Source organism: Prinia subflava, chromosome 2, assembly GCF_021018805.1.
Source record: "Prinia subflava isolate CZ2003 ecotype Zambia chromosome 2, Cam_Psub_1.2, whole genome shotgun sequence".
Taxonomy (NCBI): Eukaryota; Metazoa; Chordata; class Aves; order Passeriformes; family Cisticolidae; genus Prinia; species Prinia subflava.
The window spans coordinates 95,501,411-95,645,589 of record NC_086248.1 but is presented as its reverse complement, the minus strand read 5'-3'; the positions used below and the strand labels follow the sequence as shown (position 1 = coordinate 95,645,589).

At 44.3% G+C, this 144,179-nt stretch overlaps 4 protein-coding genes across 8 annotated transcripts; all 4 read right to left on the bottom strand.

The window, feature by feature from the left end:
• Positions 1-16,142: 16,142 nt before the first annotated feature.
• HLX (H2.0 like homeobox) lies at positions 16,143-20,264 on the bottom strand. Of its 2 annotated transcripts, XM_063391079.1 has the most exons (4): positions 19,199-20,264; positions 18,433-18,612; positions 17,778-17,962; positions 16,143-16,889 (listed from the first exon to the last, which is right to left on the bottom strand). In XM_063391079.1, exons 1-4 carry the CDS (start codon positions 19,761-19,763, stop codon positions 16,548-16,550), a joined length of 1,272 nt encoding a protein of 423 aa, XP_063247149.1. In that variant the 5' UTR covers positions 19,764-20,264; the 3' UTR covers positions 16,143-16,547. The 2 variants fall into 2 exon arrangements, with proteins under 2 accessions (XP_063247149.1, XP_063247150.1); XM_063391080.1 differs by lacking the exon at positions 18,433-18,612 and having other exon boundaries at positions 16,148-16,889; positions 19,199-20,261.
• Positions 20,265-56,934: 36,670 nt separating this feature from the next.
• Positions 56,935-66,502, bottom strand: LOC134547305 (mitochondrial amidoxime reducing component 2-like). The gene is made up of 7 exons (XM_063391077.1): positions 66,102-66,502; positions 65,788-65,961; positions 62,515-62,677; positions 60,964-61,104; positions 60,238-60,299; positions 60,078-60,149; positions 56,935-59,515 (listed from the first exon to the last, which is right to left on the bottom strand). Exons 1-7 carry the CDS (start codon positions 66,347-66,349, stop codon positions 59,386-59,388), a joined length of 990 nt encoding a protein of 329 aa, XP_063247147.1. The 5' UTR covers positions 66,350-66,502; the 3' UTR covers positions 56,935-59,385.
• Positions 66,503-75,722: 9,220 nt separating this feature from the next.
• C2H1orf115 (chromosome 2 C1orf115 homolog) lies at positions 75,723-80,258 on the bottom strand. The gene is made up of 2 exons (XM_063391078.1): positions 79,568-80,258; positions 75,723-77,224 (listed from the first exon to the last, which is right to left on the bottom strand). Exons 1-2 carry the CDS (start codon positions 79,853-79,855, stop codon positions 77,105-77,107), a joined length of 408 nt encoding a protein of 135 aa, XP_063247148.1. The 5' UTR covers positions 79,856-80,258; the 3' UTR covers positions 75,723-77,104.
• Positions 80,259-82,546: 2,288 nt separating this feature from the next.
• On the bottom strand, positions 82,547-140,210 carry MARK1 (microtubule affinity regulating kinase 1). Of its 4 annotated transcripts, none has more exons than XM_063391073.1 (18): positions 139,818-140,201; positions 117,289-117,492; positions 116,662-116,715; positions 110,431-110,479; positions 109,244-109,309; positions 108,228-108,298; positions 107,176-107,232; positions 103,191-103,427; positions 102,982-103,101; positions 98,807-98,906; positions 98,089-98,201; positions 96,704-96,857; positions 95,464-95,657; positions 92,791-92,891; positions 90,466-90,624; positions 89,448-89,702; positions 86,688-86,732; positions 82,547-84,644 (listed from the first exon to the last, which is right to left on the bottom strand). In XM_063391073.1, exons 1-18 carry the CDS (start codon positions 139,866-139,868, stop codon positions 84,290-84,292), a joined length of 2,385 nt encoding a protein of 794 aa, XP_063247143.1. In that variant the 5' UTR covers positions 139,869-140,201; the 3' UTR covers positions 82,547-84,289. The 4 variants fall into 4 exon arrangements, 3 of the variants coding, with proteins under 3 accessions (XP_063247143.1, XP_063247144.1, XP_063247145.1); XM_063391074.1 differs by having other exon boundaries at positions 89,448-89,699; positions 139,818-140,200; XM_063391075.1 differs by lacking the exons at positions 110,431-110,479; positions 116,662-116,715; positions 117,289-117,492; positions 139,818-140,201 and adding an exon at positions 109,875-109,948.
• Between the last annotated feature and the right edge of the window lie 3,969 nt (positions 140,211-144,179).

Sequence of the window (144,179 nt, the reverse complement as noted above, 5' to 3'; positions counted from 1 at the left end):
CACTTGTAGTAAATATGAGTCTAAACAGAAGTGATTGGGGTATTCAGTGCCTTGGCATATACGCGGGGATGTGTGTTGCAGCAGGGGTTTTGGCCTCACAGAACAGCTGACTAAGTGCAGGACAAAAGAGTTACATTTGAGGTGGGAGGCTCCTTACTGTTCCTTTAACAGTATAGGAGTAGACTGGAACTAGATAGGTAGAAAACTGCTCCACAAAATCAAAGACAGTGATCTGGAATAGAAGTGTTTCATACAGAGAGTGCCAGGGGCATCTGGTAAACAGCCTGAAACTGGATAGGTGAACTTGGACTGCAACACTTGGAGATAAAGTTGGTGACAATGAGTTTTGTAACAGGATTGAGAGCACTTTGGGTTTTTGAGCACTGTGAGATCTTATGAAAAGCAACAGGAGGGAGCCGAGTGGACAATTATTGTTATTATTAAAAGCAATATTACAGAACTGATATTATGAACAAATTGGCAGATGGCAAATGCCTTTCAGTGAAGGCAAAGGCAAAATAATGTGTCTGGTAGCAAGGAGGGAAGCTAATGATTATGTGCTAAATGAAACAGCCATTCAGCATGCTGGTCAGGCAAAAACATTTGGGAGTCATTGTGGAAAAAACATGGAAACCATTAGCCCGGTTCAGAACAGCAGAAAAGGTAAAAGCAAGAGAGGCTGTGTTGTTCCTGCACGATGCTCTGGTTGGGTGCCCCATTTCTGAGCCCTCCTTGTGCTGTGGTTTTGTTCACATTGACCACAAAAGCAGGGGTCCCATTCAGCTGGGCAAGGTGGCCCCATGCCCAAAAGGAGAGTCCCTGCTCCAAGACATTTAGGGCAGAAATCTCAAAAATGCCAGAGGTACTGAAGGGACAATCCCTGGTTGTCCCACTGAAGGCACAGGACTCTCTTGGCCATCCAAAGCCAGAGGAAGGAAACCCTTGGGAAGGGCAAACCAGCCAAGGCAGCCAGCAGGACCAGGCAGAGGTCCCAGCTCAGCCCCTCCAGGCTCTCTCTGCCCACGGGATGAGAGGACAGGATGTTGTCTCACACCACCCCTGACAGAAGGTTGAGGTCACCATTGCCATGCCCTGATCTCGCACCCTCCCAGAGCCACAGGGACCTGCTTTGGACAGGATAGAGGCTTCATTTCTGAGCCAAGCCTGTTGAAAGAGGCAAGTGAAGCTCTTCTCCATATCCTCAGCAGAAAGCAGGACACAGGGCTGAAGCAGCACAGGAAGGAGGTAACAGTGAAGGAATCCAAAAGTTGATTTTAACTGTGTGATGGGGATTATCTGCACAGCATTCAAAGGGTACAAACCAAGGCTTCATTTGTTATAATATGACACAACTGCTCCAGCTCTAGCTGCCCACAACTTCCCCGCTTCAGCAGCACTTTCTGAAAAGCCTTTCGGACTGCCAGGGCCAGACCCAAGACATTAGCACAGAGGTGGATGGCTTTTGTTTGCTTTTCTCCTGATCCTTCTTTTTTTCCAAGTGGTCTCTACTGCTAAACTCCAAGAGTGCTTTGCTCATTTAAAAACAGAAAGGTCTGAGTCCAGTCAACTTTTTGTGACTCGCTTGCAGCCAGTTTTCTCAGATAAATAAGCAAACTGGAGAAAGGAGTCAGAGCCTAAGCCCTTTATGGGAGATTGATTGTAAAGCTGGTGGCAATGTGACAAGCTGATTTGTGGTGGCTCCTCAGAGCTTGTTTGAACTGTAAACCTCAGCCACATTTATTTATTGTATCAATACAGGTTTATCACAACCAGCCTGAACATAACTGTAGCTGTCTCACACGCTGACCACGGAATGGCAGGCACGGGGAGGGCACAGGTGTGTGTCTGTGTGTGGGAATGTCTGCATTCACACCTCTGGGACACACTGTGCACACCCTCCCGCCCCCAGTTATCCTCTCCTCTGCTCCAGTGTGTGCTGGATCCGGAGCTTGGCTTGCTGCCGCGTTTGGTGATGCCATAGCTCTCCATGACAGCACCAGCCTGAGGCCTCGTGGCTCCTCCACAGCAACCTGGACCCCTTTGCAAGGCTTAGTTCCCTTCACTGTCATCTTTTCCAGTGATGGCTGCAGCAGCTGTTTCTTCGTCCTCCATGGCATGTGGGTTGCCAGGAAGCCTGAGGGGCCCACCGGCCAATTTCCATACTTAGATCTAGGTTTGTATCTGCATCGTATTTTCTTGAAACAGTAGTCACATGGTGAGTCTCTCTGCCTTCTACACAAACAGGATTTAATGTCTTCCTCAGCAGCCCTGAGCTCATCTGCTATAACATGGAGTGGTAAGGATTGGCTCCTCTCTCATTAATGTAATCACTTTAGAGTAGTTGATGTGTCCTGTACACAGCTTATGGTGTAGAGTTTTATGGCATGTTCCTGCACCCTCATATAAGTCTAAACTGGTCATAAAAGATAGTCACTTACTGAAGAAAAATATATTAACATTGCTGAAACTAGGACACAAAGTGATTTCATAGCAACGAATAAATAAATGCCTTGGCAGAAGTCCTACATTTTTTGCACAGAAAAATGCAGATAAAAGGGAAAATGCTATACCTTTCCACCACCTCTTTCTTATCTTTTACTCTGACCTTTTTCTCTTTCCTTTCTTTCCCTCATCAGCTGGGATCAGAACCATAATATTAAGAATGCTAAAAGCACTGCAAGCCTCTTGCTGGTACCAACGACCCCTGGATTCACAGGCTAAACATTCTGTGACTCCAGTGGCAGTCTTGGAAATGTTTTTGCCATTTTTCTTAGAGGCATCAGCCCACTAGGAAAATTAATAATGTTGAGAAGCAGGAGTGTGCTGTACCTACCTCAAGTAGCAGAAAACAGCGCTGGGGCAGACTCTGGTGCTGAGTAAAGCTTGTCTAGACACAAAATTAGATCGGTTAAAAAGACTTCTGCATTTCTGCTCTCTTCTGTTTATATGGCTCATATCAACACAGTATTTTAGTATGTGATGTATATTTATAAATTTAACAGTTGTTAAACTGCTGTGCAAAGCACTGTCTGGATATTTTTATTTTAGTTTAAAAGTGAGTCAAAATACAGTTATATGTGTAGCATGATATAAGACTGCCAGGGCTCTCCAGTGCAGAAGGCGAAATCCAGAACTACTCGTTGAGAAGCTGTGGATGTCTTTCTTATAGAAGTGTTCAAGGCCAGGTTTGATGAGGCTTTGGGCACCTGGTCTAGTGGGAGGTGTCCCTGCTGATGGCAGGAAGGTTGGAACTAGGGAACCTCTCTCTTTAAGGGCCCTTCCAACCCAAATCATTTTATGATACTGACATAGACCCACCTTGCCCATAGCCACCAGGTCCTGCCTTCCTCTGAATTATGCATCCCACAAGGAGTCCTTCACAGCAGGACGGGATTATAAACACTTGCAGGGTAATTTCCAGCAAGGCTACAGTAGGAACAAATTTGCCAGAGCTGGAAAAATGAATCTGTCATCACAAGATCAGTACTTGCAAGTAAAAGTGTTCAAGTTTAGCTTACGAAATTGTTTGCCTTGGCTTCAAGTCTGTCACTTTTAATGGATATTTTGTATTTCAGAAGCATAGAAGTGAAGGAGTGTGTACTTCCATCAATATTTCAACAACCTCTGGCTTTGGAAATATCTCAAACAGCCCATCTCTTTACTTTATTTTGCTGTGCATATGTAAAAAATGGCATGATGTCTGCTGTTTCAACAGGTGCCTTCTCACAGTAATGTGCTCCATGTGCTGCACAGGTCTGTGCTGTGCTCCTGCAGTCAGGCACCTCCACGAGCAAAGCAAGCTCAGCTCTCACACCACAATGTTGACAGGGCAATCCAAAAGTAACGTTTTGAGAAAATGGTGCCAAGCAAATGGATCCACACTGGAAACAAAAAACAAACACAGCAGCTGAAAGCTGGATTCGTTTCACATGCCTGAGTAGGAACAAACTGAATCTGTCAGTCAGCAAAGGGCAGTTAGGAGCAATTGTGTCTCAGGAACTCCATGGATGAGAACCATGGATGCCATGGATGAGAACATTTTACCTCAGTCAAGCATGGGATGCCTATGCATTTTCATGTATCATTCCCAGGTAGTAAGAGAAAATTATATCAATCATGAGGTTCATAATAAAAAGTATCTATCACTTTATCATCACTACCTCTCTCAGGTAACACTGTCTCATTGAGGATTACAAGGATAGAGTTATTGCCCCTGATGAAGCTTCTTCAATATTCTCTTAGGCATTTCAGACCAATCTCACTCTTCAAGGGACAAAACAAATCTGAAAGAAAAAGATACTGTTCCCAGAAATACTCATTTGCAGAAGGCACCTCCTGCCTTTTAGCAAGGCTGTTTTGAGGGGAGCAGTTCAGCCTTCTGTCAGAGGCAGTCTCCAATCCACCCTCGAAGGCATTAAGTCCACCCTAGCTGAATCCAAGACAGTAACTTTGTGGACCAAATGCCTCTGAATCACTTCTTGCTCACAGCTAGTTAGTACCAAGGAAAAAGCTTTCACTGCACTAGAGATGAGCTCAGAAAAGCCAAAGCTGAAAATAATTCAACATTCCAGTGCAACAGCAGATTAAATAATTGCTCAAGAAAATGCGTGCAGGGCCCATTATTGGTACACAGGAACATTTCAGGAATATTTTAGTCAACTGCCTTTTAAAGAGACAACTGTAGATGAAAAATACTCACTTAGCATTTCTTTCCTACAAGGACCAGCCTGGGCTTTCATTTGACTCATTTTTCTGATTACTATTCCACACCATCCTTTTTAAACAATGTCATTCAAGGAATCTTACCTGCTATGCTTTGTGTAAACTGCCTTTAAAATACTTTATCATGTTACAATTTCTTTTTGAAAGGTCAAAAATTGATTAAGCAAACTCAGTCTGTTTTTTTCTACCAGCAGGCTTCGTGCTAGCCTTTTTCTTTTTCTTTTTGCCCTGATTCTTTTGCTGCCTTGTGGTTATAGAGATGGTAGAACTGGCAAAAAAACTGGAGACAAATTTAAGCCTAAGTAAACCCTGTTCATAATGCATCAGATCAGTGAAACTTAGACCTGGGATTGAGGCATCCCCAGCAGAAAGCCCCTGATTTTAAAGACTGCCTTTCACAGGACAGATCTGACATAGGTTTTCATAACTGCCTGCTCCTGGGTTGCTGGCTTGGGTGAGTCTCACCACAGGGACAGAGGTCCACACAAAGCACAGATCTCCACAGTAGGTTTGCCTCAACCTTTACAAAGGGAAGGAAAGAGTTCTCAGTGTTTCTTAGGACAGTTCTTGATGTGCTCAGTTTGAACAATGGGACCTTTGTGAGGTTGTACTGGGTCAGTTCCCACTTAACCACACTGTGCTATCAACCACCACCCGTACTGGACTCAAAAGAGCAGGGCTCATCCTGAAATTTGGCCCAGGAGGGACAGTGAGGGTTCTGTTTGGAGGGGCACTGACCAAAGGAGAGCTAGACAGCACTCAAAGCTCCAGCAGCCCATCAGCTCCTGAACCCACTGTTCATGAGGATGGACAGCCACTATGCTGGGATGCCCATGCACTGAACCCCAGAGAGCAGCCTGCTGCTGCCGTGAGGTTGGGAATTTGATATCAAAGGGCCATTTGCCTTGAAGGTAATCAGACCTTTCCCTTTCCCTCTTCTCACTCAAATTTGCAAGGTGCTATTTTAGGGTCCCCCTTGACTGATGCTGGCCAGGAGACCCTGGCAGTCACTAAATGGTGCATGGTGACCCAGCAGTGCTGCCAGAGGGTGCACGGGCTGGAGAACAGCTCCTCTCTAATGATGAGGCTGTGGGGCAGGCCTGGGGCTCATCCATGAAAATGTGGAGTGCTCCAGGGACACGGGCCGGCTTCGGAGCTCAGGCATTTCAGAAACACACTAAATAAATAAGCGGACCCAGGATCGGTAACCACTGCTCCTGTAGGAAATCTATGCAATGAAAAAGTCATCAGCCCTGAGCCATTTATCCATTCCTCTCATTCCTCAACTTGAATTTCTTTCCATGCTGTGCTTTCCCACTCCTCAGCCTCCCGCCTCCAAATGTCTGTTTCCTTCAGAGCTGCAATGTTGGCCACCAGCAAGGAAGAAAAAGCTGATAAAAGATGATACACAACTCTCATTATTCCACAGTTTTCTCTAGGCAGATTTAGAAAGGTCCCGAATGCAAAGAAAAATTAAATCAGCATGTAGGAAGACAGATGCAAAGTGAAATTCAAGATGCTGAAAAGCTGCTTTTCTCCAGAGGTCCCACTCTTCCCTCTGTCCGGAAGACAGGAAAGAGCAGACTGCTCATGACAGAGGAGAGAAAAGTTCTGGGGGTCTTTAGGGGGAGCTCAATCAAAGCAATTATTTTCCCACAGACCAGTGCTGAACAAACCTGAATGACTTTTTCCCGATTGAAGAATAAACCGACTATTAATTTATGGCTTGAGGTGTATATAACAACCTTCCAAACGTTTTCCAGTTCTGCAGATACTAATGCCCGTGTCTTTTCTGTTAGGGTTTGGTTATTGCCAGCTAATTTTGCTAATGGGCTAAATACGCCTCATAAAGTTGCATCCAAAAAAAAAAAAAAAAAAAAGGCTGATTAAAAACAAGGGCCAGCATAACATTATATGTGTGTTTTGCCGGGGAAGGCAAGGGCTCCTGTGCAGATCGCTGGTGAGGGGACAATCCTGTTCGGGGTGAGCAGGGACAGTGCAGAGGGGCTGCCGGGTGACGCGAGTGACAATCGCGACACACGACATCGCAGCCGGGACATCCTGCTCGCTGGATTTCTGCTGAACTCTGATCGTCTGCGGACGGCTCTGGATCGCTTTGTTTGTGCAAACGAAAGACGAAAGCCGACGTTTATCAGCAATGAGGGGCGGGCTAAATAATTCGCGGGGCCGGCAAGTGCGATCCCTGAGGTTGCGGGCTGCGTCTCAGAAACTGAGCCCCGCGGCACCTCGGTTTGTGCACACCCCTGGTTTGGGCAGACGGGATAAATTGCAAAATGAGCTGGCAATATTAGCATCATCCCTTGCCTTCCCCTCGACGAAGGAAAACTGCAGAGGGAACAGTGCTCAAGCATTTCCTTTATGCTCGTAAGTAAATCGTGAAACATCAGGGAATGAGACAGGTTTATGGCTTTCCAGTGAAATGCGATACAACTCACAGACACTGAGTGATTTCACAGTTACCTTTCCAAGTGCGGCAAACACAACAACAAGGGGAAAAAAACCTCAACACCGTTTACCTCTTGCTATTGAAGGCTGGCAATGAGGCTGCAGGAGAAAATAACTTCTGTGACTTCCGAGCCGACTGCCTACGGACAGAAATACCAACAGTAATGAAGCCACGGGACATTTTAAGCAATTTATTAGAGGTTTGGGCTCAAAAGACTGAGCGCCGCCACGAAAAAAGAAAAAAAAAAAAAAGAAAAGAAAAAAAAAGAAAAAGAAAAAAAAATGGGCGATCACTGCTGTTTCAAAGTCAGGACGGCGGGTTATTATTTTCGTGATGCCTTTGGCAGACTCCCCCGCCCCGTGTGCTGCTGCAGTGTTTTATGGAAGAATTAAACTGTTTTCCCCGGAGCGGTCCGTGCCCTTGGCGGGGCGGGAAGAGGAGGTGCAGGCCCCGGGGCAGAGCGAAGCCACCACGGGAAGGTCTCTACCTTGTCCCTGGGCAGAGCCCGGCTGCCTGCTGCCGGACCTCCCCCTCCCCGCCCTAATATCATCCCTCTTCCAGGCGGAGACTTCAACGCCCCTTACACCTCTGAGGCTATAAAGAAGACGGTCGAAATACAATAAAATACATAAATTCTCCTCTTTTCTCGCATCTCCCCCGCCCGGGCCTGTGGGAAGAGGGGGAAGGTGGAGCATCTTCCACGATTACCCACTTTAAAACACGAGTGGCCTCCCCCGCATCCCCGCCTCGGGATTCTCCCGGGCCATAACTCTCTCGCGTCCCGCTCCAAACGCCGCTGTGAGGTGTCTTTCGCTCTTTCCCAGCCCAGCATCTCCTGGGCTGCGCCCCAGCGCTCCCGGATTTCAGGTTTGCGACCGGTTCCCGCACCGATTCCTTCAGCAAGGGGAAGACAGAGGGACCGAGGGGGAGTCCGGAGGGTCAGCGGGCACCCTCCGGGCTGGCAGCCCGGCGGCATCTTCGAGCCCGCTCCTCTCGGCGAGCATCGCGCTTTTCATCTGCCTCCCGCCCGCTCCGGCCTTTACGGCTAAACAAGTTCGCGGTTTACACACAGTAAAAGGTCGATATTGCGCTTAATGGTTGCGGGGGAAAGGGTCTTCGCAGGGATCCTCATAAAAACCCTTTATTTAGTTTCGAGCATTTTCTTGTAATCAATAAAAGTTGTCTGTTATCTCCCGGCGCATTTAGCGGGGAGGTTTATTGCCTGCCGGGCGGATTACGGGCGAGACAGGAGTGCACCATACATGGAAGGGACTCCCGAGCCCCTAGATCCGAGCCTCGCATTCATAAAATATGGCCATCCATTACGCTGCCGATATCTGGAGCCAGCAAATATACACAGACCATAAATTGTCGCCGGCGGGGTGCGGGCCGGCCGCGGGCGCGGGGGCTCGGCCCGCCCGCATTCCTGCCCGCGCCGGGGCCGGGGGGGCCCGGCCCATCCATCACCGCCCTTATGACTCTGCGATGCAGCAAATGGCTTGTGTAAAGAGGCGGCGTTTGACAAGGTGGCATGGTTATCCTGTCCAAATGATGCATAATATTAGTATTAGGGCTTAGATCATCGCATGCTTTTAAAATCATCACCGCTAACTAGGGCTGAGCGGGGGGGGGCGGGATCCTGGGGGCTGCAGGGGGCAAAAGTTTCCATGTAGATAATGATTATAGATGGTGGGATTTATGGGGAAGGGTGGGAGCACAAATAAACACGTCTACTGTAGCCGGAGAGAGGAGCCCGATCCGGCCGAGGCCGCCCCCCGCCCGCTCCGCCCCGGGTGGGTTGCGGGGGCGAGGGACGGAGGGGGTCGGAGCAATCCACAGCTCGGGGAGGGCGTCGGGACCTTTCCCACCCCGGACAACATTCCCAAAGGCTTGAGGATAGAGGGCACGGCCCTCCTCACCCACCGGCGGCTAACCCGTCACGGCTGCGGTCACAGGCACGGGTGGGTGCGGGCGGGAGGGGACTCTCCGCAGATGGGGAAGGGCCGCTCGGGGCAGACGATCAGCGTTAAGATTTGTCCTTGGAAATACAAAGCTGTGAAGCGAACGGTACTGGATGTATTAAGTTCTAGAGAACTGAAGCACTACAATAAAACAGGAAAGCCGCACAGAGCCAAGCCCGAGCGAGAACCGAGCTCCGCATCCTCCCTGTGACACCACTGGTAAAAACACTCCCGAGCCGTGCTGAAGGGCTGTAGCCATAAGAAGGGGCTGTTGTACCAGCTGCAGTGTAACCCCTTTTCTCCTCATCGACAGCCCGTGTTTGTACACTAAGCTCACGCTGCTTCATCGGGTCACCTTACAGTCACTGTCCTGGGCATCTCTGTTAGGATCCAGACAGGTCTCGTTGCGGCCAGGAATTAAACATGCCTGTAAGCTGGGCACCTTAGCTGAAAAGGTCTTTTAAAGCCATTGATACCCTCGCACGGTCCAGTCATTTATACAGACAGGTATTTGCAATGGACTGCTCTTACATATAAATATGCGGGGATGTATGGACATGTCCACACTCCAGCACAGATGTACGGATACCTGTATGAATGCGCCGGAAAAGAGAATTCCCCCATATTGTACCGTCGTTAAAATGACGATGATCATAGAAAAGCTCAAATGAATTGCTTGTAAAATGCAGGCTGTAATTCCCTCGAGCTATTTTTCACCTGCAGCTACGTTTTGTTTGTGTGGTGTCAAAGGACAATGACAAGGCTTAGGGCCAGGTCTTGGGCTCGTCCATGGAAGCGTGGAGCGCTCTAGCGACGCGGGCCCGCTTTGGAGCTCAGGCATTTTAGAATCGTACTGGGATATTTTCGGGGAGACGGACCATCCTGCTTCTTCTTGCTTTCCATGGCTACGTTCAGGCGCGGACGCGGGAGTCCTGTGGAGCTGGGGGGTCTGTCCCAGCCCCGCAGGGGTCAGAGCCCTTCGTAGCCCGGCTGAACGGGCCAAGGCCGGGCGGGCTCCGCGTTAGGGGGCGAGGGGGGGACCAGAGCGCCTCCTCAGTTCGTATCGGTTCTGACCCTTCGCCTCGGGGCCGGCACCAGGGCACAGCCCGCGGAGTGGCTCAGCAAAGCCCGGTGACCACGGTGCCGTGAGGAAGATAAAATCTCCGCTCGGCGTGATTTATCAGCCGTGTCTGACCCCTGAATACTTGACTTACACGGCTGGTGACACATTACCAGGGAAATGAGGCCGGCTTGATTTGTGTGTGTCTGTGAGAGTGTGTCGCTTCCCCACCGACCCCTCTTTTGGGCGGCTGGGCAAGAAACCCTCCAACCTCTCTGTTCCCTGCAGCATCCCCATCCTTTCATCACCCCCACGCTGCCACGCAGGTGACCGGCTAAGCAGAGAGCGGTGGTCCCGAGCAGCCTCCTCTCTTCGTGGCCGAGGAAAGGAACTGGTCATCCAGAGGAGGCGGGAAGAACAGGCGATGACACGAAGACCGGAGAGATGGCCTGGGACCAGGCATAACTGGAGGGGTGTGATGGCTAGAAACCTTTGATTTGGGGTTTGCCCGGAGAACGGGGGGTGGAGGAGGGTGGCGCGGGTTTTTTAAGGCAAGCAGAAATTTGATTATAGCGTACGGCAGAGCTCTGTGATTTGCGGTGAGCGCATTTCATTAGCTACGGCCGTTTGCCTCTCGGAAAAGCTGCTCAGAGCCGCGGGGCCGGGAATGAAGCTGACTGACCCCGAGGATGGGCGGCGAAAAGGGCTCGGCCGTGGCGCCGGTTCTCTGGGCCGGGAAGAGCCGCGACGGCTCCGAGCTGCTGCGGGAACGGGGCTGGCACGGCTGGGCACTGCCCCTGCTGCTCTCCTTTTCCCTGGGATCGGCCCCGTGGCCGCTTTCCCACTGCCCCGGCGGACAGGGACAGCCCCGGCCCCTGTGCTTGCTGTCCGCAGGGGGCGGTGGGTGACAGGGCTCCTTCCCCCCACCTGCACTCGTGTCACCTGCCGCAGCCTCACCGAGGCCAGGGCATAGGGTCCGGCGCTGCTCGCTGCGGGTTCACCTGCGGCGTTTCCACCTTTGCTGAGGATGACGATGGTGGGCGGTGACGGGAGGCAGCAGAGGGCAGGAGGTGCCCGGAGCGGCCGCGCAGCCCCGCCCGGCCCGTCGGGGCTGCCCGGCGAGCGCTGCGCCGGCATCGGCTCTGATCGCCGTCAACGAATGTCACCGGCAGAAGGAAAAACAAAAGCTGCCTCCAAGGTTCGCGGAGTAGAATTTGGCAAGGCTCCTAAAGATACCAATTAGCAAAGGCTAAACCCATTAATGAAGTGGCGGCTCTCTGGTTTCAGCCAGGTGGTGCGGATCAGAGCGCCTGTATCTGCAGCAGAGCCCCGCTTCCCTCCAGCCGGGACCTCACAGCAAACCTCCACATCAATAATACCCTTAATGGATCTCATTAGGGCTGGGGCCGCGAGTCCCGGCCTGGGAGCGGCGGGGATGAGGGGAGCAGGAGGGCAGCGCTCCCCACCCGGGTGCCTCGAGGGGCGATGGATGCGCGCTCCCTCCGCGGTCCCCGCGCTCCCGCTGCCCGGCGGGGCTCGTGGGTCTGCATGACTGCTTTTACAGGCGGTTCTTTCCGAGATAAGCGAGACCTCGGCATCGCCTCACCGGGCTCGCCAACCCACAAGCCACGAGCATCCGCGGCCGGGCGGGCTGCGGTGCCCCCGCAGCGCGTACCCGAGCAGGGGCTGTGAAAGGGGAGGGGAAGGGGCTTCTGCGAACTGATTTAGAAAGAAAAGCGTCAGGACCACACCTCTGTAAAAAGGGACTGGGGAAAAGGGAGGAAATATTTCAGCTTCAGCTGGGGAAAAACAAAAAGAGGGGAAAAATAGAAAACCGAAGAAGTATAAACCTGGCCGAGGTGAGCTAGCATATTTAGCTAATGGAGGTGGACTATGAAAAGAGACCTCATATTTCTCTCCGAGGAGTCTCTCCAGGTCCGCAGCCGAGAATACACACAGCAAACGTTGTGCTTGAATTATAGCTGAGGCTTTGCTTTATTTGAATTCACTGGTGTTTATTTAAGAAAGTGAATAAAGGTTTTGTGTAAACAGCCATTATTTCTGATGAGCGCTCAACAGCAATAAGAAGGGGGTGGTTTTTTTAGTCGAGATTGTGGCAAAAGTTGACATTTTGGAGATTGCAGTTTGTCTTGCCGACGCCAGGCAGTCCCGAGGCATGAACTGCAGGGAGAGCTGTGTGTGCCTGCGAGTGTGAAACGGCGATGCCGAGCGAACTGGGGTCTGAAAACAATTATTTTTTAAGACATCAGCTTAAGCCCGACATTAAAATAAAATAAAAATATTTTCCTAAGGAGCGGGGCCGGTCTCGCTCTGCTAACGAGGGAGGCGAACTCAGGTTTCGCTGCCGCCGGCTCCGCGCCCACGGGGCTCTGGAGGGAGCCGCAGCGAGGCGGGGGGACCGCGGCGGACACCCCCTCCTGCCGGGCACGACAGCGGCGGACCCCGATGCCATCTGCCCGCCCGGCCTTTTTGCGCAGTGTATCGCTTGATTAAAATATTGCTTCTGCTTTGTTCTATTATTGTTTGGGGCATTTTTCCTTCTAGTGTGGCTGTTATTTCTGAGGTTGAGTCGGGTCTTTGGAGATGGGAGGTCTCTGGTAAGAAATCGGGGGAAAAGAAAAGTATCTCGCTGGGCTTCCTAACACAGTGCCCGGGAAAGGTGGAATTATTGTTTCCCGGGAGGAGGGCCGGCCGGACCTGGCTCTGATCAGCCCGGCTGCTCATCTCTGCCAGTGTGGATGCTCCCCAGACAGGGCTGGGACGTCGGAGCCGCACGGCGAGGCCTCCCGCTTCTATATAAATCCGATTTCCTATACATGCCAGGCAGGATGAGGCAGGAAAACCTCCATCCTCCTTGCGGCAGGGTGTATCGCTCCCGCTTCTCGGTCTCACGTACGACTTTTCATCTGAAACCACCGCGAAAAATCTCTTGGGGTGTCTGGGTGGGAAGCGAAGCAGGGAAGCGAGTTTGTGCGGGGAGCCTGTCCCGGCCGGGGCTGCGGAGCCCAGGACAGCCCGGGGGAGCTCCTGCTGGCCCCTCCGCGGGGACACCCCGCTGTCACCCAGCCGCGCTGCGGCGGGCGCCGGCGGCCCGAGGAGGGTGCAGATCTGGAAAGAGTCACAGCGGATTCAGGGGAGGTGAAGAGACCGCCCGGAGAGCTGCTGCCCCCGACAGAAACACCATCCAGGGTTCTCGGGTCGGCAGTGAAACAGTGGGCTCGGGCGTCTCTCGTTCAGAGACAACCAACAGCAAAAGCCTTTTTTTGTTACCAGGCCGTAACGAGCAAACAAAACAGAGGCTCCCCCAAGGTATCTGTGACCTGTGCTGGGAGCGGGGGTGTTGCGTGGCACTACCGACATGTCGTCTTCGCCAGCCAAGGCGTTGGAGCTGCCTGCGGTCACGACATTGTCCCGATTTTTCCCCGCGGGAATCGTGCAGCTACTGCAGCCTCGCGGGACGGGGAAGACTCCCTTCCCTGCAGAGACGGGCACAAATCCCTCCAGGGGCGCATCTTTCCCCAAAGTCGTTTCCGTGGCTTTGCTCTACCTACACGTACACAGCAGGAGCAAGCTGGAACGGGATAGAATTCCTTCTCCCGGGGAAGAGGAAGAAACCCATCCTCCCGCTCCGTCACTTGGTCCCTTGGCCCGAACGGCACCCGAGGTGCTCGGAGCACAAAAAGCGGGCGCAGCACGAAGGAATTTTATCCCATCTATTCCAGTCCGAGCTGAGCATCTTTACCCAAAGCTCGAGTCCCAACAGCACTATTTCCCTCTTTTGCCGTGTTATCCTAAAATGATGCCATAAAGGCATTGCCTCCGCTCTCTCCCAGTCCAGGCGGGCACTGCTCCCGTTGTTTAGGGAGGCCGAGGTGGAGGGAGCCTGGCCCCGCGCAGCCAGTCCTCCTCTGGAGGAGACGCAGATTCCTTTAACCCAAGGGAAAAGAAACGCTTTCCCGACTCACTTTTCCTTTCTCATCTGACAAGAGCCACTCCAAACCCCTCTCTCCTGCATGGGCTAGTCTTCAGGAAGAAAATTCAAGAGGCAAACAAATTCCTGCGGTTCTGCGAGCCGCACCACGGTGGTTTATCGGAGGAGAAGCCGTCGTGTTTCCCTGAGCATCTGTCCCGCGCCTTCCCTTGCATTCAGGGAATTCCAGCATCGTGGCAAATCCCGCGCTGATGAGCGCAGCCGCTTTCTGGGGCTGAAAGCGAATTGCGGGGTCCACACCGTGCCCTCCGATAAGCCACAACACCCTCTCGTTCCCTCCCTGGCAAGGTTTTAAAGGCAGAACATTAATTGACAAGGCCCTTCCAGATAATTTCTTCCCCCGTCCCACTTCTCTGTCCCAAGAGGGGCCGGTCGGGGACGGCGGGATCCCCGGGAGCGCCACCCCGCTCGGGCGCTGCGGGCACCCAGGAGCGCATCAGAGCTTTGTGCGCGTCCTCCTTTGAGATCACCCTGCCTGCCGTGGCTCTGGCGGAGCCTCTGCCCTCTCGGTTACGTTTTTTACCCATTCACCCGTCCCTTCTTCGTCCGGTGAGACGTCTCCTGGCCTGCTGTATGCCCCAGCTCCTTCTTCCCAGGGCTTCTGCTGGGAGAATTCTGCGGGTGTCTCTTTCCCTTTCCCCGGGGCTTTGCTCTCGCCAACAAAGGTGGCCCCGAGGAGAGTGTCCTCCCCGGAAACTCCCCCGGGCCCCGAAGAATTTCTCACCTGAGCCTTCAGAGAGGCAGCAGGCGAAGGCCAGACGTGCAGCCGCCTCCACATCGCTGGAGGACACTGGCATTTTCCCGGTCTTTCACTTTATTCCTCTGTCTCCCGTTTCTTTCTAGCCATGTCTCAGGCCCAATGCCCTGGGGAGGGGGTGCGCCTTCTGCCCTTGCCCTGCCCCGTGAGGGAATCCCGGCCCCCGCGGATCTCTGTGCCGAGGCAAACCCTCTCTTCCCACGGGCAGCACGGGGGCTGCTCAGCGCCGCGGCTCTCGCTCCAGTCCGTGCTGCCCGCCAAGGGAGGAGGGGAAGCCGGCTGCCTCAGGAGCGGCCCCGGAGGAACGGAGCACGGAGCAGCGCGGCGCTTTGTGTTTTTCCGAGGGCGAGGCTGACTGTGAGCCCGAGCGGAGCCCTCGGATCCCGGCCGGGACCGCCGAGGATCCCCGGTGGAGCCGCCAGGCCGCGCGTACCGGGGAGGGCACGGGCCCCGCAGCACCCGGCGGGACAGGGGGAGAGCCCACCCTGCGTCCCCCCGCCCGGTGCTCGCCCTGCCCCCACCCACCATCCGCCTCTATGACGTCACAGCGCGTGTGTGACGTCACAGCGCGCCCCCGGGCCGCACGGCCGCGCTGTGACGTCACGGCGGCTTGCGGAGCGGTGGGCGGCGAACCGGGGCGACAGCAAAGCACAGCAAAGCAAAAACAAACCAAACGTGTCCCCCCCGCGCCCCAAAAGCGCCCCGGCGGCTCCTGGCAGGGCGGTCAGACAGGCCAGCCCTGCCCCGCACCCGCAGGCGAAAGGCACCGCACACGGCACAGGCACAGGCGGGGCTACCAATGGCATCGGCAGCTCCTCATCGGGACACAGCTTTGTGTCATCAAATCCAGTCCTTGTCACTGCTTTCATTAGCAAAAAAAAAAAAAAAAAAAAAAAGGAAAAAAAAAAAAAAAGGAGGGCGCCTGGGGAGGCTCCGAGGAGAGGAGAGGCAGCTGCTCCCTTCGAGAGGGGTGAACGAAGCTGGGGCATCCACGCCAGCCCTCGCCCCTGGTCAACAGACTGACGTGGCTACAAACCATAGCAAACATTTTATTTACAGGAGTTATATATATATATATATATATATATTTTGTCAGTGCAGTATTTCTTGGCCGGATTATTCGAAGCAACAAGTTGCAACCAATGAGGACGTTGGCAAAATACTTCACATTGTAAATTGGTATGGGGGGTGGGGCGGGGAAAGGTGGGGAGTTAAGAGAGCGTTCTCGCAGTCCCTCTCTCGGATTTTCCTTGGAGAGGACGAGGGGCTGGAAACGGAGAATTAAAATTTTTAAAAATAAAATAAAATAAAGAAGGGGGAAGAAAAAAAAAGGCGAGATTCTTCGGTCTCCTGCGAGCAGCTCTGAGGGAAAGGCGGCCGCCTCACGCTCTGCCTCCCCGGGGCCGGGGCTCCCCGCTCCGCCTGCGCCCTCGGCCCCTCGCCCCGGGCCGGGCGCTGGCCACAGGCGGGAGCGGGCCGGGGCCGGGGCCGGGGCCGGGCCGGCCTTGCCGCGCTCCCGGGCCGGGGGAAGGGAGATAAATTAGCGCACAGGTCCCGGGCCGCCCCCACTATAGGCCGCTCCGCGGCTCGGGGCTGGCGGCGGCGGGCGGCGGGGAGGGCAGGCCGGTGCTGCCGGAGGACTTGCCGAGCCCGGCGGCGGGCAGGCTCCGCTCGGCGCCCTCAGTCCGTTCCGTGTCGCTGGGGGCCATGTCGAGGGACTCAGCGTCGCTGCTGTCGCTGTCGCCGTCGGAGCGGCTGGGGCTGCGCTCGGGCTCCCCGGGGGCGGCGGGCGCTGCGCCGGCTCGCTGGGCCGCCGGCTCCGGCTCCGGCGGCGGCTCCTTGTCCTTCTGGGCCTGCGCTTCCTTGGAGTGCCGCCACTTCATCCGCCGGTTCTGGAACCACACCTTCACCTGCGGCCGCACCGCCCTTAGACGGGAGGCACGGCCCCACCGCGCCCCGCACCGCGCCCCGCACCGAGCCCTTCCACCGAGCCCTTCCACCGAGCCCTTCCACCGAGCCCTTCCACCGAGCCCCTCACCGAGCCCTTCCACCGGGCTCTTCCACCGGGAGCAGCAACACGGGGAGAGAAGGCTTCGCCGTCCTCCCCTGCCGCTGCCCACATCCTTACGCGACTAAAAGGCTTGGATTTGTTTTTTTTTTTTTTCCTCCTTCTAGTTTGTGTATTTAAATACCGCACACACCCCACCCCGTGTTTGTTTGTTTGTTTGGATGGGTTTTTTCCTCTCTCCCTCTACTCCTTCTTCCAGGAAACCAAATCTTGCTCAAGAAACCACAGCGTTATACAATTCTGTGAGCTGCGGGCCCTCAATAGTGGAATCATTACAGAGTGGCGTTTAATGATTCCGTTTGAAGAAGTGTTTTCACTTCCTCAGAACGAAGGATTTCACAACGCGAGGAAAGATTTAGAACAAAAAAAAATAAAAACAAAAAGAAAAAAAAAGGACATTAAAGATAGTGTTTTCGCTTCTACTTCCTTTGCCTTAAACTGCCTCCTACAGCAAATTGTGCAGCAGTAAAGCGCACACTGACGGTCTGCCCTGGCCCCGCTCGTCTCTCCGCCCGGCCTGCTCCTCGGTGGCCAAAACGCAGGCGAAAACTCCGCGCCGGGCCGCGGTACACTGCGGAACCTGGGCGCGAGAGATGCTCGGGGCGAGGTACAGCCCCTCAGACAGCCCCGCTTATAATAAAGGAAGGGAAAACACTTTGAAACCTCACTGCCCTCTGGTATCCATCTAAACTGGAAGTAAGGTTTGAAATAAACCCGAAGCCATTCTTACTTGAGCATCTGTCAGCCCCAGCATCGCCGCCAGTTGCTTCCTGTCCGGTTTGGTGACATACTTCTGGATTTCGAACCGTTTTTCTAAACCTTTCCTCTGCAGGTTGGAAAAAACCGCCCTGGACCAGGAGCGCTTCCTCTTGTACGTCTGGGGCAGCGTGTCCTTGGTTAGAACTGCGTACGGGCCTGGGAAGGGGAAGAGAAAAGCGGGGGAAGACAGGGAGAGACGGCATTATTAATGTCACAGCCTTGCAGGGAGCCTTAAATCGATCGGAATAGGAGTTGGAGTGCAGTGTGCAGGGAGGGCCCGGGCCAGCGCGGCCCTGCCTGCCCGATGGGTACGTGTCCTGTCAGCTTGTGCCGCCTCGGGCTCGGGTGGAGCTGTCTGGAACCCTAATTTCTTCCTCTCCCCCCTCCCCGCTTCTTCTGTCTGGGCCCAGGCTATTACTCCTGTACTCGATGGGACGTTCCTCTACATCAGGCCCTAGCCGGTTCTTCCTCCCCCCCACGCAGCCCGGCTTTCGGCCAAAATCGGAACCTCGCTACGCACAACCCCGGCCTTGCAAAACTGCCTGGCGAGTCCCTCCGGGGGAAGGGGGCTGCTCCAGGACGGAGGGCCCTGCGCCACGGGAGGGTCGAGGAGGGACGAGATGTACCTGGAAAAGTGTCTTGAAACTGGTGCTGCACTGAGCTCCTTGGGTTTGTGTTTAAGGGACCCAGGATAGCAGAGGCCTCGTTAATGGGGTCTAGAGACGCGAAGAACTGGCCGGCGGAAGGCTGCAAGTTGGGGAGATGAACCCCAGTTTGGCGGCTCGTAGTTAATAAGGAGGTCAGATCTGCGAGCACAGGAACAAGGAGAGCTCTGTTATACCGCGGTCGAGACCGACAATCCGGCATGATTCGGAGCGGGTGCCCGGTCGGAGGGGCTCGGGGGGCCACCAAGCAGCCGTCTCCCGCCCTCAGGGGCTCTCCTTGGGAGAGGCGGCCGCGCTCCGGCAGTCAGACATCCTCGGACATATTTACTCCCTTGGTCAGGATGTTTACAGACCGTGAGGGGAGACGGATTGCAGCGAAAGCCTTTAAAACGCGCTGTGCCCCGGGAGACACAAATCCCCGGCTGCTCCGGAGAGCGCGGAGCGCTCCGCTCGCTATTTCCACTCTATCGCTATTTTCCCAGGGGCGCAAGCTCCGCGCCCCGGCTCTGCCGTGCGGAGGCCGGGAAGGGGACGGGGGGAGTGAGGGGGTGGCTCAGTGAGAGCAGTTAAAAACTCCGATTTAGAACTTTTTTTTTTTTTTTTTTTATTTTTCTTTCCTCTGCTAGATCGAAAAGTTTTCAAATCGCGGGTGTAGCCGCTAATGACAGTACAAGAAACAGAGCACCGGGAACGTTAGCACGGAAAGCGGACAAGCCAATTTCTCTACCTCTCAGCGTGTTGCCTTCCTTGACTTTGGGGTCGAACTCCGCCGATAAAATGCGGTCGATGCCGAATTTCAGGTCCTTGCTGGCGGGCGCGGGCGCCGAGCCGTGCGTGTGGCCGCCGGGCAGGCGGGCGGGGGCCGGGGCGCCTCCGCCGCTCGCCGCCGCCGCGGGGGACCGGTGCTGCGGGGGGCGGTGGTGGTGGGAGTGGTAGGCGGCCGAGAGCGGCGAGAGGCGCGGCGGGAAGGCGGCGGCGGCGGGGGCGTCGGGGGCCACGACGGGCGTGGGCCGGAGCGGCGAGGCCGCGGCGTGGAAGGGGCCGCCGTGGTGCACGGTTCCCAGCGCGGCCGGCATCCCGGTGCCGGGCCCTCCGGGCAGGCTGTCGGCGGCTCCTGCCGCCGCCTCGCCGCCGGCGTGGAGGATGTCGGCGATGCAGAAGGACGGCTTCTTCGCCGCCGCGGCGTCCAGAGGGAAGCAGCCGCCGGCCGCCGGCCCCGACGCGGAGCAGTACGCCGCTGACCACAGGCTGAAGTTGGAGGCGTAGAAAGGAGCCAGCCCGGCCGTGTACATCCTGCCCGAGGAGGGGACGCGCCGCTCCGCAGCTCAGCTCCCGGGTGCGCGCCGCGGAGCTGCCCGCGGCCCCGGGCGCATGGGGAGGGATGGCGGGGCGAGAGGCGGCTGGCGGAGCGCTTCCCGGAGGGGCAAGGAAGGAGAGCCAACCACCAAAAAATGACGGAAAAAAAAGAAAAAAATAAGCCCGAAAATTAAAAAGTCCCCAGAACGCACTGCCAGACGAAGAAAGCGAGCGAGCGGGCGAAGAGAGGAGCCGCGCAAACAAAACAAACCCAAACCAAACCCCCTTTCCTCGCACTGGGGGAAGAAAAAAATATCCACCCCTCCCCAAAACTTTCTCTGGCAGCGAACAGCCCTCGCTCCGTCCCCACGCCCAATCCGCGCTCGGCGGGGCCGGGCGGCACCGCCCGCCGACACGCCCCCGCAGGGCCGGGCCGGGCCGGCCACCGCGCCCGCAGCGCCGGCGGCGCGGCCCCGGAGCCGCGATTCCGAGCGGTTCGCCCCCAAAGTACACCCCAACACACACCTATGCCCCCCTTAAACTGCGCTCTCGGCTTTGAACAACCACTTTCCCCCTCCCTCTCCCCCCACCAAAGGAAAAAAAAAAAAAAAAATACAGCGCAAGGTCTCCGCGCTTTCCGCCGCCGCGATTTCCAAACGTTTGAAAGAAACGCGCGGGGAAATTCTTGGCTATTGGAAGCAGGTCTGTCCTCTTGGAAACGATTCTCAAGGAAATGTGTTTCCTTCCCGGATAAATGAGCCTGGGATAGTCTGGGAGACAAGGGGTCCATGCTGATGCACGCAATATACGTATTTATGAGGGCTCCCAGACATTCTGGGCCCAGGACACGTTGGATCCCGCATTAGCGGCGATTAGTTACCCAGTACTATTTTGACGACCGTGTAATTTTACGATAGATTTTTGTCCGGTGGCTGCATTTGATTGCACACCAATTACATCTTGAAAACGACTTTATAATTTCTCAAACTTTTGACGACAGAACTACCCCCATTTTTTCCAGTACACCAGAATCATATGCTGTATTCACTGCTATAATTTAGGGACAAATTTATGATAAATCTTTTTTCTCTGTGCTCTAACAGAACGTTTGTCCTGACCTGACTCTGAAAATCAACTATTTCTCTCTTTTTTTAGTTTTCGTACAAGTAAAGAAGTCGCTGTCGTTTTGAGCAGCCTGCCGGGTCGGAGTATTGCAAGTTTGCTTTGATTTTGTTTCAAAAAGATCATATTATTTTTTCCAAAACGTCTCCCAAATTCCGACGCTTTTTGGGGAACGGCCAGAAAGGCCAACTATTTTTCTTTCGCCAGGTAGGAAGATGTAGCTTCTGTGGGAATATTGAAACCACCTGCGAGCGAGAGGGAACGCGTTCCTTAGCCATAACCGTGTGCTACAACGGGTGAAGGTGAGGCTGGCTCCCCGGGAAAACCAGGCACTTCTTTGCTTTGCTTTGGTTCCTGTTAACGAGGCAAAACCCAAAAATGAATACAGGCTGGCTTGCCAAGGTGTGTCCGAAACCCGAAGGAGGCAAAAGAAGAGGTTGATTATGTCTCAACTTTTCCTGCCTCGACATCGGAAAGCTCCTTTTCCTTGCATCTCTCCTCTGTTCTCACCCACGCCAGCTGACCCCAGCGCCATCCTCTTGCTCTCAAACCGGATCGAACGACTCCGGTTCCCCTCGCGTTCCCACCTCCGGGCAGAGCCACCCCGCCAGCCCGCCCGAGGGACGGGCAACGAAGCGCGCCCCGGGCTCTGCACCCCGGCCGCAAACCGCCTCGTTAAATTAGTGCAGCAATACCGCTGCTGCCCTGAGCGCTGGGCCAGCCCGGGGCTGCTCACCAGGCAGTCAAGGCAAAAACAAAACAAAACCCCAAACCAAACAAAACCAAACGCGGTGCTTTTTCTTTCTTTTTCTTTTTTTTTTTTTCTTTTTTTATTACTTTTTCCTTCTAGGAGCTGATTTCAGAACTCCTCTCGCCTGGCTGCCCTGCAGGGCCCGTGGATGAGCAGCACCGGAGGGACGGGCCCGTTCGCGGGGGCCCCGGGCACATCCGACCCGGGCACGGCCGCGGCTCCGCTGCCTCGGGGCCGCCGCTGCCCGGGGCCCGCTGTCATCCCGCGGGCACGGAAATAACCCGAAAGGAAACGCTGACCGCCTCGCACTAAAGCCCTTCACCCCGGGGCCGGGCCTCGGGAGGGCGAGGAGCCGGGCAGTCCGGGCCGTAGGGGCAGGTGCTTTCCCGGGGCTCGGCTGCGCTGCGGCCCCGCGCGTCCTCCGCGGCCGAGCCCAGGAGCACCTGCCTCACCCCCCGGCCTCTCCTTCTTCCTGGGGACAAGGGTGTCCTTTCTCCCCAAAGGCCTTCGCAGGCCTCCCTGCCTGCCCGGGGGCGCGCAGGGCTGCGCGGCCGCGCTGCCGGGGGAGGCGGCGGCCCCTCCTCCCCGCGCAAGGAGGGAGAAGGCTGCAGGAAACCCGGGGCTCGCTGCAGTCCAGGTCATCTCCTGTTTTTTGAGAGGTTCCAACTCGGACTAAATGAGCGGATGTGCCTGCGAGATTTGTCCCAAAATAGAAGCGGCTTTAGTATTTTAGGATACAGCAGAAATCCTTATTTCTTCCGGAGAAAAACTTCATAATGAGCGCGAGCACTTCCCTTTTCAATATTTGTGCAACTTTATCTCGACCAGCAAGTTGCTTTGGTGACGCAAATCCGCCCTTGTGTATTGCAACTACAAAAATAAATGCAAGGAAATCAATTCCCTTCTAGCAATGAAAACATAAATATACAGCTGCGACTTTCCCCTTTAATCTTGCTTTCCGAGGGACTCGAGAAGGAGGCGAATGAACTGTGCGGCAGAAGCAATGCTGCCTTTTTTTTTTTTTTTTTTTTTTTTTTTTTTTTTTTTTTTTTTAAGGAATGGAGTCTCTAAGGATTTTTTTTTCTTCTTCTTCCTCGAGGCTGACAAAAGAGGTGGAAAAAAATTATTCGAGTTCTTACGAGGGGAAAATAGAAGGACTAAGCCCGAGGCTCTGCAGCTTCTCAGTCCCTACTCGAGGGCACGGGACCGGGAGCATCCCGGCGAGGGCCGGGCGCTGCCTGCCAGCGCCCCGCGGGGAAGGACGGACAGCCCTGTCGGCCAAACGCCTGCCCCGTCCAGCTTCCCGGCGAGCTGCGGGCAGGTCGAACCCACGGATCCCGCCGGGATGCTGGCAGCCCCAGGCCGCCTCTCCCGGGCCCGAAGGATGCCCGAGCCCGACGCAGCCGGTTCACCCCACTGGGGGCTCCCCGCCACCGGCCCAGCCGCGGGGGGATGGGGAGCCAGGTTTGCCCCTCCCAGCCGGCCCAGGATGCTAGCGGAGCGGCCTCCAGCCCTCCTTCGCCGTCGCCCTCGGCCTGGGCCTTGCCTGTTGGATTTTAGGCTTCTCTATGTGCTCTGATTATTCCTGTATTTGTATCTAGGAACGTACATGTGCGAGATATAAAAAATAAAAAAGAAAAAATTAAAAAGGTAAAATACTAATATATCTCTCCGGAAGAGTACTTGTAAAAATAAATGTTTAATCCTCACGGGAAGCCCTCCAGGGAGAAGGTTCGCTCGGGTGGCGTTAGCGGGACCTCTGCACCCCTGCCCCGGGCGTCCCGCGGAGCCGCCCGCCCTCCCCGCCCGCGCTGCGCAGCGCCGGGCACCCCCCAAAGCCCGTGCTCTGTCGCCATCTGCCGAGTCCCTGGGACGGGCCTTCCCCACCCTCCCAAAAACCTCCCACTTCCAAAAAACCCATTCCGGGGCCCGCGCGAGCAGCGGGCGACCCCGTTTGGGGCGCCCGTCCCGCCGCAGCCGCCCCGGGCCGGGCTGCAGGGCGGGCAGGGACGCAGGGTGGGCAGGGGCGCAGGGCGGGCCGGGCTGCAGGGCGGGCCGGGGCGCAGGGTGGGCAGGGGCGCAGGGCGGGCAGGGGCGCAGGGCGGGCCGGGGGCTCCGGCGCTGCCCCCGCGCAGCTCCCGCCCCGCCGCGGGACGCGGGCAGCGCTGCAGCGGGGCCGCCCTGACCGCGGGCCGAGACCCCCGGCAGGGACCCGCCGCTGGAAGCGGCCGCAGCCGCCGCCGCGGAGCTGGAGTGGCTTCCCTCAGCTGAGCACAGCTCCTTATCTGAAAGGCTCAACAGCAGCGCAGGCAGGAACTGCCCAGAACCGCAAACGAACCCAGTGACTAAGCTGGTCAACCCCTTGGCGTTTCCTTTCCATTGTTCCACGCGTTATTTCGTTGAATACCTGTGTCAGTAAGTCACGACTAATGTTATGTCATCTGCTGAGCAGCCGTGGAAGGCGTCGGAAAGCAGGCGGGATCTGGGTTTCCGTGCAGTAGGGCAGGATTTCAAGCCGCCTGCGGGTGTATTTTAGCTGCTGTTTGAATTCGGGTCAGAGTGCTTTGGAGGGAAGCGCCTGATCCTCCTCCTGCCCTGCAGCTTTGTAACAAGGAGAGGTGTTGGGGTGCACACCCAGGAATCCTAGATGGGAATTAAGTCCACAGGGCATGCTAAAATTGTTCTGAAGTAAAATTCCTCTGAAATGTCTATATTAGAGTTGTCTGAAAACTCCATGGGGTTTTCTGCACGTGAGCAGTCCCAGGAATTGTCCATATGTTCCAGCAGAGTACGTCCCATTGAACGGGTCCATATGTGAGAGTGGATCAAAGCCTGAAGCTCCCAGCTTCAGGGACAGCACACCAGCCACTGAGCTGGAGACTTGTTCTCACACTTGCACGCTTGCATGCTGTGGCTTTCTTTCAACTGCTGTAGCTGCTGTTTTCTGAGGAAACACATTAGAGCATGGGAAGCTGAGGGGTTTCATGGGGAGAGACTTTTTGTAGTGCCTCAAATGCTGTATAGTCCCTCAAGTCCCTTCAGACTGAGAGGGGACCTGAAAACACTGATTTACCTCTGCTCTTTAGTGCCTGGCTCAGAGATCTGGGGATCTGGGATGTGGGGAAGCACTGCATCTTTCCAAGCCATGCATACAGAAGACGGGAATGACTTTTTTTTTTTTTTTTTTTCCCCCTTGTGTGTGTGTGTGAAAAGCTGCAGATTCATAAATCTTACAGAAGGGTAAGAAATATCAGCTGGAGAGAACTGACTCTTCACAGCCCCGAGGAAATAAGGCTGCATTCTGAGGAGTAACAGGATCAGTAGGATCAGAACATCCCTTCCCTGGGGTTTCCTATGGGTCAGAGCAGGCAGGTTCTGCTCACTGTGCTGCCTTTTGTGAATCCCATTTTTAGGCACCTGATGCTGTGCTGGGAGATGGGAACTGTGAGCCTGCGATGCCGTTATGGTTTAAGCTGCTTGAAGTTACAAGTGCCAGTCTGCCATTCTCCCTGCATTCCAGCCTGCCTGCTCCTATCCCTGGGGATGTCAAATTACCTCTGCCAGTAAGAGGTTTTATACTGCCATAGTAACCCAAACCAGCTTCTTTATCATGTGGCCAGCCAGGGTGAGAGTGCTGGGGGAAATACACTTTTAAGAGACAGGCTGGCAGGACTGCTGTGACGGTCTTCTAGTCTGCTCTAATCCCTCATCTGGTCACCCATTAATTTAAGGGCTGCTTCTTGTAACTGCTTTCTGCAATCTAAAATGGGTCCTTCACGCATGGAGAGCCCTGAGTTTGTTTTCCTTTCCATCAGCATCATATCATATACACCATCCAATCATCCTGATTTCATCGCTTACTCCACCTTCACGCTGCAGTCAGACCATAATCTTCTTGCAGGGGGACTTATCACGGGCTAGTTGCGATTTTCCAGGCCTCACCAACAGAGAGGTCTGCAGAGAGCTGGTGTGCAATTAACCCTCTGGTGGCTGATTAAAGGTGACAGGACGTGCAGAAGTGCTGACCCCCTGCTCTCATGTGCAACCGCCCATCAGGGAAGCATTTGCTTGTACACGCTGGATTTAGTTGGCACAGTGCACAGAGACTGAAAACAAGCAGTACAGCCTAAAATGATTTGACCCTCAGTGAAAAAATGAAGGTGATTTGACCCTCAGTGAGAAAAGACCATCCACAGGTATTTCCTAAATCTGTCAGGAGAGTGTAACTACACCTGTTTTCAGCTGAGACCTGAATGGGCAGCTCCTTAACTGAGGTAAACTGGTGCTGTTGAGGACAGGCTCAGGGTACATCAGTTCAAGTTGGCTATTTAGATGTAAGTACAGATGAAAACTAAATTATTTATTTTTTTATCCCCATAGTGGATCATCATCTCTATGATTTTCCGGAACAATCCCAGTCTATTTCCACACAACCTGACTGATGCCTTTGGCCCTTTGCTTCTCCAGCAGCAGTACATTAAAGTTACTGCACAGAAACGCTGTTCAATATTGACGAAGGAAATACTAATAACTGCCTAATAAAAGTCTTAGTAAGAAACAGTTTCCTCCTTCTTGCCAAGAGCGGTTAAAAACGTGGGGAAGCTGGAAATAAAGATATCAGAATGCAGACGCATAAAAGGCAAAATCAACCCCATAAGGAAGCTGAGTTTCTAGAAGAAAATTACTCTGTAAAACTCATCTGGATTTGAGTACAGTTATTGTTTTTCTTCTACCCCTCCTTTCATGTTCAAAGTGGATTTAAATACAGTAGGTACATATCAGCTCAACTTTCAAACCAGCTCTTTTCCTTGCTATTAGCATATATAAAACACCAGGAAAATAATGTCATTGAGGCCCTTACAAAAAGTCCCATTTTAACCTTTTTTTTTTTTCCCAAGGGAGATGCTTCCTGGTGGATGCCAAATGGGAGTGCCAGCCAGAGGAGTTTTATGGGCCCATAAACAACTGTGCCAGACTATACAGCGTGTATATAGCACCCTCCAGAGCTGCTTCCCTCACTGGAACTGAATCTGCTCCAAATAAAGTCCAGCCATCACTTGGACAGCTCACAGACTCCATGTGCCAGGCTCCAGCAGGTCTTGGAAGACCCAGGTCATCTCCCTGGGAGACACCCAGGAGGGTGGGCAGATGTTCTGGGAGCGGAGCAGGGTGGTGTAAGGTATCCCCCTCCCAGCTGTGGGTCTGGGATGCTGCCTACAGCAATAGTCGTTCCTCCCTGCCTTTGGCAAATGGAAACAAAAACAGAGGAGGTGCAGTCAACACAGCAATGCAGCACACAGGGGAAGTAATTTCCTACTGATACCTCTAACACATCATTTTATATCTCAGTGCCTGGGATATGGTTACCTTTATCTTAGCCAAAAGACTGTAGCGGTCATAAAAGGTAATTTGCTTTTATTTCTTCTAAAACATTTTATCATGAGATTTTCATTATCTGTCCTACAGCAGTGAATTCCAAAGTCTCATTATCTCCCATGTCCGCCTTCACTGTACTGTCCTTAATTTTTTTTTTCGTGATTTCTCAGCTCCTTGAGGCATCCATTCATCTCGGAATTGTGAAATGGTGAGAAAAAAAGGCAAGGCTGACTAGTTTTTCCTTTCATTTGTCACAGCGTCTAACCCAAATGTTTACCCTTGCCCCCCAGATGTATAAACTCCTTTCCAAGCCAAGACATTCTCATTTTCCCAGAAAAGCAATCCATTTCATTTTGGGGCCACGCTGAATGGTAATACCAATCTCAACACGTTTCAGGTCTCAGCCTAATTTTGCAAGGAATGAAGACATCGGAGATGGTCTCATTACTGTGATCTTTCCCAAACCCTAACGAAGCAGCACCCTCTAGTGCAAGCTGACAATAAAATCCTCCATCACAACAACCCTCCTGGGTCACATTCGGGCTGGGTGCACGGCCACTGGAACTGCTGGGAGCGAGCTCAGCCACAAGGCTTTACTCTTCCCTCTGCAACTTTCTCGGATTTCCTCGCTAGGACCCTCATGGATGCTTTAGGCACCCGCTGGGTGTTGAACCTGCCCCAGGGCTCTGGCAGACCCAGGCAGCAGCCCTGCCTGCAGCCAGGAGGCAGGGATGGCCATCGTGCCAAGCTGCTTTCATTTCTGTGGGATACTGCTACCCACCAAAGTCTGGAAGTAGAGAAATACTCCTTGTGAGGAGTTTGTCTCCCATCTTGGGTGTTTTGAGACATGTAAGAGGTGTCGTAAAGGGGTCTGCTTATGCAGGGAGGGGGCTGAGCTGAGAGCTGGGCTGCAGGAAGCAGGGCTGGGTGTGGAGGGAGGACTGGGACTTTCGCATGGAGAAAGGCACTGATTTCTGGGAGCTCTGGGGACTAACCAGGTGTGAAAGCTGAGGCTGAGGGCAACATGGTGTTGTATTACTTCTGGTGCAATTTGCTTTCATTACTAGCAATTTCCATACGTTTCATCAGTTTTATTGTTGTTAGGAGGAAGGAGAACAAGAAAACGACACAATTTTGGCAGACCCTGAGCAGGGGGTGACCTGTGGGGTGAGCGAGGGGGAGCGGGGTCATTCTTGGATGCCATCAGCCACAACACAGAGCCAAGTTAACTGTGTCGTGTCCCGCACAAAATCCCACTGCCCCAGCGTACAAATGTGGGTTTTAGTAAAACACAGACCTCCCCTCTCATGCTCTAAACATAACCCTGAGTAAATGGTTACTTGAGATTTTGTAAAAATTAAAAGAAACCATACCTGCTTAACCAGAGGTGGGAATTTCGTCCAATATTTCAAGGCTACACCTTCGTTTCATTAGGAGCTAGAAGGAAGCTGCAGTGCTTAAGGCAGGGAAGGAGAGTAAATCCCTCAGTGTCAAAGCAAGGTGATGCTGAGGTTTGGGAGCCACTCTGTGCCCACACAAACACAGGGTTTGACATTCACCCTGGGCACGTGCAGTCTCTACAGAGCAAATATCAGAGCCAGAGTCCTGGGGAAAGCAGGCGAGGCACCAGAGCTAATGACTTGTGTGGTTGTTTCACCCACTTCCAATGCTTCTGCTTTTTTAATGTACCAGGCACACTGTGAGGCCAGCTGTGGCTTCAGTGTTAAAGGGAAATCTAGGAGCTGCTGCTTTTTCTCGTGACATGAGAAATAATGTCCGGAGTGGCAATTTGGTTTTGGGGAGGGCTATTTTTAGGCTAACAACAAGGAGTTCCACAGGGTGAGGTTGAACCATGTCGGTAAGGGGGTGGAGATGGCCTGAAGCCATCTCAGCTCTCTCCAAACGTGAGGCTGCCCTGGAGAGGAAGCAGGGGTGGAGGGAGGGAGGATGGACCCCTTCTCTCACCCAGCCTGGGTGGGGACCTGCGGGAAACAGGACAGCAGCGCTTTGACCCTGGGCCCACAGCACTGCTCCAGTGTTCTGGAGGAGCTCTTCCTCTCATCACCATTCCCTGCCACCTCTGGGGGCTTCCACACAGAGGCTGGATACAGTTCTGCTAGGCTGGGAAGGGGATATCTTACAGCAGACACAAAAACTCTTCACACTGGAGGGAAGAAACCCTTCTCTACCTTCTCCGTCTCCATACTGTATTCTACTATTCTCTCCAAATGAAGCAAACATCATTATTTCCCATTAGGTGTTCCTGGTGCAAGAGTATTTCATTGAAAAATGGTTCTTTAATGCTAATGGGAATTATACTCCTAGCGTGATTTATATTAATAAGGCATGTGCAGTTCCTTAGTACATTCAGACCCAGATGGGAAATGGATTTTTTTTTCGTCATTCCACACAACATCTGATGAAGTGCTCCAAGCATACAATTTAACAAGCTATTCTCCTCTGGCCTTACAGATGAAAAATAGTCCGTTGTGTCAACTCCTCAGATGCCTATTTTTACACCTTCTGTTTGTTCTTAGTTTGACGTTGTTAATCATGGTCCCACCAAAGGCCCATTGTTCAGCTCTTCAAGAAGAATGTTGTTATATTGACTGTTTGTGCGTCAGCCCAGCTCTCTCTGGAGCTGCACTTGGATGAAATTAGATAATTTCCATTAGGAGAACAGGCATTATTAGTCCCCAATGCCAAATTGAAAAGAGAGCCAAGATTACTATTTCTGGCCGTGTTCACCTCAGGAAGGAACCTTCTCAGCTTTAATGGGATTTTGCTATTGTTGGTTGCCTTCTGTTTGACACTGGGCCAGCAGGGTTGAAAATTGTTTAGAAAGCTGCATGAAATATAATAGAGCCCAAGCCATTTGCTGCAGCACATTCCAGCACGATGTTTATTTTGAAAAAAAAAAAAAAAAGGAAAAAAATTATTGTCCTTGGCAGTGAAAAAAAAAATCCCACTAACTTGACTTGCAGAACATATGCTTCTTGTTGCTGTTGTGCTTTCACAACGTGCTGCCAGGATTGGCACGTTACACAGAGTAGAGATAAATCTAATATTATTTCTAATGATCTCCAGGACTTGTAGAAGCGGATCACAGGCACGGGCGGCAACTTCATGACAAGAAAACAAGGCAAGGGATGATACCAGGTCAGGCCCAAAGGAAGAAGTCGAGTGCCATGTTAGGCAAGAAAATGTTTGTCCTCATGTTCTGCTGCTCGGTTTTCCCATCTGTAAAATGGGGTCAACATCTCTCCCACATGAAGAAATTAGGAGGACATGAGCTCCCTGAGTGTTGCCTTTGTGGGTGCTGAGGTCATCTGAGCCAGGCTCAGCCCCTCCCCAGCCCCAGGGGCACAGCTCTGCCCATCCCACCACCTGCATCTCCCCTGCAGTGGCCGGGCTCTGCTGTTGCTGCTGTTGCTGCTGTTGCTGCTGTTGCTTGGAGGGTGGCTCCTTTTCCTCCCCATGTCCCACCCCTCACCATCACCTCAAGTGAACGCCTCCCCTGCATCTCAGGATGCTGATCCTTGACATCCAGCGTGACAGTGGGGATGGGGGCTGAACTCTCGCCCAGCCCCGAACTCCTCATGGGCTTCCTTCTGCTCCACATAGTACTGTTTTGTTCTCTCAGTGCTGTCTTAAAATAATTATTAATGAAAGCAGAGTTGACTTTGGAGCAAAGGTTTCTAGTTCTTTGGCATTTCCCATGTGTAAGCTATCTAAAGGTATTGAAATGCAAGATTTTTTGGGATGAGAGCAGAATCCAAAAACACATTTTCCCACTGGGCCCCTTCAGAGCCAAGACCCACCTTTGCTGCACTTTACTCCTTGTCTATTCAAGCCCTTAAGAAGCTGAGCAAATAGAACAAAGTTATCCATCTTAAGAAAAATAAATAGAGCGAGCAATCTTCAAAGCCTTCAGATGAGGATCCACGCAACAATGCCGGTGTTATCCCTGGGCAATAAACCAGAGCACTCCTTTGTTTATATAACCTAATGTTTACTTCTATTTTAACCAACAAACATTGACTGATTGCATAGTCTTGGCTCAAAACCATCTGACAAATAATTAAAAATACAATTAGGCTAAAAGAAAAAAAAAAAAAATCCCCACGGCAGACGCCAGCCGACACATTTCCTCCACACAAAGCTGCCACCCGCCTGCATGGGGCTGCTTGGACTCAGCCAGAGCACAGCAGTGACCGTCCCCAGCAGAACCAGCTGCCAGGCCCCTGCCCTGACCCAGGGCATCGGCCACCCGCAGGCCTGCCCCCATGAAGGCTCTGGTGGAGCTGAGCTGGCAGGTGCTGCTCACAGCAGAGCATCTTTTGGCACTGATCTGACCAGGACAGGTTTTGGGCAGGCTGTGGGAGATGTTGCCTCTTCCCCACAAGGCTTGGCAGCTGGGCTTCTGCAGGAGGTTTGTCTCCCCACAGCTCCAAGTGCCACCACACAGGTCAGCCACTGGTTTTGCAGCCACCAGGGAACAAAGGGATCCCAGGGTGACCTGTTGTGGAAAGCCACCCCTGATGGCTTGCAAAGACCTCTCCCCACCAGATCCCTTTATAATTGCCACCTCTGGCAGCTACTGGCAGTGAGGTTCTTGGTATTTGGGCACATGAGTGTGAAGCTTATGGGTTCCAAATGGAAGTGTCCAGACATTGCCCAAGTCCCCATTTTCACCCCTCAATTAACTCTGGAACTGACTCAATGAGTGAAATGTCCGGAAACTGTAGGTTAGACAGAAAATAATCTGTGTTTACAAGGCTGAGAGGATCTCATCTTCATCCTGGCTATCTCTTCACTTAGTGCATTTGTTTTTATTCTTTTTTTTTTCTCTTCATGCTGTGAAATGTTCATTGTCTCCTGCTAAGGAAAGTTTGATAAGGATCTTGCTGAGAGCGGCTTTTAGGAAAACCCATTGCTCCAAAAAGGAACCAACCATTGTAGAAGCCAGCACTTCAAAGTTATAGCAGTATCTTGTTTTTTTGTACCAAATAAATAAATAAAATGAAGATGAACAATGTGTTTCCATTTAAGGAGGAGTGTGGGAAAATCCAGGTCTCATCAGACTGGGAAGCAGAGTGGTATATGCTGACTAAGAGACTGGAAATAGCACGGCTGTCAATTGAAGGAATTCAGGCTTGAATAATCACATCAGGCAGGCAATGTCAGATGGGAACCATGGCCCCAAACCTGTCCATTGGAACTCATTGGGATTCACATGAGGAATCACATATTGGCTCCACGTGTTGCTTGTGCTTCCTGGGGAAGCTCAGTGCTGGGCCTTCCCTGCACCGAGCCAGCAGGAGCGTGGATCTACCCAGACACCCAACACAAATCCACAATTCCAGCACAGGAGGGCATGCAGATCATGTGTGCCACATTATGTTGCAACCAAAGCTGGTGCCAGCCCTTCCAAAACCTCTTTCCTTGTCTTCCTAGAGCTTTGAGTGGGAGCTCACTGCCTTATTGTTCAACCTAATCATGCAGCCAGCACTTCTGTTTGTATTTGGGAGCCAGACCCTGGGTGACAGAGGGACTGCAGGTCACTTACCTTTGCTCTCACATTTTCTGCTCTTCACCTGGCATTGGTTGATGCGTGCTCAGCCTCAGCTGGATGCCTCAGGTCTAAGAAAAGGGCAGGGTTTTTTTCAGCATGATCCATTGTCAGCTGTTTCCCCTTCTCTTGTTTGCAGCCCAGGGTGCTGCAACCTGTGCCCTGTCTCCAGCCTATCCTGCCAGTGCCCCCAGCTCAGTCCAGCCATCAAGGATGGTCCAAGTGTCCCTCAGTGTTTTCTTTTATGTCTAATTAACCATTTTCAATTATTTATTAGTGATTAAGGAAGGGAGAAAAGAGCAAGAGAGATCTCATCCTTTGGTGCTGTGGGACTTGGTGCTGTTTTAATAACAACAAAATATTGCAAAGGAAAAAAACTTGCAGTATATCAGCATATTTTTAAGGTTGGTGGGAAAAAAAAGACCTCTAGTCCCAGCGGTATCAGTGAAGAAAATGTCCATTGGATTCTAGTTCTTAAAAAAAAATATCTGAGTCATGCAGAAAGTGCTGGGCTTGGGTTATGTGTGGTTACTGGAGTGCTCAGTGAGGGGGAAGGGAAACACACAGCCAGCCCAGAGGCTCATCACAGTCTCATGAAAATTAACATGCCTGTGTTCTCTAAGGAGGAGGGTGCTGCACGCCCAGGGGAAAAGGGAAAACAGAGGGGGAGGAGAAGAACGGATGTTTCGTTTCCATCTCACTCCAAGCTTGCTAAATTCAGCCTTTCATTTGCTGAAAAGAAGAACTAGAAATCCTGCTCCACCTGGCAGGACAATTTTCCCCCTAGTCATCAAAGTCTGAAAAATGGGTGTCTGCACTGAAAGATTTTTTTATGAATAGTGAGTGACAGTTTAAACTTTTCCCTTTCCCACAATTTTATGGACACTTACATGAGTCCTGCAATATGTACCTACAAGAAAATCTGTTTTCCAAAGGTGGGATCAGGCAGAGACCCTCCATAGCTGCAGAGAGAGGGTGCTAAGTACATACACATGCACACACTCGAGCATGAGCAAAAGGCAGTACCACAACAGAGAGCTCAGAGCACCACGCTGTCACTTTGCCAGAACCATGGAAGAGGAGGAGTGGATTCAGATACTTCAGTCTTTTCTGGAAAGAGGGTTCTTTGAAGGTAAGAAAACCACAGAGGGAATCACAGAATCACAACCCACAGCCCCATCTCAGAGAGCCAAGGAAAAGCAGCCTGAGCTCAGGGCAGCCTGTTGGTCCTTCCAGGCTTTCCAGATACCATTTGGTTCTTCCTATGGTATAGGGTCCATCATAGTATAGTTTTTGGTCTGAGGGTTACATGAAAATACAGATTCTCCTGAAGCTGTATGCTTTAGGAGCTCATTCCTCAGGTTCAGACTTACTGTTGGTGTCTTAATCCAGCTACAAGGGAGCTTTTTTCTCAAAACCATTGAATTTCTCAGGTTTTCAGTAAAAAAAAAAAAAGAAAAAAAAAAAGCCTTTGTTAAATGTTGTCAAAAGGAAAACCTTTTATTTTTGTCAACATTTCCCAAGGACATGCATTTTCTCAACAGCTTCATGGACAGGATATGCCAGTGGGAAAGATACGAGTTTTAATCACTGCCCCTCAGCCAAGCCAGGTGGAAGGAAGATGTGCTTTCTGTGGCTTAAACAAAGGTCTCATTTCCAAAAGGAGTTGGTGATAGTAGCTGCTTAGCTAGAGGCAGCCTAAAGGGATCCATCATCAAGGGACTGAGTCCTCCAACTTTATGAAACATCAGATCTTCAGGGCACAACAAAAAAACCAGCTCTAAAATGAATCCTACACAGAATCACAATCCCCTTGAAAAAAACAAAAACCAACCAACCAAAACCAAATAAATGGGTGAGCTTTTGCCTGTCATCCACATGCAGGCTGAGGAAGGAGTCCCCTGAGATACAGATCCAGCTTTACAACTCCCAGAATGAACACTACTAGAACATCACACTGAAAGCATCTCTCTAAACACAAATCCCTTCATAAATACAAACACTTCATAACCCTTCTATTCATGACTGTCCCTCCAAATCTAAACACGCATTTAAAAATATATAGGGCAAGGGTGATGTACAGGAACAGCTTGCTGCTTTTTTTCTTTTTTTTTTTTTTAATCAATAAAACAGCCTTAAAGAGGCCCCCTCGAAAGAGTTCAGTTCATTTATTTTTCTTGGAAACTTCCAGTCTCCTTAACTCCTTTTAGACACATAAGAGGTGAATGATTAAGTTGAAACTATTATCTTTGCAAAGAACATCTCTGCTGGCTGCCAGCCAAGAGGAGAGGAAAAGTGAAATGAAATAAACAGACTGGAGCTATTGTGTCCCTGACTGGTCCCTGTGGCGAGATGCTGGGAAGCTTGGAGAAGTTGAAAGGAGGTCCCTGGGTGGGGACTGCTAATGAGGCAGGGCACATTTTGGAAGAAAGCTTTCTCTGGCCAGAAATATGAGCGTATGAATAACTTAACGTGAGACAGAGTCAGCCCTCGCATTAACAGGTGCCACTGGGAGCTGCAGCCTGCTGGTGGCCACTCCTGCCAGCTGTGGCTGCCAACTTCCCTTCCCTGGCCACCCATTCAGAAGATGAAAGCAAAACCTCTGCCAGTGGAGGGTATGAAGTAAATCCAGCTTTGCAGAGCCCTACTTCATGAGCAGGCACAATGTCCACCACTACTTGTGCTGTCTCTGCACGGCTGCAGAGCTGGGGGCTGTGGGCAGGGAGAAGGGACCTGCAGTGCTGGGCAGCAGCAGGGTGAGCAGCAGACTTGTCCCCTGCCCCAGATGGGAACCCACCGAACCAGATGTGTACCAGATGTGTGCCTGGCTCTGCCATCAGTCAGTAACAACCTATGTGTCCAGTTTCCAGCTGACATGTGAGTTTTCTGTAGACAATGCCAGGTGAGTTTGGGAAGAGTTAAGGTCCTGTGCATAAAGAGAAGAACAACCTCAGGTCTGACTCCCAGGGCACCAGTGGTTACCACTCCCTTTGGGACTCCAAGGCTGGTGTGTAGCTCAAGGACAGCACCAAGGCACTGCTGCGCTGGCAGCAAGGAAGTTCAAGGACAAATCCAACTTTTGGTGCAGGGAGACACAAGCCCTTGGGCTGCAGCTGTCTGGGGAGACAATTCACAGCCCTAGGATGATCTGGACACCAGGCTGCTCAGGGAAAGGGCTGTGCCAAGGGACCAGTGATTGGCTAGACTGGAGATCAAACTTGATGGCCCACTGGGCTTAGCCTCACAAAACACTCAGACAAGTGAGCATCTAGAAAGGCTACAAACACTTACTCTGTAACAGCTGCATCTGATACATCAGAAATTACACAATGTCCTTAAAATGAGGTGATTTAAAAGACCTAAGTAGTTAAAACCAGTTTTATTTCCAGACTTCAGGCTGTGGATTTAACTTGTCTTGAAAAGAGACATGAACTGGAAAGCACTTACAGATTTATTACTACAAAGGGATTACAAACAACACTTCAATACCTTGCTCACAACAGAGACATCAGTCAGTGGAGAGAGCAGTGGGATTCATGCGGGCAATTACACAGGATGCACATCTTGAAGTTGCTCCAAAAATTCCTCTTACTTGCTAATTTTATTTTAAAAAATGGTTGGTAAAGTATTGCAAATTGTCCCTGGATCTGACTGAGCCAAGGAAAACCTTGAAATGACCACCATAGGCCCATGTGTCTCACGTACCAGCTGACTTGCTTTGGAATCACCCCATTGGATTAGCGGGGGGGAAAAAAAAGGCACAAAAGGGCGAGAAGTAACATTTACGTCACAAGTCACATCTGCTCCTGTAAATGCTTTCCTGTCGGCTGTTTTCAGTGGAGAAGGAAACCCGACTGAACCGGTATCCAACAATGGATTACAATTCCCCTCCTTGAAATCTCCCAAGTTTTCTTGGGGAAAATCATGGTGCACAGCTGACCCTCAGCGTGCTGCTGTGAGGACAACAGAAAAGTCAAATGCTTGGCTTTGACAGAGTGTTTACAGATCCCTCGGCAGGAAAGGAAAACGTAGAAAATCTCCCCTGTGAACTTCCTACGTGCGTACGAAGCCCCAGACAGCACAACAATGGCAAAGTCACCTGCCAGGCTGAGCTGCTGGAGGAGAGGAAAACCCATGAGAAAGTAACGGGGCTCATTGAGGCTTAATCTTGCAGGCACATGCAATCGAAAGACAAACAGCAGCAATAGCGGTGATAGCACATGCGTGCGGAACAATAGCACAGCACCAGGACAAGCTGTTAGAGCGTGGGTCACTTAGAAAAGAGCAGAAAGCCCGGCAGACTACAGAGAAAGGGAATAGAAGTTTAGCTTAGTGCAAGCCATTTCCAAAGAAAACATGAAATGTGCATAAATTGTCTCATTGGTGAGAAAGGGGCAGGTTTTCTGTGAGAACAAAATGGGGGGATGATGCAAAGACTCTACTGTACAGCTTATCCTAGATAAGCTAATAGATAACTTTCTTTGCCTCTTCCAAACCAGAAGGAACAAGAGGGAGCATCTGTTCAGTGCTTCATCAGAGCCAGGAATTTCTTTGCTTGGATTTCAGAGCTTGATAGGTAAATCCTGAAGCATTTCATCACTGAGGCACAGAAAATCCTTATTCCACTATTGCTGCTGTGCATTCTAGCAGTAGTATAATCTTTCCAGACTGGATGCCCTCCTGCTGCTGCAGCAGCATGTCTGGATACCAGGTGCTCTGCAGAAATGTCCTGAGCAGAACCGAGCTCACCCTGGATTTGCTCAGCCCCTCACCTCACTGCCACCACAGCAGTGATGCACCTCTGCACACTGGAAAAGGCAGGTTTTTTCCTTCCCTGCACAGTGAGCATCACACAAGTCTTCTATTTTTAATTTTTTTACAGCATTTGGTCCTGATGGTGGTGGGCACCCACAGCTCTTGCTGGCTCAGCCTGCCAAGAAGAAGCTTTGGCTGCATCTCTGTGTCAGCTGTTGGGAGAGAGCGGCCGTGACTTTCCCAAGCAGATGGAAAAATGATCTGCCATGAGCACTGTATCCAGACATTCAGTATGACTGTTAATGCCAAATCTGCGGGGACTGAAATCTGTGCTACACCTGTCAAGCCCAGAGCACCCGTCCCATTTCATTTACCTTCATTTTCTTCCTTTTCTTAAAGAAAATCTAAAAATTATTCCAAAACTATTGTTTTACCAGATAACTGATAAATCAGACATCATATGGGGAGATTGCCGCTGTTCCCTGAGCCAAACACGTTCCCGTATTTCCTGGCTGAGGATGGTGACCGTCAGGACAAGCATTATGTTTCAGCTTTGCTTGAGCCTGAAGTCAGAGAACAGCAAGAGGGTCTCCATCTGGAGTCATTTTATAGCACTAGAACAGTTCTCCCTCAGCAGCAACCGCTGCCTGCTAATATAAAAATACTTGGGAGAAAAAGCAATACATTTTATTAGGTTGGTAGGAGGGGAAAAACGCTCTATCCAGGACTTCCATTAACTTTTATGAATATCTCTAAAGACATTTATTTTTACGACAGCATTGAGGCAGAGGAATAAAACACAAGTTTCTTGACACTCACCATTTCTCACTAGAGGCAAGTCCAGAGTGCTTGTCCAAACCCTGTTTACATGAGGAGAAGCTCTGAAAGCCTGACAGGAAGGGTGGCCCTGTGGCATATTCTGTGCTCATATTCTGGTGCTGCTGCAGACTCCTTGAATGAGCTTCTCTGCATCACTGTTTTGTGCTGGGGATGTTCAGATCTGCTTCTGGAGTCCCACTGCAGATCCTAGCTTGTGATAAATAAAGGTCATCTTTTGCCTGAAAGTATTTCTACCCAATTAACACCATGCACCCTCTCCTGACTTTGGTTACTCTCGGTATTCCTGCAGCACATCCAAATTTCAGCCCTTTCAAAACCCACCACACTGCTGGTCATTGCTATCTCTGGAGGCAATGACATCCTCAGCCTGGAATCAAGTCACATAAAAAAAACTTCCTCTGATCTGAATTTACCATCTTCTAATTTCATTGAATGACCCTTTTTTCCAGTGCCCTAAGACATGGTCCCACTACTCTATTTTCTCTAGACTATTTATTATTTTCCTTCCCGTCTTAACACCTGAAGTCACCTTACGGAAGGTAAAAAACAAAAATAAAAAACCAACCAACCAACCAACCAAAAAAAAAAAAAAAAAAAAAAAAAAGGCGCAAAAAGCTTCCCAGGAAATTGTTCTGATAAAAAAATGGTCATATTTTATGGTGTGGCCTTGCTGCTCTCTGCAGCTGTTGCAAACAAAGGCGGTGTGACGTTGGGCTGTCGGGACAGAGGCACAGGTGTGGCGCACTGGCATGGGAACAGCAGGAGCCAGGGAGCAAAGAAAGGGAGGCACCTCCCGGTGCTCACGGGCACCAGCGGCATCCCCTGCACTGCCAGCATCACAGCTGGGGATTGCTGGGATTAGAGGCCGTGATAGGTGAACCCTGAGGCATTTCACCATTGCAGCTCCCACCCAGACACGCCCAAAGAGGGGAAGGTCCCTCACTGCCAAGCATGTTCTGACTCTCATGGGTTGTGCTTTCATCAGTCCAACGGGAAACGACAAAAATACCCCTTGGATGAGTAAAGCCCCTCAGCAGGGAGCACTTTCCTAAAGAGACTTCCAACACCAGCTGGGGAGCAGCCAGCTGGTTAGGGTGTCTGCAAGGCTGCTGTGGCAGGTGCCTGCTGCCCTGTGCAGCTCTGGGGTTGTGCTTTACACTGCAGCCACTGCAAGATGTGAAGCAGAAGACCCTCAGCCCCCTCTGCAGACACAGTTCCATCCTGCATCCTTTATGCTTTCAGCTGCACTCCTAAAGCAGGGCTGATTTGGCTGTTGATTCACTGCCCAGCAACTGTGCAGGTTCTGCTGGGAAGGTCTGAGAAGCCCAAAGAAGCTGAGAGACATGGGACTAGATTTAATATTGGTGCAAGCAAGGTGGTCCCACTGGTCCCCTGCTGGGCTTTTACAGTCCAAGGGGATGAATGAACGCTACGTGCTCAGCTTCAGCAGCAGACATTTTCTCCTGGATTGCCTTTTGTCTTCTGCCTTCCTTTGAACCAGTTGAACAACAAAAGCTCCAATTCTGCTGTGCAGCTCCTGGAGTCCTTTCACCAGAGACCCTTTGCAGCAACTCAAGCAGCTGCATCCTCCCATCATCCAGAGGCTCTCAAATATCTGAGCAAGAAGAAGATCTGGTACCATGGGGGTTTATTATTTCCTGTGGAACAGCCCGACTCTTGTGCCCAGTCTAAGGCCACAAACTACTGGGACAATGCAATATTCACAGCCCCTCCAACTCCTCCACCCAGAAAATCATCAAGCAGCTCTTGCAGAGGAAGGCAGGGCACCAGGGCCAGAAACAGCAGCATCTCACCCATCCCTGGCTAGAACAAGGAGCAGGGCTCCTCTTCTTCAGGGCTCAACCCCGAAACTTCAGCTCACCCTTCCCTCCCTGGCACAAGAGGAGTCCAGCTTTGGCTCCTTATCCAAGCTGACCTTATCCATCATTTAGACCTTCCAAAGATTCTAAACAGCTCTGAAGGGTTCAGAGCAAAGCATGCAGAGAACAAGCATGGTGCAACCAGCTTGTTCAGGTACTTGTAAATTAGAAGCACAAAACCCAACAAATGTCTCAGGACACCATCTCCTAAAGTGAGACAAAGGTCCTTTTGCTGGAATGGCAGACCCTTGTCTTCTCCAGGGAAAGAGGTTCTGCCTCCTTGCTTTGCTTCCAGTGATTGATGTCCCAGGGGCAGGACATGCTGTGCATGAGAACAGCACACTCTGCTCAGTGCGCTGGGACTGTCCCCCACTGCAGGGAGGAAAACAGCTCAAGGCAGCTCCATTTTAAACTCAGGATGATTCCTATTTCAGCCAAGAGAGTTTTTTCAACTGGTTGTTGCATGTCTGCAGCTCCTGCTCCCAGTGCCGAGAAGCTCCATGTATTGTCAGTAAATTGTCTTGCTCCAGGTCAGTATCAGAGTCGGGGTACAGTGAATCCATCTCTCTGTTTCTCCACCTCAGGGAAGTTAATCTGGGCCTGGGGGATGCTCTCCATGCCCCGGCCGGGGCAGCAGGCTCAGCCCGGAGCGGGGCTCCCAGCGCCGTGTGCGGTACCCGACTGCCCTCTACCCGAGAGCGTGGGATGCACAGCGTGCAGCTCCGCAGCAGCCCGCCCCTTCCCACCCCGCGCAAAGCAACGCTCTCAGCTATAAAAAATGACAATAAATGCATCCAGTCCTCAGGACATACGCTCTTTAGTTTCTCAAGACTCATGCCACAATGCCTCGAGTAAGGAAAATGTGCCATTGCAAATGTTTATAACATCTGATTTAATGTTACGCAGTTTCTCCCAGCCATAAACCAGAACAAATACTCCCAAGATTTATTACATCCTTCCCTCTAGGGCCTTAAGCAATTGTACTTGATTAATTCAGCAGTTAAACAGCACTGAGCAGAAGCATGATAATTTTACATCCAGGATTCCTAAGACACATACTGTTTTCCACAAGGATTTAGGTCTAAAACCAGAGAGATGAATCTTTAAATATGCACTTATCCATACTTATGGGATAATATGTAATGGATGCCTCCTTCTTGCAGAGATGCTTTGCTAAGTCTCTTGCTCCCTGACATCAAGAATTCTTCATCACTTTTTGTAGCAGTAAATACCTGTTCCTCAGCTTACAGTGGGGATAGGACAGATCTTAGTGCAGAGTCATTTTGAGTGAAAGAAACATTTCCCCAGTACCATTGTTGACAGGAGTTAACAAGGGGGGGAGACCTTCTGGTGCATTTCTCCTGTAAACACAAGCAGTGTGGAGAAACTTCCCTTTGCCTGAACCCACACATAACCAAATTTGACTCAGTTTTGCTTCCTCGCAGAAGCGGAACAAATAGAACAAATAGAACAGAGAACAGAACAAAGATCATAGAAGAGTTCTACGGAAGAGTTTCGAAAGTTCATTATTTCCTTTCTCTGCATGAAAGCCTGACAGCAGTTTCTGCACAAGGGAAGATTCCACGATGTTGGCAGCACACTGGTGTCAGAGTACAGTGACAGGCACTTCTCATCCACAAAGGCATTGGAAAAACAAAGGCCAAGAGTTTCTTATACACTTCCTTGGAACCTCTCAGGGCAGGTCTGTGCAGGTAACAGCTCTTCAAACACCAGCTAGGAAATATGAAAAGGAGTAGGAAGAAAGCAGGGAGCCTTTCTGCTTTGCAGCTTCTTCTAGAGTGCCATTCTGCCCTGAGAGAGCCACATGCCCAAGAAAGGGTGTAAGCCAGGGAACAAAGCCAACCTTTTTACATACAGTTCATTAATTCATGGAAGCAAAACCAGAACAGAGCACTTGTGGTCACTGTACTCCCCTCGAAGTTCTAGAGCAATTGAAAATACCAAACCTACTATACATCATCACTGCAGTGAGCAGTGGGTACTGGATAGAGTGTACTTCAATCAACTTCAGTTAACTATAATGTACAGAATTCATTATAAATTAAATTCTTTACTGTACAAGGCAATTTGCAAGTACTGTCAGGCTCATAAAGGGGTTTTTTTACAGCCGATTTTCAAGTACTGAAAAAGCATCAAAACAATATTAATTGAAAGCTCCCTATGTCTTTCCATATCCTCAAAGACATTTACACATCTTCAAGTAATCAAGGAGAAACAGCCTAGATTGTTTGCATCTGATGGGCCATTACTGCTCTACAATACCCACAGGAAAACCATGTTAACAGTGCTTTGACAATAATGTATTTGAAGCTACACAAAAAAAATCGTGGAGTGTATAGACTAGTACTTCAAATTCATTTGAAATATGGCCTAGCATTTGTCTTGGCTGCATTAACAAGGTCTGTTTTACCAATACATTTGTATTTATGATGACTAAGGGCAGATTATAGTTGTTAAAATTTGTCCTCCTGACATGAAAACACTACTTTGTCATTAATACATTTTGTAGCATAAACTATGATGTCAGGTCAATGTAAAGGGTAAAAACTTTCCTAAAGTATGCACACATCATTTTTTTAAAGCTATTGAGCCTAATGGAATAACAAAGGTCATAATAACAAACCATTACAGCTTTGGTCTTGGCAACTATGTCCACAGAAGAATCCTCCAAGAAACAATCATCATTTCTCCAATGTTATGGCATTAGGACGACAGGAATGGTTCACAAATGAGTCATGTGAGCCCAGAAACGCAGTAGCTATGTGAAAGCTGAGCAATCAATTATTCATTTGTTTACTGAGAGCTTTCTCAGCTGACATTAACCAGAACTTCTTAAAAAGAAGAACTTTACAGCTGTCCTTGGCTGTCCCATGAGGCTGCGCTCAGAAGTTGAAAAGATTGCTTAATTTCTCTGTAAGTAATCTGGTATTTTTATTGAAATAAACAACAATATATGGGTTAATTAACTGGGTTCAGCCTGAGACCCAGCAGGTGTCAAAATACCAGAGACCCAGGGCTGGGTGGATGATAAGATGGAAGACCAGGGCAGGGAAGAGGACCTTCAAGCAATGAAAATTGACCTCTTGCTCCAAATTCAGTACATGAAATCCCAAATAAACTTTCCTGTACATGGCATATGGAGGATACATATATATATATCTTTGTGGTAATAATGCATGCAATTAATCTGCTCTGATTGAACTACATTTTTCTCATTTCTTAGTGACTGCTTACTCTAGGCCCTAACAAAGTTGTTAGCCTGAAAAAAATTTCAACAACAAATGAGTATGACTTAAAGAGGTTTAAATATCACACCTTCAGCTCTCTTTAATCTATGTTCTTTTTGCCTTTTTTGGTATGAAGGATGCATCCAAACCAGAGAAAACTGCCACACAGTAACTAGGAAAATCTGGGCACAAACACAGTGCAATGAAATTCAAAACAAGCTCATAAAACGAGCTAATCTGAGGGGAACTAAGAAGTTGTTTGGGTTTGTTAGTTTGTTGGGGTTTTTTTTAGTTTCCTCTACATGCTAAAACCAGTTTGGAATACTGAAGCTTAGGATAAATGCAGATTGCATTTCTGCAGACGGCAGAAAAATGTTTATACATAGGACTCCACCAAATTACATCTGAACTCTGTGAATATTTTAGATTAAACCAAACTGATAAGGACTTGAAATAGTAATATCTTTCATGTTGACATTCCCATTGTGTTCAGGCTGAAATCTCAAGATGCTGTGATACAAAAAAAAAGCAACTACGGAATTGGAGATTTTGGTTTTTTCAAAATCACCAGTAAATCAAAAAATTCTTACCTTGACCTTTTGGTATTTACCTTGTTCAGTTAGCCTCAATTTAATTCCATGTTCTTTTCCAGAGTAAATGCAAAAAATGTGTGCATATTTTAGGAGACATGTCACCCTTTATATTGGCCTGCATCGACTTCTAGAAATAAGGACAGTAAAATGACACTGTTTTAAAAATGTGACTTATGGCTGGACCCGATGATCTTAAAGACCTTTTCCAACTTAAATGTTTCTTTGATTCTTTGAAAAGCCTGTAATATTTATGGGGTTTGTAGAAAGAATTCAGATTTTGGCAAGAAGAGAGTCCATCAGGATTTAAGAGGTGGTATGGCACTGCTGTGAGATCCACTTGGTGAGGAAAGAAGGGTCTCACTTTTCCTGTGTTTTTTTTAGCATTTCTAGAGACTTTACCTACCCATCCTGTGCATTTTTCTTGAACCCATTGTCCCTCCTCCACCATTTATAAAAATAACTGAGTAAAACTGGCACTTACAAAAGAACAGCTGGGATTGCTGGAGTGCCTCACCAGCCAGGGAAAGCTTGGAGGAGACCCAGGAGTCCTGTTTTTACTTCTTCCCCTGCTCATGCCTAATGATACTGATGCTTCAGATAGATAATTACTAAGCACAGTTCCATCTTCCTACTTTATGAGGAAAGCAAGTATCAGTCCACCCATGTCAGAGATAAAATACAGGAGGCTTAGAAAGGTTGTGCAGGGTCACGTCAGGCAGAGCTAGGAACAGAATCCCTGTCTAAACAAAAGTCTCATCCATTTCACTCCACCACTCTCCTCTAAATGATTATGCCAGTCCTGTGAGCTATAGGTGCCTGCACATAAAATACTCCCTGTCTACTTTCACTAACAGATAAATGAAGAGATAACCATTACCAAAACAAAAAGCAAATGAGAGAATTGGCCTTTCTGTATTAGACACTGCAAAAAGGAAATTCAGGAGAATTTAGGGACATTCTAATTCCCATCATGCAGCTACAGCAAGAAAATAGATGGATTAAATGTGCATCACCACCCTTCCAATACAATTATCTCTATTATCACAGGCTTCTTCTCAAGATACTTAACCATCTAATACACAAAGCTGTGTAGAAGGAATCTGGTAATTGCTGCCTTTGATAGACATACCTTTAATAATTTTTTCTTTTCAGTGTGTTACCCTTGTCTCAGAATTGTGGTTTGCTTTGTTTAGGTTTTTTGTGGCTGCACACATGAACTGAGGGATGCAGTTATACAGATACACATACAACATAAAGACCAGGAGCTGATCAAAATGAAAGCCCATACCCTTAAGTCATATGTAACTAGACACCATAAAAAAAAAAAAATCTGATTTAAACAAACTTCTCAGCATTTCAGTTGGTTGGAGCTCTTATATGTGAAATACATTATAAATACACACACTTAGTGGAAACACTATTCATTTGACCAAGGTCTGATCTGCTTATTCAGATCAAAGAATGAAGCTGTCATTAAAAAGTCTAAAAAGTGTAAAAAGTGAGACTATGAAACATGAGAATTTTAATATCTGAGTTAAAATCCTATTTTTAAATAGTATAGCATTTGATGAGTTATTTAGAAAACTGATCCCATATATTAACTAATTTTCAATGGTGAAAATACCAGGACAATATTATTTCTATGAAATTCAAATAGGTTAAGAAAGCAAACAATGAGTGTTATTAGGAAAGAGAGCCAGGGCAAGGAATCACCTCACAAACACTGCCAAGTAAAGACAAGGTAAACTCACAAGGACAGATTAGCAAAAGGAGAGCAAACATGTGGTGAGGGAAGCAAATTAATAAAGATTATCACAATACAGATAATGGTGCTCATGACTAAGTGACTTGCAACAGCTGTTTAACAGCATTCCTTCTCCTTGACAAAAGTTTTTCAGGTCACTGTCCAAGCTATAATTGCACAGAGAGGAAAGCAAAACCATCCCGTCCCTCTCATCTAAGCTAAGTGAGTTCTAGTTACATTGGTCTGCTAGAGAAAGTACAGTAAACAAGAACTGCCTTCTTTGCCATATTTCCTGTTTCCTTACTCTGCCAACCAGATAAAACATATGGTCTAAAATATAATTCATACTAATTTCAGCTCTGTTGCTCTATTAGACAGAGTAAGCATATGTTGTAAAGAAAATCTGAAGATCAAACATCAGTATATCACTTGGTGGCATGAGAGGAAAGAATAAATAAAGTTTGGCCAGTCACAGGATCTGTGTATGAGTAATATTTCTCCAGAGGTCAATGTGATGCAAAACATAATTCAGAAGGGATATGAGAGAGAGAGAGAGAATCTTTCTCAAGAACCCAGCCAAAAGAGTTGCATTTTCCAGTATTACCAAACCACCTAAACATCAAGGGGAGCAAAGTTCCCTGAAACATTCGGCCAGAGGTGAACTAAGCTCCAGTAACAGCAACAGAACCCTGACAGGTGAGCAACAGCAACTCTATTCAAACGTGGATTTACACTGTATTTATACTTTACCTATGATTTAAGATCCCAATTTTTGTATTTATTTAAAAAGCAGCAGCACTGTTAAACAGCTGACAGTAAGAGTAAAATACAGCTTTACTTCTTGAACATCTGGAAAAGGATAGGAGTAGGAGAACAGTTTGCTGACAACTGTAGAGCTAGCACAGATTTAGGACACTGTGTTGCCAAATGCAAATCTCCTTCAGGCATGAGTGCAGGATCCTCAGCTGGATCTGTCCTTTGGGATGCAAAGGATGTCAGTCTTTCAAATTAGTGATTCCCTTTCCTGGAAACCTACAGTTTGTTGTAACTATGGGAGCCTAAAGTTCATGCACAGTCCTAAGACAGGCTAGAGAGGTCAGGCTGAATTCTTTTATCTGGAAGAAATTTATGAGTTTTGTAAGATAATCAAAAATGGAGAGTTCAGTTTAGTTGCTTTGAAGCCTGTTATATATAGAGTTCTCATTTTGCCTTACAAACATCCTAATGAGCAGGTACATGGCAGCAGACCAGGGCTTCTTGGATGTAGACTTCAGCTGGAATAGGTCTTACAGCAGAAGTGCTGCTTCCAGTGCTGCATTTTTGTATATAAACAACATGGTAACGCAAACAGGGATGCTCCTGTGTGGCGAATTTATCAGGCTCATCAGCTCAGACATAAAAAATAAAGCAGAGCTCTGAAGAATGCAAGACAAACCCCTGCAGTTCCACAAAAACACCCTGAAGAAAGGGAAAGACAAAGATAATCTGTAGCACACTGAGATCTCAAATCAAATCTTACTCACCTTATTCAGGTGAAAGATTTTTCCGTTTCAGCTCTTGGTCTTGGAGATGCAGGATATATGTTTTTTTAGGCTTACAAACCCTTAACTTTTACAGTATAATGGACATAAGTAAAAAAAGGCCAGTGATTAAGGCTATGTATATTCAAACAGAGCTACTGAAATGCGGAACGTGACAGTAATCAAAAAAAGGAACAAAGAAGTCACCTAAAAGCAATTTCCAGTGGAAATTGAGGGTAAAAATACACCACATTCCACTATGAGCTTTGACAAGTATAAATAATAACTGAAGAGAAGCCATACAGGTTTGTTGTGCTCACTGGATATGTGAGGCCAATTTAGCTTGTCAGTGTGCCCAGATTGCATACAACCTAGATTTTGTTTACTTTGTTTTCTTTTTCCCAGAAGGTGCAGAGAGAGTTCAAGAGTTCTTTTAGCCTGCCTGGTCTTTCTATGCAAAGTTATCTATTGCACAATAGGCAGGAATTAGCATTTGTTGTTAATTATTTTAAATGCCAGATCTATTATGCAAGTGCCTGAACCCATGGGCTAAAATGTTTTGAACACCTTTCTGCACTTACACTTCTAGAAGGAATTTATAGAGTAAAGCAGCAATACAAAAAAACCCAAAAAACCCAAACCCAACCAACCAACAAAAACACCAAAACAACACATAAGGGGGTGGAAAAGACTGTGACTAACCATTCAATTTTAATCCCTGCTCTAAGGCAGGATCCATTACTGTGTTATACAAGGTTTGTCCAACTTGTCCTTAAAAATCTCCACCAGCAAAGCCTCTCCTGATACCTGCACAGCCTTGTCCACCTTCTCTTTCTCTTAAAAAGGAAGCTCAGGTGCTGTCTATAACTCTCTGAAAGGAGGTTGCAGCCAAGTGGGGCCTGGTCTCTTCTCCCAGGTAATAAGACACAAGGAAATGACTTCAAGCTGTGCCAGGGGAGGTTTGGGTTGGACATTAGGAAGGATTTCTTCACAGAAAGAGTTGTTAAACACTGAAATGGATTATCCAAGGAAGTAGTGGAGTCACTGTCCCTGGAGACATTTAAGAAACAATTGGACATGGCACTCAGTACCACTCAGTACCATGGTCTGCTTGACAAGGTGATGTTTGGTCACAGGTTGGACTCAATTACAGAAATTTTTCCTAACATAAACGATTTTATCACTCCCCTTTTATCACTCAGAAAGGTTTTCCTAATGCCTAACCTGCACGAGCCCTCTGCTCAGCAATACACAGAGGGCTACCATACATTCATGTCTCTTAAATCCTATTTGTTTATGAGGGCAGACTGTTTGGGCTGCAGTAAAGTTAGGGAGACAGGATGCCCTGCAGAGAAGCCATTCTGGTTTCTGTTCTGGAGGTAACATTAAATCCTGAACAAGCCTTTTGCCCTTCCCCTCAGAGATGAAATGCAGCTTTGGCACCACTGCAGCTGTGGATCAACACTGACTACCTGTGATGGTAACACATGATTATCACCAGGCCTTGCTTCAGAAAGGGAGACAACTACAGCCTGTACTGCAAAGGAAGAGGAACTAAAGGCTCTGTACCCAAAAAGCCAAGGACAAGATAAAAAATAATCACCCCTGTAAGCACCAATCCAAGCTCCTCACAGCACAGTGGAGCACCAGAGACAGCCCTCAAGCAGAATTAAAGTGTTACCTCCATTCCGGATTCAGCCTGGCAAAGCCCTGGCTGGCCGGCTCAAAGTTCCTTGGCCTGCACCACCATGGCCTTCCAGACCCAGCTAATGTGCAGTCTGCCTGCTGGCATGGCAAAGGCTCCTGGATGCTGCCAGCTCACTGCACATGCCCCGCATAGCACACACAGGCTCCTGCCTGTCTCTGAGAAATGCCTGGCAGCCCTCCAGGAGCCACCACTTTCTGACTGCAAAATGCTGGCAGTCTGATTGTCATTATCAAAGCATTTTACCTCTCATGTTTCACTCTGCTCTTCTCCAAGAAAGGATGATTATCCATTCCCCTTGGGGTTTATAAGGAATCAGGTGAATTAACACATCTGAGGGTGCTGCAACCCCTTCCCGAGGTGACCAAAGGAGTATTTTACAAGTGACTCCTGGCTCTGATTCAGAAGTAGTTTCCTGCTCCTCCTGTTGGCTGCAGAAGCAATATTCAACCATATTTTCACAAGCTTGTGTAAGAAGGCTTGGAGATTCTCGGTGCCCTCCACCACCCGCCAGAGGAGGTGTGTCACTCCTTTGCACAGAGCTGGTGCAGCACTGCTGAGCAGCAGTGTGAAGCAGGACAGTGCCTGGGGCTTAACCATAGCAGCCTAGTGCTCAGAGGAGGGATTTCCCCAGTGCTCTTCCAAAATGTAGTGGAAATGCACCTGGGTTTTTTTGTAATACATGAAGAGTATTATCTTCCATTTGTTCTGATCCATCAAAAGGACGTTAAAATAATGTTGTTAAAAATACCCAATTTTGGCCAAAACAAAAGGGAAAATGGGGGAGTGAGAGAGCAGTGTGTGGTTTGGGGGTGGGGGCACTGGACTGAGGAGTATCATTCCTAAACCCCAACACCACCTCAAAAGCTTCCCAGAGATTTCCTTTCCAGGTGATCATTTTCCTGCTTGTTTTGTCCCTGTTGCAGAATTTGAGAGAAAATCTCAAAACAGAAAAGAGCAGCTTGAAAGGTTTTGCTTAGCATAGTTATTCCTTCTCAGAGACTGACAGCATATACAGCATTTTCAAGAAGCTGATGTATGTCAAACCTTCATGTCACCCTTGTGTCCCTGCCTGGCGTGAGCTTGTTCCATGCAATTTATGGAAGGCTCCCTGCTATTCAGTCATACCAGTGGCACGCTGGTTCCAGTCACATATGCAAATGAAACAAGTGAAAAAAATGATGCACAAAACTTCACTTGGGACAGGTGTGAAGAGAGAATCTTGGTCACCTATTTATTTCTTAGCACTGATGAGTGCCAAGACTTAATTTCCTTATGGGGTGAAGATTGAAAGCAGAACTTCTGACACCAGTGGGATTGGACATAAATAAATTCACTCTAACTAAATCAGCCTGGGACATCCTATATCCCAAATTGATTTTGCATCTTTCTTTTTTTCTCAGTATATCATCTTCAAGAGGTAGATATTTGGCATGCAGGTGATGCATTAATCAAAAGTTTCTGTGACAGTAAGGCACAACCAACATTGTAGGAAAGCCTTTCACATTGGAAAACCCCACATGTCCCAGCACAGTGCGAAAGACAGCAAAAGATTTACTGGAGTTTCAAAACCCAAATAAGTAACATTATTTTCCAGTGAAGGCCAGCAGCCAGCCCTCAGCAGAAGGGTCACAGCAAAAGCTAAAGCAGGCTGCAGCTGGTCACTGGCACACACAGGGCTGCTGTCCAGTTCCACTGGGTACCTCTGGGGACACCACCTGGCACCATCCAGCACGCAGAGGCTTCTTTTACCAGGCTGTAGAGATATGCACACACTTGGGCAGGGGGAGGCTGCTGGGTCAGCTCATCACCTCTGTGCACAGTACCCCCACAGGTGCCACTGGGACACCTCAAAGGTGAATACCCTTTGATACAGACAGCTCACCATGTACCAGGAGTTGGCATTTTGAAGAGGGGACCCCATTTATGATCATACATTCTCCAGAAACCTGCCTGACATACTGGGGTAAAACAACACCAGGAAGAACAGTGAGGGTTCTATGCTCCCAATAGAACTTACCCTTATCCAGTACAAACCCCTTTTTCACTGGGCTTTGGCAAACAAAAAAACCAAACTGTTTCCCTTTTTACTGAATTATGATAGTTGTTGTTCTCCCTTTCCTTTCCCTAACCTCACCTCATGTTAAGGTGAGCAGAGAGTCCCAGTGCAATCCCAACACCCCCTTCCCATCTGGCTGCACTACACCCTGAATGGCTACATGGGCAAATGGACCAAGAGCCACTGCAGGTCTAGGAAATGTGTTCAGTCTGCAGAAAAGGAGACTGAGCGCTCAAATGCACTAAGGGATGCACCATCTGTATGACAAAGAGGGACTTAAAATGCAGCAGGAAGCACTGAGGCTGGACATGTAGAAGAAACTTCCTTTAAGGTGCCTTAAACCAGGTCATTTTCCAGTCACTAAACATAGATGAGGAAAGGAGAAAGAAAACTTAGCCAAGAAAAATAACGGAAAGAAAAAAGACAAATTCCCCACCACCCCAACAACAAATCAATCAACTTTTAAAGCTTCAAAAGCTAATTATCACAACTTCATCTAGGGCTGGGACACTGTGTACCTTCCTGCTTTATTTCACTGATGCCAGGAGACTTTTGGTCCAGAGGATGTACCAAAAGCAATGCCTTCGTTTTTTTAGTGGAAACCTGCCAGGAAAGAAAACAGAAAAATCCATGCATGCATCTATAATAGGTTGTGGTGAGCATGAAACAAGAATAGCAAGTCAGGGAACCTTCACATTTTGCAGGAATGGAACTTCCATTCCCTTCTACGAGTTAAACATGCTATCCCAAAATGATTTTCTCATGGGAAAAAGTAAGGAATCAGGAATGGAAACTAACTGGTTAGAACTGATTATGTTGCTAACACTGAGATGCCTTCAGACATTTGTTTGGGCAACTTTGGGGAACCTGACAAAACAAAGTATTTGAGTATAAATGCAAGGCACACCATTTTGAAACCAAGGTTGATTTCTTAGATGTTCAACAATAAATATATATGCATGCATATACATACATACAGACACATACACCACAAACAGCTGACTACTTTATGAGTTTAACATGGAAAATAAAACATCCATATTGCATTACCCAAGGAAAAAAGTGAGAAAGGAGAGAAGGAATTGGATTGCTTTTTAAAATCCATTTGTGTTGTATGATTTTTTTGCGGTGAACTTCAAGATTTTGCAATTTTTGGGAGAACATGCAGACTAAACATTGACTCTCCACAAATAAACCTTAAATAAAACCAAAATAATTATATTAAGTCTATTTTAAATAATGGACAATCAAATTCTATTTTTTAAAAAGGATAAATGAGGTCAGTGTCAAGTGTGGTTGCTTTCAGATTCACCTGCAGGCATGCATCCACCATTTACAAATTTAAAATGGTCTTCAAATCCAGCTCCAAATCTACTTTGACAGGTCCACCCAGATGAACAGATAAAATACACTGACCTCTCCTTTAATTAACAGAGGATATGCTAAATAGCATCTGTGGGAGGCCCCTTCAGAACAGGTATGCAGTTGACATATACCCTATCCAAACCTACTCCATTTAAAAAGGGCAAACAATCCCAGTGGGATTGGGGAGGGGAGGAACTATCTGTGATACTGACTAATAGCTTTAAATATAGTTTATTTTCTTCAAATGTAGCTGGCATCAAATGCCTTCCTGTACACAGAAAGTTCAGTGGGGTAGGAACAGCTATTTTAAGGTTGAAGGAGGGTCAGCAGAACACAAGACAAGCATTGGTGTTCCAAGGCTCTTGTAAGGATGCTAAACTTGACAGGGCTTTTTAAGAAAATGCATTTTTTCTAAAGAAATGCTAGCAGAGGACTTCAGAGTGATGAAATGCATTAAGTGAAGGACTCACTTTTTGGTCAGCAATGTGACTTTTCTACTGCTTGGGGCTGTGATATCAGGAATCTTTTTCATAACACTCAGCAGAAAAGAGACAGGGATTTTCAGGGTTTGAAAGTTCTTTATTGGGGGAGGGAGTATTTTTGGGTTTGTTTTAAATTAAATGAAATCATATTTTAACATATCTGTGCAAATAAGGTGATAACTTTCATTTGGAAAGCAGAAAAAAAAAACCCCACAAAAAAACCCCAAAAAAGGCTTTACTTGCAGTGATTTTTGTGGTCAAGCAAAGTAACTAAGGCTTCAGACACACTCTAAAGTCTGTAGGTGCAGGAGCTCATCTCTTCTGCTCCCCATGCAGAGACTATCCAGCCATGCCATCCACAGTTCCAGTTTCTCTACAGTTGGTAAGTGCAATTCTTACTGCAAAGACAGTGAGGCAGTGGCACAGGATGCCCAGAGAATCTGGGATGCCCAGGATGCTGTGGATGTCCCATTCCTGGAAGTGTTGAAGGCCAGGTTGGATGTGGAGTAGCCTGGTCTAGTGGAAGGTGTCCTTGCCCATGGAAGGGGGTGGGAACTAGACCTTCTTTTACGTCCCTTCCAACCCAAATCATTCTGTGTTCCATACAGAATAAAAAAGGGGAAAAGCACAGTATTTTTAAATTATTATTATAGCAGTTTTCTATAGTCTGCTGCACTGCCTGACTTCCCTCAGCTCCAGCTGCATGTTTAAACTAAAGAAAACAGATTTTGCTCTTGGCAATCCTAAAATAAGCATGTATGTCGCTTACCCCTTCATGGCTGCACACCACTGATGTCAGCACTGCTGCCACTGTTTTCCAAGAGAGATTCCACAAGGCCAACCTGAGCTCAGGTGACAAACTGAGCCAGGGTATCAGCACTGCCACTGAACTCCCAGCAAGTTGTTTAAATTTTATCTGCTCTCAGAATCCTCCCAGGGGCTGGTAAGGCCCAGCAGCTTCCTGGAGCACAGCTGCTCCCAGAATGGGTCCTCTGAGAGCGCACAGCCAACACTGCCACTCTGCTTAGAAACAAAGTCTTGCTCTGATGGCGATCCCAGCTGACCACTTGGACAGGTGTTGGGGTGGCACAGCTCAGTAGAGTTTCTCCACCTAGAGAGCAGTAACACACAGGGTTGTCTGCAAGCAAGGTGCAGCAGACCTCCTGCTCCATCAGACCCAGTGCCCAAGGGCTGCTCTGATTTGAATTGGCTTTTGAAGGACTCCAGTGTGTGCCTTTGCATGTCAAGGAAATGCAAACTTTTCCTAAAACCACTTCTACGGCTGAGAAGATACCTTCAGAATTCCACGGAAAACGTGAGCTATGTTTCCAGACTTCTACAACTAAGTTTAGAGTGATGGATCTATTTGTCTTGCTGGTTCCCTTCAAGGATTAATTACACAGTAACCTGCACCCCTACTTAGGATGTTTGTGCTCACATTTCTGAGCACATGAATACAAACTGAAAGAGATTTAGTTCTGCTAAGTCACACAGCCCAGGATGTGGAAAACCATCACTGGACAGCTTTAGGTCCATCAAACAGAAATAAAGGACAACTGAGGGAAATTAAACGTCATGTCATCTTCATGCTCCTTGAAGTAACTGCATGAACAATATTCTGCTTTACCTTAAATAAACACAAGGAATGGAGAGTTAATATGAACCACCAAACTGCAGACCTGCAAACACAGTGGAACATAATTTTTCAATGAGTGAAGTCTTTCTGTTTGAAAGGATCTAGGACATTGTTGGTATTCTTGATCTCTCCTATGATCTTCTTGCAGTCCAACTATCACTGTGGCTTTTGATCTTTTGCCAAAAATCCAGTTTTCAAAGCATGCAGGAATCTGGCCCTGTGGCCCATGCTATATGAAGAGATGAAGCATGTATTTTCCAACTCTGAACTTAATGTCTTGCTTTGTTTCCCACAGCCAGAGGACACTGCACTCTTACCCATCTGTTTTGGGTTTTTTTTAGTGCTACACATCTATGTGTGAAATCTTGAAAAAATAAAGAGATTTAGCTGCCACTTTTAGCTTATGATGTAGGTAGATCTGCTGAAAATAAGTCCATGACTCAGTAATTGTGGCTGCTATGACTGCTGAACTGTCATCCTACACAATCTCTTGAAGACAAACCTCAATTAACAGTGAATGAAGCTGGTTTTTGGAACTCAACAGTAAAGAGGCTATGAGCATTAGCACATCAGTGAAGCACAGTAATTGTTTCACTGTGCTTATTATCTAGTGCCCAAAGAAAGTGAGAACAGTCAGCTGTTAAACAAGCAGTGATAAGCTGTCAGAACAATTTTGTGCACTGGAGAAGATACAGTTCCCTGCAATACTGCTCCTGGAGGAAAGGGGAATTTCAACCAGCCTAAGTGTCTCATGCATAACAGTCCAAGGGCAAAGGAGAGGTGCTTTAGCTTTACAGTGTCAGAAAAATGAGAGCTTCCCACCCAAACTCTTCAGTGTGATGGACCATAGGCTGCTCCATGTCCTTGTTCTGCACAGGAGGAAGACAGTCTCTACCTGATGTTTAGCTCAGGCTACAATTACTTGTGGTTTGATTTTTATCAGTGTCTATAAGTAACCAAAAGTGGGTATCAAGAGGATGGGCCAGGCTCTTCTTGGTGGTGCCAAGCAATGGGACAAGAGGCAATGGGCAGAAGCTGATGCACAGAAGTTCCACCTGAATATGACAAAGAACTTCTTTACTGTGCAGGAGACCATGCACTGGAACAAATTGACCAGAGTGTGGAATCTCCCTCACTGGGGATATTCAAGGACCATCTGGACACAATTCTGTGCCCTGTGTTTTGGGATGAGCCCTCCTTCCAGCCTGACCAACTCTGTGATTTCCTGAAGTCGATATGATGAGCTGTGGCCCACTGGGGAGAGTGGCATTCCTCAGGCCAGGTTATTGCGGAATACTGGGAATTGATGCTATTCCACAACCAGGGCTCATTCTCACTCCATCTGCACAGAAACACCTGGAGAACACGGAACCACCCAGTACCTTCCCTTCACTGACAGTTCCATCTCGTGCAGCTCCAGCCCTAATGCACACTCCCTACACACCTGAGCCTTGCCCATCTCCTTTCCCCATCCAACCATTCCTGTTCCCGGGTCATGACAAGTAAGAGAATTTTTGTTACAGAACAGGCCCAGTGTGTGAAACCCTTACTGAGTTTACCAATTTCTTCAGATAAAATATAAAGAATTACTAGTAACAGTGACATTCTAAGTTGAGATAGCTAACATTAACACAATGTAGATTGTGTAAAAATATGAACATTTGAGATACGAATGCTGCCTCTCTTCCAGCTGAAGACTGATACACACATGGGCTTTATGCCTGCATCACTTTTTAGAATTGCCTGCATCAATTTTTAGAATCTTCTGTCCAAATGAAACAAAGACTTTGCATGTATAGTCCTCAGCCCTGCAGCTAGCCAGCACAGGGAATTTCTTGTGGCTCTTGCATGAGAAAAAGGCAATTTCAGGTGCTAGGACAGAGCAGAAAAAAACACCCTGTGGGAGCCCTGTTTGAAACTTTTGGTATTTGCAGAGGCACAATCTGTGAATCTCTTGTCTTCTTATAGAACAGCAGAGTGATGCCTTTGGAAGGCTGTTTTTCTCCTTAGGAGGCAGACACAGAATCTTTCTCAGGTTTTTGTGGAGAGAGCACTTGTCTGAAAAGGTACCGACCACAACTCTTAAGCAACCCAGAAATTTCTGCTTTTAACAACTGTCATTCTCATACACAGTGTTCTGCAAGAACTATTGGAACAATAAATGCTGAAAAAAAAGTTTTGGTATTATACTCTGAGACACAACATGGATTGACTCGAGTAAACTCTCATATTTTTAAACCCATTTCCTCCTGTTTTCATACATTTCTGGAAAAAAAAAGTCTGTAAATGTCTTCTCCAGTATCTAGATCATAAGGGTTGCAAAACTGAGTGTGATGACCACTTACATCTGATGGTTCTGTTCTCTTACACATATCCTTTGGTTAACTGCATATATTTCTGAACTCAGAGGTAGGATTAAAAAAGACAATCATCAGTATTAACTATATATGAGATCCTGGTAAGAGTAGTCAAAATTAAATGCTGAAACAGAAAATAAAAAAAACCAACTCACAAACACGTTACACTTTAAGAATGTAGGATTCATTAGAAGTTTATACTTTTGTTTTCTATCTCTGGAGTTAAAAAAATTAACAATTGTTTAAATACACAATTTAAAAAACAGTGGCTTATGATTGACACATTTTCAGTCACTTTTCTAAATTGCTTCAATAAAATCAAACACAATTCCTACAGTTACAGGAAATCAACAGTTATATGAAGATAGGCAATGTTCTAATTCATGCTCTCAGCTTCACAAAACGGCCACATAATTGATTTAAGTGTCATCTGTGAACCATGTTGTGCTCAGATGCACAGCTGTTTTGGGATTCCAGCCATATTCTGCTAAGAGGCTTTACAGGAGTAAATCAGGGGTTTAGATCTATGGCCTCTCCCAAACAGGAACGCAGACAGCAGTTTCTCCTTGCAGACAGCCCCATTTCCAAATCAGCCCCATCCACAGCAGCCTAATGAGAGGCAATGGGATCTACAGCATGCAATTTGTGTTACATAAATGCTGATGTGCTGCTAGAACAACAGTGGAAAAAATACATTTGGCCAGAAGCAACGAAATCAGCTCTTTTTCCTTCCGCTTCTTTGACTTAATGAAGAGACACACTCTTAACTAATTGCTTTGGCAGGCCAGCAGGCTGCCTGTGCTTAATGACACCATCAGGAATTCCACAACCTTTCAGCTTTAAACATTAGGAACTTTCAAGATGTGCTTTTTAAGAGTGAACCTCAGAATTCTTTTCCTTTTCAAACAATGCTTTTTCTCTCACTTCTTCCCACTAGTTGCTGCATCAGGCATAGCAATGCACAAATATACAACATGCACTTCAAACAGGGCTCTTGTCTGTCCCAGGAAAACTTAATACTTACAGAGCATCCTGCTGACAAGATGGCATTCAGAGCAAGTCGGAGTTCACAAGTAATCAGTAAGTACCTCCCCTACATGATTGCTTCAGGCTTGTCACACACATCCCCCTGCACTTTCTCGAAGCTCAACAGCTCATTTTACAGGTCTGAATTATGAACATGCAGCAAAATTCCCTTTTCATACTTACAACAGAAAATGAATAATCTAAACATCAGACTGGATCATATTTGTCCTTCTTCACACTTAATTTGATTCCTCTTTCAGGCTAGGGCAACACTTTTCAAATTTAGTAATCCATTAAAAAAAGAAACAAGCAGACAAGCATTTGAAAGATGGCAGGCTTTTGTCCTGGAAGCCACTTTTTAAAAAAAAAATCATATAACATTTAAAGAAAAGATGACACTGTCATAATTAAACTAGTTTTCTCCCTTATTTGTTTTGTGCAGTAAAAAATATAACTATCAGCTTCCTACAAACAGCTGACATTTTGGTTAAATTGGAGCAGGACTGGGGGACAACCAGAGGTTTAAATGCAGAACCAGTAAGGATGTTAACATGCTCAAACTGCAGCTTCCCAAACATCTGCTTAGCAGCCTAACTTTCTACAGAAGGGGATCCACTGAGCCAGAGAGGAGCTGTGCATCAGCCCTACAATATTGGCCTGGACAGCAGCTTGAACAGAGCAGGCTCAACATCAGATCACTCCCTACGGCTTTCCTTCCCCTCCAATGTGCACGAGGTCTCTGACACAGTGAACATCCAGTTCTTTCCATCAAACTGGAAATTCTACTGCTATGTTAGCAAATGCATCACTGCTCTACAGCCTCAGTGTTATGGTATTGTTCACAGGATAAAAAATCAACAGTGCAAACTGTCAAGCAGAGGTCACAAACTAAACAAGCCCACAGCCTTACACATCATTACCTGGCACCTCCACCTCTAGACCTGACTATCATTTAGTCAGCTCAGAGTCCTCCTTCTGATGTTAATCCAATCTCAAGAGACAGCAGAAATCTTCAGGAAACAACTTCAAATACAGAAACACTACTAAAAACCACCTCTGGACATAGACAGGGCGAGATGATTAGGACCAAAGGAGGGTGGAATCACAAAGACTAGGACCAAAGGAGGGAAGCAGAACCCTGCCATCTGCACTCCATGATCATTTGTAAAGGCAGCTCTGTGACAAACAATCTTTGTGCTTGGCATGACTGTTTTTGTGGCTCTTTATAGGCACTAAATGTATCAAACACATGATGCAAACCCTTGTACAAAAAATTTGGATTCTGATATTGCAGTTGACAGGAAATTTTAGAAGGTGTGATGCTCACAGTAGTGCTGTGAAGTCTGTCATGAATCAGTTTCTTCTACCACAGCCTCCAGGAAAACCAAAGATGTGGTTACTACAGGTGTGCCAGTAGATTACATGATCTGAAATGACTGGCACTTCACAGCCTCAAAGAACCTCCTGCACCTTAAAAAGCACAAAAAAATATTGCAAGGAAGAAGAAAAAGTTATGCTGGTGACTGTGTACATAAAAAACCAATCTGCATGTCAAAGAGAAAAAGCATCTTCTGATCAAAGGCTCCTTCATTCCCAGATAATCTTGTACACAGGGTCTCCAACTTGAATCGTTCCAGTTTTGTCAACAGCAAAGTATTTCCCAAAGAGAGGGCTGGTTTTGTAAATGTGTTTCTCAGATGGGTCACACAAGCGGTAGCTGCAGAGAGAAAGGCCTTCTTTAGAATAAGTGGCAGCAAAACCTACACATCAAAATATCAGTGATGAAAGAGAGGACATGCAAATAAGGATGCCTTGTTTTGGTCATCATACTAGGCTAAAAACTAAATAAATATTGTAGTTCAGAGAACCAAGCAGTTCAAGTGGAGGGAAATAAGCTTGATTGTATTCAGTCATTCATGTTTAATATAAAACATTCATTAATATATTAATGTTTAAAATAAAAAATTTTTATAAAAAGGAAAGTCAAAGAAGCAAAGTTAGACCTTTAGGTACCTTAAGTATCTGTTAGCTCAAGTTTTCACTGTAGCACATATGAAAGAGACAGGGAATGTGAAGTTTGCAAGAAAGAAGAGAACTTCCTGAATTTTCTTACCACACAGAACTGCAAGAAGTAGACTGGAAGCCAATATACACAGACCTTCACACTGCATTATGTCCCACACACACCTCAAACCACTTTTAAAACACTAGTCTAACATCTCTTGGGGCCTAACCTAAACCCTCTCCCACAGTCTAAGAAAAAGTGCTGTTTTTATAACCTTTTCAATGTTTCCAAGGGCTCCTTCCTGTCGATGACCCCAGTGTCTGGATTAACGGTTGTTAAAATACACCTGCAATGACAGACAGTGCCAGATCAGTCAGGGCTTCTTATCATCAACCTCTTGGTTCCTGTGTAAAATAAAGGTCTCCAAAGTTTACCTGCCACAACACACAGTCCCTTTCATCTCCACATCACCAATAAGAATGTCCTCCCAGGTGTCCTGAGGGAAGTAAATATTAGGCACATATTAGACACAAGCACATGCAACTACTTTTCCATAAGTGGCAGAGTCATTCACAAAAAGGTGCATCATTCCAGATGATCACCTTTACTAGCACCTTCAAAATATGCATAGTTACACTACAGTACTATAATGAAAACCCTACTGTACCTGCATTTATCCAATTCAGGACACGCTAATAATTCCATCCAAAAGGAGAGACACACAAGTAATGAATCCTGTTCTGCAACACACACTTGTCTGAAGCACTGAACCTAAAGCAATTTACTCTTACTGTATGGGTGATAATCTGACCTGGGGCCTCTGGTAAATCTACAGTTTTGCAGAAAGGAAATTTTTAGGGGAAGAAAGTTTTTGCTTCTCATCTACACAAGCTTTCTATTGCAAATCTTCGTGGAGATAAAAATCTAGTCCTGCTTTAGGAATTTCTTCAATTTGAGAAATAATCATTCATAGACCTGTGTCCTCCATCAATGTTTCATATGCATTGATGTGAGCTGAAGCTTTATCTCTCTGGAACTGAGTCGTAAAAATCACAGAATAGCAGCTTTCCTCGCCCTTGTTGGCACCCTCACACAAGGCAACTGAGTTACAAAGAAACACAACCAAGCCTTCAAATAAACATTTAAGACAGTTATTTTACCTCCTCAAAAGCACTGCAGTCTGTTACAAAAATATTTGGCCTGAAGTTCTGTATCTTAGCTTTCTTTTCCAGCCTGGTATTTAAATCGTCCATTGAAGCTTCAGAGATGATCAAGACTGGGCTGCAGTCAGGATAGGCAACCTACAGAAAGAAACATCACCAAATCCTAAGGTTGCTGTAAGACCACGGGAGGACAGTCACTGCATGGCAAAGACAGGCAATGGAACCAATGGCCTTTTAGGCTGCTCCATTCAAGTTTTGATTTTCCTGAAAGCAGGTTAACAGGGAAAACAACGTGCACTTCCCTATTTCAGTCACCACGGCAATTTTTGTGTGCTCAAATTGCCTTATCACAACACCAGAGGGAGTTCCACATCCAGAACAGCCCACACTCACAGCTGTCCATTCATCAGTCTGGGATGCCTGGGCAGTGGGAGGGCCATATTAGCAAACAAGGCCCATGAACAGTATTTAAAAACCTCTAAACCTCCAAGAAGTGGAGTTCCACAGAGGTGGGGGGAGAAAAACAAAAAAAGACATTTTGGTAAGAATTTTAGTGTATAACCCTCCTGCCTTTCTCTTATATTATTCTTACTCCATTCTTGTACATGCCTTTCAACCACAATATGATGAGCATTGAAATAACTATCAAAAAAAATCAGCCTTTTCTTTCTTGCTACGATCCCAGAACATCATCCCTCCTAATCTTATGTCCCTTTTGCTGAAATATTGTGTTTGTATTGGTCTCAGTGTCCTTACCTAACAAATGCACATCTATAAAAGTCTGTAATTGACTATACCTTCTTGTCTTTGTGCAACAAGCAAGACTTTGATGCCCTAGAGACAATAACATCACAAAAGCAAAGTACTCACAATTTCAATTTGTTTAAAAACCTTACATTTCATACAATTCAAAGCATCTTCCCCTGAGAGTTGTTCAGAAAAAAAGAAGGGCAGCAGTGGTTATAATTACATAAGGATGTCTGAGCACAGCATCTCCTTTCCATACCTTTCCCTTATATTTCTCTAATATCATACCTTCAAGCCTCTTCCACAGAAAGAGATAAAACCTCTGAAACTTCCTTTGAATTTTAATTCCCAGGCCCACAATTATAACCAGTCTGTCTAAACATCATTCTTCTAAACAAAATACAAAGTAACACAACTTGTATCTGTACACTTCCAGACCTAACAAGGGATAGGGAGAGGAATGTTTGCATGCAACACAGATTACACCACCAAAACATCCTTGAAGATGTAACTTTTTTCTATTCATTGAGACACAAAAGGGTATTGTATTCTGCAGTGTAATAGTTCCTCTTCAAGTATCAGTTTCAGACCCTTTAGCTGTGAATGGTCAATAGCTTAAAACCAAATTGAAGTAAAAATTAAGCAAGTCACCTCTTTACAGAAAAGACTACTCACATGGTTTTAGTACACAACTACACACCTTGCTAAAGTGGGCTCAATCACCACAGATGGCAGGGGCAGGTTCTGGGGGGTGGAAATGGTTAAAAGGACACCCTTCTGAGAAAAAGAGCACTCATTTACCTCATCGGTGTTTCGGAAAAGGGCTATCGTGTCCTTGGACTTTCTTGGCACCATGGAGGGCTCAAAGTGCACCAGTCGACAGGGCTCTGAGTTGAGGAAGGTGGTGATCCACTGAGCCACTTCATCACCACAGTCCCTGCCCTGGATATCCTGTCCAAACACCCTGGAGAGTCACAACACATCGACAAGTTAGCTGGAACATGAAAATTCAAGGAAGCTCCTTATTTGAAGGCAAAAACCGTGTTTTAATAGTGGGAGCAATATCCAGAAAATGAATCATTCCCAAAGGGCAATCTCCTTGTGGCCACAGTGTTTTGAAAGCTAAGGAGCATGGACATGACCAGACAATATCAGCTCTGAACCAGCTCTGAAATAGTGTTAATGTGCCCAGAGCCAACTGCCTCATCAGTGACAGTAACAAACCTACCTGCTTGCTCTACTTTGAGGGGAAAAGGGGCCTGTGCTTGCATTTGCATGTGACTGCTACACCAAATGATTCCTACAGAGAAATCAACTGAAAGGTAATTAATTTCAGAAAATAAACAATAGTCTGAAATGTTGTGATTAGTTACCACGACTGATATATACAAATGTTATTAATTAAGATGTCCCTAACTGTTAAGGAAACTTTTCATCAGATTTTAGTGCTGTCAAACTTCAGCCAGAGATGGGTGAGACACTTCAGCTCCGACTTCACATACAAAATAGCTCAGTATCTTAAAGACAGGTTAAAGATTTGTAACAGAAACAAAGTCCATGGGGCACAAGAAGCCACTGCCAGCAGAATGCAAACAAGTTTATGCAAGGAGCATTTTCCTGGCAAGAAAAGCAAAACCTTGAGTCAGTCTTTCAATAAACTTTAACATCAGCTAGGAGTAGTTTTGTTACACTTTTCAAAGTAGCCATTTTGACCCAAACGCACTGCAGTTTCCTATCTGCAATCACACCCTGGGCAGCCTGAAGCATCCAGAGGCCCATGCAGTTCATCTAGGTTGAGCCCAGCTCCTAGGAGCCCTTCTTTACTCATCTGAGGGAGTAAAGACCCTGATCACTCGGGTGCTGGCACCAATATCCCTGCTCCATTTTCCTGGGATTCCTGTGTCTACCCTGCGACACAGGCTGGAATTAAATGTCATTGCTCCAGACAGCATTCAACTGCCTTTCTCCTCCCTCCATCCCACAGCTCCTGCATGGCTTTTGACTGGCAGGGCAAGAGAGGCAAGGCTCTTACAGCCTCCAACACTACTGCCTTCCACTCAGGAAGTGGAAGCACTAAGGGGAAGCACAAGGAAGTGGAGTCCTAAGCACTCAGTGCTGCAGTGATCCATGGGAACAGGTCATGCAATTTAAGCGTTACAACACACGTTGACAAAGGGCACAGGTGAAGAGCACAAGGTTTCCTAGCCAGAGGGAAACACTCTAGTATTTGCACAAGCAAAAAATGCACCTATACAATGGCTTTGGTCCCATATTTGACTCTCTCAAGGACAGGATGTTTAAATACCTATGTAAAATTTGCAAGTGGACTTAGCAGTTTTCAAGATCAACACATGCACAGCTGTATGCACCCAGAGGTACTAAGGCACTGCTTTAGCTCATGGTGCATGAGCTCCCATGAGCACCCATCTGAAGGCAAATTTACTAAGGCAAAGAAAGGAAAAAAACCCCAGAAGAACAAATCACCGTGCTCTAAAACTGGAAGATCCAAGAAATCCAAGCTAACTTTTCATTACTGCAACATATTAGGCTATTTAAAATATTCTAGTGACACAACAAACTTTAGAAAAATGACATCTCGCAAACTGCGTGGTTTTGCAGCACATGTGCCATTGGCTAACACATTGTGCCATTGGCTAACACATTGGCTTTATGCACAGGTTTGTAAAAATCTGTTCCATTTCTCCAAGAGAAATGCTAGCATTTGGAACTTGCAGCTGCCTTGTATAAACAGAGATATTGAGCTATGCTGACCAATGGTTTCCACAGCAACAGACCTCTGCGAAAAGCAAGCCAATGCAGCTCCTTGCCAGCACTCTTTTAGTTACAATTACAGCAGCTGGTGCACTAACCATCTCTGCTATCCAAAGAACAAACACTTACAGTATCTTTGTAGGGCCTTATCTTTCTAAGGCCTTACACCACTTACAGTTTCTAAACGCTTACATATTAATTGACATTTTACCAGAGAAAAGGTTTTCCTGTTCCTGCTGGCAGTTTTCCAGCATGGATTTCTACACATAAATAAAATAACTAGGCCTGCACTCATACAACAAAACTCCAAGTACACAGCTAAATCACTGTTTGTAACCCATCCACCTGAAAATCCTTTGGGGTAGCACCTACAGGGAATGCCCTAAGTCCCTGGGATGCTGCTCTTTCCCTCGTGACCTCAGAGTAAGCCTTGGACTATCAAGTTTTAAACTGAGACCCCTCAGTTAAATGGCTAAAGACGGGTCAGGGAATCTAAACTCCAACATCTCACCAGCTCTGAACAGCCAGCATGCACACAAAAATGCTGATGCACATAGTAGTTGTGATCAAGAAATACCAAAGTGCAGGACTGAGGCTCTGAGATGCAGCTGCTCACCCAAGCAAGAACAAAAACACTAGAAGTAAAAGCAAATAAGCAACACGATGTTCTGTGAAGACAGAAGATCACAGTCCATTTGGCAGATGTGTAATGCACAGTCTTCAATACTCTGTCATCTTTTCCTGAGATTTGTTTTCACCAGTTTTTGGTGAAAGATTAAAAGCAGAGCTTTTGTTATGAGAACCACTCCTGGCCTCCTGTGTAATACATGGCAGAGGATTTCACAGAATTACGGAACAGTCTGGATGAGGAGCAACCTTAAAGACCTCCTAGGACAACTGTCCTAGCATAAACTGGGGCACTTTCCACTGACCAAGGTGTTCAGAGCCCCACCCCACCTGACCTTGAACACTTCTAGGGATGGGGCATCCACATCTCCTCTGGGCAACCTGTGCCAGTGCCTCACCAGCCGCAGAGTGAAGAATTTCTTCCTGAGAGCTAATCTAAACCTACTAACACCGCTGTGCCTTGTCTTATCAGTACAGGCTCTGGTTTGAAGTCTGTCTCTCTTAGGCAGATGATGAGAAACACCCACACAGAAAAGATACAGAGGTACTGAATTTTTACACTCCAATTTCTGCACAAGAAAATGTGAAGCCTCACACAGTCTTGAAAAGAAAAGCACATGAGAAAGTCAGTACTGAGAGAGAGGGAAGGGGGAAAGAAAAAGACTCCTTCCGTACCTGCAGTTGCGGACGGGGTTTGTCTGGGGCAGCTTTACAGGCACCCTTATCCTGTCCATGTCCCTGGCGTCCAAGATCAAGTGCCCGTCCTCACAGTCGGCAGAAATCAGGACGAGCCGCGGCTCCTGGCGAGCTGTCACCATGTGCCCGTCCTCCCTGGTCACGAGCCAGAACCTGCGGCGGGACAGGGCACCAGGGCGCCCAACAGCGTCAGTGCCGGGCTCGGCAGCACCCGCACGGCAGGTGCTCCTTCCCAGGCCCTCGGGAAAACAAACACCCGACAAGCGCGGAGCCCCCGGCGCCAGAGCCCCTACCTGTCCCGCAGGTCCCCGCTGCGCAGCCCCATCGGCGTCACCTGCGCCCGCCGCACCGACACCCCCCGGCACGACTTCACCGGGTACACGAAGAGCCTGAGCACCGTCCCGACCCGCTGCAGGCGGCGGCGGCGGCGCGGGCCGGCCCAGCGCCAGGCCCCGAGCAGGGCGCCCAGCGCCAGCAGCGCCGCCGCCCCCCATAGCCAGGCCTGCCGCGCCGGGCCCGCCGCGCCCCACGGGCCGCTCATGGCGACTGCGGCCGCTGCGCGCACCGAGAGCCCGCGGGCGGGAGCGGCGGTGGGCGGGAGCGGCGGTGGGCGGGAGCGGCCGGGGGCGGGAGCGGCGGTGGGCGGGAGCGGCCGGGGGCGGGAGCGGCGGTGGGCGGGAGCGGCGGTGGGCGGGAGAGGAGCGGCCCGGCCCCCTCACACCGCCCGTCACATCGCACCGCCTGTCATACCTCCCCTCACTTCGCACCTCCCTTCACAGCGCCTCTCTCACCACCCCTCACACCACCCCTCACACCGCCCCTCACACCGCCCGTCACATCGCACCGCCCCTCACACCGCCCCTCGCACCGCCCCCGGCCCCGCCCGGCGCTCCGGGCCCCTCCGCCTGCCCCGGCGCTGCCCCGAGCCCGGCGCAGCGCGGAGCCGCGACCTTCGGGGCGAGAAGCGGGGGCGGCCCAGCGGGGAAAATACACGGCCGAGGGTCCGGCTCGGCAGAGCACCGGCGGATGATGGGTTCCGTCTGGTGTCCGGGCTGGTAGTGGAAGCAGCGCTACAGGACTGCGTCAAATTCCTGCGTTTGGTTTAGCTCGGAGAGGAGGGGAACAGGTGGATGGAGGCAAAATGGGATCAAATGGGATGTGAGTGCTGTTGGGCCGCCTTGGGACATCTGCACACCCCAGCTGCCTGGTACCAAACTCCTGAGACCCCGTCCAAGAGGGGAAAAACCTTCCTGTTTTTTGGCAGGGTCTCGGGGAAGTCACTTTGTGGGATACCCAGCTGCAAGGCAAGTATGACATCAAGACCAGGTGGAGTGGCAAATGCCACTGTTGCCACAGGTCTGTCCTCACAGGCATAGCAAGAGCTTTGGGATCTGATGGCCAAACTCACAAACTGAAATTTTTATCATCGGTGTGCTGAGAGTGAAGTCCCAGAAGGTAGAAGATGGGGAAGCTCAGTGTTGGGCATTTCTGGGAGATTCAGACAGCCCAGCCACAATGGATTACTGGAAGTACTCCATCAGCAGCATCCTGGTGGAGAGGGACATTGAAGATGGGGCTGTTGTGGGTCTTTTTGATAATGGGCATGTGTGGGCAATCAAGCCAGGAGAGTCCCTCACATTCACCTCAAGAATCACTTGATCACAGACCAGGACTGGAAAATGTTCCTGCTAGTGGGAATCACCATAGATTGTAAAAAATATGGTGGGATTTATGAAAGCCTGCTGGTGGATGAAGATAACGTGATGGATGTCAGAAGCAGAGGCGGTGACAGCAGATCTGTCCCTACTGGCATGACCCCCAAACCCCTGATCTCCTTCACGAGCAAGAAGTGAGTCCACAGAGGAGTCCTTAATTAAAAGGACCAGGATATGACTGTGAGAATGAAAGCATGACACAAATAGTGCCAAAGAGACAGACACCTGCGTGATCACAGAGAAGGGAATTAAACCTGGTTTTGCTGCAGATGCCTTTGGTTGTTTCTTTCAGATGAGGGGTGCTGGGCAGGCAGCAGTGCTGGGACACCAGCAGCCCACCTGAGCAGGTTTGGTGCAGAAGGGAGTAATGTATACATTCCTCATCAGAATGCTCTGTATTAATTTTGTGGTCTCCCAGCCATATTGAGTAGTTGCTCCTTGTCATTCACATTTTGCTAACTGATCCTGGGGTAAAGGTCTCTGGTAACATTAGCTTTGTGAAAAGGCAAAAGGGAGGGCAATGCCTTTGCCCTCTTGTTCACCACTTTGCTGTTAAACCATGCCCTGATTCTAGTCATGGGTTTTGAGACCTTTCTCCTTCTACAAGTACACCACAACATGAAAGATAAACAAAACTTGTTCGTTTTGAATTTGCCCTCTGAACAGGCCCAGAACAGTCCCGGAGATTACCTATTGATCAGCAGAGCCTGTGTGGGGGATGTGCAGAGACAGTCTGCTGCCTGCTCACCTTCCACATCACTTGAAACCCCTTCTTGTGCTACTTTACTGGGACACCCTGGTCTCCATATCCCTGGGATCCCCCATTGCTCCAGGTAAATCATAGGTGCTAAACGGCTTGGTCTGGTTTGACCAGACCTGCCCCACCACCTTCAAATCATTGACCCACTGAGTCAAAAATAATTACTTTTGATTGCTTTTATGACTCCTCCAACAGACACAAGAGGGGAGACAATCCTGCTGAGCAGACTGAGAACCCTTGCCCACTCTTCAGTAACCATTAATCTTCTCATTTAACATGGAGTCTGTATTTTGTTGAATTTAATTGAATTCACACAGAGGTCTTTAATCTGCACCTGCCCCCACAGGAGCAGAAAAATGCTGTAAGGGGAACCAGGCATCTTATGTGCTAGCAAATGTTTAACAAAACTGCAGCAACTGTCTAATGTCTGATAAGCAGTGCTTGCAAGCAGGAATCAAAATGTATTAACATAAGTACTAAAGAGATGAAAACAAAAACACAAACTAGTTTTAGAATTTAACAAGGAAAGTGATGCATCACATGAAATAAATTTTAAAAATCAAACAAACTACTATTTATGCTGGCCACTCCTGACAAACATTAATGCTTATGTTCACGAGCTTAAGGCAAAAATGAGTAACTTACTCCTGTGGTTTCTGGAGCACAGTATTCTCCACTGTGCAAACTGCAAAGTGCAGAATGGTTCTGTTCTCTGAACTTCTGTCTATGAGGCATCAAAATAGCAGGAATTTGAGATAAGGTGAAAAAAATTTGGGTGATTTACTGCTTGCTAGCTTCTTCTGGGTGCCAGAGAAAATAGCTCTGGAGCACATATATACTTTACCAGCATGAGAATTTGGAGAAGTAAAGATCTTGATGGTTGTGAGAAGCTACAGCTCCTTCCTAGCTGCACATTAGGGGCAGCACAGAGATGTACAGAACCACATTCTTTTAGTTCAAAGGACTTGTTAACTGAATTCAGAAATAACTCATTTTGGCTAACGATTGGGTATTAATTTAGAGAAAAAATATTTCAAAATCCAAGAAGGACCTTAAACTTTCATTCCCTAGATCTACTCACCTAAGGATCCTAAGGAGATTTTGTTCAGACCAGCCCTTCTGTTACATTCAGCCCTGACTCTTCTTGGAGAGTGTGGTGAGAAGGAGCTTAAAGAAATAACAGAAGGCAGCAGCATCTCTGTAATCTCTCCTGCTGTGCAACAAGCAACACAAAATCAGAAATAGCTGCAGAGAGCACAGCTGTGGCTAAATGTTTCACGTGTGAGTCTGCAGGCTTTGAGGAAAGCCCTCTTCACCCATGCCCCAGGTGCCTCCCAAACAGTCTCCGGTACAGAGCCTGACCAGCAGTTCTGTTCAATCCTCCATCCCAGGCACACTGGTGCTTGCCTGGAGCCACAAGCTCCTTCTACTGTTAAGCAATGTGAATAGAGCTACTCAGACAAAATAGGTGCTGGTTTTGTTACAGTCCAAACACAGCCAACACAGCCTCTTGTGTGACAGAACTGTGTTTGTTGTAGTCAGAGGCAGGTACAGCATTCCTGCCCTTAAAAGCAAATGACCATGTTTTCAATTGCTGATGCCTTCATCAAAGTACTTTGGGACAGTTGTGCTGAAATTCTCTGCACCAGGGTCTTGTTTCAGGCTTCCTTAAAATGTGTCTGATCACATGAAATATTCACAGTGTCAATCTTGCAGCAAACTGGGGCTGGGCTCCCTCAGCCATGAAAGTACACAATGTTGACATATCTTTAAAAAACATGGTGTTAACTCAGCAGCACAGGACAAATTTTCAGGTGGAAAAATTTGTATGGAGAAAGTAAAAAGCATATCTGCCTTCAGATGTAGTGGGTAATTTGAGATAATTCTAGAGGCAAACCTAGACTCTCTTCTAGCAGCAGTTTAATCAGAGACCTAAGATGAATGATGAGGAGAGAGTTGAACAATTTTACTTGTTTCCACTAAAAGAAAGACAAGCAGCTGGGGATCTTCTAGGTCTTCAATATGTACACAGTGCTGTATTTTGGAAAGGTATAAATTACCACATTGAGGGGAGAGGTTTGGATGGACATTATGGAAAAAGCCCAATGACAAAGACAGCAAAATGCTGGCCTCAATCAGGTGTCAGTATGTTAGGATGGAGCTAAATGTAGCCTGAGCTTGTCTCAGTGGAGGAATTAAATGCACACACCAGGGATATGGCAATTATTTTTTCAGTGACTCTCTGATAATTCAGCAAAAGGTAGGGATGAGGCAATAACCTGGCCAAGTATGCTGATTTCAACAAGATATGATAAAAATCATATACTCACATAACACAAATTATATCCTTTTTCCAAAGTTAGAATTAACAATAAATTCAAAGAATTCCTTCCCAGAGAGGAGGGGAGGATAAAAGCATTGTTGTTTCCTCTTAAAATCTTGAAGGAAATCAGAGTTCAGTGAGTCATGCACTAGAAATGAGCTCAGTGAAATTCATCTGTGGAAAAATCTCAGGCGAGCAATTGGCAATGCTAGAGTTATAAATAGAGTCATTAATGACAGATGCCTTTCAATGGAGCCAGAGCAAAGAAATAAAAGGATTTCTCTCTTTTGGTGAGGTTTTTCCTATACAGAGAATTATTTATACCCAAAACCCAGGTGGGTTGATAGGCTACTTTGATAGCTGACATACAGAAAGATGAATTGAAAATTATCTTTTTCTTCCAGTCAAAAGCTAAACTTTAGTCTCTAAATACAACAGGACAACAAAGAAATGGTTGTTCCAGGCAAATGTTTGGCCCAGTATTAACTAACAGGGCTGTTGACATTATGAGTTCTCCCAGTGTTCTGTAAATGCTATTTTCCATATGAATATAACATCCATCAGCAGCTTCAGGAGTCTGAAGTCAGGGTAGAGCTGTGTGTCACCTGGGAGAGCAGGTAAGGACCAAAGGAAAGGCTTTGCAGTAGAGCAGGGCACTTCTTCAGCAGCACAAACATTAACACTTCTGCAGCTCTGGTTCATCAGCCATCACAGGGCAGGAAAGTCCCCACCCTAATTCAGGCACAGCTGAAAAAACAATCAGATGCTAGTTCAGTGTCCCAGGAAAGGAAGGAGCCAGGATTCCTTGCAACAGAAACAAGGGAATACAGAAAGCATGAGGAGGCAAGTACGTGTGGTTTGCTGGAGCTGGGGTCCACGGCACTCCTGGGGGGGTGTGTCATTCCAGTCTGCCAACCTCCAATTCAAAATTACACATCCTCTTGTAGGCAGCTGTCATCTCTCCAGAAAAGGGTGAGGTTTAGAAACAAGAAGTGGCTCATCCCCTCACATCCAGTGAATCTTCCTTAAGGAATGCTTTTGAGGCACGGCAAGAACTTCGGGGCACAGTGCACTGCATTTTTAGGTATTGAAGGAAAGAAACCCCGACATAAGAACAATGTTTCTATGGCTTTACATTTGAAACACTTGGACAGAGGAGGCTCAGGACTCAGTGGGTAGGAAACACTGGTATACAGAGATGCACACTACAATGCTGAGACCCCACATCCTGAGGATGGATCTGGACAAACAGGGAGGCCAGCCTGAGGAAAGGCAGGAAATCCCTGCAGGAGATGAGGCAGAACAACGGGGGAGCTGACGAGGCTGGGAATCTTTGGGTTTTTTCCCAGGAGATGGCAGTAAAGGACAGTCGCCTTTCAGCCAGCGGAGCGCAGGGAAGTGGAAGCAGCGGTGGAAACCGAGCTCTCCTCAGGCAGCGCTGCTACCCTCGCCAGTCGCTCCTTGTTACCAGGAGCAAAGCTTTATTCTTCGCATCAGTGCTTCTAGCAAGGGTGAGGAGCTCAGTCTTCTGCATTTCCATACAGTAGGTAAATGAAAAGTTTTCTGCTTACCGTGGCAGGATCCCTCATCCAGACTGGAAGAAGCCCAGGAGGTCTCTCCTCCAGCCTCCCGCTCACAGCAGAGTAAACGCTGCATTCACACTGGGTTGTTTCCCACTTTGTACAGTCGTGCCTTGAGACACTCCACAGACGGACTTCAGCCTCCTGAAGTAACCTCTTCTCTTTCTTAATGATCATATCATTATGATCATTACTATTATGATTTCCCTGACTTGTTTCTGGCTGAAAACTCCCCAGTTTGGATTTACCACCATGACCTCTTGCTGTCTGGCTGCAGACTTCAGTAAAGAGCTGGGTCCATCTTATTGGAAATTTTTTCTTATGTATTGAAAAGCTGTTGTCAAGTTTCTCCTAAGTCTTCCCTCCTCCAGCTGAACCAGTCCAGAGCTCTGCATCTCTCCTCATGCACGTTGCAGGATTCAGGAAAGTGCACCACCCTCTCTGAGCCCAGCCTAGTCTTTTTGTTCACCCCAAAACAGGCCTGGCAGCCCAATACTACTTCCTGAAAGGAGAAGGAAGGGAAGGATTTTATTCCTTTACTTTCTCTTAATTTAATTATCTCCATTAATCTACAACTTCTTCAGGCTCTCTACTCTTCCGTGAAGAAAAAAGGATTTCCAAAGCACACTCTGTACAGGTAACTGCCCCAACTTTCTGCATGTTTTAGGATCAGTTTTGTCTCAGAAGTGCCAGTGTTCAGCTAACAAGGGACTCAGGATACAGAAAAAGAGACGACTGGTTTTATTGCACCCCAACACAAAACCTGCCCCTTTCCCAGTCTTACAGACATGCAGAGATCAGAAAGGATATTCATCCCTGAAGTGATCCGTGACCTGGGAGTGGCAAAGATCTGGAAGTGCCAAAGTGCTGCGGTGTGGTACAGCTCTCCTCAGTCACTGCACTTCCAAAGCAAGCTGTGCAAGAGTGCTTCCTTGTTGCTAATGTTGCAGGACAAAGGACAATAGCTATGAGTCCTCTGCCATTTCCTCAGAGCCTATGGTAAGCCAGAGGAGTAATTAAATACTCTGGCAAAAACAGCAGAAATATGCTTTATTCTGCTCTGTGAGTCATTGAGCAGCCACCAGGAATAGCCAGGAATTTAAAGTAAAAGTGACTTTGCAGGCTGTCTGGTTAGTGGAGTTTGTTGCTGAGAGAAGCATGGACAAGTTGACTACCTACTTCTTGCCACACTTGCATGCACTCAGCTTCCTGAACCGATTTGTCCTGCCATTTGTTATAAAGCAGAGTGAAAGGTGTGTGGAAATCTGAAGGGAACCAGATAGGACAGTAGCACACTGCTGAAGACAAAAGCTGGCAAGTGAAGCAATAGGCAACATATTTTGTCCAGCTCAAACATCAAATCAAATCTTCCCACCATGGTATCCACCGCATCCCACATTGTTTATGAGCAAGTCAAGCATCCGTTTTGTTCCTCAAAGCAGGAGTTTAGCTGCAGACAAGCCTGTTTTAATAAAAGAGCCTCTCTGCACCTGTGGGTTGAAAGCTGTCTCTGCTGGGGTGGCATCTCCAAGGACGACCTTGCCAAGAATACATAATACCTGTGCAGAGGCCAAGATTCAGTCCCAGACTGTCACAGAATCACAGAATCATTGGGTTGGAAGAGACCTACAGGATCATCAAGTCCAACCCAACCTAACCTCAACTAAACCATGGCACCAAGTGCCACATCTAGTCTTTTCTTAAACACATCCAGAGATGGTGAATCCACCACCTCCCCAGGTAGACCATTCCAATACTTTATTACCCTTTCTGTAAAAAACTTTTTCCTAATATCCAGACTATATTTCCCTTGGTGCAGCTTAAGACTGTGTCCTCTCATTCTGTCAGCTGCTGCCTGGAGAAAGAGACCAACTCCCACCTGATACAACCACCTTTCTGGAGGTTTTAGAGAGTGATAAGGTCACCTCTGAGTCTTCTCCAGGCTAAACAACCCCAGCTCTCTCAGTTGTTCCTCACAGGGCTTGTGCTCCAGGCCCCCTCACCAACCTTGTTACCCTCCTCTGGATGTGCTCAAGCATCCGTCCTCATGGCTTGGCATCTGCCAGGGCTGGCAACCCAGGCTTCTCACCAACCCCAGCCTCCTCCTCATCACCAACTCTTGTTCTCCTTCATCTCACGTGCGATTCCCAGCACGGCAGTTCTGCTTCAGATGGAAGGTGCCCATTTTGTTGGCTGAGCAGATGACCTGCCAGCCGATTCTGAGGTGGTCAGGGAACATTTCCACATCTCTTAAGTCAGCAAGACAACATTTAGCAACAGAGCTGCAGGACCTGCCCTGTTCCACCTGTTTGCATCACAGCTAAGCCAGAGCTGGCCCAACAGAGAGGCTGCCATGCCTGACAGGAAGTACAGTCCTCTGCCATCCACCCAGATGAAAAATGAACCTCACCCTCTGGATTCAGATTTCCTAGACACTGCTGAGTGAGCTGGGCTAATGAAGAGAGTAGCAAACCCTCAGGACAAGGCTTGGCCTCACAAATTCCCTTCAGGAGCTGAGGAGTGAATCACTGCTCAAGAAAAACTGATAAGCAGCACTAATTGGTAACCTCAGTGAGAACCATCAGTTCATTTTGAGGGAGGAAAATGAATCATTAGCTGGTTTATTGCAATTGCACAGGTTACTGCTCACTTTTTCTTTCTCTCTCCTTTTTCTTTGTTTTTGGGCTATTTTAGAAACATTGGCCAGCCAAAGCTGACTCACCAATATGCCTGAGGCTCTGCTTTTCTCAGGCTCACACAGAAGCACCACGTACATGTCATTCAGGTTCTGCATGGGTAACACCCAGGTTATTCCCTTCAAGTTGCACCAAGTAAGCAGAGGTGGGTGTCAGCAGGCAAAAGTCCACTGTGCTGAGCAGTTCAGGAACTAAGGTTCATGTTTACCTTTGTAGAAGGTCTGAATGAGGTGGACCCTGTGTGTTGCAATGAGGGAGCAACCTTACCAGTCAGGGGACACACAGACAAACAGATGGGACACTCACTCCACACAGAAAAATGCAGACACAAACCTCTCCCTGTATGGCTTTAGTAACTTGAAGAAAAGGTCTGATGATTTATGCTGTGACAGTACTGTAAAACATGGAGTGGTGTAGCAAAATCTGACGTTAATCCCAGACTCTGCAGGCTGGTGTCGCATGTGGGTGTTAGGACAGCCCTGTTCTTACTGCATTATCAACAGCCCTATGGCATGCTGATGGGGCAGATAAAAGGGACAGGTCTGTCCCCACAAAAAAGCCCAAGAGAAACAACTGAAGGCATGAAATCAATCAGCAAAATCCCTTTGTGGCTATTCCTACCCCCGCTTTTGCAACCTGAGATCCTCTGCAGCCCCATCTCCACACCTTGCTGTTCCTGAGCATTTCCACATGCTCTGGGATCATGTCCTACCAGGGCACTGAGGCCACAGGCAAAACAACGTGGGGAAGTTTACACTGCAGCTTCCCCTCGCTGGCTGGGCTGCTGCTGAGAAACTCCTCCTTTGTGCGCTTACTTACGTGTGTAGGTAAAAACAGACATGGATCTCGTGGGTTTTATTTACAGTCCAGTTAGAAAAGAGCATAACACACTGCCCCACCCCCCCCATCTGATTCATTTGCTACATTTAAAAGAAATACAGTGTGGTTTGCCAAGACATACAAACTCCTTTGTTCAGAAAAGGCAAAGAAAGCAAGTGAACAGAATTTTTTTCCAGTTAAGTCAACTCCTTGATTACAAAAAACACCATCAAAACTAGAAAGATACATAATACAGAGAAAGTGCTATCAGGGAAGTCATTTACAACTACCACTAAAGACTGAGAGAAACAAACAAACAAACAAACCCCACAAAATTTTTAAGGCCCATAAACCACCTTGTTTCTGTGTCATCAATATATGATTTATGTCCCTGGAGGTGTGACATGGAAGCTTTTGCATCTGCACCACTGAGCTGAGGCATCTGGTATTGGCATCCTCTGCTTACAGCTGCCAGGTGAGAGATGGAGCTGGCAGGTTATTTAGCCCTATTCTAATACATCACACTTGTACATTCTTATACCAAATGCTGTATGTATAGTTTTTCTCAGATGCAGCTGGCAATCAATTGCTTTTCCCCTGGTGAACACCACAGAATTAGACATAAAATGCCCCAGCTTCCAGAATCAGGTATATCACACATGAACTCTGTTCTCAGTAAAAGAATATATGCAGATTTCATAGTAGCAGAGGAAAAGTTTAAAATGTTAATCACAGTGAGCCTTTAATGCCCCAAAATCACAGATACACACCTCATTTTCTTTCCGTATTTTTACATCTTTCTCATGATTACTTAAAGGCTCATTATGTCCAATGTTTGAAATGAACAACCATGATGCAGCAAAGCTCTCCATGTCTCAGGCCACATTCCATTTATGTCCAAGCATATTTTTAAGTACACTCATAATCTTAACCCTCTCAGATAAAAAAACACCACCAAACTCAGAATCTCAGAAAACCAAAGACTATCTTTTCCTAATCCTCTGTTATCTGTTTCCTCCACTGCTTTGACAATTCCTCTCACTATGCAAACTCATCTCCACCTCCCCAGCTGCTCTCTCATCCTCTGTTTTCCTTCATTTCTCTCTCCCTCATCTACTTGCTTTTCCATCCATCCTTGGCTCCCTTCCACACAGCTCATGCCCAAAACCAAACTTCAGTTCAATTAATCAAAGATTATTTTCCCATCCTTACACTTTGACCTGATCTGATTTTACAAAGCACTGGAATTTTTTTTCAGAGAAGAGCATTCAGTCTTGGAAAGGGCCTGGCACAGGGGCTCAGGGCTGTTGGTCCAAGAGGTTTTTCAGATCCAGGTCTCAAATTTAATCCTGAGAAAGCAGCAGTGGCCTTGTGTCCCCTCCCGTGGGGCACAGGGAGCTGCACTAGCGGACGAAGGATGCCACATGTGCTGACACTCCAAAGGGAGCAGAATAGGCTGCTGCTAATCCTTGCAGACCGACCACCAAGTAGCGACAACCCTTCTGCAGAACCTTCCCGACATTCTGGGGAGAGAGATGAGAAAAAGGGATAAAAAAAGACAAGGTGATAGAAAATACCTTCACATAAAATCATTCCGACAGTCAATGTCACAGCCCCAGAAAACGAAATTCTCCCACAGCTAACGAGGGCTGGAGAGTGGAAAAACATTTTTCCATCTATTTTTATATAGGCATACACACCCACAGGGTATAGTTAAACTGAACGGATGCAGCCTCCACAGGAAGCCAGGCTTTTACATGTGATTCTATTCAAGAATAAAATTAGTTTAAATTCACCCTAGTTTGTAGAAGTACATAACTCCCACATTACATGTTCTAACCATGTTAGTGATTCCTAGAAGTTCATAAGGTGCTAAACTGGAGCTGAACAGGAAGGCAATAATCAGTGAGAATACTTCTATGCAAATTTCATTGCTTTTTGTCAAGATACTTTTTTTTTTGTCAAAAAAATGAAAGTTTTGATCCGCATCAGTACACATTCAAGAACTCATATATGCACTGCACTAGAGATAAACTTGACATAAATTATTTAACTGAAAACCTTTATCTAATTTTAATTTCAGTTTTGATAGTTTTTGCTCAAGTGGCTGCTCACGACTGGGGAATTAATACAATGTGGTCAGATTTGGAGGAATATCAATTATTGTTAGTAACTCTTTATGGTTGTGTGGGACTAGATAAATAATGACATCTTGTAACATGGAAAACACTGCATCTGAGTAAATATTTTTAAATCATTGAAATCCAAACAATATCTATTATACTCTTATGATTTCTTAAAGCTGCATTACAGAGGTTCTGGCACATAAAAACCTTCAGCTGTCATGGTACTACTACACAGTTGAACTTTGCTGGTTTTACTTCTATGGAAACTTACTCAAAAGGAGTTAAGATGCCAAAATAAAAGGTATCTTGAGCCTGGGGGCAGATCCTGAGGCTGGAGGAGGAGATGCAAGGCCTTCCCTTCCCACATCTGCCCCTGCCTCACTATGTCACTCTGGAGTCTTCTTTCCCCGTTCCTGCCCTTCACTTGCCTACCCAGACCTCACCTGTTCTTCCATGAGTTGTTCTTTATGCCAGAGCCAAACTGGCAACCCTTCCCTGTGGGAATGTCATCTGGCCACCACAAAAGGGAACACACAGTGCCCAAGAACTGGCCAGTGCTCTAAACACCATTGAAAGCACCTTTATCCCACCAGCAAACCGATGACCTGCTGCAACCATTCTCACAAAACTGCACTCTAGAGATCAGGCCGACAGGCTGAGACAGCTTCCTACAGCATGGGACCTGGAAAACACAGGGCTGGAAACTCAAAGAATCAAATTCATCACGAAAGAATGAGATATTCTGTTTGTTTCTTTATGAAACAGTAGAATTTGAGGGGCAGCTCCTGACAATGCTGACATCTGTAGACTCAATTTCAAAAGTAACTTTGCCAAACTAATGGCATTTTCTGCATGTCTGACATAGCAAGCATATCTTTACCAAAATCATGGTTTTTTTAATAGAATGCTGTAGAAAGTCATGTCTCATGCTGACATCTGTAATCTCAGCAGCAGGAAAGGATTCCTGACAACAGACAGGTTTCTCCTGCTAACACAGAAGCTTTTTTTTGCTACGAACATCCAAGCCATACCTGAGATGTACTTAAGAGACATGAACAAGAGAAAAACAATAGAATTCTTCCACATGGCAGTTTTGTAACCAAAGGCACGCATCTTCCGGTGGGAGGAAAACCAAACCACCGGACTGTAGGACTTGTGACTTCCCACACAGGAAAGCAAAAGAACAATTTTGATCCAAAACTGTTGTTACAGATGAAAAACAAGCTGCATTTTTATTTCCCCTGTAACTCCCAGCAGTGATTGCTAAATCACCTTGGCCAAGGAATGTCCTGCAGGGCTGTTTACCGTTTCTTTCGGGCACTTCAGTGGAAGGGGAAAAAATGCAGGCCAATTAGCTGGAAGTTTTAAGGAATGGTTTTAAAATTATGACGCCGAGGGAAACGCAGAACCAAGCGAGGCAAAGCACCCATCACATGGATCAGCTTAGTGTCATTTTCACTTCGAATAGACAGATTTTGTGCTCTTTGATCCAGGCGAGGGTCGGTGTCCGCCCCCCCCAGCAGCACCGGCTCCTTCCCGGGCAGGTCCAGAGCGAGCCCTGACCGCACCTCGGAGCCGGGCGCTGGTTCTGAAAAGCCTGATAAGGGATCAGGGGCATTCCGAGAGCCTCGGCTCTGCGGAGCCGCGGCCCCGCTGCCCTCCCGGCACCGCAGAGCCGTGCCGGGGGTCCCCGTACCGAGGGTCCCCGCTCCGGCCGCCCCGGGCGCGCTGTGCCCTCACCTTTCCGTACTTCTTCAGGCGCTTTCCATAGGGCCGCTTGCCGGGGGCCCGCGGCGGGCGCAGCGGCTCGTAGGAGCCGGGCAGGACGGCGAAGCGCACCTTCCTGCACCCGGTGCCCTCCTCCTCCTCCTCCTGCAGCGCCGCCGGCCGCGGGGCCCCCGCGCCGCCCCCGGCTCCCGCCGCCCCCTCCTCCTCCTCGCCGGGCAGGATGGAGACCTGGTCGTCGCCGGGCCCGCGGCGGGAGAACCTGCCCCTCACCTTGGCGCCCAGCCGCGCACCCACCGTCATGGTGCCGCCGGGCGCCGACCCGTCTCCGCCGACCTCGGCGCTTCCTCCGCCGCTGCGCCACAGGTGTGGCCGGAGGCGGCCGCTGCCCCCTCCCCGGGGCGGGACGGCCGAGGGAAGAGGGCGAGGGCTGGCGGCGCCCCCGGCTCCGGACCTGGCCCCGCCGCCGCTCTGCCGCGGGAAGGAGCCGGGACCGGAGCCCGTCCGGGGACAGGTGAGCGCTGACGGGCGGCACAGCCCGCACCGCCCCGGGCTGCTTCGGCCCCGGCGCCGCAGGGGCCGGCCAGACCCTTGTTAGATCCCGCCGTGGCACCGCTCCGGGAGGTCACGCTCTTTCCCTGTCAGCGAGAAGGGCCAAGCTCCTTGGACATGCCTCACTCATAGGTGTTCCTACTAAAGCCACGGGTGAACAGCCTCTTCTGCGTCCTGGGCTGCGTTCGGCTACCCCTGGCCAAGGGGAAGCAGTGAAGAAGTTTCTGAGTGGCTTTTGTCCAGATGCTGGGGAGGCTGTGACAGCCCCACCTCCGCGGCTGGGGTGCGGCAGTACAAGAGCTGCCTCTCCTAAGCAGTGCTCCTCAGCTAGGGTACTTCAAGGAACGCAAAGTTGTACAGGGAGGAGAAATGCGATTTATTAAACTAGTTAGTGGATTTATCAACATTTGACATGCATATGAACGCTCTGGACAAGCAGATGCAACGTGGGGACAGACCAATCCTTTCCCTGGACTTTTCTTACCGAGGAACAAAGCCTTGACCTGCATCTCCTCAAGATGTGTGTGTAACGTTTGGAAAGTAAATCCTGCACTTCACATTCTTATCTGCCCCAAGGGTGGTGATTCTCCACCTTCACAGCTCCAGAAAGCGGTGTGAAGAACAATGGGGCTATGTCCCTGAAGGGTGGGAGGTGTGAGCACTACAGAAGCATCTCTGAGGTAGATAATTTTTCCCTATCTTCCCAAGAGAGACTGGCCTTTCCCCACAGACTTTGTTTGTACCTCACGAGTTTGCTTCCTTTTCCAGAGTTCAGCTATCAAAACCCCTCACAGACTACATCTCTCAGCTGAGATTTAGTGTCTCCATTTGCATGGTGGCAGGGGAATCCCATGTTCTGAGTAGCTCCAAGGTACCCTTAGGTGTACGACACCAGATACCAAAACCTCATGTCTTAACAGGTCATGGAATTTTATCATCATCCATTACCAAATGGCACAATGACCCCACTTGGTTCCCCGGCAGTGTCATTCATTCCGTGGACCAGGAATTATGGTTTATTGTATTTTCACTGATTTATATACACCTCCATGTTTTTAAACTGGACTGTGTGAAAAGGGATGCACTAGTTTTGGAAATGTTGGTATACCTCAAAGAAAGGAATAATGCAAAAAAAAACCCCAACCAGACCAGCTGAACCAAGCAGTAACCCTACTGCTCACCCTCCGCCCATCCCAAACACTCCCCCGAGATGCTGCCAACAAAATGATTCATGAGGCCTCTGAAGATTTGATGCATCTCTATCCCCGCCTGAGTGGGGAAATACGATGTAGCATTTAAAACTCTTTTGCATTCCTGAAGTTAAAGCTGTGCTGATAAAATGCCACACCAGTCCCCTCCCACGTGGAAGCTGGGAACGTTTGGACCTGAAATGCAGCTTATCCCATTCTTACCTAAGGAGTCACTGACCCGTAACAGGTCCAGCCCAAGGCAGCTGTTGAGGGTGCCCAGAGCCAGGCACTGAGGTTGGGCAGGCACCACCTCACTGATCCCAGGCTAAGAAGTTTCATTGGCAAGCAGAGTCCAGAGACCTTCTTCAGAACTGCTTTCTCTGATCTTCCCATCTCATTGCTGCTGGGGCAGCAGACCTGGAAAGCCAAGTGCTGCACTTGTGCACACCTACACCTTTTGCACTCAGACTGTGTCCTTGGGGAAGCTCCCGGTGTATTTGCTACGGAGAGCATGAGGTGAGGCACAGCTCATCCTCCAGGAGCCAAAAGGAGGAGGGCACAGGGTTTAGGAATCAGGGCAATTCCACACTGCTGGCAGCCACTGGACAGAACACCATTTGCAACCTGCCCTGATACATAAACATTAAATTGGCAGTGCCATGTTTCATGGGAAGGTTGAACTAAAATTCATCAGCCCTGTCCTCTGGAAAAGCCATGTGAGTTTTATGGAACATTGTTACATCTCTGGTTATATGGAACGGTGAAAGGCAGCAGCAATCTAGGGCAAAGTTAGCCATGGAAAAACAGCGCCTGTGAAGCGGGAAGCTCTCCTAAGTACTTAATCTACTGTCTCACAGCATGACCTATATTTTTTCCACTCAACCTTCTGAAATGGCAAAGGGTTTTGTTTAATGACCAAGTTCATACATGACTTTAGATTAGCATCACAGTTACATTCCAGCTGTGTGTTTTCAAGAATAATCAAGTGTTTATGAACATTTATGGGTAAATGGAGCAGACACACAACCCCCCCTCCCCAGACTGATTTTTGGTGAATTCCTGTGAAAGCTTCTGGACATCCATTTCTAAGCAATGCTAAACCACTGAGAGTTTCTGAACAGTGCAGGACCACTGAACCCATGCAATGCTAATCCTGAATTCACACCATGCTGAAGATGGAGCCTGTGCACCATGAAACTGTTTTTCTACCTGCAGTAATGACTGTGCTTTTATAAAGGGCAAACAACAAGTATTTTAGTATGAGAACTGTTCAAGTAAGTTTTAATAGAGTGCACCAGTGAATCAAGATGACTTGCATCAGATTTGGTTCAATGAACATCAGATAAAAAAAAAGAGAAAAGGGGCTACAGTTCTTTCTTTCCAAACACCACCCTTTTTCTAAGGCAACAATACACGTCCATTTCCGAACATAACTGTTACATAGGAAAGCTACATCACAGTACAGTATGTAAAGTCCATCTCGGTCAAGAAGCCATTAGAGAATGGCACATTTACTACACTTACAGCTTTCTAACTTAGGGTTACAGAGTTTACCACAGCTTTTTTTTTCATTTTTATTTTTTAAAGTGACAATTTCTTAATGAACTTTCTATTCTTCACAAGAGTGTGCAGATGGGGCCCATATGTTGATATTACAGTAATTACGACATTAAATAACATTGCACAACCAACCTCTATGGTTAATTCAGTACAAAAGAACAAGTATTAAAATGTACCAGTACTAGTGGTTTTACATAGTTTATAATCATTCATTATGAAGGAAAAAAAAATGTGGGGCTGTTTTTTTTTTTCTTTTCTGTAGGCAAGTGCCTAATTACAAAGCTGCACATTACAGGCATAATGATGTGGAATAAATACAAGAAATCTGGTAAAATATTAAACACAAACAGGTTACATGGGAACAAACTGTACAACCACAAAAGCATAAATCAACAATTTATCATTATAAACAATGTATGTTTAGCTGTAAAATATTATGTGGAATTGCATGTACTCTTTGGGGGCACACGTTCCAAAAGCCAAGCTAATTCCTGAGGTGGTATTATTAACTTACACAATTGGTCAACACTTCAGATTATCTTGTGCTATTAAACAGTCCCAATGTTAATAGATCTCCATAAAATGGAATTTGTAGTATTCTGAAGGCAGCAAATAAGTGATATTTTACACCAAGATATTCAAATGAAATAATTCTGGTTCTCCGTTTTGGTGCTACATTTGTTAATGGGCCATGGGAATAAGCACTGGAATTTGCAGACAGAAATCACTTATGCCTGGTTTCTGTTCCCCCACAGCTCTGGGCTGGCCAAAGGCAGAACAAAGTTTCTAAACTGTAAGTGCCAACACTGTAAACATATTTGTCTCTTTTTTTCAACTAAACACTGTCCAATAACAAGGATAAGAGCCAAAGATAAGCAGGAACAGTCTCATGTAGAACAAAAGCCAATTACTCATCGACTTTTGGTTCAACTCATGAACAATTTTTAAATAATTAAAAATGGTCATGCTACAGTTGTGAAAACTAGTTTGTGCATTTGACTCAGGACACAAGTTTTTTAAAAAACGCATGGTAGAGGTAAGACTTATAAAACCCACCAAAAATGTAAATGATAGGGAAGAACTTTTCCAACTCAAAGCATCAAACATACATTTCTGTGCAGAAATCTAGACAACTATACAAGATCTGAATTTAAGCAGTCATCTTTTTATTATACAACTCTATGAACATAAAATGAACAGAATGCTCTATATACTTACCTGTACATGTGAACATAACTTCTTTAGCTACAGTTATTTAATATAGGTCATACTGGATTTAACTTTACAATTCTGAATAACTATGTATAACCTTATTGCAATAAGGGCAATTTCTACATGGGGAGTTTCACAGGCCAATCACATTAGGCGAAACCAGTACATTCAAAGTGTAGATCATGTATGAATCTTCCCTGATCCCAAAGAATTTAGGTTCTCTTTACAGCTTAAGCTCATTTGCTATCTTGGATGCAATGTTCTTAAACGCGATAGAAGTCCCAGATATTCTCTTGAAGCGAACTCCATTGAGCGACAATCGTGGCAGTTTGCAGACTTCCATCTCCCACTGAACGAGGCTGTCTTGTCGTGCATCACCGTGGACACAGAAGAGCAAAAACCTCTCTTTTTGTTCATAATCACAGTTATTGGCATCTAACACTTTCCGAATCTCTCTCATCATATCGTTCGGGTCCATAGAACTCGTGGTCTTCATACTCCACGTGAAGCGCAAGGAGCGTGGCTTCGAATCTTTGCTATCCTCCTTCTCTCTGTCTTTAGGCTCCCCAGAAACACTCCTGGAACAAGTGACACACAGCAAAGTCAAAACCAGAGCAGTTTAGCTGAGAGAGAGAAGAGAAACACAGTTCTTGAACAGGGGTTTCTAAACTGCCATTGAGATGCCACGAGTGACGGGCAAGCGAATTCGGGAGTGGGATGGAATCTGCAGGAACGGCCCTGCCCCACGTGCTCAGCACAGCACCGAGCCACAGTAGTGGCACACAGCAAAGCAAGTTTGGAAACCCCTGCTCCACAGTGTTCTGATGACAACATGGGCAATGGGAACTGCAGCAGACACACGTTACTCCATACTGCTCCAAAGAAAGTGGCATCTATGTAAAAGCATGACTGAAGTTCTGCTGATTTCATGATCTGGAGCATGCCATACACCAACAAAGCTGAAGTAGAGGGACACAGTCCTGAAGCGGAAATCATACTGTAAAAGCAGCAGAGGAAGAAATCCCACCCTGCAATTCACAAGTCTTTAGTTAATTCCCTCCCCTCTTTTGTAATTGTTTAGATTTTTTGACCTCTCTCTGTGTTAAAAGAGCTTATAATAAGGTGTTTTATTTTAATTGATGAGGCAGAAATTTTGGACTGTAACTTGGTTGTGAACAGGCTGTTGGTCACCATGTGAGTACACAGCCAGCAGCTTTTACAAGTAAGAAACAGCGACTTGTGTTTTACAAATACAGATACAAACTATTTTATTTGAAAAAGGACAAAATTGCAAGGGAGCAATTTCCAATTAATGCACTTAGTCTGATGCTTCCTTATCCAATAGATTACTTGTTCCAATGCAGAAAACGTTTTGAGAACCACCACTAATTACTTTAAAGTAATTGCACAGTCAGCTGTATCTGTCTTGCCACAGGTACTCCTGATGCTGATGCCTCCCCATCCATCACTGGGGAAAGGTGCTGCTCTCATTTCGAGTCTGTAAACTGTCATTATTACTCAGAGAGGAGTCAAAACAAGCACTTTTAATTCAACTTTGCGTGACCCCCAGAGAACCACATTGATATCAAGGGATAGAGCAGGGATAAGATCTCAAATGACTTTTTTAGCCCGAAACAGACACTGTAGGATGACAAAAAGCAGAGAAAGCTAGAGAATGAAAGCAAGAGCTGAAAGCAAGTTTAAGCTTCATTTGAACACTCAAGTCTTTTTTCCCTTTCCACATCCAATAATTTGACAGCTAAGAGACTCTGAATGGAAAAGGGCTAACTTAGATAAATGCTTTGTGTACTATATACAGTGTATCTGGGTAAGAATGTGCCGTTTGTTTTTTTTAATAGATGCTTTCTGTTTTGAAAACTAAATCAATACTTTCTGTAAGTGACCAGTTTAGAATGAATGCAAACTACAATGCCTGTTCATTAGAGAGCAGAAAAATAAAGAGGTATGCACTGTGCTTAAGCACACGAAAAGCTGCAACATGGCAAAAGAGCAGATATACTGGAAAATGAGCATGTGAAGGAATGTTTTATTGCTAACAAAGCATCTATAGATTTGTGTACAGTGGTTGCCACAGAAATTCAATATTTGGCAGTCACCACCCCTTTTGTCTGAATGTCACTTGCTTTATTTCTCAGAACAAGTGACATTCATTTCTCAGGGACTATAAGGTGTTTACTTATGGCAAGCAGCAGCTTTAGTAATGAGCACAGTATGTAACTATAGTAAAAATTTAATAGATACATATATACACACAGACACATGAAGTATTTACACTGTCCACTGAAACCAAAAGTAAACACCATTAAGTATTTGTAAGTCAAAACATGATTTTAAGTGCCTAAAGAATTGGTTAACTCCTACAGGGGGATTTATTATTCAAAGGAATACGCTTACATAAAGTTTTGTATTAAATACTTCGCAAGAAAGCAGAAATGAGGGATATAAAGGACCTCGCCAAGACCCCCTCCCCCCAAACAGAAAACATTTTTGAAATACAAAATATTTAAGCACTATTCTCTTTTACACCCTGATTTAAAAGGTTTTAAGAAATCACTTGATTTGAAAGACCTAGGAGCGAAGTATTAATAGTGACTCCTCACCTTGAGGTGTCAGTTCTGCCACTGGCTTCGCCTTCACTTGGATCCCTCAAAACAAAGTTAAGGTTGAGATTCAATGATAAAAGTGAAAAATAAAAGTTAAGAAAACCTACACCTTGAACAATGTTAAATAGCTACTGACGAAAAAAAATCAGTATAATGTCAAGCCTGATACTGTTTAATCAAATTTTCTCACATTTTAGTTTCCCTTTACGACACCTTAGTTTTTTCCAGCTCTGACATGTAATTGTTTCTTTTCCCCAGCTGATGGCAAAATTAACATGTTGTTCTGAACCTGCTGCAGACAGAGCAATGGCCACATGTAATTCCAGCAAGCACAGAGGAGCAGTGGGTCCAGGTGGTCCAGGGGAGCTCCACTCTGCACCTCTGTGGGTCAGGCCTTTGTGTATCCCTGAAAGCACTTTGAGACAAGCCCATGCTTAAGCACACTTGAGCAATTAACAGTAAGATGTGCCTAAGAGTTTGTGAGACCAAATGTTTGAAGCCCAGTTCAGGAAGGTTACTTCAACATCTGCTTAACTTTAGGCAAATCAGCTGTTACACTGACTTCAGTGCAATTATCAGAGCACTTGAGATTAAAAGTATCTTTAGCTTGTTGCATTAGAGCTGTGCTTTGCAAGGAACTGTTTTATGTCTTTTTAGTATGAAGCAACTTGAAATATATCCCCATATTGTGTAAGCCACCTAGGTATGTTCCTGGTGCTGCTGTACCAATATTTAACACCCAAGTTCAAGTACCTGATTAATGTAATACCTTCAAAACACAAATACTTTTGTAACTAACAGCAGGGAAGTCTCATTTGACATAAACCATTCATTCAAAATACTTCAATACCCTATACACGAAGCATTCTCATTATGCATTCATTTTATATACTTACCAGAAAAGGCATTTACCCTTGTCAAAAGTTAGTAAAAAAAGTCTTTCATGACACCTTCTAGTCAAAGTATGCTTTAAACCATTATTTCCTGAACAGTACAGAAGTTAAAAGTTATGTGATCCAGCTCAAAGAACAGCAAGAAAATAAGCCCCTCAACCTCCCATGTAATCCCAGCCATTAAGTCTTAAACAACCCAAATTAAAAAAGAAAATAAATAAGACAAAACACCCCATCATCACCAGTAACAAAACAAACACACAGACTACAGGGCCATGACAAAATATACTTTTAACATTATAAAATATACTAGGAAATTGTATAAAATCTTCTGTAATAAAGATAAATTTAAAATGCATCAATTTAGGATATCTCAATTTTAAACACATAGTTTAAAATATTATTTTAATATTTTAAGATAATGAAAATATTATTTCTTTGATCTAATTTTTAAAAACAAAGTCAAGATACCATTCCTTGCAAAAAACCAAGGAGCTATTACACAAAAAAGCAGCCTGTACTCTTGAAATTAATTAGTTACTCAACAGAAAATACCTTTCTTCCTATTTAGAAATCTACACTGACAACAGATGACTAGCTTTGCTGTAATACTTTCTTTCTCTTTAAAATCAGAGAAGAATTCTCTCCTTGCAACTATATAAGTGCTGGAGATACCAGTAAGGGAGGATCACAGTCCTGTATGTTCAGGTTTCTAGAAGAAGAAAAAAACTGATACACTTTTTTCTTTTTAGGTCTTCATAGGAGGTGTTACTTAGACACACACTGATGCACTATCAGCTCACCAGGTGAAATCAGTTTTGTGAGGAACATCACTGCATCTCCAGCTTTGTCTCTTCTCTTCCCTTGTTGTACCAGCTTATGCAATTTATGATATTTTACTTACAAATTTGCAACTGTGAGCTTAACCTAACTTTCAATTTCTCTTTTTCCCTGCACACAAATGATAGAAATCAGCGTGCAACAGCCTGATTCAGCAAGGGAAAGAGAAATTTCCAGGATGTAATTGCACTGCAAAACTGAGAATAATGCATTATGGATACATCCATAAACAGGCTTGAGAATTAACAGATAAATCACTGTTAGGAAGAGGCAAACTGCAAATTAAGTCCCCTTTTGGGAAAGCTCTTGTGACTGCCAAGTCAACAGTCACCTGAACAGTGTATTTGAAGCTTTCTCAGCACCTTTTCTCACAGGATTATTACTGACAGTATCATCACAGGAATTAATGCAGGTCCAGGATGTGTGGGCTTTGTTCTTTCAGAAACCTGAACTTATATTTGAAGAAGCTGGTGACATAATAAAACATGCTGTATGATACTGAAATACTGTTATTTCCACACTTCCAGACTTCTGCCTGCTTCTAACTTTTAGCTTTTAGAATTACCTGAAATAACTTGTCAATACTTACTCCTTTTAAGCCCAGCAATAAAATGATTGAAATGTATAACCCTTGCAACAAACTGCATCCAATTAAAAAAGCAAAATATTGTTAACACTAAATAAGGACTCATTTTCAAGTCCCTCTTTTCAGTATTTAAATGAACTGCATTTTAATTTAATTGTATCACAGCTGTGAAACAGAAGCAAAAGCTCCTTTTGAGCAGCCTTCTCTTGCTCCTTTAAGATAAAGAAGCAGAATAGCTGGTCAAACAATGGTTACAATATATACATGGAAGTGAAAGGAGGCAGATTCTGGAAGGAACACACAAACCAAGCAGCATTCTAACTAAATTTATATTTACTTCAGAGTTAAACTGGAAATTGTCAAAGCCTTTGCAATTCGAGCCCTGCGTACAGGCTGGGCTTTTGTAATTCCTTTTCTCTTGAACCCCGAGGTACCAACCTGCGGACGAACTTGGAGGTGATCTTGCTGATGATGCCCGTGGACGTGCCTCTGCGGGCGTGCGCGAAGGCGCCGGTCTCGTGCGAGGGCGAGGCGGGCGGGCCGTTGTAGGTGGCGTTGCGCCGCTCCCGCAGCTGCTCCCCGTGGAAAGTGCTGCGGCTGGAGCTGCCCCGCGGAAAGCGCGTCCGGTCGGGAGTGGTGGTGCTGATGCTGTGAGCAGATGGGGAGGCAGCAGGCACTCTTTGAGTTGCACTGCTGGGAAAACAGAACCATGAACGACGAGAAAGACCAGGCTAAAAGCCCTCCTACATCACCACTCAAAAGATGGGTAAAGAAACCCTACTCTTAATTCTTTTTGAAAACTGAATGTGCTACTGATTTGCTATTAGGATTCATACTCAGTTTGATTTTACAATGAAAATATCTCTTGATTATTTCTTTATCAAGTATTAGAGCTGTTAAAAAAAGTATACACAGATAACAGGACAAAAGGAAAAAGGTAGAAAAGTCTGTAGTGAGACGTGAAAGTGTCCCCAGCTCTCTTCCTGAAAAATGTACACAAGTACTCCCATAAAAACTTAATGGATATTTCTTAAGCCATAACCTGACAGAAATAAATGTATAAAACTATTCAGGCAGTTAATAGTAAGAACAACTATACCATGGTGCTTTTAGACCAATGAGCTTAGCAACCTACAAATCAGAGAGGTTAACATTCTGGTATTTCATTTTGATTTATGGTGGCCTGTGTTGTATAGTCCCATCTAAAGTAGTCAAATTTTTAACTACCTAAGGGAGGCAGTCAAGGAACTTCTTTAACTGTATGCAAACATGTGCCACGAACAAAATCAGGTTTAAATCATCTGTAATACCCACAATACTCGAGCAAGCTCCTGTTCAAAACCAGAAGGCAACGTGGCAGTTTTGACTGGATTACAAGCACTTTGAGGTCTGTCACAAACTGAACAAGAGCATTCTGAAGTGCAGAGCAATAAAGAAACACTCATCAATCTGTTACCTTGGTCGGTAAGCTTCAGTACCATCTTTGATGGTTGGCAGTGTGACTTTGATAGGGTGACCAGAGGCAGACATGGACTTTTGGTGCCGAGGGCGTGTGGACACAGAGGCCACTGCAGAGCCTGCAGAGGATGTGCTGCTGGCAGACATCTCCGTCAGGCTTTTCCATGGCAGCAAGGCAGCAGGGATGGACAAATGACAGGGAAAAGAAAGGTTAGAGTAAAACCCCTTGTAAAAAATAGAGAAAATAACTCATTTCTTCTTTTAGAACTCGGCACTGCTGCTTAATTTAACTGAAGACTGAGTGACCAGGCTGCCTTAGCTAAAGTAAAGAATACAGAATTCTAAGAAAATTATGTTCATCCATAAATGAATTCTCCATATATGTTAAGTTAGGCCTTTTCATTCTTCCCAAGATTAAAGCTTACACACACATTATTCAAAGTAATGAAGAAAGACTTACTACAATGAATACAAGGACATAATAAAAAATACTTGAAAAGAAATTCACAAAGACTTAAATAGATTTATCAAATAGATTCTCCTTTCCTGAATACCCTTACTTGCAGTTAAAACAAACATCTAAACATGAAACATTTGGAACTGCTGTCACATTATCACTTGGAAGTGACTGGTTTTTAAAGGATCAATTTGTCCTCCTCTGGACAGTGTCCTCCAGGCACTGCTGGGCTGAGTCAACCCTTCCAAAGTACAGGTCCTTCTATCAGTACTTTTATTTCTCCTTCCCTAAGTGGCAAGAAAGATGAAAGTAGTGGCAAAACTATTATGCCATTACTTTTTAAAACAAAAGTCAAATGAATTAAGGCAAAATACAGCTTTGCCTCTACAAGCATAAGTGAAATTGCATTAATAATGTATTAGCAACTGGAGTCCCACAGCTAAATAATATCTGTAGCAAAGAGGTAAAGACTTCAGATGAATAATTTGATGACACAAGGCATTCAGCTGCACCAAACACAAACTCAATCAAATAAAAATTCAGCAACACAACATCTTGTAAGAAAGGCAAATATTACAACTTAAAAGAAAATTCTTCCCAATTTTTCAGAGTATGCTTAAAGAACTGAGCACAATATTCACTGCACTCATGGAACAAACAGGGATTAAGAATCTTTCAATACTATAGAAAAAAATCAATTGTAAAATGAAAAACTTAGAAAAACCCCCTTCTCTTTACGTTTTATGTACTAAATCTCTTGAAAGAAAAATATCTTTATCAGATCAGAAAAATATTGTAATATATATTATAACTGTCTATCTAAAAAACATCTGTTATCTGCTTTTTTTTCAAAAAAGGATTGTTACTGCCTTTGTTCAAATATTTGAAACTATACACAACAATTTGAGAAAACACTTTTGAAAGCACTCATGCTATAATTTGGAATTAAAATCCTTTAAGGAAGTACATTAAAAGAAGAAAATTAATTTTACGTGTTTAATTAAATAGCCGTCTTTTACGTGTTCTACAGCTCATGATTTTACTGTAAATGAACAACCCTGTACTTCTCTTATTTCCAAAATGTTATGCATCATTAAAAAATTCAAATACTACGAAAGAAAACAAAACAAAACTAGTTTACTGGATTATGCTATTTTGTGCTATGATTTTTTTTGTTCATTTTCTAGTAACTGTTGTATTTGAATAGCTTGAGAAGCATCAGATAAGAGCTGTTATTTGAATTTTAAAAAATCCAGGTTTTATTACTCTCCATTAAAGCCAATGTTTTATTTTTAAGTCAAGTGCAGGAGTGAAATAACACCAGGGATGAACAAAAGATTTTTAAAATGACTAACTGGCAGTGTTAAACACAATACTACTTAACAAAACATACTAAACTCAGCTTCATTGTCATGCCACAAATAGACAAACTGGTTACCATCACTAGGAAAATATTATTTAGGCAAAAAACTTATATTGAAAACAATCAAAAAATGTTAACCATTTCAGGGTTTTGAGTGGCATGGGGAGAAATGAAAAAGGATCAGGCGACACTGCCAGAGTAATCCATCTGAAGCTTTGTACAGCACAACTTCCCTCTTAGCACTTAGTTGTTAGCACAGTTACTTCACCCCATGTTGGAAAACAACCCTCAGTAATCAGTGTGATCCCATAAAAAGAAGGAGAGGCCGACTGACACATTTAGCTCAAAAATTCACCACAAAGAAGCAGCAGTGGAAGATGAAAACATACACTTGGACTTCATGTATTTCACACTGTGACTCATAAAGGTATTTTGCACAACCTGCTTCTTCTGTGCCTCAGTTCTTGTACCCAAACTAATAAACAAGGAAAGTTGAACAGTACCTGTTGTCCTTCCCATTCTGTATTGCCGAATAACGATCTGAAGAACGTTCACAGACGTAAGTGTTCCTCCTTGTCATTCCACTACCAGAAAACACATTATTCTACAAGAGAATTAAGAATAAAGTTAAATTAAATACTTTCTACTGTACATCATGTTGTACAAAAATCTAAGCATTGGAAGAAGCAAATCAAAACAGCATTTCAGCCACTTATGTATATTGTTAATGCTTTCAGATGTACTAAGTCAATCTGTCAACACAAATCATTTACATCATCAGCTGTTTTTTCCAATAGCGCATTCACCATCTCATTACTGCACCATTGAGAATACACTGAGAGAACACAAGGAAGTTTAATTTTGCTGACACATGCTTTACTAAGTATTATTATGCCATTCCCACATACTGTGTTCCTGTATTATTTGTCCCTGGGATCAAACAAACCAGGATCCCAGAGAACACACCTATGGCTGGCTGAAAGGCTTTCCTGCACAGCAGTTTTCCACAAGGGCTCCAGTTTGCTGCCCCTGCCAAAAGAGCTTTCAAGAGGAAAATGGAAATAACTATCAATCTATGTCAGTCAACCCAGAAATTATGATGCAGATAACATGGCAAATATGTCTTGTTGCAAAAATACTGGTGATATTTCTTTCTGTTATTAATTTAAGTTTGGATAGACACACTCTCCATCCCTGCCAAGCACAGGTTGGCTGCTGAAGGCTTAGCTTCAGTACATGACCTACAATTCTCATTTTGTAATACACTACATACTGAATGTGGGGTGGGAGAGGTTGCACTGTGCTAACATTACATTCTGATGCCTGCTAGCAATATTTTAAATACCCTAGACTCAGGTACTGCAGGACATCATGAACTCTGCAAAATTTACGATGTTTAGGTCTCCCTCATCTACAGCTTTTCAGTATAAATATGACCCCACAGAGACCACTTAATAAACTATTTTAAGGCCAAATTGTAAGGAAGATTAACAACTGCAATAACTGTTTCTGAAAGTAAACTCTCCTGAGTTACACAAATATGACTGAAGGTGATAAATATGTTTTCAAGAAATTCTGCCTTTCCGAGCATCATGCTACCCTCAAAGTTACACAAAAATATTTTAAAATTATCCACAATAAATTAGCTTTTTCACTTAAAATGTCTGAGTTTTAAACAAAAATATTCACTATCTGTGTAAGCTGCTCAACTTTGAACTATTATTGTAATATCAGACACCAATATTCCCTAATCATGCCCATCACAAAGCCTTTCAAAGTCCCCAAAATAGTAACAGAGCTAAAAATGCACAAATATTGAAGTTGCCATTAGCAAGTAAATCAATTTCTCATTCTTCATAGCAAAGATACTCCATTTAATTAGTTCTCACAAAGCAGAGAAATGCTTGTGACATATCAGCTTGTACCACACATGACTCTAATCAGCTCTGGGGCAATCTAGTTTTGGGAAAGCTCAGATATGAAATCTAATCCTAGGAGACTCAAAGTTCCTGCATGCAATGCACACAGCCATAATTCCAAAGACTTTTGCGGGGGTGGGGAGACAACAACCCTATTTAAAATAAAATTTAAAAAAATTAAAGCACATGCAGATGTACTACTGCAGAACATCAGGAGTTCAATGAGCTTCAGCATTTATTTTGCTTTCAGAAAATTCTAATAGAAATGCACATCATCTTTCCAGAATATCCAAGACAGGAGCACGTGGAATCCCAAAGGACAATGAGAATTCCTGCTGCCAGCCTACTGTATTAAAAGATGGCAAGCGCTTTAAATAGACCATGCCTCCTAAATAGCACAAAGTATACTTGAATCTTAAATCATGATTCATGCATATTTTTTTCTCCCCACATGAACTCTTGCTCCTAAGTAGCTATTTAAACACCATGCAGTATTTTTTCACTGTGAATCCTAAACACCAATCCTACTGCACAGGAATTACCAAAAGGCAAAGTAGATGCTTTCACATTAGAAGAGATATACTTTCCAATTTGGAACAAAAGTGTTTGAGGCAGTAATATGATAGCAGTTTACAGAACTGTTAATATCATAACAGAAACATTAAGAAAATATTAGTTTGCTAGTTCAGCTCCTTAATGCAACAACCAGGTTGCAAATCATATCAGCAGGCACATGCACCAGGGAACAAGTGGGTTGTTCCCCCTCATCTTACTCCATTTCTGAAGCCCAGAATGAAGGCGTTTCAGAGAACCAAACAGTCAAATTTACAGAGAAAGTTCATGAGAGATATTATGTAGGATTAATCAGATGAAATTTCTGAATCAGAAGTCTCTTGAATTTCTTGTAGACAGACAAGCATTAGAAACCAGAAAAAGAGCACTGCATACTGGCCCCATTCTTATGTTCCTTCCTTAAATATCCAGTATTTTTCTTGATGGAAACTGATGTTTGCCCAAGCACAGACACTCTCATGTTTACTGTTATGTTAGTGTTAGAAAAAGTAAAGTTGGGGGGGAAGGGAAAGGTTTATTTTAAAAAGCATCTACTGTAGCCTATTTCTGTCTGCCAGTAAAAGTTACCAGAAATAGACTTAGTGGCTTATTCAGTACCCATTATGTCTATAGTAATCTTGTGCTGCATATTTTGTTTAAGTAGGGAAAAATAAATATAACAAGCCAAAAGCACACCCAACTCACACTGGTAACTGCACTTGACTTCTTTCTTTCTGGACCCACAAGTGGACTTGCAGCCATCTCTCCTTTGGATCCCACTGTAGTGCTGCCCAGTTTGCGTGAGACATCCTTGTCCCAGTCTTCTTTCTGTTCACTCTCCACACTGTTTGCCTGAGACCTTTTTGTGTATGACACAGCAGGAGGAATCGAGGGGCCAACTGCCAAATAAAAATAGAATTAATAAATATCTAAAAATAATCACTGCATTTTTCTTGGCCAAAGTAGTCTAAATATAATTCCCCGAGTCCAAAAAAAGCATTTGAACAACTCTGACGGCAAACTCAGCACACAGACCAAGCTACTAAATCGAGCTGTGACAGCCTGTGTTCTTTTACCCACTCTCTCTTCCCTACCAATGTGCAGTTCAGAATTACTTCCCGTTTCACACCAATATGTACAAGCTAGAAGAGCATTTTAATTCTCATTTTAAATCCATGCAATTTGTACAATATTATGAAAAAGTAATTAAATTATATTTTTCAATATTTTTTTTAGTACTTTTTGCTCTAAATACCATGAAAGATAATTTTCCCCTGAAAACCCTAGGCCTACTCTGTTTACAAGCATGTTTATACTTGGAAAATAACAATTCTTTTACCCTCATCATCCTTTAAAATGTTTTGGGAAAACTCCTCCATCAGTAGACTTAAGTTCCTTTGAAATAAAATCACATCAGCTAACAAAAATGCAGAAAACAATAATGTAAATTAGGCAGAGAAAAGGGCCAAACATTTTAGAAATACTTATAGCAAATTGACTGATAGCTGACAAAAAAAATCATCTTTCATTTCAGGTTTTAAATATGTGTTCCTTTTTGATAGAAGCATTTTCACCTGAAAATGTTTCCTGAATACTTGGTAAATTTGTTTCTCTTGGAAGAAAATAATTTGGCCCCACAGCCAAATGTAATGATAAAGTAATTGGTTTGCTGCCCTTGGGGTTATCCAGAGCAATAGCTGCCATTAGTTCCTAAACAGAAAACACCCCCAGTGTCTCATTTAGTGTGTCAACCAAGTAACAAGTCCAAAGAATTAACTCTGCGAGGTGCACCGATCCAGATTTACCATGGGAACCTTCACACAGAGACACATCACAATGAGCTACACAACAAAAGCACGGAGAGGGGGCACTGCCAGGCTCCCAGACCCCTGTCCCCTCCTCCAAGCTGTGTCTGTGAGGTCCCTTGTTGGAAGGCCATGCCCACCGTGGTCGCTGAAGCGCCGCTGCTTCTGGTTGGTGGAGATGCTCCGCTGGACCTTCAGGTGAGCAGGGGACTGCACAGAGCTGTTGTTGAGGTCGCTGCTGGGACGAGACCTTTGACTCAAGTTGCTGCTGGACAGGGAATCACCTGCTTCAAACTACAAGGAAAACAGGTTTTCAAAGCATAAACAAAATTCAGCGCTTGTGGTATTTTTATAGCATTATAAAGCAAAGAATTTCAATCAAAGGCGCTTCTTAAAAATTTAACATTGTATCCAGAGTTGAATATTCTTCAAGATTAATTTTATCTCTTCATCTGTGTTTAATGTGCTTTAAAAACACACAGCTAAAGCTACATAGTTAACGAATGCTCAAAACAAAATTAGACGAATCTTAACAAAAACAAATATGGTACTATTTTAAAACCCAAGTGACAGAATGGCATTCCCTGCCTTTTTAAATTTTATTTTAAAGCCTAAGAGCATTCATAGCTCCAGAACAATTTTAAAATGCATTGGACTGAGTCAGAAGGACTAAAAAAGCAAGTACTGACTAAAGGATTCTTTATGGCTTTCAAAACATCTTTATAAGGCCTGTAACTCAGCCACTGATTTGTTCGTATCGAAGAAGTGTAAGTTCTGCATAAGAGCAGAGGAAAAGACAAATATCCTCTTCCAAGCAATTTGAGCCAAAATTATTTTAGACAGATTCCCTCCGTGCTCTGCTATCAGAAGGGAATTCTGGCTCAGAGATGTGAGAAAATGCACTCAAGGATGCACATATCAGATCTACACTTTCTTGGAATTGAAGGAAGGCCAACGAAGCAGCAGGGAAAAATTTCTTTCAAAAAGAAAGCCTTAATCTCCAATTTCTTGAAAAATCCATGTGGGTCCCAAAAGATGTAGTTCCAAAAACGATCACAAGATTTTCTGCCACAAATTTATTAATGACTACAATGCAATAACTTATTGAATACTTCAATATATTATGAAACAGTGTATGAGCGAGAAAGGATAAGCACATTTCTGAGAAATCAAGGATGTCACATCTGAGTAGTCAGAGAAATAATTGCTATTAACTATTTAAGATTTTAACTGAAAACACACATGGCATGATGAAAACTCAGCACTTAGAAGTCATGGCACTTCAGATTAACAGCCAGCTTTTAAAAAAACAATTCAACACACTTACAAGCAAAAATGAACATACTGGAGATTTAATTTGTTTCTTCATATGAGAACTAACAAAATATCCAAGAGCATATGAAAAGGCAAAGACATTCATAAGTTATCAATCGCAATTAAAAAAAAGTTACAAAATAATTAATAAAAACATAATTCAACCCAGCAACATATAAAGGCCAAACCAGAAAAAGTAAACAGCACTTACTTCAGGTGGTTTTCTGCCTAGAAGCAGGTAAGTAGCCATGACTTCATCGTACTTTTGGTTCACTAAAGATTCATGGATTTCTTCTCTTGAAAAGCCCATTGTGACCATAATGTCTAAAAGTAAAAAGAGCCAGATATATCAGCAGATAAGTGTTTGAGTTTACTGACAACTTAAGAACAGTGAAAACAGAAAAACAGCCTTATAATTTACAAGTAACTAAGATTCAACTCAACCCACAGAGGGTTTTTGCTGTGCAAAAATAGAAAACGCTACGAACTCCTCTCTTTCATTGTTATTTTCATCTTGAAAACTCCCAACTATATGATACAACTCTTAACTAATTTATACAACATACAATGTTATTCAACAACAAATAAAGCACTGGCAAATAGAAACAATGAATAGCTATGGGCCAAAATAGTAACTCTCTCTAACTGCAGCAGGCAAAAAGTATTGCCCTCAAGAAAATGTGTCCTTCAGTCTGTTAAATTCTGTTGTCTTATTTGTCTTTTGCTTTGCTTGTAGATTGATGTCAGCTCAGTGAAGTCACAACAGTAGTTACAAGAAGGCCATTGTAATGGAATTTTTCATTTAAATAAAAAATGATGCATTTTACTTTTATGATGAGATTGTAGGTCAAATTCGTAAGAGTTTAGTTTGCCTTCCAAGATAAACCCACCTGTGTCCACTAGGTGCAACATCCTTCTGAAAGTCTTACCTATTCTTTTGGTGTCATTGAAATCTGGTTCAGGCTCAGTATATGGCTTTAGTTCTTCCTCTTCATGGCCAACATTCATCCACCGATCCTTCATGATTTGCTAAGAAAAGAAAAAAAAGAGCTTTAGGCCAATATGTCCTTTACCATACCCCATGACACTTGTGCTAGCTTGTCTGCTGACAAGCAATTTAAAGTTCACAATAATCTGAATGCTGCTCTTTCCCTCATACCTTTTCTCCTCACATCAGATTTTTCTTTTATCTTTCACATCCTTGTGTTCCTGTAAGTTCATTCCTCCTATTTACCACTCCCTATACAATAACCCTGCCTAAAATATTAGAAAAACCTCTGAAAACCAAAATCTTTCATTTTGTCCCCTTCACTTCCACTGTCCCCTTATCTCATTTTGCCCAGTAACTGACACTCATGTGCTCTCCTTGGTTAACATCCCAAGATGCTAATGCAATACCAGCCCTATGACGATGAAGAGCTCCTTTAAATAATAGCAAAGGACGTGTTTAGAAGCTAAGGAATAATTCAGGAATGTGCTGATGCTTCATACAGTCATTAGTTCCAAGATCATGATGCCAACTGGTCATTTTTTCCTATGGATCTTCTCACTGCACTTGACCTAAATATGTTTCCAAGTTTGGCTGGAGGGAAAAATGCCTCTTACCTCTCTCTATGCCATGCAGTTATTTACTTCAAAAATTTCTCCTGCCTTCTTTGGCAAATTTCCTTCTGTTGTGGCCTGGATCTTTTTGTAGGCCTTCAAGATTGATTGTCTGGAATCCCTAACCATCACAATTTTTTCCTTAAGGGTATATTAATCTTTAAACAGCTAAACTCATTTTCCTTCCTACAGCAACAGGCACACATGTCTCTTCAGGGACAGCTGCTAATACTGCTCACTACACGGACACAAGAACAGAACAAGTGCCAGAAAATCAAGTTTCCCACAGGCTCCAAATATGCCTTGCAAACACCAAATTAAGTTATTTCTCACAAAGAGCCAAAGACTCAATTTTCCATTGATATAACCAAATTCTTTGTGTGTAGGGCTGCTGCCAAATTACAGACCCCAATAGCTGTGCCCTTACAAGAACAATACAGAACTTTGTGCCAATTAACATTTTGCTGTCAATAATGCTTAAAGATTTGTTCTATCATGGAATTGATTTTTTGGCTTTTGAGGGGATAGAAGTGAGGGATTGTGAACACATACTGCTAAACTGCACTTCTGACACACAGAGCATGAATCTACTTGACAACAGACTTGGGTTATGTATTTGTAGCCTTGCAGGAAAAGGAGAGCCTCCCCAAAGAGTACTATGCAGTCTCTGCAACCACAATTTCTTAAAGATACTGTTAAATAAATATAAAGCTGAAGCACAATGAAGTGAATGACAGAAATCACTTCTCAAATTCTACCTCCCTGTCTTGATCCTTCTTGAATGAACTGGCAAGCCTGAAAATTCCCACTTACAGTTTTTCATGTCTCCTCAGTAGGTGGATCTAGAGTTCAATGTAATCTGCTCTCTGTCTCCATCTGTTAAATATCTAATTTCTGCTGGCTTTTGTCTTTTAAATACATGATCTCAGAGGCACACTGAGTTATTGTACAACTCTTAAACAGGCTCTTACAATCAAGCATTTTGAAGCTACACAAACAATCCAATTCCAGGATCAATACTACATTTGTGTAAGTTCTGCTGGGCTTTCAGTCAGCTGATTAAAGAGCAGCAGCCTTGGTCAGAATATTTAGAAATCTGACCCAAACTGTACTTCTTAAACATCAACCCAAACTAAATTTCAACCAGCTAGATATTATTGATGAGTTTTTCCTGAATTTTCAGAAAAACTATCTAATAAAAATCTGGTCTGGCTCAAGTCCTGTCTGTGTCAAAATCATTTTGCTTCACTACGCTCTGTAATTATAAATCTGTTCTGGAGGAATTTCAGAGCAACACTACGCAAAAGAATTAAAGACTGGGGGAGAGGGAAAGAGGAAATTGTCGAAATCCTGACAGTTAAGAGATATTTTCTGACAGTACATTTTCCTCACCTCTTCCTGGGAGGATTTACTGGTTCATATCAACACTATCTTGTTTCTAAAATGTTTCCTCTCAGCTGCAACCATGAAAAAGTCTAGAGGAACCATTTTAATAATGATTTACCTGGTCCTTACCAGAGGACAAGTGCTAAGCCTAGCCCAGTGCTTTTCCTGTCTGGATCTCAGCTTTGATGCTGATGTCACTGACAAACATCCTTTTGGATGTTCTGCCAAAAACACACATGGGAACTGAGAAGATGTATGGTTGGGACTGAGCAAATAATCAAAAGGCAAAGCACAAGAAAATCCTCCACATCTACGATGACATAGTCTTTCCACTTTTAGAAGCTTCCAACAGATGTATACTTTCATTCTAAACATGTACTTTTACAAGTGTTCAGACAGATTTCTTTCCAAACCACACTTTTTAATTCAGCAAATGTGACTTCAGGAAAATTCCTTCTAAAAAAGAGGCTGTGATGGCTCTCTCTCTCTCCCCCTCAGGTTAGCATACTGATCAATGTCTGTTATCAGTATTTTTGGAACTGCCTCAAGACCCTGGGTGGCACATAACATTTACTTGCTCTCTTCCACACAACCTGACAACCTCGGCCCTTCAGTGAGGCTGCTATCCAACACCTCTCTCCAGGGACAGGAAAGAATTTTGCAAGAACAGGGTAACAGTACAACACCTAGAATGAAAGCAAAATTAGATTTGAAGAGAAACTGCTGAAAATCTGGAGGCAAATTCAATAAAAGAAAAATCTACTTCCCTAAAACCTAAACATGCCACAGGTAAACAGGGATCTTTGAAGTGACTACACCATTATGTCCTTTAGACATAAATTAGTAATCCCAGAACATAATGAGACGAAGCCATCATTCACTATTCTCTTCAGCACAGACTTTATACAACTTAAAACTATTTATAAAAAGCCATGAACCAGCATCAGCTTGGAATGAGCTGCATGCAGAGTTCAGTGAGTGCATGCCTCCTTGCACAGGTAGCCTCCATGCCAGGAAGCATAAGTCATGCCACTACAAACAAAAAGCTGCTTAAATGGGATTTATTCTCTGGAACACATCCACTGCTGCACAAGTATGTGTAGAAAAATGAAACAAAAGTCACTAGTGATTAACTCATGCAAATACTATTTTTAAAGTACTCGATTTATTTTCTGCTCTACTTTCATCTCTATGGTAAGTAGATGTTATTTTAAAAAATCTCTCCCTGCTAAAGAAGTCACACAATAGAACCAGGCAGTTTTTTGAGTGAACTCTACACCAATTATTTGTTAAATATCAGCTATGCAGCAAGCCCTACCCAATACATTCATCCTGAATAAAACAGGCCCTTAAAAAACACTGAACTTTTTAGACACCTTATAAGTCGTGCACAGGTATTTTCCACATCCCATGAAAAGAAAAGCTAATTTACTAACAACAACGATCATAACTCATTAGAAATCCCCAACACAGATTTTACCTGAGGGACACAGCAGGAATTATTATATATATCAATTTTCCAGCTATTCAGAAACAAAGCCAGAAGAGGGAGAAGAAAGGCTTGAATAGTAATAACTAACCATTATTAGCTCGTTCACAGAGTTCTTAGTGTTTACATGTATTATGGCTCTAAAACAAACAAAAAACTCCACACTCTTTTCCATCAGCTAGTTATTCTTCTTGTACCAATCTTTTTTAAGGATAATGAAAATGGTCATGGAAACGGTCAGTCAGAAAAGCTTATGGTACTGCCTGCTGCTGGTCTTGTTTATCTGAAAAACTCCATGAAGATATCTACAATCTTGTCCCGCTTTGCACAGATTTTGAAGTAGCTCCATTATCTGACTGGAACAAGTGGGAACAGTTTGCACTTTGAAATGCTCTTAATTTAGTCGTTAGTCAGCTGCAATTAAGGTTAGATTTTCATTGATTAACACTTTCTATTTTCAAGCTGCAGTGTTTCTGGGACATTTCATCTTTTTTTTTTAACAAGACTTTTGGGCCCTTGAAACAGGAAGAAAGTATCTATCCTGAAAAATTAAGAATTCTCAAGCAACTGTCATATGTTATTCTTTGTTAATTGGAACGCCCCCTTTTCCAAGACAAAATTACTTACTTCCAAGCTGCCTCGTTTTATTGGATTCAGTACTAGTAGTTTCTTCAGTAGGTTTTCACAGTCTGTGGACATATAGAACGGGATGCGGTACTTCCCCCTCAGTACTCGCTCCCTCAGCTCCTGTAAAATAAGGGGTTTAAAAGATGAGCTCCTGACGACACAGAAGGTTTAAAGGCAGCAGAAGCCAAGCTTTCATGCTGTAACTGTACCTTTAGATTCTGACCATCAAATGGCAGTGATCCGCTCACTAATGTGTACAAAATCACCCCAAGGCTCCACACATCCACTTCAGGGCCATCGTATTTCTTTCCTTGGAAAAGTTCAGGAGCGGCGTAAGGCGGGCTGCCACAGAACGTGTCCAGTTTATTACCAACCGTGAACTCGTTACTAAACCCAAAGTCTGCAATTTTAATGTTCATATCTGAATCAAGCAGAAGGTTTTCTGCCTAAGAGGAAAACAAAAAGAGGAAGAGGACAATTTTTGTATCAGAGTAAGTATAAATGTATATAGAGTACAATAGAACATTTATCAATAACTACAAAAATTTTTTTTCTGAAACGGTTCACCATCTGCCTCTTTCTTGCAGAATAAAAGAAACTAATCCCTCCACGTATGTTACAGGGGCTGAAAATCAGCAATGTTTACTCAAGAAAATATAACTATTAAAAGCAGCTAAACAAAGTTAAAAGTGAGCTAGTGAATCAACTAGGAACATTTTATTTTCTGGAAGAAATAACTTAGTTCAGCTTTAGAGTGAAGTATCTAGACATCTCAGAATAGCAGCTGAAGCTTTTGACAGCTTCATGCCAATTTCTGATGCCAAGGAGAGTAAATCTAATCCTAGACATCATCTACCATTATGGCAGAGTAAATGTTAGAAGGAATTTAAGACTTAAGACTATATCTTCTGCTTCTAAGAGGAAACACTTCAAGCTACATGCTGTACCTTAGCATTCTGTACCAAAAAATCCTCTCCCTTCTATTATTAGTGTTTGCTTCAGCAACAGCAACACCAAGGTGCCAGGGCTCAAGTATTTAATTCTTTTTACACAGAATGCATTCTATACAAGATTAATGCCTGTGCAGCACTCATGTGAATGCAAGGCATCACATATACACAGATGCAAGTGTACAGGTACCTGAAGAGTCAGTAAACAGTATCTGATATTTAGTATTGCAGGTAGGTAAGAAGATTAAAAGGGTTAAGTTACAGAAGTACTAACAAATTATTGGGGTAATAAAGTGATTTCTCAAAATGCAAGGATGCCGTGCACAGAGTGCAGCAGAACTGGGCAATGTTTGTTTATCTAACTGGGCCTCAGCTCCTGATCTGCATGTCAGCAACACAAGACAACACCAAGCAGTGCAGGAATGCTACTTCTTCAACACGAGGCCAGATATTAACCAGAGCAGAGGGTTCACCTTATTGCCAAACAACAGTGTCTTATAGCAGAGAGACACCTCTCATCAGATGCTTTGCCCAGAATTGAGCCCAGATAACACAAAAATGCTTCAACTCACAATCAGGGAAACAGCAATCTAATTGTCAGCTGATTTGATTAAAAGGGTAAACATGATTTTACCTGAGTTTGTTTGAGTTTATTTTTAATAATTTCGCTTACACTCAGTGAACAGAACAGGAGACAATTAACTACCAGTACATCAAGCTAATAGCTGCACAACAGAATTAAGCCTTTATTCAGGAGTAAAATATAGCCCATTTTCACAAACTCTATCCTGGAAAATATTTTATTTTTCCAATTCATGACCTGTAATCCCAGCTGGTCCCAGCTGATGTGCCTGCAGACAAACTCACAGAGCTGTTTTCCAGATCTGACAGCCTTTTACACTACTTCACAAAGACTTCATTTTCTTTGTGGTGAAAACAGCACTGTCAGTGCAGCTGCTCTGTGATCACAATAGTCTTCCTAGTTCAACAGTACTCTGCTACCCAAGTGCCCCACGCTTTCAGGTTCCTTACTTCAACCAAAACCACCAAAAGACCTTTTTAATAGGCCAAATAGAAAGGTGATGCTCTTGTTGATTACATGTTCAGAGCAAAACCATATAATGTTTTTAGGATGCTACGGACTGAAAAGATAAGTTCTGTGCATCACAGGATGAGCAAAGCTGGAATTGGTTACAGCCCTTTCTACACAAGTTGTTTATAATTACAAAGTAAAAAGGAGAATTTTTCTACCAGAAAAGCCTGCACAAACTTGCATATTTTCTTACACATCTCTCCAGTTTAGTCTGAAATAGCTTGTAAATAATAGAGTTTATCCTGTTATTAAAGCAAAAAAGTCATATCAAAAATATTCTAAGTGGTGCTACACTCTGCCTTGTTGTGCTGCAACATCAATTGCTAAACGTGCTGATACCATGGAGAGTCAACAGAAGCAGATGAGAATGCAGACACGACTTTAAAGTTACTTCTTCCTTCTCTGCAGCTCCACAAGAAGAGTTTTAAATGAGACAGAGATGTCATATCACTTAGAAAGAAGAGATGAGGCAAGAACATCTCCTCAAAGCCACATATTTCGCCTTTTTTCCTTTGGAAAATTCATTTTTCATTTTCATCAGCTAGGCTGACTGGCTCTCAATCACTCTTTACTCTGAACTTTTCAAATGAGTCTAGGGTAACTCCATAGCCAAGAGAAAAAAAATCAAATAAAAGTTATTTTGGACCTGCCTGGCTGTCTTGCAAATAGGAAGATCAACAGCAGACTCCTTGTGGCAGATAGTTCCTGTGTGAATGCTGCAAAGCTGTTTTGCATAAGCTTGAGAGCACAGCCTGTGAGCTGGGTGTGTACTATGGAAGTAAGAAATGGAAGAGAGGTGGAGGCTCTAAGGGGCTCTGGGAGAAAGATGCAGAACGCTGAGTAGCTGCAGGGGTTAAAGTAGCAAGAATCAGTCACACAGATGGGCTGAAGGAGCCAGAGCTAGATGAGCATGAGGAGGTGGCTGGCTCCCTACTCCCAGCTGAGTGTGGGACCGAGAGAACCAGTGAAGGGCTTGTCCTGGCTGGCCAAGAGGTCCCTGGGTGCAGCCTTCTGCAGAGCTCAACAGCAGCTGTAGAGTAAGCTCCAGGGAGCTTGACAAAACATTCACAGACTCCAAACTGTCAGGCAAGATATGGAAGCGTTTTTTTAAATCAAGATTTTGGTGAGATCCAACCCTTTTCCTTCCTTGCATTCTGACTTCAGAGTGCTGGGCAGGCACCTCCACCCTAAGATGACAACACTCCTGGGGCAGGGACAACTCAGCAGAAAAGGATGTATTTATAATCCATCCTCATGTGCACATGCAGGAGGTGGCAGACTGACAGGTGTCAGGCAATAGATTTGTAAGAATGAGGTTGAAAGAAGGCTGCAGTGCATTATAAGATAAAACAAAAAATACTGGTGAAAAAAACCTCTTAGGAATTATTCAACCTGAGCTTTTCACAAGTATTCAGACACACTAGTAAGAAAGAACCTACACCAGTATTTTCTTTGTAAATGTTCAAAGACATCAAAGCAACAGCACAAGACAGCTTTTAAGTGGGAGAGGATGATGTCCAAGTCCCATGATACCTAAACTTGGCATGAAGACAACTTCAGGCAAGGCTTAGGTTGTACTTGCATTTGCTGAACTCTTAATATAGTCTGGTGGCTTACACAGATAGATTACTAGAAAGGATCAAAAAAAAAAAAAATCAACTAATTTCTGTTTACCCTTAATTGATTTTTCCTGCCCAAATGAAACACTAGGATATAAATCAGGAACTCAAATGGATTAAAAACCTAACATATTTCTTATAAATCACTAAGGAAAGACTGTTTTATATATCCTTGTAATGTACTTCAACTGAAAATATTTTAATTGAGTAGTGATGGCTGGTATCAATTGATCTTCTGCAGCATCACTGTGTAGATACCAGCATGACAGCAGGTATCATTCTTTGGAGAGCATATCTTTTTCTTAAAGCCAAAACTGGAATGGAAGTAACACATGTTCTATTTTTGTCTCTCCCCTATTCCAAGAGGCAAGCTACATTATTTTTGTGCTTCAGGAAATTGAGAATAAAATACAAGTGATACTTCCCTCATTCACATGTTTGAGGAATTCACAGGCAGTGGCAAGGACTCATATATAGCATGAAATTAGGTCTGTGTGATAGGCAGCAAAAAGTAAAATAAGTAACAACCTACCTTAAGATCACGATGAACTATGCATTTTTGATGACAATACTGTACAGCAGATACAATCTGAAACACCAAGATGATCAGTGAAATACTTTATTTCAACTTCACTATAAGTTTTTGCATATAATTTAATAATTTTGTTTCCTGATATGATTCATTAGAATGTGGCAAATGAATAAAGCATTTCTCTTAAAAAATATTCATCTAAGTTTCTTTTATTAAAGCTTAAATACTAAAACTAGAAAGTCCCTATAAACAACTCATTTTCCTACTAAAAAGAAGTTTAATACATACCACTTAAGATAATTGGAGAAACATTTTTTGAAATGAAAACCACCCAATAGCAACAACTATTGAAAGGAAATTAATCTACCCTTCAAGCCAGCAGCCAGATACATCATCTCAGATTTCATCTTCTAAAATATCAACTGTGCATCTTTGCAATTCATCCCTAGCAGAACAATTCCCTCAACGCTTTCATGTCTTTCACATATACCACAAAAACCAAGTCTGAACCAGCAAGTTAAGAGTAGTTTCTTTAAATGTGAATTATATAACTTAATTCTGAAAAACACCAAACTTGATATATTTATCTGATTAAAGCTTTTCCAAAACAATCACTAAAACCAGGGTAAGAAATGGATTAAATGAGAAATTCTGTACTAAGAATATGAAAGTCTGTTACAGAATAGCCTTCATACAAAACAGAGTGACATGACACAGCAGTACCTGTCCTCATATCAACATCTCTAGATAGAACAGCTGTAAAACTCTGAAATATTCAGAAAAGGATTTAAACCTCAAGTGAGTCACAATTTTAAAAAGTGACCCTTAGGAACATTGACTAAAATAAAATGTAAAACAATTTTACTATTTTTAGACAGTATGTAGGAAGGAGGTATTTTTCTCTTTGGGGATTTTTTTTTTCCACTGCAGCTTTAACAAACACTACGAAAACTTTTTTTTGTTAAGTAAAAAAAGTTTGCTCATGCTCATATCTATCTGAAAACAATATAAATAGAAACAACAAAAAATGAACGAAAACACTAATTTCATACCTGCCTGAATTTTGAACGAGCCTCTTTCTCTTTCATTCTTCCATGTGCAACTAGGTAGTCAAACACTTCTCCTAATCATGACAAGGACAAAACATCAGTATTCATTTTTTTTTACTATCACACACAATCAAAACATGCTTGAAAACGACACATGCCCCCCATGCTGCTCCCCTTCTTGAAGGGAAAGGAAATAGAAGCAGCCAAGAAACATTCCTTTTGACTTTTCGCATTGGATTTAATTCAGACAAACAACTAAGAAGTAAAAATGGAACCCTTCATACTAAGGCTTCTTCAATTTTTAAAATAAATTTACTTAACCACTGTGAAACAAACAGAATCAATAATGGAAAATATTCATGTCGTGTGTAAGACACACTGGGAATCAGCAACTTATGCACCAGATTTGTTTTGCACATCTCTAGTGGCTTCACTTAACGTTATTTATATTATTTCTGTTTATTCCCTCTTGCTCTTTTCCTAATAAAGCTGCTCAAATGCCTTTCAGATCCTCATCTTTGCACTGTCTGACAGCAGCCTTTCCTAGCTAGTCACTGGATTCTCTTCCCACATTCAAACATTTCCCATTCAGATGCTAAGCAGCTTCTCAAGCAGGCACTGCTGTCCTCTCGCTATGAGCCTGCTGGTTCCCCTTCCTGTGTTACTGATTCCCATCCGCGGATCTGTCTCTCCAAGTGCCTTGGCACACATTTGCAAGACAAAATGAGGCACCAGCACTTGCCTAAATATAGCAGATAAATACCAGTGGAGAGTTTTTGCCAGAATCTGTGCCAGATTATCTGACACTCTTGATACTGCAGCATGAACCTCAGAATGGGAACTACCCTCAGGACAAACCTAAGAGGTTACTTAACAGAATCAAGAAATCCTGCCCTGGGAGGTCTGCTGGGACTGCTCTGAAGGCCAGATTGGAATAACCCATTAAATCCTTAAAGCGTTTCTAGGCATGTAACTGGCATTTCAGTTTATCCTTAACATACAGTTCAGAATCCACTTACCCCCACTGGCATATTCCATTACCAAATACAACGTCTTTTCAGTCTCAATAACTTCAAATAATTTTACTGCAAGAAAAATGAATGAGAGAGATTGCAGCCAGGAGTAAAAGCACAGCACAAACAAACAATTATACTCATAGAATGAGTATAATTTCTGGCCAGTCATAACGCTAAATCATATAGAAACTTTATATCCTTTAGGTTAGCATTCTTTTGAAGGGGAAAAAGACCAAAAATTATTTTCTAAATCACAGTTGATAACAAAGCACATTAATTCACCATTTTCTCAGAAGTTTATGCACACTGTACAAACGAGTTCATGCTGAAATTAGTATTTCATTTGACACAGACTTAATTTGAGATCATACAAACCTCCCCTGCTTTGCTAGCAAACTGCTCACACTCAGAAACCCGAGACTCTGACCAATTGAAAACCAGGTGGATATCAGAAATGTTAAGTCTGACTTTCCTCACATTGCACTATAACCACTCATTTAGAACAAACACCCCCACCACCACCCCCAAGAAAACAAAAAACAGCAGAAGCTATGAATGCTGAAAAAGCAACAAACAACTTAAGGGATGGGAAGGGAGTGCCTAGCACGTAATAACTTGTACACCTCGTCCATACCTTGTATGCAACAAGCCCTCTGGCCGATTCAGGACCATTAAGTGTCTCTGGAACAAGACTGTCCAGCCCTCCTCAGCCAGAAGAATTGTCATCACAAAGTAGGGCCCTGAAGCTGTGGGGCAGGTGAAAGAACTAAAGCAGAAAGGGAAAATTACATACTTGGCAATTCTAATTTTCTGGCAATATCAGTCAGCAGGAGTCTTTCCTAGACTGAACTAATGGAGTTCTGTTACTCTCACCTAAGAAACTCATGCTTTTGGGTCTCAAAAATTATTTCAATAGAAGAGGGAGTTGGGGTACTTGACACACCAGAGAGCTCGTATCTCCTACGCTGTGTAAGGCTTTCCTGGACTGAGCAGTTTACCTCCTCTGAGCAAAATTCGTGATGCAAGCAGAGTCAATAAAGGAGGTGAGACAATGAAGCATTCACTGGATGCTTACTGTCCTATTAGTTCCAAAAAAAGTTTAACAGCAGTACATTCAAATACAGCCAAATAGAGAAAAAAGTAAACAGTGTAACAGAAAAAAAAAGTCTGCAGAAATGCAGGGTTCCTACCAATATTGGGATGATTCAGAATCTTCATTATTCGTACTTCTCGAAACAACTGTCAAGGAAGCAGGACAATTTCCTTAGAATGTGTTTATTAGGGAAAATTACACAAGATATGCAATTTTAAATGTCAAGAAAAAGACAGAAAAGGCCACAGAAAGTAGCATTAGCATAAAATATAGATAAATATAGTGCAGTGAACTCCAGAACACATATCTACATCTTACACATTACATAAATATAATCACTACAAATAACTACATACCAAAACCAGACTAATTTTTAAGCTTTATGCCAAGAGACATACTAAGTTGCACAGCCCTTTTTGGAGTTTCACATTGACCAAATCCCACAGACTATTCACACAAGTATTCACTCTCTCTGATTTCTTTGGTGACTGGCAAGTTCAGCCACACATCAAAACTGGAGGTGCAAGTACAAGGTACAGCACTGCAGAAAAGTCACACACAGATGCTCAAACGGAATCAGATACCAGGAATTCTGATATCCTCCAAGTCCTGCTGCTCCACAGAGCAAGTTTGCTTTTCTCACAACTACCAAATTTTACATTGGTCACAAGCAGCAGCAATGTCTCCCCTGTCCCCCTGCAAGTCCTGAAGATTTATAATTGCCAAAAGTCTGCTGTATGACACTGAATCACATAATTATAAACAACTGGACAAGCATAAAGCCCTTAGGATATATACTTGACACAGATTAAAAAAAAAAAAACAAAAACAAACCAGAAACAAGAGGCTATTGCTCTTAAATTTCTACATTCATGGCTTTACTAATTAGAGGTGCATGAAGACTAACCAAGGGGCTCAAAGGAAAGGAAGCAAACAAAAGAAATCAAAAATGCCTATGCAGTTTGGTGCTGTGTACTCGAGGCTGGCAATACTGGCAGGCTTGCACTGTTTAATTGAACAGCATAGCCCTGTTTACTGTGCTGCACACTCTTTGGTACCTTATAGGGCTAATGTAGGATGCTGAAATAAATGAAGAAATGCTCACTCTTAGTGTAATGCTTAGACATTTTAGAACCATCATAGCGCTACAGAGAAAAGTTTCTCTCCTTAGAGAGAAACTGCGCTCAACACATTAACTGCGGTGTTGCTGTTTTGTTTCTCTGATGTCTCAGAGACATCTCACCCTCCATTTTCAAAATTAGTCCCATTTGATCAGATGCAACCCTTGCAAAAAGGTACAGTGATGCAAGTCAGAGACCAAACAGCTCCCCAAAGAGTAGCACTTTAGTGTACTTTATGTTTCTAAAATTCTGCATTTATTCTACAAGTTAAGAGTACAGAGCAAATCTTACTGAAAATCAGATTTTGATGAAGTACGATTACTGCAGCTCAAGTAATAATATTACAGACTTACACTTGCATTTTATAAGTATTTCACACTAGTTACTATGCACTTGCCTTATAACCACCATTAAAACAATTTCAGAGGGAAGCAAAGACTACAAAAGCATTTCTCTGAGCAAATATGAACAGATGCAGTTTGCTTATGTCTAAAACACAAAACAAGGGTATGTAACATTACACACCAGAATTAACTTCAGCAAATTATCTTTTCCTCATTAAATAAGTCATTGCTAAGGAAAAACATCACACCAGGATGTTCTTTGCGAATTTGTTGCATGAGAATAAATTCCTCAGCTAAATCAATGTAAACTAATCAGAAGCTAATGAATCTAATCCAATGGATAGTACAGCATCAGAAGAGCTTCTAAGCAGGTATATGGAAAATCAGTTCCTTCCAAAAGATTGGAAAGCTATTTCGTAACTTGAAACTATTAATGCTGGTATAAGAGGTACAGCAATGAACACATACCTTCATAAACATGATTAAAATATGAGATTTCTATAGAAAATAATTTCAACCCTCACAATTTTGTATTTAATACAAAGCACATAGGCATTTAAAAAAAAACCAAGATATGCATTATTCTATTCAATATTCTCACAAGATTTACAAGTTTACTAATTGGTTTAAGAGTTCCAATTGATTTTACAGTGACATGAAATTTCATTCCTTAAATAATTCTGAATAAAAGCCTTAACAGTATTCGAGGACATAATTTTACATTGCAACTCTGCATTCCATGAAGCACTGCTTTGATATAAATCCCCTCCCTCATGCTTTCCCCACACAGAAGCATGCTGGTAATTAACACTTGAAATATCAGTAACTATGTATTTACAAATATAAACACCTTTAAACAATAGCCACTGCACCCCTCAAAAACACTCAGGATACATTTCTTCCTTTGCATCTAGAGGTATTTAAGCAAAAAGACCACAGTTATTTCCTACAAAGCCAAGTTTGTTAAGTTTATAAAAATCTGGACAGAAGAGCGATATTTGTTCCTCTCTGAGGACAAGGCAACCTGCTGCAGGATTACAATCTTTTTACTGATAAAAAAATAGCATTTTCAGAATTCAGACACACCTGATTTTATTTTCCTGGGCAGCAGTGTCTCTCTCAGAAGGTATAAGTTCTCCCTGACATCTCTCACCTCACCCCACACATATTTATGGGACCACTCTTCATTCTTAAAAAGTGCAACCATTCAAAAAAAAGCTCTTGAACAAGCATCTCCTTGTTGGAAAGGTGCTGTGGCCTCAAAGCCTCCCTTATAGAAAGAGACAGCCAGCACTGCACTGGGTTCCTAAAATCAGGAGTTGGGAAACAGTGACAAGACTTGAAAAATTGCTTCTCGTCCTTCCAGCTTAATTTTCCAAGGCATAAAGCAAAGATCTGCCACACCATTTCTGCTTGCTGTCAGATTGATACCTATGGTTAAGATTTACTGTTTTAAGTTACTACAATCAAACTGGAAATATTCAGTTAACCAAGGCTTTGTCTTGCTTTGAAAATGTGCTTGAAAGCTGCTCTAGTTTCTAAACTGTTACTGAGAAGGGATGTGGCAAAAGAAGCCCAGCTCTCAATAGGTAACATACTGGAATTGTTCCAAATTTTCCACACTACTTTACTTCTGTTCTGCTTTTCTCAACAACAGAAGGAACTTAAATAAGAGGCTCCAAACATTTTTATAGAACAAAAAGCTTGCTGACTCCTTAAAGGGGCATACCTGAAATACCATTTCCTAATTAAACCTATTAATGGAAAAAAAAGCACCTTCTGCTCCACTAACAGTTTGCAGAAGAGCAACAGAATGCTGTTTCAGAAACACCCCTGGTGAAGCCAGTAGAAGACAGTTTTCAATGTAGCAGATATGCAAAAAAACAGACCAGCTATTATGATACAAATTCGTGTTATGACAAAACCCAAATACTTACATTTGGGAACAAATTACAATAGTGACAGTGGAAAAAGCTATGTCTCTACTGTATGTTACTATCAAGGCTGCAAGTCAACAATAAAGCCAGCTCTGTTCCAAACAGATGCTCACTGAGAACAGTGAACCATATACTGAACAAACTGAAAACAAAATAAGAAGGCAGGACCCTTAATTCAACATGGGTTTTCTATTTAAAGAGGTAGAGGTCCTGGAGTGAGAAATACAATGTAAGTTACGATTATCACATTGCATGGACAAGAAAGCAAAATTAAAAATTCACAAGGTCAGCTGAGTTAAGCCATAAAACGTTAGGCTGTGACACAGGCTAAAATAACAGTCTGAAGTACCCTGTCCATACTATGGCATGAAAACCACTGGTGAGCAGCTAAGAAATGAAACACTCTCTGCTTTCATACCTGTGACTAACTACAGACCCAGCTTGTATAACACTCACAGCAAGTGAAGTATGTGCTCAAATATTTCTGTTTACAAAACAGAATGGTGCATGTGAAGCCACGATGACTCATTTCACTTAATTAGGTCAGCAAGCACTGTGACAAAACTGACTTGCACTCCGTATGCTTCATACTTTGGTGAATGGAAAGGGGATGGTTTTGTGAATGACCCCATGCCCAAGATAACTACAAATTTGTCTTGTTTGATTAATAATAATCAGTAGTGACTGAAGGTCTAAAGGTTTTGCTGAACTGCATACAATTTATCAGCTTTGAAGTTCTAGAGACTGTCCTCTCACCCATGAGAATTTAGATGGGTTCAGACTCAGGAGTGGTATTTTTGTGCCAGTAACATACTCCAGTGTCCTCTAGAAACCTTCACTAGATAAGTGTCTGTTCCTATTAACACAATACTACTGTCACTGTTTCCCATTCCCAACACTGCCTCTAGAAGAAAAACGCCCAACCACTTAACAGCCCTTGGTACAGTATAAGCCTGATGACAAAATTATAAAACTTCACATTGCTGAGACACTAAATAGTACATGAAGAATCAGAAACAAAATGTAATAGTTCAGTGCAGAAAGAAAAAAAAGGGTGATCCACTTCATAGAACAGAAAAAGGAATTTTTATTATTTTACTTACAATTCACAAATGACCCATTAAAGATTAACAGAAATTATCTTAAGCATGCTAATAAACCACCCTCTCACTCTTATTTGCTTAATATGCACAGTTGCTTCAGTGACTGTGCAAAAATTGTGCTGAAGTTTACTTCAGAGCTTTCAGGCAATCAATATGCATTCACTCAGTCACAGCTGAAGACATCCAAAGCTTCAAAACAAAGATTATTCTTTCTGGCAATCATAATATTTTACAAATGAAAACATCATACCAATAAATTACCCTATTTTTCAGTGTGAGCAGAAGATGTATGGGATCAATATATGCAGAAGTTACTGAAAAATGGAATTGTGGTTAAATCACTAAATGTAAACATCTATCCGTAGTTCTACTATCAGCTGCTTCCACCAGTACCTGACACACTTTCTCTTGTTGGCACCTTCCCACTCAAAAAACAAATAACAGCATGTCCTATTGCATGAGTATTTTATGTACTATTTGTGCAGTGTGACAGCATCTTTTGTATGCCACGAAAGCCTTATTTATAGTTGGAATGGTTTATTGAATTATTATCAAGTATTTTTGTATGAAATACAACTTGGCATTAAAACTATTGTCCCAAAGCTGAGTTTTTCTTGCTTAGTTTTCCAGAAAGTTTTTACATATTTTAGCTTCTCACTGCTCAACAATGAGACAAACCCAGCTCTTCAAGTGCAAACACCAAGCTAGGTAGAAAATAAGCTACGTGAGCAGCACAGGATTTCCACAATATGCTCTGTCACACACTGCCTCTGTGGGTCCCTCTTCTCAAGCTCAAATATTAGCAAGGAGATTTGCTTAATACAGGATACAGGACTTAACAGCAAAGCTTCTGTATGGACTGCACAGCAGGTTGAATGAAAAAAAAATAAAAATCCAGAATTTACTCAAGTACTACAAAGGAGACATTAAAGCAAATAAAGTATAAAAGAGATAAAAGAAGAAAAAGCTGTTTATAACTCCCCATAACCAAAGTTACACAATAAAATAAATTGTAACAGCAGCCAGAGATAAAAGAACAGCAATAAGCCTGGCATCTTTCTCTCAATTCTACAGCTACAGACAGCAGCAGTTTAGTATTTGTAAACAGAAAATACCCAAATTTTTACAATGGACATCCTCCAGTAGGACAACACAACATTTCTGTGCTTCAGCCACCACAAATACGCAGAGTTAAATTGCAGAAATCCAAACCAAACAAAAATCCCCAGGGTTTTGATAAAACCCTTATCACAATTACTACAAAAGACTTCTGAATTTCTATCTACAGGCATAAACAACACTGTTTTGATTACATTCCCTCATTTTGTCAATTCTGTGCACAAAAAGTAATTGCCACAGGTCCCCTGAGCTCAGCAAATATTTTATTAAAGTTGAAAGAGTATAAAGACAAATGTAGAAAAACCCATTAAAGCAATAGAAGTTGGTACTTTAAGTCCACAAAAAACCAATTACTACATTAAAGTAGAAATCCAAGAAAATTCCATCCTTTACAGCATTAAATCTTGGTTTAGCACGTAGACAAACTGTTTTTATACCTAATTGGAAAGATATGTTACTGCTGGCAAAGAGAAAAGCTAGAGGAGGAAGGAAGAGTAAAACAACAAAGCTCAGCTAGGAACCACACGGAATCACTGCCCTCAGACAAATGTATGTGCACATTATAGCAGGGAGACCACACTCTCCCAAGGTCACACACAAAAATGTTGTTTAGCAAGATAAGGGGATCAAATATTTTTGTCAAGTAAATAACGGATCATGGTTCATCTGTTTACAGAATTTCAGATGTTACGGTCCATTCTTACCTTTTGCAGGCTAGTAGGATTCAGCTGGGTTTTATCTATTATTTTCACAGCAACCTTGGGAAAAAAACAACTATGAATTACTAAACTTAAAAGAAGGTTTGAACAAAAATTGCACCTCTGTGAGCAAGAGCTTTGATGCACTCTAAAACATGCATGTGGGTCTACTTCTATACATTTCATCAAGCAAAATTCTCTAATCTATTAAGATTTACCAGTAGGAACGTGGAACTTTGCCACCAAGGAATCAGTTTTATACTTCTGTCTGTGTTTGGACTGAACAACATTATCTTGTCCAGGCCCTCCAAACAAGATTTATCTATTAACAGATCACCAATATCAATGAAATCTGCCTATCAATACATTTCTCTTCAGTTCTAGAAATACTTGGTGATGAACAGACACCTTCCCAGCCTCAAAATACCATTTGCTGCACAACAAACATTTTGATCCTTTCACCAAGAAGCTACATTTTAAAAAGAGAGTGAGTGGGTGGTTAGGTAGAAACTCAGGCATGTCAGGTAATTTATTACATATCCTGAAAAAGCTTCTAGAAGAAATACTTATCATAAAGATAGACAAAGAAAACAAATCAGACTGTCAGCCTTTTTTTTTTTTTTCAAGGCTTACCTCTCTTCCAGTAAGCACATGCCTTGCCAGCTTCACTTTGGCAAAATTTCCTTTTCCTATTGTTTTCAGTAAGCGATAATTTCCAATGTGAGGATGCTCTTCATTTGTGGATGTGATGGAGTTCCTACATCGGGGGATGTTTTGTCTGCTACTTGACTTGATAGGCTGGATGTGTGGTTCGGTGTATCCATCCACAGAGGTGTGCTGCAAGGCAGACAAAAGAGTTGGGAATTTAGCTACCTGGATTTTAGACAATTACAACAGAATAGACCACAAGCATAAAAAGATGTAAAGGGGAGTAATTTCTTTAACTTTTACCATATAACTGATAAACTCTGCATGGCAGCCTAAGGAGAAAATCCTGCCTTCGGGCAGAGTTTGATACATGTCTCATGAAAAAGTCTGCAGAAAGATTTTACCAGCTCCAAAAGCAAAACCAGATACCTAGGCAGTAATCTACAAACCATTACAGACTTTTTAAAATATGCCAAACCACACAGTATAGCACTATGTTGCAGACAAATTTGTCTAATGATAATCAAAGTTAGTCTTTTAAAAATACACTGTACAAAATATACTTGTACCTTGGCATATTTGGAAACAAGGTTTCACTCCAATTTTTTGTTAGCTTTCTTCAGTCAAATGACACTACCAATTTTTTTTTCAAGTAAGCTTTGTTCCCCAAACATGTTTGCATCTTTTAAAGTTCTAATTTAAGTAGCAAACTATCTACATCTTCATTTAAAAATAACTATTCTTTAAAACTCCATGAGATCGCATAAAGTATTTTAAATCTCAGAAGTCTGAAGAACTAAAAGGAAGTTATTTTTAATGCATGCCAACACATCATCCCACATTAAATGTTAGTCACTGAAATCTGCAGTGCTTCTGTACTCTAACTTCCAAGTATATAAGGGGCAAGTTACAGATGGGGCTTGGAATTTTTCCAAGGAGAAACCAAAGTAATGAAAAATGTCAAATGAGTGCTAAGTGTTTCAGTATTTCAAATACTTTCTAAGACTGGCAGATGGGTACAAATGTTTAACAGGTAAAATTTAGCTTCTGATCTTTTAACTTACAGACTTTGAAGGCTGGCAAATACTGGAGGTAGAGAGAGTGTCTTCCCAGTGCAGTTTTTAGATCTGTAGCAGAAAGGCATGCTTACCCCCAGCTAAGCATAAAGCACCAACAGACACCTAAACATTTTCCCATTACTGATTGCCTCAATTAAAAAGTGGGTATCTTTGCCTATTCCTAGATCCTTGACCTTAAGCTGAAAGCAGAGTCAGAGGGCAGTTGGAGTTTTACTGCTTATCCTAATACTCAACCTAACATTGGGCTGTGCTGATCTCATCCATCATTCCTTATGGAATGATTCTTACATACAACCAGAATTTAAAGCAGTACCTCCAGCTTCAGTGTGCTTTTGCTGGAGACTGAAGTCAATCTCCTCCTGTAAACACTCAGGCTTACAGACAGTCCCACTGAACCAGGCAAGATTATTTCAGGACATAAGCAGTAGTGGAAGTGGGAAAAGCAGCAAACAGCTGCAACACAACCGGAAAAAACAAGGAGTATACCACAACCAGAATGTTCTTCCCAAATGTAGCACAACCCTGCTTACATCACCTCCAGCATTATTAATTATTCACTATGGCCAAGAGAACAGCCCTAAATATAATTTTGTTTGTCTTTTCATCGCATGAGTCCTTCTACAAACTACTACTGTACTCCCACTGCTAAACTGTTTTCCAAATTACTGGAGAACCAAGCAAGCCAGGCATGTTTAGATTCTGTATATCAGACAGATTTATTCAGCTGTGAACTAACACGCTAGTAATAGTATTTATTCTTTAGAAGCACATCATTAAAATGTTTTCTGTGGACTTTGAAAGAAAAGATCAGAAGGGCAGCTCCAGGCAAACAGGCTTTGAAACATTCCTTCAGCATCGGACACCAGTGCCACATGTGATAAACCACAGCCCAAAGAAAAGCCTCCCCTAAAAATGCACCCCACCAAATCAGGATCTGTATGGTGCTAACAATGACTATTTCAGCTGTGTTCAGAACCCCATCCGGGGCTACAGCATTGTGCTACACAAGTGTGTACAAATTTTCAGTTTTAGAACTGTTTGAGCCTTTTTACTCACTGAATTAAATCTTCACTACAGGAAATACAATGCCTACCAGAAGAATTAGCAATCCTAGTATCATTGCCAAATTCGTATGCTTCACAGCCTACTCCCACCAGACACCTGAAGGGATTTCTTAGAGAAATGGTTGGATAAAAACAACCAATGCCATGGGCAAAGAGGAAGATGCCTTCACAGGATAGATCATTTTAATGCAGATTGAACAGGGAAAGCATTATTTAACCAAAATGACAGTATAACAGTGCAAAACCTGATGAGGAAAAAAAATAACAAGGTTTGTGGCCATGATGATTCTGGATTTTGGTCTTTTTGACAGAAAAACTAAGCCACTCTGGATGGTTCCTAATTATTCCTTCTCCAACAGATTCTCTTCAGAGTCAACCAACCATTCTCTCCAGCTATGCCCAAGGATGACAGAAATCATGCATAAAGAAGGTCAAATTTCCTAGTTTGTGAGCCACACATAAATAAATATATACAATTTCTGAATGTGAACAGCACTGAATGAAATTCAAATTCTTCTTGCAATAGGCCTCTTTTCTGCACATAAACAGCTTGCTATTGTTGGAAAGTAAAGAGGAATTTAAAGTAGAAGCTTATCAACTTCTAAAAATCAACACTCAGTGAAACTGAAACAAAAGATTAAGAAGTTGAAAAAAAAATCAAGGTCAAATAACAGTATCTCAGAGATTATTTCCAAAGAATACTACAGCTGAATTTCACGTAAGTATGCACCATCCACACTGTCTAGAAGGCCAGACTACTTTCAGATCCTTCTGGTCCATTACAATATGTTCATTCATTATGCATCAGCTACTATGGGGCTATTTAAAATGCCATTTCAGTAGAACAGTCTCTAAATTCTGAGAAATTTTTTCAGGGTGCTGGAAACAAGGGGGCTGTAAAAACCAACACTCTCCTTGAAGTTCACTGTCATCTAAAAACAATTCCAGCCAACAAGCTGCATTTCCCACGCAGGATTTTAATTAGAGATTCTGTTATTTCAATAGATAACTTGATTTTACATATATATGTATATATAAATGTAGTGGGAAACACTACCTTACTAGTACATCAAAAACATGACTCAATACATTCAATTTGTCACTGTGAAATAAAGTCTCTAGAAATAAACACAAAATTATATGTTTCTTAAAATAAGATGCAATTTTAAACAAAAATAGGGCGAAGCATTAACAAGTTTAGAGCTGAAACACTTTATTAGAGCATTTAGGTATTTTGCACATTAGTCAAGTATTTGAAAATAAGTAAGTAGCTCGTGCAAAATAAACCTCCCCTGTTCAGGAATCCCTAAGTATTTCTAGCAGTCAATTTTGAATTGGAACAGAAGAGAGCTCAATTAACACTTATTGCTCCATACTAGATCTGTTTCTGAAATATTTCACCAGGCTTGTTACAGAAAACCAAGGGCAGTAAGACCACAAGAGAGTTAACCTGACCCATTGCTTCTCAAAGCTATAATTTTCTTTATTTACCCAAGGTAACTTTGCCAAAGCAAGATGACCTGATGGCCAGACACATCATCTTTAAGAAAGTGCAGAAGAACTAACCCCACCAAGTAGATACAATGTGTGGGTTTCACTGCTTCACATATTCAGCATTCTTTAGCCACTTACTAGCCACTGGAGTAGTACTCTCAGGGATTATACACTGTAATCAAACTTACAACATCACCTATATTAACTGCTGCAACTGCTTAGTCTTAAAAATTTCCCCAAATCATTCCAGTCACCAATCCACACAGCCTTTCTCAATCAAACAACACTGAAGGCCTCTACAGTCCTTCATAGTAAGAGGGTAATTTCCACACATGAATCTGCCTACAAACACACCTCACTTGATTAAACAAACCTCTTAGACCTGAATTTTCCCCATCTTGATTTATCACAAGGCAAATTCTTTGGCAGAGTCAGCCCACAGAAGCAAAGTCTGTGCATGCAGTTCTAGAAAAGGTAAATCATCACACTTTTCTCTCTCAGTATTTTCTATCCTGTCCTGCACATAAGTAACTTGCAGCCAATTTTTATATTCATAACTCCTACCATTTCCAAGCATGTGCCATACACATGAGCATTTGTAACAGCTGTCATATTTTGCAAATATGCAAATATTTTTCAAAATAGCTAGCCCAGACAGAGAGAATCTGAAGGGTTGAGAAGAAAGGCTTCTAAATAGCTCTGATCTGCAACAGCTTTGTTCTTAATATATGTATAATGTAGTGGGAAACCTTCCTTTACCAGTACACCATAAACATGACTCCTGGTATACTCAGTTTATGTCATTATAAAATAAAGTCTTTAGAAATAAACACATAAAATTAGATGTTTCTTAAAATACAATGCCAGGAAAGGAAAGGGGACAGAGATGTGAAATACTGTCCTGGACGTCCAGCTGCTGCCATGTTGCTGTCTGTCCCTATTCCTTAAGACCTAGGAGCTTCTAGCAAGCCACCATAAGAAAGTTTTTGCTGAAGCAACAATGAAACTAAACTGAAAGAGTCCAATTTTCTGAAAGTTCTTGGTAAACCTCAAAGCAGAAACCATCAGAAATGTTCAGATGAGCTTGTTCTGTATAATGTGTCAAGAGCATGCAGGTGGTAGAGGTACAGTGCAAACTGCACATGATTATAGTACCTGATCCCCCAGTTAGGGGCAGAAGAAGGGGATTCCCTCCTCTTCCAGGTAAGCCTCACATATGCTCAAAACCACATCTTACTCCTGCCACACCTATCTATCATATCATACTACAATTCCTAAAGCATTTCTGCTCTACTAGAGCGCTATCTAATTTTTCCTCTCAAACACGTGAAGAAGTGTTTTGGAAGGGACAGTTTAAAAGACTGAATGTATGTACACATAATTTTTTCACAATTTCTTAACACCTCCTGCAAGAGGGGATAATATGCAGGACTAAGCTCAAAAAAACAAAAGCAACAATGATGGAGTGAGGAAAAAAGTAGATACAGTTTTTAAATCAGATACCAAGATCAGGGCACGGCAGACAAAGAAGAGAATCAGACAAAACTGTGACAAAATGTAGAATGTACAGGCATCTCCTGTGCCTGCTAATGCACACTTTCCAAAAATGCAAAGAAACAATCTAACATGTGCATCATTCTCTTTAGATCACTTACATAATATGTAAGAATGCCAGATATGATCTTTTAGAATAGCTTGAATCTATCAGCTGTAAGACACAACAATTTGAATAAAGCTGGCTTGAGTCAAGCATAAGCAAAGATTTCATTAACTGACGCTGCAACTCTGAAAAGCATTTTATAAAACTTCTTACAAAACTCCAAACTACACGGCACCAAGAGAGATACTAAACAGAATAACTTCCTCATTTTATTTTTGCATCTCTTCCCCTCTCTTTCCAGTTGTAATATTGTGTATCAAAGACAACTTCAATGGTAACAGGAAAACATTTCTACTACAAGGCAAAATAAAATCCCCCAATGCCAATAGACAGATAGTGTTCCCTTTCCAAAAGCAGGCACGTACCCAGGTGACAGATAAATTTATGCTGAGCACTGAGTAAATCTTAATCTGCTTGTTACTATGCAATCTAACCCCCATGGATGTTTTGCTGTGTTTTTGGTGGAGTTTTTTGGAGGTGTTTTTTTTTGTGTGTGTGTGTGTTGTTTTTTGTATGTGTGTGTTTTTCTGTGTGTGTGTGTCTATTTTTTTGTTTGTTTGGGGTTTTGTTGTTTGTCTTTTAAGTGCTCAAGATATGCAGATCTATGTGAGACATACAGAAATGAGTTTGCCAACTTTGAGACTAAATTGTTTTTCTCATCTCAAGCTACACAGGATGCAATGTTTACAGATCCATACTTGAAGCAATCTAGGAAAGAAAACATCCCATGATCTATCAGTGCAGAACTAGACACAGACAACAAGAGTTTCAGAAATTTATACTAAGAGATCTTTAGAATAATTCTAATTTTCATATGGTTACACCAACCTGTATTAATCCTGTGCATTATATAGTATGCTCATTCCCTCGTTTTTAAAAACACTGCAGTAAGGTCATGTGGAAGGGTAGAGTTCATTATCCCATGGAATTACAGATCCTTTCTATTTCATGCATTAAAAAAATCTTTAAAAAGTGCTGGTCCACCCCCAAGATGACAGCCAAAGCATTTCAAAAAACAAATACCTCCATAGTATGAAATCAGGTCTTGTAACCTGAACCCAGCTAACACGTTTCCTCCTCTCCCTGGACCTGAAGCCTTCAGCCTGGCCAGGCGTGCAGGTGCAGCAGAACAGGACCTTCCTGCCTTTGTTCCATTTCACTCAGAATTGGCACAGTTATTTCAACCTGGCATTTTCCTTCCTGACTCATCCCAAACACACAAACAAGATTTTCCAGGGCTAATTCAGCACAGCCAGCCCATATCATCTCCATTAATTGCTAGGACAAAACCGAACCCTCCCTCTAGCCCCAGGAATACTTGAAACGAGCCAGCTAAAAGCTGCTGCAGTAAACCACAGGTGGAACCAACATGAGGGAAAAAAAAGTTTTTATAAAATCCTCTTGTGTACTCATTTTTGTCATTTGGTATAGTACTAGAAACTACCATCAGCCCTATCAAGCAAAAGATGAAAACATTTCTTATCTTGTCAAAATAAAATGTCAAATGTCCCTCACTCACGAGACCTAACACAAAACTATTTCTTTGAAGGAAAGCACTCATGGGAGAGTGAAGGAAGGAACAAGACTATTCCTGCAGCCTCCTAAACACATCTAAACACAGCCCTTCACAGACAAGAGTTCTTTCAACCTTTCTTGCCAGCCACTGCTCTTTCCTCAGGAGGTGAACAGTTTAACCTCACCAGTCTTTTTTGACTTATTTCATGAGATCCTCAAACCTGCCAGCACAGAGCTCCCAGTGAGCACTCCCATCTCTCCCAGGACATCCTGCCAATACTTGGAGGCACAGGCAGCTACAGGGCACTACTGATTCTGAATGCCACAGCACCCACAGTTTGCTCAAAAATCCCCTGTGAAACAAAAAGAAAACTAAATGCAAATGTTGGCTGTTAGTTGAACCAACCAAACAAGAACAGGAACACACCCAGAAAGCGAAACTTCTGGCAAAGAAAACTGGCAGGAGTTTTTATTGCCCTTATAAATGATGCAGCCAGGTCATTTTTCAATCGGCCTGATGAAAGGCAGAAGAAGGTAGACATGAAATGACTTCACAGTTCAGGATCATGTCAAGCACATGGAGCTTCTCAAGCATTTGCAAGGCTCAAGAAGTAGAAAATGCTTTAATACCAAACTTCAAAACTGAGGGGAAAGGGCTGTTACTACAGTCTAGAAATTGCAATTCTGAAACCTGAGGCTTGCCTCCAGACAAGGAAAACAGCAGCAGGAGGCAAGGTTTACTCACAAAAGAGTGACCAGATTAGAGTGTAAAGCATGTCTGACACTCAGGATCAAACAAGCCCTCTCCTGGGCCAGCTGAGGTTTTCCTACAGAAGGAAAGAACACAGAAGCTAATTGGGACCAGGCTCTGAACTGCAACTCATTCTTCCTCTCACGGTTTATGAAATGGGCATTTTTTCCTTATCCACTGCATACCTACAACTCTGGATGAGTTCCCACGTGGCACAATGGCTGCTGAAGCTGATCCAACACTGCTCCCATGCCCACACACACACCTACAACCCCACTACTGCTGGGGCAGCAGGACAGACAGACAGCACAGGCAGCTGAGCCAGACAAACCCTTGCAACTCTGCTGCCAAGGTCACCTCCAGCTCCCTGAGCACAGGCACCCCCAACACCTCCCCAGCAACAGCACAGGCACAAGGACAAAAGGCAACACCAGCACTGGGAAGATGGGATCACATCTTTAGCTCTATGCTAAACTCTTGTGGAACTGCGCTATCAGGACAGGAACAACATGGAAAAGAAAATTGATCACACTACTTTTCTTGATAATCCAAAGGCAAATTGACACCAGTAGTGAAACTTTAGCTAGGAGATACTTATTCTCATTCCACAACAAGGTAAAAACACACAAGGACTCAAAAGAACCAAAACCAACACAACAACAAAAATCCCCAAACCAACAAAAAGCAATCCCACAAAGACGTAAACAGGCTTTTTTTTTTACTCGTGTTGTTTACCCTCAGAAGAACACACAAAGTGAGCTTAAGAAGCTCCCCTTTAGGGATGACATGAGTGGGCAAAGCACTCCAACACATTGCTACACAAAAGAGAAAGTTCCCTCCTCCAGCAAGCTGGACAGTATTTCTAAAGTCTTGACATCTCCATTACTGGATTCATCCAGTGGATCCAACGATGAATTCATCAAGACAGATCACCATCTTATTTTGAAGACTATTTTACCTCAAGGTCTTATTAACTTTCTGAAGTAAAGCCAGCTTCTAAAAAGTGATGAGATGACCAATTAAAATATCCAACCTGATAGCAGTACACACTAATTGATGTACACATGTCCTAGAAAAGAAACTGTCTTAGGGAATGCAGGACTCTGTAATGTTTGAGGATCACATCAAGCTCTGTTTCAAATGCTGTTACCCAGAGTTCAGCATGATTTTCTCATATTCTCCTGACATGCTCCTCTTAGGGATCTTGGAAATCTAATCTAAAGAGTACGGAGACTCATCTTAACAATTCCCTTCATACAATATAGTACATACAAAATAAATGTAATTAGAATTAATTATCAAAATTAACTTGTTGCCTAGACAGAAGAGGGGAATAGAAAGCATGGATCTACAGCAGATTAACAAGGCCTATCTCAGGCCCTTCCACAGAGCCTTCAAGGGAGGGACAGGGAATCCCTCTTGACCTGAGGAGCACTCTCATGGCTCTTGCACTAGAGCATACCAGTTTTGTTTCTCCCCCTTCAAGGCTTGATAATACATGCTCATCCACCGCTCTGCAGCCAAGGACTCCTGGTGTCAGTAGCCAGCCTTGCCTCAGAAGACTGAGCTGCAGAGGGCCTAATGGACTTCATCTATTGAGGGCAGTGGTTTTCATATTTAAGCCAGAATTTCATCAGACCCAGCATTCTGCAGACATTTGTTTTCATAAGCATAAGGTTCATTCATAAACATAAGGTTGACTCTGAGAAGTAACAGATACTTTCACACAGGAAAACCAGAACACCTTCCTAAGAGAAGGAAGCACCTTAGCTGACATGGACATTTCTACCAACAAGCCTGCACTCAAGCAGCATTCAGTTGCAAGAGTTTTGTCTCCTGAGAACAGGCTAGCAGAGCATGACCTGCTGGTGGTGGGAGATGCAGATAAAGTTATAAGGACACCACTAAACATAATTTATGCTTTCACAAGACCAACTATGCTTTACAAGATTATGTAAGTAGAGCAAGATTATGACAATGTATCCAAATCAACTGGCTGGGTTATGGTGAACTCAAACAAAACAGCAAAATGAAGAGAGTATTCTGCTGAGTGCTCTCTACCTTGTTTTTCACGTAAGTGCTAATTAACAGATCAAATAAAACGTCCTCAGTTGAGCTGTAGTAATTATTTACCTTTATCTGGATAATGCTATACCACATTTCAACTTAGCAAATATATTCCCAGGCTTGCACAGATTTATGCTTAACTTTAAGCTGTCCAAACAGTGTCTGGCCCTTGGACCAGCTCCTATCTTATGATCAAAGAGTGCATTTTTCACAGAGCTCCGACTACAATATCCACAGAGCCCCTTGCTCCTAAACTCGTGCAATCACCCTGTTTTAACCTTTGGGCTTCAATTATTCGCAACCACAAACTACTGCAATGTAGCACTCCAGAATACATGCAACTAGGAAGCTAAATTGATACATGGAAAAAAGCAAACAGCAGCAATATTCCTCACAGATTTTGCAAATTATGTAATATAGCTAGGAAAAAAAGAACACATTTCTTTAGCTGCTTTAAATTGGAAGATACAGTGATACAGTAGCTAATGAATACTGACAACCACACATATACAGCAGATAGATGTCAATGTGCTGAATTCAAACCATGGACAGAAATCACACGTGAGTGTAACTGAGATGTAAAAACCAAGCACAAGAAAAAGAATTAACAAAACAAATTTAATAGACCATATAACATAATTTGGCTATGGAAGTAAAAGAAAAATCATAGGATGCAAAGAAAATATGAAAACCAGCATATACAGCATTTACCCAGACCATTAAAATCACAAGTCATGAAAATGTGGAAGAAATAATGTACACAGATAGAGGTAAATCTTAATAAAACAATCCAGATAATCTGTGATTAGAGGTCTGAACAAATCTAGTATGTATTTAAAACGAATACAGTCATTAAAATAAGCAGCCAATCCAACAGTAAGAAAGAAGACGTATGACCTTCTCTAGAGTCCTTGACAATCTGTGGGTGAGGAATCCCAGATCCCTAGCTTTGGGCTTTATACAGCAGCCCAGCCTGCAGGCTGTGAAAACTGGGCATTTCAGGCTTCTTTATCTAGATGGTGAGACACATCAAATAACCAGCAGCAGCAACAGCAGCCTCCAGCCCACCATTAGCAGGGGCAACTCCTCATTCTGTCCCGAGCTGGACATCAACACAGTTTGGATAACACTAGAGCAACATACCTGGAAATCCCCAGCTGAAGTGTCTAACTGAATCAGATGCTGTATCAGATTAAAACAGGAGTTAATTTGATTCAGTGTCAAGGAAAGCAAAGTCATAAAAGCAGAGGAAGTCATGGGGACCTGAAGACAATGTCACAGGTGACAAGGATTATACCAACCTCCCTGCTGGAAACTGGGAATTTGTCCCTGAACCTTAATGGAAAGTCATCCCTAAGCAGATTTCAAATGGACACAACTGAATTTTTCCAAGTCTTATGATGAGCTGCCAGCAATGTTTTGTTCCCTCTTCCACCACCAATGTGCCAAGGGTCCTTCTCCCACCCACAGTGCTAAAATGCTCTTTGCATCTTAAAAGGTGAGGAAAGCCACAGCACGGTAGAAGAGCTGATCACACACATCCCTTTATGCAGCATTCCTATCCCTTGCAATTATCACAGGCTCACTGGGAACTCTATTTTTTTCCTTAATTTACCAAACCAACTAGAATGGTCCCAACCTCTGGTGAGGACAACTATCATGTTAAATATTTTTCTCTTTTCATCAAACAGTTGAATCTATTCATTTTCTACTGCCTTCCTGTGATCCAACAGGCGACCTGAAATCAGGCATAGTTTTGGAGAAAGGGTAGGAAGCCATCTGGAAGTACACTTAACCAACATGTAACTGTTCTACCATGCAATAAACTTGACAGTCAGCCAGTCTGCTTTCTTCTTTTCCTCTGTCACTTGCTGAGTTTAATCTTCAATTAAATCAAGAGAACACTAGGAAAATGGCTGATGCACCATTAACGCTTCACTTGATTGTACCTCCAATCTAATACTCAAGTGCTGTATTTAATTCAGCTTCTTCACGTTAGTAATTATTTTGTGAAGGTAATAAAAACAAATAGATGGATAGAGGAGTCCACTTTGTCTCTTCTACACCACTCCAGAAGGCTTGACACCTCTCACTTGAAAATAATTCTATTGAATCATAATGTTACACACCACTAGGAAATTAATTTAATGAGTAATGGGGAAAAAGATTGTACACAATACCAAAATACAAAGTTTTACATAAGATCACCCAAAAAACTAATAATAACAACAGCAGCAATAATATGTTATCTTGTCATATTTACAAAATATCGAACTTGACTTTTATATGAGTGCTACACTTCTGCAATCACTGGATGAGCAAGAATAGCTTCTTTAAAAAGGATCTTTAAATGAATCAGTCTACTTTGCACAGGCTGTGTGGGATTAGCTTTCCCTTAGCCTGACTACAAACACTACTGGGGGCATACATTCTCTGATAATAATTATGTCTTCCACTGACTAATTCCAGCATCTATATTAGCTCAATCCTCATTGCTCATACCAGGTTTGAGGGTAAGATTTCACTGGACTCTGCAGTAGATGGAGCAAGAGCTACACTGTGAAGGGCCTGCATAAATTTTCTTTGTTCATGAGCATCTTATGTCTATCACTGAAAGAAACTAGTCTAAAAAACAGCCAGTCTTTTTCATTTAATATCAAATTAAGAAAAACAAATTTGAAAAACTATTATACATAGGCATGTTTGCTAAAGACTACTCAGAATAGTATTATTAATATTTTCTGTATCCATTTCATTGTATTGAATGATTAAAAATGCTATTCCTTTGGGAGTCTGATCTTAAGGAAAAAGTCTGATCTTGAGGAAAATATACCATTTTAGTCCTCCAGCAAGTAAAGACATATTCTTTGGTGGTTTTTTGGTGTTTTTTGTTTTGTTTGGTGTTTTTTGTTGGTTTTTTGTTGGTTTTTTTTAACCACCAGTAGACAGTCCTTACTATAATAGTAAGGGGAAGAAAACCAGATTACTGTCGGAAAAAAAATACTAAATAAAACTCCAAATGCTTTAAAGAATTATATTACCTCAAATCAATAATATTATCCGGAACGAGATATGAGTAAATACATTACACATGTAATCCATTTGTGGAAAACAACCATATCCTCTCTAAGAGCTCAATGCAGGGTTTCACAGACTAAGGTAATTTCCATGGCAAAAACAAGACTCCTCTTAACACAAAAGATTCTCTGAATTTCTGAGCTATGCCTCTACTTATTTTAAGTGAAGACAAACATCTAAGAAGTAGAAAGATAACTTACATATGACTGAAGCCAAGCATGCACTCACAAAAGGAATTTCAGATATTTACTGTTTAAGCACAACGAATTTACACTGCTGCTCCATGGCCTACAGTACACCCTCCCCTCTCCTTCTCCAGCTCTGCAACTCTCACCCATTAAATTCCTGATGGATCTGAGTGTATGGAAAAGATCTCCAAGACACATGATAAAATTGTATGTCCCATCTAAGTAATCACTACGAAGCTTTGGTTACTCTCTGCTGTAATCTATGAGAAGAAAGAAACTTTACCAGGGTGGAGGGAAGGAAAGGTAGAATGAGGAAAATATGGTCTAACTGATGAATATTTCAAGCAGTAATAATCATTTTTGCTAATATTTGAAAGAGCCCCCAACACAGAAACAGGTCTTCCCAGCCCACCCACAGCAAAGAATTTTTTCCCTCCCTTCAGCTTTACAATTCAGATTATTCCCACATTAAAATGCTCCTTGGGATTCATACAGGAGGGTATTACTTGAAGGATAAACAGGAGCTGCAACTACAGGGCTTTTATAAAGCTTTGTATTGGGTTTGCTTATGTCATTAAATGAGCAAAACTGGAAAAGGTCCCAGAAAGAGTGAGAAGCATAAGGAAGCTGGCAATGAGCACGCCAAGCTCCAGCACAAAAGCACGTTAGTAAGCAAAATGGGGGAGAAAACAAGGGGGGCAGGGGGGCCACAATGTGAGATTACAGCAAATTGTAGGGGTTTAATGGCCAGCAAATTAATCAACAGAGTCAGCTGGAATCTCAGAAAGATGGATATTGGATATGTAAGGATAAAGCTGATGTGATGGTAGGTCATGGACTAGCAACCGGTTTAAAATTAAACGGGTCCAATTTTTGAGGGACTAAATAAGAGAAGTTATCTATGTGACAACCTTAAGACTACAAATAAATGGCCTTTTCCCTTCTGAAAAAAAAGGGCTGCTTGAAGACAAGTAAAAGATGTTTTACTTTTTTTTTCCTATTGCTTTCTTCTTGAGCATTGGGTTAAGATGAAAAAGATAAGGACCAACAGTGGGGAAGGGAGGAATCCAGGAGGAAACCTTCCAGGAGATCTTAAAATAGTACCCTACCCCAGTGACTAAGGCTGAGCCTCTGCCTACAAGGAGGTGTGTGTGTTTTACTGCACCGTGAGGGAGGTGTGCGCCCTCCTACACAAGCACAGCAGAGGCACTACAGCTTTTACCGAGTCTCACCTTAGGCAAGAGCCTTTCCAGCAAGCCCTGCAACTATCCAAATCTCATCTATTTTCTTCAGCCACATCTGTCTAATGAAAGATATCGCTTCTCTCTAACAACCCTGCCTAATTCTGTGCCTGCTTGAGATTCTAAAAGTTATCACGCACTACTTTACTTTATAATACAGAGGCAATTAGATTTTGTCACCAGTCATATTATCATTATCTGCTTTTGCAAAAGACTGCCATGGGCTATCCAGTAACTCTGCATGTTCAGCTACATGAACACCAATGTACTACACAAGTGCTTTCATTAGAGGTGAAGTCCTGTCTTATTATTCAACATATCACAACCGTGTATGTTTAAAATACAGTTCTGCAACTCAGCTGGATGAAACTCCTAGTGTTCGATCACTTGAAATACATATTAAGTTTGGACATCATTCTCTGCTTTGATTAACATTCTGCTACTTTTGTGAATTCCACAGATGTTTAAACAAAAACCAGGATAACTGTTCTGCTTCTTCCCAGCCCATTAGTAGGGTCACAGTGAGCAAGGCAGAGGCTGGTCTGGAGTCACAAACCTGATTCATTGTGACCTGAATAACACTTCATTACATACAACAACCCTTACCTCAGAAATCACATACACACATTGGTGTGTGGCAATTCAATGCTCTTTTTGATTGGGTATACATCTTTGCCATTTAAACAATTACTCCAGCTAAAGCTTACTGTAACCAAGAGTCCTCTTTCTGAGATACTGTCAGGCTTTTGAAAAAGCCAAGTATGAAGAAAAACAACCCTTTTCTTCAACAGACATTGTGTTGCTGTATTTTATATTTAGGTCTCTATAACAATCACACACTTTTATAAAACATTGCAAACTGAAATGGTTTGCACACAAAGGGACAGAAGTCATTGGCACTTAAACCTTGAACAGCCCTGAAGGGCTCTTTACAAAAGTCATCTTAATTGTAAGGTACATTCATGCCAACCAAAGAGGTGGAGTGCAGACCACTTCTCATTTTGACACCACAGCCTATATCTAAGGTGTCCCACAAGCATAGGAACACCAAGATAAAAAAGGAAAATTACTTTTTCCTGAAACCATATATCACAAACAGCAGAACAGGAGAGTTTGAAAACTCACAAACACATTCATTCCAACAAGAGAGCCTGCTTTCCACAAGGATTTAAGCAATGTGAAGTGACTGTTCATCAGCTGTCCTGATAAGATGGAGAATTTTAGAACAATGTAATGATCTTTCACTCTACAGAGATGCCAAATAAACCCTTGCTTTTGGGTTTCACATAAATACAGCTATCGATCAGTCATTAGACACTAAGCTGTGGAAGTGTTCCATGAGCATGTCTGGTTCATTGCTTTTAAGGTTAATTGTAGCCCAGCTGAATTTAACTGAGCAAGCACCCTACCACAACTGTGAACATATGTCTCTCAGCAGAAGTTGCTGTTTTCATTGTAAGCATACAGAAAGAAATCCCTGAAAAAAATGCTTATGTAAAAAAAAAAAAACAGAAAACAAAATCCCCAACAAGCCAAACCCCACCACCAAACCCAACCAATAAAACTTTTTTGTCAAGTGCCATCTCAGGTCAAAAAGAATTGGGATTAGGACAAGCACGGAGTGTAGTTTCAAATGCTCTTGCCTTCAACTATTTTCCCACAATAGCTACAGCATGTTTGGTCACTACTTAGGAAACAAAAGTTGACATAGTCACAGGGAAATGTACTTCAAAAACAAGGGCCATCTTATCATCTTGGAATTTTTAGATTCACTAGGATGCTCACCAAAACAATCTAAGCTGAATCATCACATACAGATATGAAGTCTCAAACTGACCTTGAGATCTCAACAAGCCTTTGAATTTGCTATTTTACTAAGTTATTCACAGAAAAAAAAAGATGATTCATTCTTACATGAAATACAACTGGCCCAATTTAAAGCTCGGTTTAGCACTGAGCACAGAGAACACACCAAAGAAAAGCTAATTGACAACGTGAAAGAAGTAGAGAAATGCTAACAATTAATCAGGCTTGGTAGCTGATGTGGAGACAGAGCTTCTTATTCAAACTCAGATGGAGTTGCACTATATTCATTACACTGAACAATGTGAATGTTTTTATGAAACTTTCCTGTTTTCATGGCTGTTTTCACAGTCAACTGTGGAAAACATTTCTTCCTAATTTACCACTATCCAGAGCAGAGTAAACTTTCAAGAATCAAGACCCAGAAAAAAAATTGTGAAATCCTAACACAGTTTTTTGCCTATTCTGAAATTCCAGAAAGATAAAAAAAATACAACAACAAATCCAACCACAAAAAGCAAGCATTGTGTTTCCAACAACAACAACAAAAAAAAAATAGATGGTGTCATGACCACAACATAAATAAGCTAAATTTGAAACTTGTCACTCTCTGCAGCAGCTTACAAGTAGTATGTTTAACCTGGAGGGCAGCACAGACTGTAAACATGTATTTTAAAATAAAGGACAGGCTGAAGTTACTAAAAGATAAAATCTAAAAAGAAGTGATAAAATGCTTTCTCTCTGATGTTGCAACATATGAATAGTTTGCTTCAACTCTCAAATTGTGAGTGGGCAAATCTGTAAGAAATCTGTCTTAGGGCTTCAGTTGCATTATAGTTTTCTAGCTCCACATTAATCATAAAATCATCTCCTTACAGAATAGTTTCTTAATGAATCTGCTCTACTGAAACACTGTTTAAAGTTCTCTAAAGCATCAGTAAGATACTAAGGTCAGGTCTATCTAAATTCTGAGAAGAAGAGAAATTCCACAAATACAACAACAAATCACTGATTGAGAATATAATTTTAGAGGAATCACAGTATCTGCACTTAAAAATTAACTTACTACTTTTTCTGTGTTTTAACTACTGATATCAATTAGTAGCTAGCAGGAGATTCCTCTGCTGAGCAACAGCAATTGTGATGGTAGAAACCTAATACATTTATTGTAGAAACATTAATTTGTAAATGTAATCGGGTGTCATGGGAAAAAAAAAATCCTGCCTTTACTGACTGAACCATTTCAAGTGCAGAGATAAAAAAAAATTAAATCTCTTTTAATATAAACAGTAAGTCTACAGGATCAGAAATACACAATAATAAAGACCCCACTTGTCAGTCTTCCTAGAACATATTCTCCTTGTTCTAGTTCAGTGTTTAAGTCCACTGACCATGTACGTACAGTTTTCAGAACATCAACCACAAACAATCCAACTTTATGTTTACCTATGAACCTCAAAACCCCATGAAGTATGAAATGAAACAAGTTCCAGAAGCAAACTGCATTAACTCTTTCTGAACTTTAACACTGTACATCATTTGTGATGCCTAGAAAGAACACTGAGCCATGAACATTTTCAGTGCTTTGTACCAAAATATTCCTCTTTACATCAAGAAAATGAAACTATATGTCTATCACCTGTCCCATTATTCTCTCTGATCCACACAGAAGGTTAACTTCAAAATGAACCTTGCTCTCTCCACGCACACTGGTCTAGCTCAGCACGTGTTTTCCCCCCACAACATAGGAGCTCGCTCCAGATGTGAAGTAAAACAACAACAGCAAAAGTCTGCAGGAGGAAACAAAAACCTTCAAAATAAGATTAGGAGCACATACCCTCTTCTTACCATTCAAACAAACATTGAACCTAATGGTGTATTTATGATCAAGGAAAATAAACTTGCAAGGAAAAAACACAGGCATTCTTCACTTTGCTCAAGTCCATCTCCTGTGGATAAGAAAGATACAGCTGTACTCTTGAACCCATAAGGTTTGGAAATTAGGCCATTCTTCTGCTTAAGGCACTGAAGGAAAGAATTCTTGTCAGATACTTTCTCCCACGCCCCCTCTGTCCAAATCAAAACCATGTGTTCTTATTGTGCAAAAGCAAATCCAGAAGAAAAAAAAAAAAAAAAAAAGAAGGAAATTAAACATGGTATAATCATTATCATCCCAACTTGACCACTTCATTCTATCCTCTTATCTCTTGCCCTGTTCAACTTCTTTCCTCTTTAAAATGCAGCTGTCTGGTAGGCTCCCCTGCCAGAAAGGCATCCCTAACCACACCCACTTGAGCTGGCATCTGTCACCCTCCCATAGCTAACCCACAACCCGGTGTACATATGTCAAAGGTATAATTATTTGTATGACAACGAAGAAAATCACATGATCATAGGTCACTCGTTTATCTTGCTTAAAATTTGCCCTGCCATGACATCTCAATCACTCTCAGACAGCACTGGCTAGGTAAGACAAACCACAATTCCCACATTCCCTCTCAACTCTGGCCAGTTATCATCCAGCACTCCTGCCTTGTTTGTTCCTTCTTCCACTGTAAACAAGCCAGATCGCTCCAGCAGAATTAAACAACTCTGAGGTATTTGAAAAGCACAAAATAATACTTTAAAACTTAGCTAGATAGGTGAGACTGGAGCACTAGAACAGCAATACCTTCAAAAGATGAAATTACACTTATAGAAGACAATGCACGTGTTCTTATGCCAGACTAAGAGGTCCTTATGTCAGAAAAAGCAAACTACTTTCAGCATTCTCATTAACTTTTCTAAAAGTACTATGCAACAAATAATATAAAGCCAACTCTTGCATCTCTGAGTCTTTTCTTACACAGAGCTCCCCAAAAAACATCAAAGAGAATATATTACCCATGCATTTCTCTTTAGCTTTAATTCAGGAAAACAATTCCTCGATTTAATGACACAATACAAGGCAACACATAATGAAGGGAAAAACATAAAAACCTCTCTTTCTTCAATTAATACCAACTCAATGGAAACAGAAGAGATACTCTAGCTCAAAGCTTTTGATTCCTGTCCTTCTCTTCCAGCAACAGCAGAGATGGGAAGCTCAGTTCACTCAAACTAACTCCAAGTGCAATTGTTTGAATGCAGTGACGCTACTTGTCACAGCCTATGAAAAACGTATCAAGAGGAGGCTGTAAATAGTTACATGTACAAAATTAAAACATGGGAAAATTATTATTTTGAATACTGCTCTTATCCCTCGCTTGAAATCCAATAATACACATGAAAATACAGTACTGCCTCCACCCATTAATTTCCCCAAGGTTCCCAACAAACTATTAGCAAGAATAAGTGTTTGATAATCATAATCTACTTTGCTTCCTTAAACACAGCTTTTGTGAACAAGAAATAACATTTCCAGTGAAAAGTATTTATGGACATATGCTAGGGAAGCTAAACATAGCACTGGGAGATGTCAGGAATAGCAAAAAGGCAAAGAAAAGGAAAAGAGTGTGAAGCTGCACAGGACAGACCTATCAGTTACACACACACTGATGCTTCCCAGGCCCTGGCTCCCTCCACCTGTTGTCTGTCCCTTGCTGCTGGTTCCTGTTCTTTTCACTCCAGCTTTCTGATAAGACTTTATCAAGTAATATGCTGCCTGATCTTATCCCTTCTAAAGTATTTTCTAAGGGCACTGTGGGACAAAAGGCACAAGGCATTAGGGAAACAAGCAAGTTTTTCACCCATCCCATCAAGAACTCCTCAAGGAATTCCTCAAGGAATGTATACTCATTTAGGTGCTGTAGCCAATATTATAATTTCTTTTTTCAAATGATAACAGAAATGCTTGCACACTCACTGAGAAAAGCAGACATTAAAAATTTATTTATTTTCTATTTTAAAGTACTGAAAGCAGCTGCCAAGAGACAGGGGGTGGTGCTGGCAGGGTAGCTCCCCATGATTTCGTGCAACAGCCTCACCCCATGTGCAGAGCACAGCTGGACACACACGTAGGGCTGTACTCAGAAGCATCAATCAGCTCTCTCCGGGATACAGAGCTCCACTCTGCCCCTTGGGAGTCACACAATGGAGCAACACTGCGAGATGCCACGCGCACCAGACGGAAGAAAAGAGCCTCTCCTGAAGATCACCATCAGCTGCTCAGGAGAGCTTTGCTAATATACATACTGGAGAACTGGAAATATGCACTACAAAGATGGACTTTTTTACCAGACCAAAACCTGCTCCTTAATTCCTCACTCTTTCCAATTACATCTCCCTTTAGTTACAACTTCTCACCACCTCGGTTACCCAGAGCTTACTAGTTTGACTTTGTCCATCACAAGCCACCAGCATAAACAGCTCCCCAGCCCATTACTGTTTATTAGCAGAAGGAAGAACATTAAAAGTAATTTAAGAGTCTCACCTCACCCTCACAGAATCCATTTTAAATCAAGGAATGCTGCTGATCAGGAAGTCAGCAATGGACCACCTACTCCTCCTCCACCCTACATTTGCCACTTTAGCCAAAGGTCTGGCGCAAGAGACACCACGGGCAGCTCCTGAGGCTGCCCAACAGGCAGAACTCAAGGTCTCCACTCCAAATCCTGCAGATGCCCACTAATGACAGCACTGGAATAATTCTGTGCAGATTGGGGAACTTAAAACGGCAGAGATCTTTGGTGCTTATCTGGCTAGAAGATTACATTCATCAATATAAGATTTCAGACTTACACCAAGGTTTTCAGAAGCAAATGTGCAATTTTGAGTATTCTGATACCCTGTGCAAACCGGGGTGCTTCAGATGCCAAACGCACTCCCTGAAACTACAGTAATAAAAAAAACATGTACTATTCCTTAGGTGTCAAAATTGAACACTCATGAGTAGCATAATATTTTCTAAATTAATGGCCAACTTTGAAGTTTTCATTCCATAAAGGATGATGATATTTGAAAATATTTCCATTTGCCTTGTGTAAATTTTGCAAGTCTCATGGACTATACTACCAGACATATACATAAATATTTCTTAACCCTTCCTGTCATCTATCTCTCATCTACATTCCTATATACATTTGAAATAGAGACTCATGAGTAACTTGTATCATGCAAACCTGGACTTTATCATTTAATTAAATCAAAATTTTCATCCCAAGGACTTGCTTTTGTTCTTATAGCAACACAGAACTCATCAGTCCATGAAGAGCAAGGACAGATCAAACACATCTATTTGCTTTAGCTACTAATAAGTCTGATATTGCTGTATCAATTAAACTTCCACTGAGTGACTGATACTAAAAGCTCATTATAATAACTCACCACACTAGGGTTAAACTTCTCTAGCTATATTACCTCTTTCTGTTATCTTTGTCTTTCAGATCACCTTTTTACATTCACTTTTCATTTTGTATCAGTCAGTAACCTATTCAGAAGTCACTGCTGCTTGGGTTTGGATGGTAACAAACCTTAGGAGTTCCTGCTACTAGCCAGAATGTCTATAGAATAGATTGATACAATACAAACAAACATCTTCAACCCATTTCAGCCCACTAGTCCATCTTTCCTCGTTTCTTGCTAATCACTTTCCACACAAATAGAAGGTGGGTATGACTACATGTGTTACATTTCCTATGACTCCTTTTTCCCTCTCCTTCTGCCACCTTCCCAAAGGCAATTAAGGATACACACCGCAAACAATACTGCTTTTAGCACTGGTCCCCTCAGCCAAGAGGAAAATTTCACACCTCCCACATTACCACCTATGTAAATAATCACCACGGATGGACAGGACCAGGCATGGTCCAGCATTCCTCAGGTACACTGTCCACCATAGGCAAGACTGGTTATTTTCTATGGAAGACCACCACAGCAGAGAACATCGCTGTGCTCCCACTCCATCGAGTCCCGGCGGAGCAGAGAACACAAAGATATTTAAACAGAGCACAAAGAAAAATATAATTAACTGGGGAAGAATCAAGGACAGAACCACAGCCTCTCTCGGAGGCAACACAAAGCAAAGCACAGGAAGGAATACAACAACACCAGGGACCGTCTCGGAGGTGCAATCCGAACAAAGCGCAAGTACCGCCGAACCCCAAGAGGTGAGGCAAGGCCAAGTGCCGGGCGGCCAGACAGCCCACAAGTGGCTATCCCAGGGCAGGCGCGGAGGTGCCGTGCCCGGGGGCCGCCCTAAGGCGGGGCACCCCGGCTGCCGCCCGCAGGGGCTGCAGGCCTCTGGCCGGCGGGGGCCCGCACCAGCAGCCCGTGTGCGCCGACAGCCGAGGACATATAAGGGCAGCCCAGCCCGGCCCGGCCCGGCCCTACAGCGCTGGAAGGGGCTGCGGGAGGGCTCCCCGCGGGAGGCCCGGGGCGACGTGGAGCGCGGCGGGCCGGACCCGCCCCGGCAGCGCCGCATGGAGGAGCTTGGGGCGCGGGCAGGCGGCGGTGCCGGCCCGCCGCTCGGCACGGCCGCGGCCCGCCCGCCCCTGGGGCACTCGGCCTGGGCGCCACGGCGGGCCGGGCCGCCACTGGGTACCGGGGAGAGGCGGCGGGAGGCGGGGAGGGAGGGGGGTCCCGTCGCGGCACTCACGTTCTCCGTGTCCCGCTCATTGACGGTGGGCAGCGGCGTGCGGGTGGACATGGTGCGGGCCGCGGCGGCGGTGCCGCGCCCGGCGCTCCGAGGGGAGAGGCCGCTCCTAGGCCTCGGCGGAGCCCGCCGGCCGCCCCCGCCGGCAGCCGGGCGCACACGGCGGGACGCGGGGCCTCCTGCCCGCTACGCGCCCGGCGCCATCGCCTCGCCCGATTGCCTGGCCGCCCCTCCGCCCGCCTCGCCGCCGCCGGGCTCCGCGCAGCTCGGCCGCCGGCTCCTCCTCCTCCCCCGCCCTCCTGCCCGCTCAGGTGAGCGACCGGCAGCGCAGGGGGGCCGCGGCGCCTCCTCGCAGCATCCGGCGGCGGCACCAACTCCGCCTCGCTCCCCTCCCCGCTTCTCCCCTCCGCCTCCTCCGCCTCCTCCCCCTGCCCGCCCCCGCCCCGCCGGCCCCGCCGCAGGAAGCGCCGGGCGGTGCGGGCGGGCGCGGCAAACGCGGGCGGGCGGGCGCTGCTGTGGCGCCAGCGCCGCTGTGGCCGCGGCTCCGTCACGGCCCAGCCTGGGTGGGGGCCGGGCGGGAGCGCGCCCTGGGCCCGGGGCTGAAGTGCAGTGGGACCTCACGGTCAACAAGAGGCAGGACTGATCTCTCGTGTGTGGTGACCAGTGACAGGAGCAGAGAGAATGGCCTGGAGATCAGTCAGGGGAGGTTTAGGTTGGATACCAGGATCGTCACCCAGCGGTGGTGGGGCACTAGAACGCCCCCCTCCCCCCTCCGCCCCCCCGGGAAGTGGTCACAGCACCAGCCGGAGAGAGTTCAGAAAGCTTTAGGACAGCGCTGTCAGGCACATGATGTGATTCTTAGGACTGTCCTGTGCAGGGCCAGGAGCGGGACTCGATGGTCCGTGTGGGTCCCTTCACCCGGGGACAGCCCGTGCTCCTGCGGGCAGGTGTGACGCCCGCCGCGGGCAGGGCGCGCCGCGGTGCCCCGGGCTCAGCGCCCGCCGGGCCCGGGCGTGTCCCTCAGCCTGGCAGCGGGGAGAGGCCGCGGAGAAAGGCGGCGTGGCTCGGCGAGCCCCAAATCCCCGCCGTGTGGGCGGTGGGACAGAGCCCATGGGGTGCGGGGGCCGCTGATGTTGGCGAGTGAGTAGCCAGCAGCTGTCCCTCCTTGGCTCTCGGTTGTCTCTGGTAACCAGTAGCCTGAGGAAGGGCAGTGGGACAGCTCATCTGCCTCTTGCACAGCTCCAAGTCTGCAGTTCATGGATTCTCTGGAGGTTTGTAAAACCCTGTGTCAGCATCAGAGCGTCTGTGTAAATCAAACCATTTATTTGTGCACCTCAGCCAGCCCGCCAGCCTCCTTTACCCACTTGATGCTGAAATGGGATCAACAACAGCATGCAGCGCATCCCTCCGCTCACGTCCGACCTGCTCACAGTCCTTGAACACTTAACCAATGACCTCATGTACTTAAAATTAGAACCATGCACACATTTTTGTCTTTGAGAAGTTACAAGTGTTTACACAACAGCAGCTTTTGCTGGAAAACCAGCCAAACCCTTCACCAAATTCTAAAAATAATCTGCAAAAAATGCAAGAACCCCCCCACACCAGAAGCAAAACAGTGGGTCTGAATTTCCATTGCAGTATTTTGACAAATTTGTGTAACTGAGGCTGTAAACATCTTCATAAATTCTGTAAACACAATCCTCGTTCTGGTAAACCTTCCTTAGGAAAACACTTGGGAAGGCACTTCATGAGTTGTGTATCTGTCTTCAGGAAGCTCTTATGTGCTCATGGAAGAGCACTGACTGTTATACATCACTTATAAATAACAGATATATATGCATCTGTATGTATAGGTAAACACACTAGTAGTGTATCTTTAATTCTGGCTATATTAATTCTGGTGTACCCCCAGCTCCTCAGCACTGGTCAGCCCACGGTGGAGTTTTCCTCATATTTGGGAAAACAGCTGATGGAGGCACAGGCAGAGAACATCCCCATGTTGTAGGAGCAGTGTAAATGCACTCTCTGTTTGCACATTCAGCATCCTGTTGCTCTGAGCATGTATGATTTGTCAGTCTGGAAATGCTAGAGGTTCTCAGCTCACCCTTGCAACAAAGCCTCCCAAACCCTGGCAAGGGCTTCTGTGAATTCCTAGCTCTCTCCTCACATATCTGGAGCTACCAACTGCAAAGGAAATCTTAGGGTCCTTCATTTTACTGGGAATGGAATAATCCAGGATTGGGTTTATTCAAGGTAAGCAGCCATGGTCTAGCCGGCATGCCGAAACAAGTTTGTCGACAAACTGGATATTAACCCAGTTTAGTCGCTTAGCTCATCAAAATGCACTCACTTTTATCCCAAGTAAGAACAAGACTGTGTCTAGGGCTCTGTGTGGGGCCTGACTGCAATCCTTACTTGGTCAAAATTCCCACTGATGAAAACCCGCCCTGGTATGGATTTGTGTATGCACCTGTGGTCGGAGAAGAAGTGTAAGCTCTGATGCCTTCTAAATGTGTTTAATGGCACCATTAACTAAGGCAAAGCTTAAAGAGACTTCATGTCTTACAATTTGAATAAGCTTTGGTCAGTATTTTGTAGGAAAATTTCATCAGAAATTAGAAGTGTAATAATGTCATAATTCTTGTTATCTGAAGATCTGCTTTGCAGTTGTTTTGGCCATGGTTGTTACTGTTATAATCTTCTCTCATATTACCAAGGTCAGTCATTCATTTAATAGCTCTGTTTAATTTTGTTGTGTTATTACTACAGGCTTCTTGTTTCCTCTGGGTGGGAAAATGCAGGGACAATGACTGAAGAGAAGTCATTGCATGGAAGAGAAGGTGACCACAGAGATGGTCCTGTCATAACTCAGTTGCTCTCCAAAGAGACAAAGCAGAAGAAAGGCAGCGGGCTGAGCACAAAAATGGCCTGGAAGGAGAAAGCTTCAAACTGTCTGAGACCTGCAACTAAAATATGCCACAAGTTATTGCTGCTTCAAGTAGCATTAAGTCCTGCTTGGTGCCCAGCAGGAATGGTGTATATTTAGTGAGTGCCTTTAACTGTGGCACTCAAAATGCAGATATTCCACCACCTTACCAGGGCCCAAATCCCATCCACTACTGTAGTAGTGATTTCAGACACTGCCTTGAGTGAAACCTTTTCCCACAATTTTCAAATTCAATTCTCAACAGCAAAAGGGTGAGAGCTTCAGAAATAACATGGGAATAGGTGACCACTGAGATGTGAATAAAGCAGAGCAAAAAATCGTGCTCTTTATTGCCTTTCATTACACCAGGACATCTACTGTAGTGTGGAAAACTAAATGAAAGATCTGGCAAATATGAAAGGGTAAAATACCTCCAGCTGCATGCAATAAGGCTTCAATAGCATTTAGGAGTCCTGAGGTCATTACAAACTACAGGTACAGGGCTGTATGGATTGTTTACTGTCATGAGGGACACCGGAAAAAATTGACATGTACTCTGAATATATGTAGACTTGGTAAATATGTTAATAGTTACAATCAAGATTCTGATTTTGCCGTAAGAATCATTAGGAAGTAGTCTTAGTGGAAAGTTAAGTAACTTATAATTTGTCCTAATACTTTAAACCTGCAAACAAATGAGTTGTTTTTTTTTTTTTTTACTAGCAAGACATACCTTTTGGGAATACTCTTATCATGTATGTGCCAAAAACCTCCTCAAATGTTTAAATACATTTAACAGGTCAGAATTCATCTCAAGGTCAGTTGTACTGAAATTTAGTTGTTAAGTTTGTGTCTTCAGTTTTTCTGGATAACTGAAGGTTTTTATTGTTTCAAGGCCATTACAAAGAACTGCCCTAAGAATATCAACTTAAGAACTTCATATGGAAACAGTAAATAAAAGCAGCATTTGTCACTGATTAGCTTGGACATCTAGAAGAAGGATAATAAAATCACAGCACAACTTTGTAGCTGCAGAAATGTCTTGCACATCCCCAATGCCTCTAAAATGGTATCAGAAAACCTGCTCCAGAGAAGAGAAAATTACCTTTTAAACATGTGGGTTGCCAGTGGTCTGAAGAAGCTTGTAAGGGCAGTTGCTCTGTCCCTGGGCATGTCTCTGATGGCCTAAAGACCCAGAAGGCTCTTGTGAACTGGTCCCACTATGTTAAAGATCTCTGCACTGTCTCTTAATAATCATAGCTATAAATAGCTAGTTTTGATTGCTTCCTTCAGCTTTGATATCTCATCTTTCTTTTGATGCCCCCAGTCTCTTCAGACATACAGCCAACTTCTTCCCACATCTGAAGAGTTTCAAAAGGAAAGTAGCAAGCCACCGTAGCTCTGAGGTAGAACCACAGTGAAACCTGGGGCAATGT

Excerpts from the sequence above, each read along its gene's own strand:
- HLX (XM_063391079.1), bottom strand. The coding sequence starts at position 19,763 with ATGTACACGGCCGGGCTGGCTCCTTTCTACGCCTCCAACTTCAGCCTG. Across the intron at positions 18,613-19,198 it reads GGAAGGCAACACGCTGAGAG|ATCTGACCTCCTTATTAACT; the intron begins GTAGAGAAATTG and ends CTGTGCTCGCAG. Across the intron at positions 16,890-17,777 it reads TGGGGCTGACAGATGCTCAA|GTGAAGGTGTGGTTCCAGAA; the intron begins GTAAGAATGGCT and ends GTGCGGCCGCAG.
- LOC134547305 (XM_063391077.1), bottom strand. The coding sequence starts at position 66,349 with ATGAGCGGCCCGTGGGGCGCGGCGGGCCCGGCGCGGCAGGCCTGGCTA. Across the intron at positions 65,962-66,101 it reads AGCGGGGACCTGCGGGACAG|GTTCTGGCTCGTGACCAGGG; the intron begins GTAGGGGCTCTG and ends GTCCCGCCGCAG. Across the intron at positions 59,516-60,077 it reads CCCTTGGAAACATTGAAAAG|CTACCGCTTGTGTGACCCAT; the intron begins GTTATAAAAACA and ends TTCTCTCTGCAG.
- C2H1orf115 (XM_063391078.1), bottom strand. The coding sequence starts at position 79,855 with ATGACGGTGGGTGCGCGGCTGGGCGCCAAGGTGAGGGGCAGGTTCTCC. Across the intron at positions 77,225-79,567 it reads GCCTGAAGAAGTACGGAAAG|AATGTCGGGAAGGTTCTGCA; the intron begins GTGAGGGCACAG and ends CTCTCTCCCCAG.
- MARK1 (XM_063391073.1), bottom strand. The coding sequence starts at position 139,868 with ATGTCCACCCGCACGCCGCTGCCCACCGTCAATGAGCGGGACACGGAG. Across the intron at positions 103,102-103,190 it reads TTGATGGTCAGAATCTAAAG|GAGCTGAGGGAGCGAGTACT; the intron begins GTACAGTTACAG and ends CTTATTTTACAG. Across the intron at positions 95,658-96,703 it reads GCGGCGCTTCAGCGACCACG|TTGGCCCCTCGATTCCTCCT; the intron begins GTGGGCATGGCC and ends TTTATTTGGCAG.